This window comes from Pongo abelii, chromosome 5 (assembly GCF_028885655.2).
Source record: "Pongo abelii isolate AG06213 chromosome 5, NHGRI_mPonAbe1-v2.0_pri, whole genome shotgun sequence".
Taxonomy (NCBI): Eukaryota; Metazoa; Chordata; class Mammalia; order Primates; family Hominidae; genus Pongo; species Pongo abelii.
In genome coordinates this window covers 30,609,070-30,745,717 of record NC_071990.2, presented here as the reverse complement: position 1 = coordinate 30,745,717, position 136,648 = coordinate 30,609,070, and the positions used below count along the sequence as shown (strand labels likewise).

The 136,648-nt window shown below is 49.2% G+C and overlaps 10 protein-coding genes across 27 annotated transcripts in view; 5 read left to right on the top strand and 5 right to left on the bottom strand.

Annotated features, from left to right (window-relative positions):
• NRM (nurim) overlaps positions 1–3,231 on the top strand; it is a 3,241-nt gene extending 10 nt beyond the window's left edge. The window contains exons 1-4 of one of the 3 annotated variants that reach the window (XM_009241618.3): positions 1–431; positions 1,028–1,224; positions 1,828–2,004; positions 2,338–3,231. The exon at positions 1–431 is cut by the window's left edge and continues 10 nt beyond it. In XM_009241618.3, the coding sequence (XP_009239893.1) occupies positions 299–431; positions 1,028–1,224; positions 1,828–2,004; positions 2,338–2,619 (789 nt within the window). In that variant the 5' untranslated portion in view covers positions 1–298 and the 3' untranslated portion in view covers positions 2,620–3,231. Of the gene's footprint in view, positions 432–1,027; positions 1,247–1,827; positions 2,005–2,337 lie in introns of those variants that run through there. The other 2 variants (XM_054558640.2, XM_054558639.2) reach the window with 2 other exon arrangements.
• Positions 2,661–14,881, top strand: PPP1R18 (protein phosphatase 1 regulatory subunit 18). 4 transcript variants are annotated; one of them, XM_054558638.2, is made up of 4 exons: positions 2,661–2,914; positions 5,238–6,879; positions 11,890–12,100; positions 13,986–14,881. In XM_054558638.2, exons 2-4 carry the CDS (start codon positions 5,266–5,268, stop codon positions 14,003–14,005), a joined length of 1,845 nt encoding a protein of 614 aa, XP_054414613.2. In that variant the 5' UTR covers positions 2,661–2,914; positions 5,238–5,265; the 3' UTR covers positions 14,006–14,881. The 4 variants fall into 4 exon arrangements, with proteins under 4 accessions (XP_054414613.2, XP_063581244.1, XP_054414612.2 ...); XM_063725174.1 differs by lacking the exon at positions 2,661–2,914 and adding an exon at positions 3,342–3,504; XM_054558637.2 differs by lacking the exon at positions 2,661–2,914 and adding an exon at positions 3,993–4,423.
• Positions 14,882–18,046: 3,165 nt separating this feature from the next.
• On the top strand, positions 18,047–38,286 carry DHX16 (DEAH-box helicase 16). 2 transcript variants are annotated; one of them, XM_002816634.5, is made up of 20 exons: positions 18,047–18,609; positions 19,913–20,160; positions 20,244–20,406; positions 20,743–20,799; positions 25,465–25,719; positions 25,926–26,129; positions 26,208–26,399; positions 28,198–28,308; positions 28,477–28,592; positions 31,109–31,319; positions 31,517–31,615; positions 31,727–31,879; positions 34,284–34,424; positions 34,618–34,780; positions 34,868–34,986; positions 35,141–35,208; positions 35,807–35,969; positions 36,068–36,229; positions 36,525–36,698; positions 38,069–38,286. In XM_002816634.5, exons 1-20 carry the CDS (start codon positions 18,403–18,405, stop codon positions 38,195–38,197), a joined length of 3,135 nt encoding a protein of 1,044 aa, XP_002816680.3. In that variant the 5' UTR covers positions 18,047–18,402; the 3' UTR covers positions 38,198–38,286. The 2 variants fall into 2 exon arrangements, with proteins under 2 accessions (XP_002816680.3, XP_054414608.2); XM_054558633.2 differs by lacking the exons at positions 18,047–18,609; positions 19,913–20,160; positions 20,244–20,406; ... (4 more) ...; positions 28,198–28,308; positions 28,477–28,592 and adding an exon at positions 28,806–29,472.
• A 43-nt stretch (positions 38,287–38,329) lies between these two features.
• On the bottom strand, positions 38,330–44,179 carry C5H6orf136 (chromosome 5 C6orf136 homolog). Its single transcript, XM_054558635.2, is given in 7 exon segments — positions 38,330–38,634; positions 38,719–38,788; positions 39,957–40,157; positions 40,343–40,431; positions 41,322–41,723; positions 43,440–43,979; positions 43,982–44,179. Coding segments are annotated over 7 exon segments (1,491 nt in total). The 5' UTR covers positions 44,057–44,179; the 3' UTR covers positions 38,330–38,520.
• Positions 44,180–44,488: 309 nt separating this feature from the next.
• Positions 44,489–65,997, bottom strand: ATAT1 (alpha tubulin acetyltransferase 1). 8 transcript variants are annotated; one of them, XM_024248010.3, is made up of 13 exons: positions 65,843–65,997; positions 65,315–65,375; positions 65,108–65,199; positions 64,924–64,984; positions 64,690–64,803; positions 64,405–64,506; positions 50,880–50,925; positions 50,697–50,765; positions 49,063–49,134; positions 48,295–48,538; positions 45,343–45,422; positions 45,208–45,250; positions 44,489–44,848 (listed from the first exon to the last, which is right to left on the bottom strand). In XM_024248010.3, the coding sequence occupies exons 1-13, from the start codon at positions 65,947–65,949 to the stop codon at positions 44,662–44,664; spliced, it is 1,278 nt and encodes a 425-aa protein (XP_024103778.1). In that variant the 5' UTR covers positions 65,950–65,997; the 3' UTR covers positions 44,489–44,661.
• A 454-nt stretch (positions 65,998–66,451) lies between these two features.
• Positions 66,452–75,186, bottom strand: MRPS18B (mitochondrial ribosomal protein S18B). 2 transcript variants are annotated; one of them, XM_054558636.2, is made up of 8 exons: positions 74,872–75,186; positions 73,210–73,318; positions 73,005–73,102; positions 72,822–72,890; positions 69,939–70,005; positions 68,946–69,048; positions 67,905–67,964; positions 66,452–67,346 (listed from the first exon to the last, which is right to left on the bottom strand). In XM_054558636.2, exons 1-8 carry the CDS (start codon positions 75,184–75,186, stop codon positions 67,316–67,318), a joined length of 852 nt encoding a protein of 283 aa, XP_054414611.1. In that variant the 3' UTR covers positions 66,452–67,315. The 2 variants fall into 2 exon arrangements, with proteins under 2 accessions (XP_054414611.1, XP_024103907.2); XM_024248139.3 differs by lacking the exon at positions 68,946–69,048.
• On the top strand, positions 75,137–92,339 carry PPP1R10 (protein phosphatase 1 regulatory subunit 10). Of its 2 annotated transcripts, none has more exons than XM_054558634.2 (20): positions 75,137–75,256; positions 75,820–76,342; positions 82,848–82,965; positions 83,640–83,726; positions 83,889–84,024; positions 84,906–84,957; positions 85,936–86,013; positions 86,151–86,324; positions 86,550–86,655; positions 86,758–86,870; positions 87,703–87,803; positions 88,062–88,209; positions 88,286–88,444; positions 88,543–88,789; positions 88,955–89,018; positions 89,128–89,322; positions 89,507–89,582; positions 89,833–89,946; positions 90,101–90,808; positions 91,085–92,339. In XM_054558634.2, exons 3-20 carry the CDS (start codon positions 82,859–82,861, stop codon positions 91,192–91,194), a joined length of 2,775 nt encoding a protein of 924 aa, XP_054414609.1. In that variant the 5' UTR covers positions 75,137–75,256; positions 75,820–76,342; positions 82,848–82,858; the 3' UTR covers positions 91,195–92,339. The 2 variants fall into 2 exon arrangements, with proteins under 2 accessions (XP_054414609.1, XP_002816698.1); XM_002816652.6 differs by having other exon boundaries at positions 75,231–75,592.
• Positions 92,340–100,415: 8,076 nt separating this feature from the next.
• Positions 100,416–120,110, bottom strand: ABCF1 (ATP binding cassette subfamily F member 1). 2 transcript variants are annotated; one of them, XM_024248136.3, is made up of 25 exons: positions 119,930–120,110; positions 114,023–114,069; positions 113,563–113,658; positions 113,274–113,403; positions 113,091–113,128; positions 112,899–113,006; positions 111,462–111,536; positions 111,269–111,382; positions 109,267–109,380; positions 108,586–108,708; positions 108,065–108,165; positions 107,882–107,967; positions 107,445–107,584; positions 107,210–107,358; positions 106,399–106,482; positions 106,062–106,186; positions 105,753–105,865; positions 105,439–105,610; positions 105,196–105,270; positions 105,033–105,103; positions 102,013–102,045; positions 101,759–101,927; positions 101,517–101,581; positions 101,352–101,424; positions 100,416–101,196 (listed from the first exon to the last, which is right to left on the bottom strand). In XM_024248136.3, the coding sequence occupies exons 1-25, from the start codon at positions 120,000–120,002 to the stop codon at positions 101,030–101,032; spliced, it is 2,541 nt and encodes an 846-aa protein (XP_024103904.3). In that variant the 5' UTR covers positions 120,003–120,110; the 3' UTR covers positions 100,416–101,029. The 2 variants fall into 2 exon arrangements, with proteins under 2 accessions (XP_024103904.3, XP_024103905.3); XM_024248137.3 differs by having other exon boundaries at positions 113,274–113,400.
• Positions 120,111–127,832: 7,722 nt separating this feature from the next.
• PRR3 (proline rich 3) lies at positions 127,833–134,305 on the bottom strand. 2 transcript variants are annotated; one of them, XM_054558632.2, is made up of 4 exons: positions 134,119–134,305; positions 133,353–133,415; positions 129,428–129,718; positions 127,833–129,163 (listed from the first exon to the last, which is right to left on the bottom strand). In XM_054558632.2, the coding sequence occupies exons 1-4, from the start codon at positions 134,222–134,224 to the stop codon at positions 129,057–129,059; spliced, it is 567 nt and encodes a 188-aa protein (XP_054414607.1). In that variant the 5' UTR covers positions 134,225–134,305; the 3' UTR covers positions 127,833–129,056. The 2 variants fall into 2 exon arrangements, with proteins under 2 accessions (XP_054414607.1, XP_002816679.1); XM_002816633.5 differs by lacking the exon at positions 133,353–133,415.
• Positions 134,306–135,356: 1,051 nt separating this feature from the next.
• The window catches only part of GNL1 (G protein nucleolar 1 (putative)), a 10,975-nt gene continuing 9,683 nt past the window's right edge, over positions 135,357–136,648 (top strand). Inside the window, 3 exon segments of the mRNA NM_001132355.1 lie at positions 135,357–135,453; positions 135,869–136,034; positions 136,403–136,539. Coding sequence (NP_001125827.1) covers positions 135,381–135,453; positions 135,869–136,034; positions 136,403–136,539 — 376 coding nt within the window. The 5' untranslated portion in view covers positions 135,357–135,380.

The window sequence follows — 136,648 nt, the reverse complement described above, 5'->3', positions numbered from 1 at the left end:
CTAGACGAGCTGAGATTCAACCCTCGTGAGCGGCTGCAGAGCCGCTACCCTTAACAGCTCTCTCTCGGGATTCTAACATTCCCTTCTGTGACGGAGAGACCACAGGCCGGGACACGCATCCCGGGACGGATCCACAGCTGGATGGGGAAGGCTGAGCCCGGCGGGCCGGAAGCCCGGCGGTGGCGTGCAGGAGCCCCGCCCTCCTAGGCTGGATTCGGCCGGGGGCGGGGCCGCGGGCGGGGCCTGTGGCAGCGGGAACCCCGACCCCGCCCCTTTCCCCACCCCTCCATTTCTCGCCATGGCCCCTGCACTGCTCCTGGTCCCTGCTGCCCTCGCCTCTTTCATCCTGGCCTTTGGCACCGGAGTGGAGTTCGTGCGCTTTACCTCCCTTCGGCCACTTCTTGGAGGGATCCCGGAGTCTGGTGGTCCGGGTGAGCGGGAGGGATCGAGGATGAATTGGGAGTAGGAAGGTGGAGCCGTAGGAGAGGGATCGAGGGCGGGGCTTGGAAACAAATGACAGGGGAAGTCCAAGAGAGGGAACTCGAACCTTGAAAGCGACCGAGAAGCTACAGGGGAGGGAGACCTGAGTTCTAAATTAGGAACTCAAGGATTAGAGTTTTGGAGAGGCGGGAGAGTGAGGACTGAGGGAGCCGAAAAGGGCGGTAACTGGAGTATTCTAAGTAAAGTGTTTTGTAGAGAGGAGTGTTGAAAGGAGAGTGTTAAAAAGGAGCATTTGGAGAACCGAAGTAAGAGGGGCAATCCAGCGGTGGCCTCTCCAGCCATGCTTTTTGCAACTGCCTAACATGCGTTGTTCTATAAATCCTCTTCCCCAGGTTTGCAGGAGGCCTAGGGAAGAGGGCAGAAACTAGGGATGGAAAAGTGTGATGGGCACAGCCTAGAGAGGAAGCATTAAGGCTCTTGAAAGCAGTAAGGGACATGGCCTGGGGCTCCAAGAGGAGATGAGGGTGGGGGAAACATTCTGCCACTGTTTTGATCTTTTGTCTCTTTTTCTCTCAACTTCCTGTAGATGCCCGCCAGGGATGGCTGGCTGCCCTGCAGGACCGCAGCATCCTTGCCCCCCTGGCATGGGATCTGGGGCTCCTGCTTCTATTTGTTGGGCAGCACAGCCTCATGGCAGCTGAAAGAGTGAAGGCATGGACATCCCGGTACTTTGGGGTCCTTCAGAGGTCACTGTATGTGGCCTGCACTGCCCTGGCCTTGCAGGTATGAGGCCCTGGCCTTGCAGGTACGAAATCCTGGCAGTTGAGTCCCCAAGGGAGACCAAGTGTGGGAGTGGTGCCCTGGATTGGAGGGGCAAAATATGGGTTCAGGAGGAGAACTGAGGAACTAATCTCAGCTTCCATTCCTCCACAGCACATATCCTACTTTTTATCAAGAAGGGTGTACTTGTCCTTCCCCAAGCACAAGATGTGCATTCTCACCTCTGCAACTTTGTTTATGTCCTGCTTGAGATTCCCTTCCTTCCCTTCAGTCCTACCCTTTCTTCAAAACCACTTCCCTAGGTCTGAAGAGAAGGCCTTGTCTGTCTTTTCATTGGGTGGTTGGCACAGGCTACTACTTTGTGTAGCTATCAGGTCACCCCATCTGTTCCATAAGTTCTCAGGGTAGAGACAGGCCATCCTTACATCTTTGGGACCTCACCCAGCACGCACCCTCCACATGGTGAATATTTGGTGGTGGTGATGCTTAGGAGAGAGGTTGGGGAGAGTTGCAGGCTAGCCTGTGGTGGGGGCAGATCTGGGTCTGGGTCTCCCAAGGTCGGGCAGAGTAAGCCACTGGGATACCCAGCCCCTTATCCTTCCACAGCTGGTGATGCGGTACTGGGAGCCCGTACCCAGAGGCCCTGTGTTGTGGGAGGCTCGGGCTGAGCCATGGGCCACCTGGGTGCCCCTCCTCTGCTTTGTGCTCCATGTCATCTCCTGGCTCCTCATCTTTAGCATCCTTCTCGTCTTTGACTATGCTGAGCTCATGGGCCTCAAACAGGTGAGGCTCCGAGATCCCTACCTATGACCTCTGACCCGTTTTAGCACTCCTCATTCCCTTTCAAGGGTTTTCCTCCTCCCATGCTCTTCTACTGTCTCCTTGCTTCTCCCTCGTGGCCCTTCCCTTTGACTTTCCCTCATAAGGGCAGCAAGCATGGGCCTCCTGGGCCTGGGGAAGGTACATGGATCAGAAGTCAGGATCAGGGGTCCAAGGCTCAGAAGGGGGGTTCCTGGGCCTTAGTTCTAGAAGGGTGGTGCCTGGAAGAGGAGAAAAGAAGTGCCCAAGCTGAGAAAAGGGCTTGACTCCATTTCTAAGCTCTTCTCCCTCTCTTAGGTATACTACCATGTGCTGGGGCTGGGCGAGCCTCTGGCCCTGAAGTCTCCCCGGGCTCTCAGACTCTTCTCCCACCTGCGCCACCCAGTGTGTGTGGAGCTGCTGACAGTGCTGTGGGTGGTGCCTACCCTGGGCACGGACCGTCTCCTCCTTGCTTTCCTCCTTACCCTCTACCTGGGCCTGGCTCATGGGCTTGATCAGCAAGACCTCCGCTACCTCCGGGCCCAGCTACAAAGAAAACTCCACCTGCTCTCTCGGCCCCAGGATGGGGAGGCAGAGTGAGGAGCTCACTCTGGTTACAAGCCCTATTCTTCCTCTCCCCCTGAATTCTAAATCCTTAACATCCAGGCCCTGGCTGCTTCATGCCAGAGGCCCAAATCCATGGACTGAAGGAGCTGCCCCTTCTACTACTTGAGACTTTATTCTCTGGGTCCAGCTCCATACCCTAAATTCTGAGTTTCAGCCACTGAACTCCAAGGTCCACTTCTCACCAGCAAGAAAGAGCGGGGTATGGAAGTCATCTGTCCCCTCACTGTTTAGGGCATGACACTCTCCCCCTCAACAGCCTCCTGAGAAGGTAAGGATCTGCCCTGACCACTCCCCTGGCACTGTTACTTGCCTCTGCACCTCAGGGGTCCCCTTCTCCACCGCTGGCTTCCACTCCAAGAAGCTGGACCAGGGTCTGCAAGTTCAACGGTCACAACTGTCCCTCTAGGCCCCAACCTTGCCTCACCACTCCCAGCCGTAGTCTCTGCACCTCATTAGGCCCTGCCTCTGGGCTCAGACCCCAACCTAGTCAAGGGGATTCTCCTACTCTTAACTCGATGACTTGGGGCTCCCTGCTCTCCCGAGGAAGATGCTCTGCAGGAAAATAAAAGTCAGCCTTTTTCTACATATGGCATGCAGTCTGTCAGTGTCTCCCAAGCTGCAGTGCTGAGTTTGGGAAAGAAAGCCAGAGGGAGCCTGGGAGCACCAAACTGGAGTCTGGGCAGCCACCACGCCCTCTGGCAACCTCTGGGGTTCGGCCACCCCCGCAGACCCGCCTCCACTTTGCCAGAGCGGCCGGGTCCCCATTCCCATTCCTTGAAATCCCCTTTTTCCCGGCAGCCGACCTGGAGACCCAAGGGAGACAGGTTGAAGCTAGAAAGAGTCGGGGCAGCAGCTCTGGTAGGGGAGGGAGCTTCCAAAACCTCTGGCTTCTGAGCGCCTCTCCTGCCTGCCGCCCATCCACAAGGCCCCCCACAGCCTGGCGGCTGCCCTCGACCCTGCAAAACAAAGGACTTCAGAGGCTGGACCTACAGACCCAGATGAGAAGGCAGAAGCGTAGGGAGGAGCGGCAGGAGATGGGAAGGGCGGGCCCGGCTCCGAGCAGCTGCCGCTTCCTCCCAAAGTCCCACGAGGGGCCTGAGTCACGGGCCACCGCCCTGGGTCGGCGAGCTGGGGGAAGGGATCTGGACACCTGGGGTGTCCGGGCGGGAAGCTGGCGAGGGTCTCTGGGGACAGAGCGGAGGACCAGTGGTTGGGGCGAGAAGAGGGCAGTCCCAGAGCGAGTCCCACGCGGGGTGGGAGGGAGCTAGGCCCCGCCCTCTCCTCGGCTCCGCCCTGCGCCCCCTTCCCTCTCCTCATTGTCCTTAGACAAAGCGGTCGCCGCCCCCGCCCGGCCCCCTGGTCTCTGTCTCCGTCCCTCCTCCTTTGCTGCCTCTTTCCCTCCTCCTCTCCCTCCCTCCTCCCCTCCCTCCAGTCTCCGGATCTCCCTCGGTCCCTCTCTCCTCCTCTTCCTCTCTCTGGACGCCCGGCTCCTCTGCACCCCCTCCCCCTGGGGTCCCGCGGCGTGTGAGTTGACTGAGGGGCTCAGACTTGGGGAGTGGGTGTCTCCTCGCCCCTGTCCTTGCTGCCGTCCCTGGCCCGGACCTTGGCTGTCTCCTCTTTGTGCTGAGATTGTCAGTCTGTGCGGCCAGAGCGGGGTGGAGACGGCCAGCTCTGTCACGGCTTCATGAGAGCGGGGACGGGGCGTAGGACTTGCAGGCGCCGGGGAGAAGAGACATGGAGCCGGCCCTTGGCACTCTGGGGTCGCGTGGCGCAGTCGGTGGGGGAGGCAGGCGGTGGTGACAGGACAGGGTGGGGGTGGACGCCAGGGTTCTGGGAACGCGCTGGCAGCCCTGACGCCCGGGTTCCGAAAGTCCCGGGGGTGGGTATTTCCCCCGACCCGCCTCGGGGGCGGAGTGCGGGGCAGAGGGGTGGGGGCTGGGGAGAGGCGTGGCCCGAGCGGTGCTGGAAGCGGAGCCGGGACCTTTGGGGCCCGCGCTGAGACGCGCCGGGCTGCTGCCGCCGCGCTCCTTTCCCCTCTTCCCTGGTTTCCCTTCTCCTCTAGACCTGTTCGCTCTCCGCCCCTCCTTGCCTCCCCAACACCCCCTCAGGTCCCGTTGCCTCCTGGTCCTTTCAGGGATTCCTGGTCCTTCCTTCCCACACTAGCCTCCCTGGGGTATCGCTGAGGCAGCCTGGCCTGCACCCAGGTTCCCCTCACCCCAGCCACATTTCTCTCTTCTCCCTCACGCCAACTTTCCTTTTCGCCCTTCTCTCTCTTTCTCACATCCTAGAGACTGTCTTTAATACGCATTAACCCTGTACTGCCACATCTGGCTCCTGCCCTCATTGCCTCCAATCGGGACTCTTCCTCTCACATCACCCCCACCACCCCCAACTTGGGCTCACAACTTCTCTTCACTTTTTCCATTTCCCCGTTCTCTGCCTTCCGTCTTTCCCTCTGTCCTCATCCTTAGCCCCTCTGCCCTGCTTTGTGTCCCACCTCTCCCCCTCCACTTCCTCTCCTCCCACCCTCAGTCTCACCCCCTGGGCTGTCTCACTCTCTGGAGCCTCTCCTTCCTGTTCTCTGTCCCCAGTGCTCCCTACCCTCACCTCAAGGCGACCATGGCCACCATCCCAGACTGGAAGCTACAGCTGCTAGCCCGGCGCCGGCAGGAGGAGGCGTCGGTTCGAGGCCGGGAGAAAGCAGAACGGGAGCGCCTGTCCCAGATGCCAGCCTGGAAGCGAGGGCTCCTGGAGCGCCGTCGGGCCAAGCTTGGGCTGTCCCCTGGGGAGCCTAGCCCTGTGCCAGGGACTGCAGAGTCTGGACCTCCAGACCCAGATGAGTCTGCAGTCCTTCTGGAGGCCATCGGGCCAGTGCACCAGAACCGATTCATCCGGCAGGAGCGGCAGCAGCAGCAGCAGCAACAACAACGGAGTGAAGAGCTGCTAGCAGAGAGAAAGCCTGGGCCTCTGGAGGCCCGGGAGCGGAGACCCAGCCCTGGGGAGATGCGGGATCAGAGCCCCAAGGGAAGAGAGTCAAGAGAAGAGAGACTAAGCCCGAGGGAGACCAGAGAGAGGAGGCTGGGGATAGGGGGAGCCCAAGAGTCGAGCCTGAGGCCTCTGGAGGCTCGGGACTGGAGACAAAGCCCAGGAGAGGTGGGAGACAGGAGCTCCAGACTGTCAGAGGCATGGAAATGGAGGCTGAGTCCTGGAGAAACTCCAGAGCGGAGTCTGAGACTAGCAGAGTCTCGAGAGCAAAGCCCCAGGAGAAAAGAGGTGGAAAGTAGACTGAGCCCAGGGGAATCTGCCTACCAGAAGTTGGGCCTGACAGAGGCCCATAAATGGAGACCTGACTCCAGAGAGTCTCAGGAACAGAGTTTGGTACAACTGGAGGCAACAGAGTGGAGGCTGAGGTCAGGAGAAGAAAGACAAGGCTACTCGGAAGAATGTGGGAGAAAAGAAGAGTGGCCAGTTCCAGGGGTGGCTCCAAAAGAGACTGCAGAGCTGTCCGAGACCCTGACAAGGGAGGCCCAAGGCAACAGTTCCGCAGGAGTGGAGGCAGCAGAGCGGAGGCCTGTGGAAGATGGCGAGAGGGGCATGAAGCCAACAGAAGGGTGGAAATGGACCCTGAACTCCGGGAAGGCTCGAGAATGGACACCCAGGGACATAGAGGCTCAAACTCAGAAACCAGAACCTCCAGAGTCAGCAGAGAAGCGTCTGGAATCTCCCAGTGTGGAGGCTGGAGAAGGGGAGGCTGAGAAGGAGGAGGCGGGGGCTCAGGGCAGGCCTCTGAGAGCCCTGCAGAACTGCTGCTCTGTGCCCTCCCCCCTCCCACCAGAGGACGCTGGGACTGGAGGCCTGAGACAGCAGGAAGAGGAAGCAGTGGAACTCCAGCCCCCAGGGCCACCAGCCCCTCTGTCTCCCCCACCCCCAGCCCCAACTGCCCCCCAACCTCCTGGGGATCCCCTCATGAGCCGCCTGTTCTATGGGGTGAAGGCAGGGCCAGGAATGGGGGCCCCCCGCCGCAGTGGACACACCTTCACCGTCAACCCCCGGCGGTCTGTGCCCCCTGCGACCCCAGCCACCCCAACCTCTCCAGCCACAGCTGATGCTGCAGTCCCGGGGGCTGGGAAGAAGCGGTACCCAACTGCCGAGGAGATCTTGGTTCTGGGGGGCTACCTCCGTCTCAGCCGCAGCTGCCTTGCCAAGGGGTCCCCCGAAAGACACCACAAACAGGTAGGGAAGCAGCCAAGCCAGACTTCTTAGAAGTCCACTTGTCAATTTTCTCTGGACTCTGATCTTTCTTTCTTTTTTATACCCGTTTTCTTGTCTTCCTCTATTCTTTCTTGTTAATTCCTGCCACCACCCTTCCTCACTCTGCACATACACCCTTCCTTCTCAGAGCCCTTCTTTTCCATTTTGAACCCAAAAGATCCTGCCCCAGCAAAGGCCGTCTCTGGGTGTGTCTCTTTCAGGGTGTGCCGGGCTGCTCATTCTCCCTTCCCTTGGGCTCTGAGTTTCCAACCCCCTTTTCTTTCCTTCCTTTCCTGAGTGTGACCCGCCCCAGCCCATCCTGTGGGAGAGCCCAAAGTGACGAGTTTGAATCAATGAGGGCAGGGTCACCAGGGTGAAAGCACTTGCAGTTTTTCTGGGGAGAAGGGATAGGGAGCCTGGGGTGGTGGAGGGGGTGAGGTGGGTTTGTGTTCTAGGGAGAAACTGCAGGGAGAAATGAATGGAGAAAGGTCCAGCTGCCCCGTGGGAAGGAGGGCAGAGCTGAATAGGGACACCCTAGGATGGAGGGGAGAGGGGAGATGGAACCGGGCCGGCCAAAGAGCAGAGAGAAGGCTTTTGAACCCCGATCTGCCCCATGGGAGACACACAGAGAGGCCATTTGAAGTGGGTGACCTCGGGGTTGCACACCCCCAGCTGGGCCACTGCTTCAGACAGTGCTCCCTTCTCTCTTGGGACAAGAAAAGCCTTCTCCTCTTCCAAAATACCCCCACCCCTCACTCCCCCATCCTTCCTCCCTGGGTTTCCCCTCCCTCCCAAGAACTGGCTCAGGGATCGCTTTTCCCTTCTCTTCCTGCCATCCTGGACTTTCCCTCCCCTTAGGGTAGCAAAAGAGAGAAGTGAATTTGGAGACAGCTTTGAGAACAGGCACTGGCCAGGGAGCACAGTGGGAGTTCTGGACAGGGGTCGGGGCTGAGGCCAGCAGAGGGTCAGAGGTTAGACTTGCAACAAAGACCTGCAGGAAAGTGGGGGCAGCCAGGATGACTCCCCCTGGCCCTGGCCTCACTTCTTCCCTGTGCACACCCATCTGTTTCCAGCTTGAAAATCTCTAGGGAGAGAGAGGTCCCACACTCAGACATCTCAGACTTAGGAAGTCCCTCCAGTCACACACATCTCCCCAGAGCCTGGGAAGCCCAGTCTCATTCTCATCCCATGTGTTAACATCCTCAGATTTGAATTTTTTGTGTCCTCAGTGTCAGTGGGGAACCACAGGGACTAAAGATACGGGTTAAGCCTGGAGTGGAGGGGGGTTCATTTGATCCCCCAATTCATCTTCACATGAGGCGTAAGCTCCCACCCCTAAGCCATGGTGCTTGGGAACCTACCCTCAGCCCTCTGACTGCTACCAGCCTGTTCCCCTCAGGGCTGGGCAGATGAAAAAAACAGAAGTCCGGAAATGCTACCCGGGTGAGGTGTTCAGAAAAGTCACTTCCTACTGAGAGAGGCTTGTGCCTCTGGGGAAGAATGAGCAGAGGGAAGCATGAAGCTTTGGGGCCCAAAGCCCAGGGAGCATCCCAGGGGAGCCAGGAAGCAAGTGCAGGGCAGGACCTGTGCTGGTGACCATACCTAGGCCAGAGAGCAGGGGAGCCGGAAGCAGATCGCCCAAACAGGAAGCCTGGGGTGGGGGCCGGAAGGCTGGTGGAGCTGAGTGGGGAACCCTGGGCCCTGGGCCTGCCAGATCTGTGCTCAGGATGTGGTGAGAGAATAAGGAAGCAGCCGCTGCTTGGGTGGGGGTGGGGAAGAGGCAGCACAGAGTTCCTCTGACCCAGACGCCTCACCCTCCACCCTCTACCCCCTCTCAGCACCCTGTTCTTCAGGGACTGGGTGCCTTGTCCCAGCTCTGCTGCAACACACTGGCTCAGGAATAGGAGATAGGAGGACCCTGCCACCAACCCCCGCTTCACCTTCCCTAAATAACTCGTTTGCAGGCTAATTCCATCAAACTTATCCCTGCCATCAGGAGAGAAATCCCAGCCCTGCCACTGGAGCCCAGGAGATGGCTGTGGCTGGTGCCCTACCCCAGAGGCCTCTTGGTTGGGCTGAGAGACCGGCCCCATTGTGACCTTATATAGCTGATGGGAGAGGAGTGAGTGAGTCACCTCCTCTCTACCCCCCCACTCCCATGCAGGCTGTGCATTCCTGAGAAGCCCAGTCAGAAGTTGGTGGGGGGTGAGAAGAGAGGCAGGGTGGGGGGGAGATATAAACATAAACCGAGAGCAAATAAAATAAGTCATTTTCAGAGTAGAAAATAAAGTACAGAGGTTATTATTCCAAAAGAGGATATGAGAAGAAAACAAAAATGGGTTCCCAGAAATGAGGGTAAATCTGTCAGTTACAGAAACCTAAGTGGTCCCTTCTGAGAACTTGGGATATAAGCAGTCTGGCTGCTGTCACTAGATTCTACCAGCAGTTCCACAGACATGAATTGGGGGTCAAATGTGTACAGGCTGGACCACCCGCAGATTGTTTCCCCAGCGTTCGTCCTCTGATGGCACCTCATGTGAGGTCTGAACAAACCCTAACCTCTTGCACTGTACCAACTTCTAAGCTCCTTTTTTTTTTCTTTTCTTTTCTTTTTTTTTTTTTTTTTTCTGAGACAGTCTCGCTGTCTCCCAGCCTGGAGTTCAATGGTGAGATTTCGGCTCACTGCAACCTCCACCTCCCAGGTTCAAGTGATTCTCCAGCCTCAGCCTCCTGAGTAGCTGGAATTACAGGCGCATGCCACCATACCCGGCTAATTTTAGTATTTTTAGTAGAGACGGGGTTTCACCACGTTGGCCAGGCTTATCTCGAACTCCTGACCTCAAGTGATCCACCTGTCTTGGCCTCCCAAAGTGCTGGGATTACAGGGGTGAGCCACCTTACCCGGCCCCAAGCTCCTTTCAACAGCAGACGTGAGTATAATATATTAGTAAATTATCTAGTAAGTTAGAAGGTGGTAAGTGATTATGGAAAAAAAAAATAGAACAGTGGAACTTAGAGGGTCAGGAGGTAGGGGGAGTGAATATGGAGACTTCAAAATAGGGTGATCAGGAGGGTCAGAGCCATGGGGATATTTCGGGGGTGTGTTCCAGGCAGAAGGAATAGCTAGTACTGTTCTGGTCCTGAGGTGGGAGTGCGTGGAGGGAACCAAGGCCAGTGTGGCTGGAGTGGAGGAAGAGGCCAGAGAGACAAGGGGAGGGTGGCATACTGGGAGCACCCTGTAGGCTTTGGTCAGGCTCTGGGCACCTTGGGGGCAATCAAGTAGACTTTTTTTTTTTTTGAGACGGAGTCTCGCTCTCTTGCCCAAGCTGTAGAGCAGTGGCGTGACCTCGGCTCACTGCAACCTCTGCCTCCCAGGTTCAAGCGATTCTCCTGCCTCGTCCTCTCGAGTAGCTGGGACTACAGGCGCATGCCACCATGCCCAGCTAATTTTTTTGTATTTTTAGTAGAGACGGGTTTCACCATGTTGGCCAGGATGGTCTCAATCTCTTGACCTTGTGATCCGCCCACCTCAGCCTCCCAAAGTGCTGGGATTATAGGCATGAACCACCGTGCCCAGCCTGGAGTAGACTTTTTGCTCCAGGTGAGATGGTGAGACACTGCAGGATTTGGAGCGAACAAGGAGTAACATATACAGTTCCTGAGTTCCACCTTCCCATGGGGACCCAGGTGTCATATCTGATTTTTTTTTTCTTTTTTAGAGACAGTGTTACTCTATTGCCCAGGCTGGTCTCGAACTCCTGGGCTCAAGAAATCCTCCCGCCTCAACCTCCCAAAGTGCTGGGATTACAGGTGTGAGCCACCATGCCTGACTGGTGTCATATTGATGGAGCTCTTAACAACCACCTGCCCAGCCACCCTTCTGGCTTCTCTCTTTTCATACCTCAGTCCATTAGGTGACTCAGGGATGTACGGCTGACCCCAAGTCTTCCCAAACAGATGCCAGGGAAGGCCTGAGTAGATCATTTGGACCTTTCCAAGTAGTTCACATGGAATCCTCCTGCTGTCTCCCTAATCCCTTTGGCTCCTAGACTTAATCTCACCCTGCCCCTTCCCCCTGAGCTTCTTAATAGGGCAAAGGGGAAGGGTAGAAAGGCAGTGAGAACAGCTGGGACTCGCCTGCTCTTGGGACAGTGTGATTACCAAGGGTTTTCTGTGCCCTGTCTGGTATTTTGTCTCTGTGCCTGTCCCTTTGGGCACACTGTGGACCCCCACCCCAGGTTTGTGTGGACTTTTCTTTCTGCCCTTGTCATCTCCCCCAGCCTTTCAGGGTGTCAGCGGCTCATCTTTCCCCTGTGCGTTGCTGGAGTCTCTTGGTTCCTCTCGGCCTTTCTGTTCATCTCCCATCTCTTCCCAGGCCCTAGACTCCCTTTGCTATGGATAGGAGAAGAATGAGGAGAGTAGGAGGGAACAGGTGCCCAGGGTCCTGGGTTTCGCATAGGACAGCAAGGGGCCATGGGTATGAAAACCTTGCTTTTGTCTGAGACTCGCTCCCCAGCCAGTTCTTTCCCCACTGGCCGGCCAGTCTGCTGGGCTCCTCTGGGAAGTTTACTCGATTGCCCCCAAGGTGCCCAAAGACTCGGTTCTGATCACAAGACTTATCGCCATGTATTTTAATTTCTTTTTACCCCTCTGCCTCCCACACTCGAAAGAGCAGAGACCTTGGTCTTATATTATTCACTTTTGCCTCCCAAGCCCCTGCCAACGTACAGGGCAAAGTCTGATGTTTTGAAATATGATGGAAGAGGGAAACTCTAGGATTGGAGAGCCAGTATGGAAAGGAAAACTGGATCCTAGAGTGCATGGGGAGAGTGAGTGGGGCACCTAAGTCCAGCCCCCACCCCCACGTTCCGCCAGTCCCACCTGCTCCCTTGCAGACTCCGCCCCCCCCGCCCCCGCTTTCTCCCCCTCAACCCCCCGCGGGCTTCTCCCCTGCTGACCTTGCCTCCTGCCCCCTTTTTCTCCCTCCTTCAGCTTAAGATCTCCTTCAGCGAGACAGCCCTGGAGACCACGTACCAATACCCCTCCGAGAGTTCGGTACTGGAGGAGCTGGGCCCGGAGCCTGAGGTCCCCAGTGCCCCCAACCCCCAAGCAGCCCAACCCGACGACGAAGAGGATGAGGAAGAGCTGCTGCTGCTGCAGCCAGAGCTCCAGGGCGGGCTGCGCACCAAGGCCCTGATCGTGGGTAAGCGGAGGCTCCGCCGGCCCGAGGGCGCCCCCTGCTGTCAGAGCGGGCGCTGAGGTCCAGGAGAGAAGAGGAGGGAGGATTGCATGTAGGCGCTTGCAAGGGGCTTGGCGGGTCCTCTGGTCCAACCTGCTCCTTTAACAGATGGGCAAACTGAGGTCCTGGGCAGTGAAGTACACCTTGAGTCTTCAGGTTTCAAAACGAGAACTCTTCCTGAGTGCTGTAATCTGGTCAAAACCACAGGGTGGGTCGACAGGCCTGAGTTGGAATTCCAGCTTGTCTCTTAATTGTGTGATCTCAGGGAAACCATCTGATCTCTGGCTTTAGTTTATTATTTATGAAATGAAGTTAATAATAACTACCTCCTGTGGCTCATGCCTGTAATCCCAGCACTTCGGGAAGCCAAGACGGGTGGATCGCTTGAGCCCAGGAGTTCAAGACCACCCTGGGCAACATGGCAAAATCCTGTCTCTATAAAAAAATACAAAAATTATCCAGGTGTGGGCCGGGCATGGTGGCTCACGCCTGTAATCCCAGCACTTTGGGAGGCCGAGGCGGGCGGATCACAAAGTCAGGAGATCGAGACCATCCTGGCTGACACGGTGAAACCCCATCTTTACTAAAAATACAAAAAAAATTAGCCGGGCGTGGTGGCAGGCGCCTGTAGTCCCAGCTCCTTGGGAGGCTGATGCAGGAGAATGGCGTGAACCTGGAAGGCGGAGCTTGCAGTGAGCCGAGATAGCGCTGCTGCACTCCAGCCTGGACGACAGAGCGAGACTCCGTCTCAAAAAAAAAAAAAAAAAAAATTAGCCAGGTGTGGCAGTGCGCAGCTGTGGTTCCAGGTACTTGGCAGGCGGAGGTGGGAGGATCGTTTGACCTCAGGAATTAGAGGCTGTAGTGAGCCGATATTGCACCACCCACTGCACTCCAGCCTGGGCAACAGAGGAAGACCCTGTCTCAAAAGAAACAAACAGGCCAGGCACGGTGGCTCACGCCTGTAATCCCAGCACTTTGGGAGGCCCAGGCAGTGGATCACTCAAGGTCAGAAGTTCAAGACTAGCCTAGCCAACATAGTGAAAACTCATCTCTACTAAAAATATAAAAATTAGTTAGGCACGGAGGCGGACACCTGTAATCCCTGCTACTCGGGAGTCTGAGGCAGGAGTATCACTTGAACCCGGGAAGCAGAGGTTGCAGTGAGCCGAGATGACGCCGCCGCACTCCAGCCTGGGCGACAGAATGAAATTCTGTCTCAAAAAAACAGAAACCAAAAACTGCCTCCTAAAGTTGTAGAAAAGATTAATTTATTTTATTTATTTATTTATTTTGAGACAGTGTCTCCCTCTGTCTCCCAGACTAGAGTGCAGTGGCACAACCTTGGCTCACTGCAACCTCTGCCTCCCAAGTTCAAGCGATTCTTGTGCCTCAGCCTCTTGAGTGGCTGGGACTACAGATGTGTACCATCACACCTGGCGAGTTTTTATATTTTTAGTAGAGACAGGGTTTCCCCATGTTGGCCAGGCTGGTCTTGAACTCCGGACCTCAAGTGATCCTCCCGCCTCAGCCTCCCAAATTGCTCGGATTACAGGCGCTCCAGGCCAAGATTAAGTAATTTTTGTGAAGTACCAAGAGCCACAGCTGGATATCAAATTACTTAATCTCTCCTGGAGTTACGGTGAGATTAAACAGTTATAAGGATGCCTGGCACAGAGTCCGAGCTAAATGAGTGATGGATGTGGTTACTGGTGGTAACGTGCTTTAGATATGGAAGATATTATAGGACTTCCTGCATGCCAACTGCCCTTCAATTTGTGTATGTGGGAAGGGTTGGCCAAAAGCAGAGGCTCTCACTCATTCTCTATCATTATTGCCCCCTCTCCCACAGATGAGTCCTGCCGGCGGTGACCATCTTCCAACATAGGGATATACTTCCCTCCTTCTTATAACTGAAGATCCTGGAGCCCGGAAGATTCAGGGCAGACAGACCCTGATAATGAGCCTGGCAGGGAAGGGCAACCAACATCTTGTAACTTGCTTTCCCCACCCTGTTTCTGGGGGCAGAGCCAATTGCCCAATTTCTACCCTAATCCAAAGTCTCTGGTGTGGATGGGATTAAACGTGCTGGTGCATCCTAGGTGATCCAAGAGTGAGCACCAAGTCCTAAGAAGGGGCACAGAACTCCCTGGAGGGTGGAGATGGAGCACCTGCCTCCTGTGGCAGGGTACACTATCCCCACAGCCTTCCTCCCCACCATCCTGTGGGGACTCTCGGGATTTAAGCACTTGTTTCTCTGGGAGGCCCAGACCCCACTCCATTTATAGGCACATCTCCTTCATTTCCTAGGTCACTGCCCCTTTGTTTACAGCTCCTGCCTCCTCCCTTGACCACAGCCTGGTTTACAAATTCCACCAGCTCCCAGCCCCACCTGCCAAAGTCCCAGGTTTACAAGCCACGCTTACTTGCTGTGTCTGCGTGGAATTCTCTCCTCTGTCCCCTCCAGTCTCCTCATTGGAGTGACCTGAAGGTGTGGCTTCCTCCACTTTTTCTCAGTATTACTTTGCCTTAGTTTTCCCCAAGAGGGAAGGCTGGAAATCTTAACTCTGTACCCCTTGATAGTTATTTAATTCTGTTTCTCCTAGTGGTTCACAATTGAACTGAATTGAGATGGTGTCGGGTGGCTAAGGAGACACCTCACCTCTCCTCCCCCATTGTGCCACCTTTATCAATTGCCTGTTTTGTTTTGTTTTTTAACTTTCCATAATAAAATGGAGTTCTCTTCAACTCGTCTGCTTCTCCTTCTTTAGAAAAAAAAAGGGTATGTGAGGGGAGGCTCTGGTGGCTGGGGGAGAGGAAAATGATGGGGGATGAACCAGGAACTTGGCACTGACACGTCAAAAGGGGTCTGGGAAGCTGCGCATGGGTTTCATGCAGGACAAGCAGGTGACATGAGAAAGGGCAGTTGAAGTTGTCCACTAGACTGGAAGTGCCATGAGGGCTGACTACATCAGCTGGATTCACTGCAATATCCCGTACCTGTCAACTAGTAGACACGGAATTATTTCTAGAATGAATGACAACGAATGAATAGAAGAAAAGGGTTAAAATATTGCAGAGGACACTGAGTTGAAGGGTTCTAGTATTCAGAAGCCTGCTGCCATGAAGGCAGCTAGGTAGTGTATGACACAACCCACGTGGCTAAGCCAGGGATATTTACTTGAAGAGCTGGGGCTATGAATAGTAAATCTGAAATTGCTGCAAAATGAAGTAAGTATGTACAAGAGTCAGTTTCCTGGAAAAGTTCTCCTGTGATAGACAATGGATTTTATATCGTTAAAGGCCTAAAGACCGGGCACGGTGGCTCACGCCTGTGATCCCAGCACTTTGAGAGGCTGAGGTGGGCGGATCATAAGGTCAGGAGATCTAGACCATCCTGGCTAACACGGTGAAACCCCGTCTCTATTAAAAATACAAAAAATTAGCCGGGCGTGGTGGGGGGCGCCTGTAGTCCCAGCTACTCAGGAGGCTGAGGCAGGAGAATGGCATGAACCCAGGAGGTGGAGCTTGCAGTGAGCCAGATCGCGCCATTGCACTCCAGCCTGGGCTGCAGAGCGAGCCTCCATCTCAAAAAAAAAAAAAAACAAAAAAACGTTTAAAAACCATCTTGATAATGCATGGCTTTGGTGCCCATATAGTTGATATTCGGGATTTTCCCATTTCAAAGAATATCTTATACAAATGTGGAACATCAATATTTTACTCATCAGGTATTTTTGTTTGTTTGTTGTTAGCTCTCCAGGCTAACAAAGATATGGTTGAATAGTTATTGTCCTTCTACCACTACAAGTTGCTCCTCTCAGACTGGTCAGAGGAGGCCCCACGCCTTTACCATAAAACAAAATATATCAGACAAATTGAACTTAAGCATACGCCAAAGGTTTTCAATTTACTAGCAAGAGAACAAGCCAGGTGTCAAAAGACTCAGCCAGTTCCGAGAAGGTCTGGGTAGGGAAGGAAACAGAATGATTATATTAGTAGCCTGTTAGGTAAAGCTCTTAAAAAGTTTCCAGTTGTGACCCAGGAAAACAGAGTTAGGAAGCTCTGAGATGCCAGGGGTGCTCACAGTCCATCTCAGAAACAGAAAACAATGCATTCAAGAGGTCAGGCCAGGTGTGGTGGCTCACGCCTGTAATCCTAACACTTTGGGAGGCCAAGGCGGGTGGATTGCCTCAGCTGAGGAGTTTGAGACCAGCCTGGGCAACACGATGAAACCCCGTCTCTACTAAAGTACAAAAAATTAGCTGGACGTGGTGGCACGCACCTGTAGTCCTGGCTACTTGGGAGGCTGAGGCAGGAGAATTGCTTGAACCCCCGAGGTGGAGGTTGCAGTGAGCCAAGATCACGCCACTGCACTCCAGCCTGGGCGACAGAGCGAGACTCCGAGACTCTGTCTCCAAAAAAAAAAAAAAAAAAGGCAGTGATGTAGATCCACTTGTGGCTATTAATAAGAATAACGTTTCATTTCCTAACCATAGTGCCTGGTAACTGCAATTAATCATAAAAGTATGATGCAGGGTCAAACAAATCAGACAGCAGAGCATCAAGTGACAAATTCAGCTTTTTTTTTTTTTTTTTGAGGCATAGTCTTGGTCTGTCGCCTAGGTTGGAGTGCCTGATCTCAGCTCACTGCAACCTCTGGCTCCCGGGCTCAAGAGATTCTCCTGTCTCAGGCCCAGTGCGGTGGCTCACGCCTGTAATCCCAGCACTTTGGGAGGCCAAGACAGACAGATCATGAGGTCAGGAGTTTGAGACCAGCCTGACCAACATGGTAAAACCCCGTCTCTATTAAAAATACAAAAATTAGCTGGGCATGATGGCACATGCCTGTCACACCTGTAATTCCAGCTACTCAGGAGGCTGAGGCAGGAGAATCACTTGAACCTGGGGGGCGGAAGTTGCAGTGAGCCGAGATCGTGCCATTGCACTCCAGTCTGGGCAACAGAGCGAGACTCTGTCTCCAAAAAAAAAAAAAAATTCTCCTGTCTCAGTCTCCAGAGTAGCTGGGACCACAGGTGCACACCTCCACACCTGGCTAATTTTTTGTAGAGATGGCAGGGTCTCACCATGTTGCCCAGGCTGGTCTCAAACCCCTGGTCTCAAGTTATCCTCCTGCCTCAGCCTCCCAAAGTGCTGGGATTACAGCAAGAACCACTGCACCTGGACTTGCTTACTTTTAAATAAGCAGCCACCAGTGATTTTCTCAAGCTGTTAGCAAAAATGCAGAACACAGTTTGCCTATTCCTTAGTTTGGAGATTTTGTCTTTAACAACTTTCCCCAGTTCCCCAGTTTCTTCCTGCCTAGAGGTCTTCCCTTATACCTGACCTGTCTTCACTCCTGCTGCAGGCAAACCAGTCCTAGCAAAGGTCACTTTTTTGTTTGTTTGAGACAGAGTCTTCCTCTGTCGCTCAGGCTGGAGTGCAGTGGTGGGATCTCGGCTCACTGCAAACTCCGCTTCCCACGTTCAAACGATTCTCCTGCCTCAGCTTCCCGAGTAGCTGGGACTACAGGCACACACCACCACGCCCGGCTAATTTTTATATTTTTAGTAGAGACAGGGTTTCGCCATCTTGGCCAGGCTGGTCTCGAACTCCTGACCTCAGGTAATCCGCCCGCCTTGGCCTCCCAAAGTGCTGGGATTACAGGCATGAGCCACCGCGCCCGGCCAACAATGCTAAAATGTTTTATGAGCATGGACCCGATCTTCCAATCTGAAATAGAATTTAAGTCCTCCCTTACTTCGTATAGTTTTTGGCTCTATAAAATTTCCATACTTTATTTATTATGTATCCTGTCCCTCCCCCACCGCAAAATGTAAATTTGGTAAGGAACTTTTGATTTGTCCTCTGCTATATCCCAGGGACGGAAAGCAATGAGCACACATTAGGCGTCCATTAAATTAATTTCACTTGTTGAATGAATGCGTGAGCGAAGCACTCACAGACTGACCATCAGGGGGCGTCAGAGAAACTGGATAGAGGCGAAATAAAGAAAAAAGAATTACCGCGAGCTTTCAGGTACGGTTCCGCGAGGTTTGAACTCGCTCGGCCACCGTAGTGCTTAGAGGCCGAAAAAGTGCCGCCCCTTCCGGGAAGACGGCTTTGGGATGTCGGAAGATCCTAGAGGTCCCAGGGTAGCTGACTTGCGAAGCTGAGGCTCCAGCCGAGGGCTCCAGGCCTTCGACCGGACCAGCAGTGAGCGCGGCTGCCCGACGCTTCAGGGCCGGGAGCAGGGAGCGTGGGTCGCCATGGCGACGCCGGCGGGGCTGGAGCGCTGGGTTCAGGACGAGCTGCACTCGGTGTTGGGGCTGAGCGAGCGGCACGTCGCCCAGTTCCTGATCGGTACCGCACAGCGCTGCACCTCGGCCGAGGAGTTCGTGCAGCGCCTACGAGACACTGATACCTTGGATCTCAGTGGGCCGGCCCGGGAGTTCGCCTTGAGACTCTGGAACAAGGTGTCGGCAGGGGTGGGGAGGGGCCCTGTGATTTGTCCCGGTGAGGCTGGCCTAACGGTCCATCGAAGAGTTAAGAAAGCTCAGTTCACAAGCACTTATTCTTTGTCCGTTGTCGCGTAGGTACTGTGCTAGCTCCTGGACGCCCAGCTCAGTGGAGAAGATTGAGGAGGGCTTAGATGTGTCGGGTTAAGCGCAATAGAACGGTGTTTCTCGAACTCTTAACATGCATCCAGGGCCCTTGTTAAAATGCTCGCCCCGTCGCCCAGGCTGGAGTGCGGTCGTAAGATCACGGCTCACTACAACGTCGACCTCCCTGGCTGAAGCGACCCTCCCACCTCAGCTTCCCCGGTAGCTGGGACTACGGGCGCGCGCCACCACCCCCGGCTAATATCTTTTATTTTTATTTTTATTTTTAGAGACGAGGTCTTGGTGTGTTGCGCAGGCTGGTCTCTGACTCCTCAGCTCAAGCAGTTCTCTCTCAGCCCCCGCAGAGTGCTGAGATTACAGGCGTGAGCCACCATGCCCGGCCCCCCTCAGCTTCTGAACTTCCTTTCAGTCGTTTAATTAACAGAGGGGGCCGGGTGCAGTGGCTCACACCTGTAATCCCAGCACCCCGGGAGGCTGAGGCAGGAGGATTACTTGAGCCCAGGAGTTCGAGACCAGCCTGGGCAACATGGCGAAACCTCCCTACAAAAAATTTAAAAATTAGTTGGGCGTGGTAGTGTGCACCTGTGTTTCTAGCTACTTAGGAGCCTGAGGTGGGAGGATCACTTGAGCCCAAGAGGGACAGAGTGAAACCCTGTCTGTAAAAAAAATAAATAAATAAAATAAAAACAAAATAAAAGCTGTGGGCCCCATTCAGGATGATGACAATGGGGTGAAGCCATGAGGAAGAAAGAGAATGAAGGCTGGTTAGCTGGTTTAAAATTAAGTAATTGTGCCCGGGTGCGGTGGCTCATGCCTGTAATCCCAGCACTTTGGGAGGCTGAGGCGAGTGGATCATGAGGTCAGGAGTTCGAGACCAGCCTGGCCAACATGGTGACACCTCATCTCTACTAAAAATACATAAATTAGTCGGGCGTGGTGGCATGTGCCTGTAATCTCAGCTACTTGGGAGGTTGAGGCAGGAGAATTGCTTGAACCTGGGAGGCAGAGGTTGAAGTGAGCCGAGATCACGCCATTGCCTGGTGGTGGGGCGGGGGGCAGGAAAGACTAAGTAATTGCTTAAATTAGGAACAGAGCTAAGTGGGAGGGCAGAGATCAGGAGTTGCTCAGACCTCCTTATCTTCCCCTCTACTGACAGGTACCACGAAAGGCAGTGGTAGAAAAGCCAGCTCGGGCAGCAGAGCGAGAGGCCCGAGCCCTGCTGGAGAAGAACCGATCTTATAGGTTACTGGAAGACAGTGAAGAGAGCAGTGAGGAGACTGTGAGTAGGGCTGAAAGCAGCCTCCGGAAGAAACGTAAAAAGCGGAAACACCTCAGGAAGAAGCGTGAGGAAGAAGAGGAAGAAGAGGAGGAAGAGGCTTCTGAGAAAGGGAAGAAGAAAACAGGGTAAGTCAGAAGCATGGCGAGAGAGGATGCGGCAGGCTGGAGTGTTCTCGATGCCCTTATTTAATCCCCTGGATGGGCTGCAGGTGGAGTAAACAGCAGACAGAGAAGCCAGAGTCAGAAGATGAGTGGGAACGGACAGAGCGTGAGCGCCTTCAGGACCTGGAGGAACGTGATGCCTTTGCTGAGCGAGTTCGACAGCGGGACAAGGATCGGACTCGAAATGTCCTGGAACGGTCAGACAAGAAGGTGAATAGGAGCAGCGTGTTCTGTATATCCCCAAGATCCCAGGGTGAAATCTGAGGTTGGCTGTGATTGCAGAGATAGTGATCTCTGGAAAGACAAGGGGCTGTCTCTAGTGAGATGCTTACCTCTGTGGTGAGAGATGTGGTGAGAGAAGCCCTGTGCATCCTGTGGCTAAGGCAACTCTCTGCTGTACCTGTAATCAGAGAGATTCCTCACTGAGAGGGGACGTTTTTTGTGTTAGGGTGCATCTGAATGATCCTTGTGATTCTAGAGGGGAGCAGCTGTCGGTGTGGGGGGTCTTTGGCCTCACACCTCTCCATTCTTGTTTTTTTCTTCTAGGCTTATGAAGAGGCTCAGAAGCGCCTCAAGATGGCCGAGGAAGACCGGAAGGCCATGGTGAGTCCCAGGGCCTAGGGAGCCAAGATCAGAAAACAAAAGGAAAGACTTTCTGATAGAGTGCATAGGGAGAGAGGATACAGAGGAAGCACAGTGTGGATGCTGATGGGGTGGTCAGGTTTCTAGAACAGGGGCTTGGTTGTTAGGAGCCAGCTGAGGATAGACTTATGTTGTTGAGGGAAGGAACCTTCTTAAGTTGTAGGGGGAAGGAGGCTACCTGTAAGTCCTCCTTGACTCTTAACTTTAGGATCAAATATACTCTATTAGTGAATGAAATTGTGAGCTTTCCTTATTCCTGAGTCCTAATGAGATATGAGGCAGCTGGAATGTTGTCAAGAAGATTGCTGGAGGGCAAGGGCAGGGCAGCAGTCCCACTGTACAGGGATGTGCTGACCATTCAGCTTAGGCACACCATCTCCAAATACCTTCCCACACCTAATTCCTGCACCCCTTATATGGTTTTGTGATCTCCCTGTGTCTTCTCACTGGACAGGGACAGAGCCTTTGTAATTCATAAACTGGACTTTTTATGGTGTGAAACTAGGTAGGGTAAGCTGTTTTCCAGAGGCCTGGTCTTGTCAAGTAAAGTCACACTTAGATTCCCCAATAGAATTTTGAGACTCTTGGAGTTCCTTTTTTTTTTTTTTTTTTTTTTACCTTTTTTCTTTTTTTTGAAGTGGAGTCTTGCCCTGTCACCCAGGCTGGAGTGCAATGATGCGATCTCGGCTCACTGCAACCTCCGCCTCCTGAATAGCTGGGATTACAGGCGCACCCCACCACGCCTGGCTAATTTTTTGTACCTTTAGTAGAGACGGGGTTTCACCATGTTGTCCAGGGTGGTCTCGAACCCCTGACCTTGTGATCCACCTGCGTTGGCCTCCCAAAGAGCTGGAATTACAGGCGTGAGCCACCGCGCCCAGCCTTCTTTTTATTTATTTGTTTTGTTTTATTTTTTATTTTTATTTGTTTATTTTTGAGATGGAGTCTTACTCTGTTGCCAGGCTGGAGTGTGGTGGTACGATCTCAGCTCACTACAACCTGTGCCTCCCTGGTGGAGGAATCAAGTGATTCTCCTGCCTCAGCCTCCTGAGTAGCTGGGACTACAGGCCTGCACTACCACACTCGGCTAATTTTTTGTATTATTTAGTAGAGGAGGTTTCATCATGTTGGCCAGGATGGTCTTGATCTCTTGACCTTGTGATCTGCCTGCCTTGGCCTCCCAAAGTGTTGGGATTACAGGCATGAGCCACCACGCCTGGCCCTTTTTACTTTTTAAAATTTATTTGTTTATTTTTTTGAAACAGAGTTTTGCACTTGTTGCCCAGGCTGGAGTGCAGTGGCGTGATCTTGGCTCACTGCAACCTCTACCTCCCGGATTCAAGCGATTCTCCTGCCTCAGCCTCCAGAGTAGCTGGGATTACAGGCATGAGCCACCTCACCTGGCTAATTTTGTATTTTTAGTAGAGATGGGGTTTCTCCATGTTGGTCAGGCTGGTCTTGAACTCCTGACCTCAGGTGATCCACCTGCATCGGCCTCCCAAAGTGCTGGGATTATAGGCGTGAGTCACCGCGTGCCCGGCCAACTTTTGGAGTTCTAAGAATGGCCTGCTGGTTCCCAGGTCTCTCCTGACCAATTTATCTTATATCTCTTCCTGAAATTGACTGTGGTTAGGCTTCTGGGACATCTCAATGCAGTTGTAGTGGTGGTGGTATTACTGTTTTGGCCTAAATTTAATTTTTCTTTCTTTTTTTTTTTTTTTTGAGACAGAATCTCGTTCTGTCACCCAGGCTGGAGTGCAGTGGCATGATCTCGGCTCACTGCAACTTCCACCTCCCGGGTTCAAGTGATTCTCCTGCCTCAACCTCCCGAGTAGCTGGGACAACAGACATGCACTAGCATGCCTGGCTGATTTTTGTATGTTTAGTAGAGATGAGGTTTCGCCATGTTGGCCAGTCTGATCTCAAACTCCAGACCTTAGGTGATCCACCCGCCTCGGCCTCCCAAAATGTTAGGATTACAGGCGTGAGCCACTGCGCCCGGCTGTAATTTTTCTTTTTCAGTTACAAAAATATTTAAGCACGCAGGGAAGTTGAAAGAATAGAACAAAGAACACTCACAGACAATATTCAGATTGAAAAATGGTTAATACTATGGGTAGTATTTGCATTGTAATTGTAAATGTGGTATGTTTTTTCTTTTCAGACCATTTAAAAGAGTCTTAGACATCATGGCATTTTATCTCTAAGTACATCAGTGCATACCCGCTAAGGGTAAAGACATTGTGCTCTAAAATCAGAATGCTCTTGTCACAGTGAGGAAGTTGAACAGTAATTCTTATGTATCGACTAAGATCTCTCTACAGTAAAAGATTCCCTCATTACCCCCAAAATAACTTTAATGACTGCTTTTTCCTAACAAGAATGCAGTCAAGGTTCATGCGTTGCATTTGGTTATTAGATTTTAAGTTTGTTTCTCTCTCTGTCTGTCTCACCTTGCAGTGTCCTACATTCTGGATTTGTCTGATCCTTATCTTGTGGTGTTAAGTACTTCTCTGCCCTGTGCTTTCTTTAAAGCGGGAATTGGGTCTAAAGCTTGTCGACACTCTATTAAACAGTTGTGGCAGGAACACTTCTTGGGTGGTGATGTGCACTTCATATTATGTCGTATCACGGGGACATGCTATCCAGTTGTGTATCTATTAGTATTAATATCCTTTCTACCAACAGCCTTTCATCGAATGCTTTTAGAAGCCACTGGTAATCCTTTCCTGAACATGTTATTTTTATTGGGGATTGCAAAATGGTGATTTTTTTTTTTTTGAGACAGAGTCTCGCTCTGTCGCCCAGGCTGGAGTGCAGGGGTGCGACCTTGGCTCATTGCAAGCTCCGCTTCCCGGGTTCATGCCATTCTCCTGCCTCAGCCTCCGAGCAGCTAGGACTACAGGCGCCCGCCGTCACGACCGGCTAATTTTTTGTATTTTTAGTAGAGACCAGGTCTCACCATGTTAGCCAGGATGGTCTCGATCTCCTGACTTCGTGATCCGCCCGCCTCAGCCTCCCAAAGTGCTGGGATTACAGGCGTGAGCCACTGCGTCCGGCCGAAATGGTGATTTTTTTATTGTCATTCCTGTTACATGTATTGGCTAGAATTTGTCTACAAAGAAGAGCTTTTCCTCAACAACTAGGAACAAGCTACAGTTTCTTCTTAAAAAGGGTAAATGTTTGTTTCCTTTTAAATACCAATTTTTAGAGTAAGGAGTTTGGTGTAACAGTCATTTCACTGGTGACAGATTTTTTTCCCTTGTTTTTTGTTTGTGTGTGTCACATTGGACTCATGAATTTTTATTTTTCATTATTTTATAATCTCACATCATTATTCGTTTTAATGCTCCAAATTGCTCTGATTTTTTGCCCATATTAAAAAAAAATCTATCTGCCTCTTCCATGGAAGGAATATTTGACTGTGGTACTCAGATTAGGTCACGATCATAAACTGCATTTTAAGTCTTTACAGAACAAACAAGAAAAGCCAAGCAACTAAATAGAACCAGGCCACTTAAGGGTAGAGCAGCAGAGGGGCTTTTTTTTTAAGATGCAGTTTTGTTCTTGTTGCTCAGGCTGGAGTGCAATGGTGTTATCTAAGCTCACTGCAACCTCCGTCTCCTGGGTTCAAACGATTCTCCTGCCTCAGCCTCCCGAGTAGCTGGGATTACAGGTGCCTACCACCATGCCTGGCTAATTTTTGTATTTTTAGTAGAGACGGGATTTCACCATGTTGGACAGGCTAGTCTCGAACTCCTGACCTCAGGTGATCCACCCGCCTCAGCCTTTCAAAGTGCTGGGATTACAGGTGTGAGTCACGGCGCCCACCCGACCACCAGAGGAGCTTTGACCTTGCAGTAGAGGAAGTTGTGATCACAGAGAGGATGATGTCATAGTGAGAGGACTCCTGGCAGGAAAGGGCCTTATAGATATTGCCAGTTTTCTGCTGTCATCCATAATGTGTCCTGAAAAGTTTGTATCAAAGGTAAATGTGTAGAAACTTAAGTGACACATAGCATGGTGAGGAGAGGTTAGTACCAGAGAGCCAAACATCCCTGATTACATTTGCCTTACAGAAACACTCTGATGCTGTAGTCCTAACTTTTTATAATCAGTTTTTTTCCCTTCCTCAAACTACAGTCATTCAGTTTAAGACCAAGGAACATCTAAGTGGGGCTGAAGATTGCCTCCTGTTGGCCCCCCAACTGGTTTCTATCTTTGTCTGAATTATTTTCGGTTTGAGTCCTGTGCTTCTAAATACTGGATTAGCCTTTTATTTTCCCCCTTTCCACTAATTTGAATAAAATGGCAAGAGTAAAATATAAGCTATGCAGACATCTCCCTAATGTATCTATATTAACAAAGATGATAATGCTGCCTAAGAGGACTTTCCAACTGGATTCTGCTGCAGGAAGATAGGGTGTGGGGTCAGCATGTAGCATCCAAAGAGGCCCAGATTTGAGTATGTTATTGTTTTGGTTGTGCATTGCAGAGGGAAGGTGGAGGGTGCATCCTTAGGTTCTCATGCCTGCCTGTCAGGGAATTTTTCCCTTGTAGGGATTGGTAGAGAAAGGGGTTGCTGCTCCAGCAAGATGAGGATTCGACTGTCCTTTCCCAACTCAGGTCCCTGAGCTGCGGAAGAAATCTCGCCGAGAGTACCTGGCTAAGCGGGAGCGAGAGAAGCTTGAGGACCTGGAGGCGGAGCTGGCTGATGAGGAGTTCCTTTTTGGGGACGTGGAGCTGAGCCGGCACGAGCGGCAGGAGCTCAGATATAAGCGGCGAGTTCGGGATCTTGCCCGGGAGTACCGGGCAGCTGGGGAGCAGGAGAAGCTGGAGGCCACCAATCGCTACCACATGCCCAAGGAAACCCGAGGACAGGTGAGGCAAAGCGGCGTCTGCTTCAGCTTTGGTCCCCAAGACAAATTGTGGTGAAGGCTTCAGGGGATTGGGCAACACCAGGGTCAGCCCCTTTCTTGCCTTGCCTTTCCCAGTGGGAAGTGGGCGGGGGTAGTAATGGGAAGAGGGGAGTGGGCAGAGAGGACATCCTCTGTTTTCGAGTCTTCACATATCCCCTCTTTCTGTAGCCAGCCCGAGCTGTGGATCTAGTGGAGGAGGAATCAGGAGCCCCTGGGGAGGAGCAGCGGCGCTGGGAGGAGGCGCGGCTTGGGGCAGCGTCCCTGAAGTTTGGGGCCCGAGATGCTGCCTCTCAGGAGCCCAAGTATCAGCTGGTGCTGGAGGAGGAGGAGACCATTGAGTTTGTCCGGGCCACTCAGTTGCAGGGTGATGAGGTAAGAGCGGAGCTGGGAGACATTCTAAGGAGGACCCGAAGCAAGCTCTTTAGCTCACACCTCCTTCTCTTTCCTTAGGAGCCGTCAGCTCCACCCACTTCAACTCAGGCCCAGCAGAAAGAGTCCATCCAGGCCGTCCGCCGCAGCCTCCCGGTGTTCCCATTTCGAGAGGAGCTCCTGGCTGCTATTGCAAATCACCAAGTCCTCATCATTGAAGGCGAGACAGGCTCAGGGAAGACCACCCAGATCCCGCAGTATCTCTTTGAGGAGGTACAGTCATCTCACCCTTCAGCTTGCCAGGGTACCTGGCATCAATGTCCTCATTCCTGTCAGAGCTCCTTTTACATTATATTTTTAGTAGTCACTTACCCATCTTTTCCACTAAATTGTGAAATTCTTGAGAGTAAAGACCATACCCTTTTCACGTTTCTGTTCTCACTTCTTGCATTCATTTTATTCAGGTTGGAAGGACGGGTAGATGGATAGGTGGAGTGAGACATATGTGTAAATGTGGACCTCCCTATACTCCAGTGTGGCCAAAACAAGGAGTTAAAGGACTATTTTCCTGCCTTTTTATTAGTTAGTTTTTTTTTTTTTTTTCGGAGACGGAGTCTCACTCTGTCACCCAGGCTAGAGTGTGCAGTGGCGCGATCTCGGCTCACTGCAACCTCTGACTCCTGGGTTCAAGCAATTATCCTGCCTCAGCCTTCAGAGTAGCTGGAATTACAGGCATGTGCCACCACACCTGGCTAATTTTTTAGTAGATATGGGGTTTCACCATTTTGACCAGGCTGGTCTTGAACTCCTGACCTCAAGTGATCCAGCTGCCTCAGCCTCCCAAAGTGCTGGGATTACAGGCGTGAGCCACTGTGCCCGGCCCCTGCCTTATTTTGGAGATAGGTTCTTGCTCTGATGCCCAAGCTGGAGTGATGTGGCACCATCATGACTCACTGCAACCTGGAGCTCCTGGGCTCAAGAGATCCTCCCACCTCAGCCTTCTGAGTGTCTGGGAGGTGCACACCACCATGCCCGCACTAAAAATTTTTTGTTTTTTTGAGGTGGAGTCTCGGTCTGTCACCAGGCTGGAGTGCAGTGGCGCGATCTTGACTCACTGCAACCTCTGCCTCCTGGGTTCAAGTGATTCTTTTGCCTCAGCCTCCTGAGTAGCTGCGACTGTAGGTGCATACCACCACATCCAGCTAATTTTTGTATTTTTAGTAGAGATGGAGTTTCACCATGTTAGCCAGGATGATCTCAATCTCCTGACCTCGTGATCTACCCACCTTGGCCTCTCAAAGTGTTGGAATTACAGGTGTTAGCCACTGCGCCTGGCCTGAAATTTTTTTTTTTTTGAGACAAAGTCTTGCTCTGTTGCCCAGGCTGGAGTGTGGTGGCATGATCTTGGCTTACCGCAACCTCTGCCTCCCAGGTTCAAGCGACTCTCCTGCCTCAGCTTCCCAAGTAGCTGGAATTACAGGCATGCACCACCACACCTGGCTAATTTTTTTGTATTTTTAGTACAGACGGGGTTTCACCATTTTGGCCAGGCTGGTCTTGAACTCCCAACCTCAGGAGATCCATCTGCCTCGGCCTCCCAAAGTGCTGGGATTGCAGGTGTGAGCCACTGCGCCTGGCCAAAATTATTAATTTTTAATTTTTTTGTCACACTGTGTTGCCCAGGCTGGTCTTGAACTCCTGAGCTCAAGCGATCCTCCCACCTCAGCCTCCCAAAGTACTAGGATTATAGGCGTGAGCCACTGTGCCCAGCTTTCCTGCTTTTTTTTTTTTTTTTTTTAACCTTAGTTGGCTCTGCCTCAGCTAATCTGTTCTTTTACAGCTCAAGTCTAGCACAGTCATGAACTTAATTACCCAGAGCTGGGTGAGGACCCCGTTTGAGGGCCCTAGGTCTGTCATCCTATCTATTTGCCCTTCTTTTCTGGTTTTCAGCATCTGTCTTTTCCTCTTTTTCTCCTGCCTGGCTTTTACAGCTTCTTTCTCTGAATTGTACCTTGTCCCAGGGGGCATATTTAGCAAAGGGCAAACCTCTTCTTTCTTCCTTGTCATTCAGGGTTATACAAAGAAGGGAATGAAGATTGCCTGCACCCAACCCCGGAGAGTGGCTGCCATGAGTGTGGCCGCCCGAGTGGCCCGGGAGATGGGTGTGAAGCTTGGGAATGAGGTGAGATTTCTAGGGAACTGGGGGATAGAGACTGGGGTCTGTGACTCAGTCTACACTGCCCTCAGGTCCCTACAGCAGAAGTCTTGGTGCTTCCCCAGTTCACCTTTCCCCAAGTTCCTTTCAGGGCACACCAGCCCGCACTTGGTTGCTAATGGTTCCCTTGACCAGGTTGGCTACAGCATCCGCTTTGAGGACTGCACATCAGAGCGAACTGTCCTCCGCTACATGACAGATGGGATGCTTCTCCGGGAGTTCCTCTCTGAGCCTGACCTCGCGAGTTACAGGTATCTCTAATCTCTCGCCTTTCTCTCCTTTCTTCCCACCCAGCCAATTCAGCCATTGTCTTCTGATTAATCCACCGGTTCTTGAATCTTTATGGTTCAAATGCTCCTTGAACTGACCTCCAGGTACCACGGAGATGGGGCTGGAGGACAGAAGAGATTGTAGAGAAAGCCTCTTCTTCTTTCCCCATTCATCTCCAGGGTTTAGGAAACAACCAGGATAGCAGAGCATTGCTGCGGAGACTTGAAATGCTGTGTGAAGACCATTTGAAAATACTTGGAATGCTCAGCTCAGAGGGAGAAACAGGGGAAGCATCCTGGTTCCCTCTAAATATGTGAAGGCTGTTACATGGAAAGAAGGATCAGATTTGTTTTATGTGACACTACAGGACATAGCTAGGAGCCGTGGGGAGGTTACAGGGAGACAGATTCCAACTCATTACCGATGGCTGAGTAACACTCAGAGTGGTGTGGAGATTGCAGGGCCTGTCAGAGTGGTTGGACCCTGGGTCTTGACCCTCCACAAGAGGTCTTGGGTAGCTTGGTCTGTGAATAATGAGCTCTTAGTGCTGGAAATGGCCAGGCAGGGGTTGGTTGAACATGTGTTGAGGGGGAAAAGGGATTCATGAATGTAATGGGGGTGGAGTCAGGCCAGCTGAACAGTATGTGCCTTTTTGACTCTTCAGAGGCTGTGAATTTCTGGTCCTGGAAGATCACAGTGGAGCAGTTGGACAGATAGGATTTTATCCTTCATATCCCTTGCAAAAAATCTCTGAGAACCCATGGAGAGCCAGCCAGTGCAAGAGTGTCTGATGCAGATGTTTTTGCCCATCGATCCAGCCTGCTTTGTGGAATGGCTGGGGACTTCACCATCACAGTTAGGGTTAGGCACAGAGTTGAGGTCAGGGAGGTGGGTAGGGGAAGATGGGGATGAGTTCCTGGGACTTGGCTGCCACCCAGAAAAGCCAAAGATTAAAGCAAAGAGAAAGAAGGTGTCATGCACGTAACTGAGGAGGAAACCAAGGAGCATGCAGAGTCCTGTGAGAGTTGGGGTAGAAAGGCTTAACTTGCTCCTGTCTCCAAAAGAAGAAACAGCCAAGAAGGATGCCAGCAGCAGTGTCCCACAGGACACCAGGAGCTTCTAGGCTATCTGAATCACAGCAGCTCAGGTCTATTACCCCCAGCCAGCCTTGGTGGCCCACCCTTATTGAAAGGGACCCTGCCTTCCACTTTTTTTTTTCCCTTTAAAACGTATTGGCCAGGTGCGGTGGCTTACGCCTGTAATCCCAGCACTTTAGGAGGCCAAGGCGGGTGGATCACGAGGTAAGGAGATCAAGACCATCCTGGCTAACACGGTGAAACCCCATCTCTACTAAAAAATATAAAAAATTAGGCGGGCGTGGTGGCGGGCACATGTAGTCCCAGCTACTCAGGAGGCTGAGGCAGGAGAATGGCGTGAATCCAGGAGGCGGAGCTTGCGGTGAACCGAGATCGTGCCACTGCACTCCAGTCTAGGCGACAGAGCGAGACTCCGTCTCAAAAAAAAAAAAAAAAAAAAAAACCATATCGTGGCCGGGCATGGTGGCTCATGCCTGTAATCCCAGCACTTTGGGAGGCCGAGGCGGGTGGATCATGAGGTCAGGAGATCGAGACCATCCTGACTAACATGGTGAAACCCCATCTCTACTAAAAATACAAAAAATTAGCCGAGCATGGTGGCAGGCGCCTGTAGTCCCAGCTACTTGGGAGGCTGAGGCAGGAGAATGGCGTGAACCCAGGAGGCAGAGCTTGCAGTGAGCTGAGATCATGCTGCTGCACTCCAGCCTGGGTGACAGAGCAAGACTCGGTCTCAAAAAAATAAATCCTTCCACTTTTTCTTTCTTTTTTTTTTTTAGATGGAGCCTCGCTCTGTCACCCAGGCTGGAGTGCAGTGGCGTGATCTTGGCTCACTGCAACCTCTGCCTCCCAGGTTCAAGCAATTCTGCCTCCCAAGTAACTGGGACTACAGGCGCCTACCACCACATCTGGCTAATTTTTTTGGTATTTTTAGAAGAGACAGGGTTTCACCATACTGGCCAGACTGGTCTCGAACTCCTGACCTTGTGATCGCCTGCCTCGGCCTCCCAAGGTGCTGGGATTATAGGTGTGAGCTATCGTGCCCAGCCTAAAACATATCCTTCAACTTTTTCTAGTAAGAGCAGCTGCTGAGTCTAAGCAGACTCTTGACTGAACTAGAGGGTATGGCTGACTTGTCCTGGCCTCAGTGTGCAGCCTCTACATCTTGGCTCCTGTTGTCTGCTGAGGCTGGGATAGGTTGCAGATCATGGGGCCCTGGCCTTCTCTGACTTTCTCTTGGTCTTACATAACTGGGATGGCTGAATTCTCCTTAGAGCCCCCTCCGTCAACAGTCATTCTTCAGCTCTTTGTGTCCATTACTCCCCTCTCATCCAGGGAACCCTGGTGTCTGATACTGCATTGCCCAGTGCTCCTCCCTCATTGCTCTTCTATTCCCTCCTCAGCGTGGTGATGGTGGATGAGGCACACGAAAGGACCCTACACACAGACATTCTCTTTGGATTGATCAAGGATGTTGCTCGCTTCCGACCTGAGCTCAAAGTCCTGGTGGCTTCAGCCACAATGGACACTGCCCGTTTCTCCACCTTCTTTGATGACGCCCCTGTGTTTCGAATCCCTGGACGCAGGTTTTCTGTGGACATCTTCTACACCAAGGTGCCCCCTCAGGGAGAATGGGCTTAAGTCTGTGGCAGAAAAGCTGAGGCCTTTGGAGAAGGTTATCCCATGGAGGGAAAGATGGAATGGAAGGGTCAAAGGGGAACTAGGATAAAGTGTATGTTGAACTGGGAGGAGAGGAAAGGTTTGCCTAAGCAGGTGGCCCTCCTGTGACCCCATCTCTTTCTGCTCTCCAGGCTCCAGAGGCTGACTACTTGGAAGCTTGTGTAGTATCTGTGTTGCAGATCCATGTGACCCAGCCCCCTGGGGATATCCTGGTGTTCCTGACAGGACAGGTGCCTGACATGGCAGGGAGAGGGGATGATGTATCCCAGGGGAAGACAGGGCTGGCATGTTGGCCTTCTGTGACTCTGGGACCCCTGCTGCTCTCCCCACCCCCTATTCAGGAGGAGATTGAGGCTGCCTGTGAGATGCTCCAGGATCGCTGTCGCCGCCTGGGCTCCAAAATCCGGGAGCTCCTGGTGCTGCCCATTTATGCCAACCTGCCCTCTGACATGCAGGCCCGTATCTTCCAGCCCACACCACCTGGGGCACGAAAGGTCAGTTGGAGAAACCCACACTCTTCACCCCTGTGCTTCCCGCAGCTAGTAGTGAAAAAGCTGTGTGCCTGCCCCATGCAAGGTGAGTCCTGGGCACTGCTGCACACAGCTGAGGAGCAGCCTGGCCCTTATTCCTGGGACTGAATAGAGGATAAATATGGTGTGAACCAAGAGAGCGCCAAATATGTGATCTGGAAAGTAAGCACAGTAGATTCAGTGGAGAAGGGAAGTCCTTGATGTGCCAAGAGGTGGGATTTGATATGGACCTTTAAGAGAAATGGCTGAGGTCAGGTGAGGTGGCTCACGCCTGTAATCCCGGGACTTTCGGAGGCCGAGGTGGGCGGATCACTTGAGGTCAGTAGTTTGAAACCAGGCTGGCTAACGTGGTGAAACCCTGCCTCCACTGAAAATACAAAAATCAGCCGGGCATGGTGGCGTGTGCCTATAATCCCACATGTTCAGGAGGCTGAGTCATGAGAATTGCTTGAACCTGGGAGGAGGAGGCTGCAGTGAGCTGAGATTGCGCCACTGCACTCCAGCCTGGGTGACAGTGCGAGACTCTGTCTCAAAAAAGAAAAATGGCTGAGAAGTTATCAGAGGAAGGCCCAAGGTGTGTTTGAGGTCAGAGTGTGAGCTAGTAGGCTTAGTGGGAGGTTCATGTGGTGAAGGAGTAGGAGACAAGGCTAAAAACAATTTGTGGCTAAGATTTAGGGAGGGCCTTTGATAACAGGAGAGTTTGGACTTTATTTATTTATTTTTCTTTTTTGAGACAGAGTCTCGCTCTGTCGCCCAGGCTGGAGTGCAGTGGCAAGATTTCGGCTCACTGCAGCCTCCGCCTCCGCCTCCCAGGCTCAAGTGATTCTTGTGCCTCAGCTTCCCAAGTAGCTGGGATTATAGGTGTGTACCACCACCCAAGCTAATTTTTTTTTTTTTTTTTTTTTTTTTTTTTTTTGGAGATGGAGTCTCACTCTGTTGCCCAGGCTGGAGTGCAGTGGCACCAACTCTGCTCACTGCAACCTCTGCCTCCAAGGTTCAAGCGATTATCCTGTCTCAGCCCCCCTAGTAGCTGGGATTGTAGGCGCCCTCTACCACTCCCGGCTAATTTTTTGTGTTTTTAGTAGAGATGAGGTTTCCCTATTTTGGCCAGGTTGGTCTCAAACTCCTGACCTCAGGTGATATGCCCACCTTGGCCTCCCAAAGTGCTGGGATTATAGGCGTGAGCCACCATGCCCTGCCAACACCCAGCTAATTTTTAGTAGAGATGGGGTTTCGCCATGTTGGCCAGGCTGGTCTTGAACTCCTGGACTCAAGTGGTCCGCCTGCCTTGGCCTCCCAAAGTGCTGGGTTACAGGCATAAGCCACTGTGCCTGGTGAAGTTTGGACTTTAGACAGCTGAGTAGCAGTCAAAGGATTTTGAGCAGAGATACAACTTTCATTCAACAAATATTTAATGAGTTCCTTCTGTTGTCAGGTACGCAGGGGTTGATGATACAGTGATGAACAAAACAAAGTCCCTAGCCTAACAAACATGCACTTGTGGTCTATTGGGGAAACAGTGGATGCGTAAATACATATTGTCAATTTGTGGCCAGTGCTGTGAAGAGATACAAGGCAGCATAGTAGGATGGAATTTGACTCTGAGGGGTGGGAGTGAGGACTGGCATGAAGGTATTTTCCTTGGGGTGTAGGGAGGGCCTCTTCAGTAAGGGGAAAGTGGAATAGAGACCCAAACCGGGTGAGGGAGGGAGCCAGGCTGATATCTGGGAGAAGAGTATGCCAGACAGAGGGGATAGCTGATGCAAATGATCCAGTGAGGAGTGCACTTACCTGGGCAGAGCAAAGCGGTGTGCGGGAGGAGTGAGGGAGGTGGTGGAGTGCTAGCAGATGAGGTCAGAAAGGCAGCCGGGGTAGGGGATCCAGGCTTTTAAGGGGCTTGGATTGAATTCTGGAGTAGGATAGGAAGCCACTGAAGGATGAGGAGTGATGTGACAGGTTTGTATTTTAAAAGGACCATCCTGGATGCCATGTGACAGAGGCTAGGAGCAGAAGCAGGGATACGTGTTAGGAGGCTCTTACAGGAAGTGTTGTGTGAAGATGAAAGCGGTGGTGGGGAAGATGGGGCAGGAACTTGAACACCCCCATTTCCCATCTCTGGAAAAAAAAAAAAAAAAACCCTAAATCCTCTTCTCCATTTCCCTTCCTCCTATGGCCCTGCTGACTCCCAGCCCCCTCTTCCCTCTCCCCTGTCTTCTGGCCTTGTCCCCTGCTCCTGACCTTGGATACTGATTCCCTCAGCTCCTGCCCCTTACTGCAACTGCTTCACTACTCCTAACTTTCCAAGATTACTTTTTCTGGGTAACTAGGTAGGTGGGGTCACTCGGTGACCCCATGTCCTCTCACTCAGGTGGTTGTGGCAACGAACATTGCTGAGACATCACTCACCATTGAGGGCATCATTTATGTGCTGGATCCAGGGTTCTGTAAGCAGAAGAGCTACAACCCCCGCACAGGCATGGAATCGCTCACTGTCACACCCTGCAGCAAGGTTAGCCTGGGGACGCATGGGAGTGGGGGAGGTGGAGTTGGCCCACAGAGAAGGTCCAACTCAGAAGCAGGGTGGGGGCTTCCTAGGGAACCGGGATGAGCAGTTTGCATCCTTCCAGATTTCTTGCATAAATACTGCCTTTTCTCTTTTCCCTGACCAAATTATCAGCCAGCCTGCTCTCCTTTCTTTCCAGGCCTCAGCCAATCAGCGAGCTGGCAGGGCAGGTCGGGTGGCTGCAGGGAAGTGCTTCCGCCTGTATACCGCCTGGGCCTATCAGCATGAGCTTGAGGAAACCACAGTGCCTGAGATCCAGAGGACCAGCTTGGGCAATGTCGTGTTGCTGCTCAAGAGCTTAGGTGATTGGGCTACCTGAGAGAGGAGGGAGGGGCTGGAGTCACTGTCCTTTGAAGGGACTCTGTTCCATCCGTCACACCTCTCTCTAGGGATCCATGACCTAATGCACTTTGATTTCCTGGACCCTCCACCATATGAGACACTGCTGCTGGCTTTGGAGCAGCTGTATGCTCTGGGAGCCCTCAACCACCTTGGGGAGCTCACCACAGTGAGTTGGGGGGCAGCATGGGTGGGGGCAGGATGATAGGGGGCAGCATGGGTGGGGGCAGGATGATAGGGGGCAGAATGGCTCCAGGGACCCCTATACTAGTATGGGAAACCCGAGGGAGGACTGGGCTCAACTCTCTCTCTCCTCTCCTTAGTCTGGTCGAAAGATGGCAGAGCTGCCAGTGGACCCCATGCTGTCCAAAATGATCTTAGCCTCTGAGAAGTAAGCCCTCCCCTCCACCTGGGCCCCCAGCACACAAACTGGCCAGGCCTCCTCTGTCTCCAGGGTCCCCTTTATCTGTTTTTTTCTGTTCCTCATACTATCCCTTAACACATAATAAAGTATTAGATAACTCTGATTGCCCCCTTTTGAGGCCCACAAGGGTAAGACACTTGATCCTATCCTTGATTCCACTGCGCCTGGCCCCTTGAGGAACTTACTTGTTCCTAAGGTTTCAAACTAGAACATTTAGATGGAGCTGTGGAGGGATGACCTTTAAATGCCATTCCTCTGCTGTCAGAGATCTTTTCCAAATGCACATAGTGAATGCACACTTTCTGCAGAAGCCTCAGAAGTCCCCAGTGTTTCCTGCTCCTGCCTCCATGGATGTCCCTCCTTTGTGACTGTTTCATCTATGGCCCCTACCTCCTTGACCCCCAAGCTGCTGCCAGAATCCGTCTGCTGGCTGCTTTGTAGCCATTATGCCAACCAGCCTTCCCCACATGAGGAAACATCCATCACACAGTGATCACTCCCCACTCCACCATATCTGTTCCTATGTGTCTTGCTTTGAACTCATGCTTTCCCCTTCCTGTCCCAGGTACAGCTGTTCAGAGGAGATCCTGACAGTGGCTGCCATGCTCTCTGTCAACAACTCCATCTTCTACCGACCAAAGGACAAGGTCGTCCATGCTGACAATGCCCGTGTCAACTTCTTTCTCCCTGGTGGTGACCACCTGGTTCTGCTAAACGTTTACACACAGGTCACTGGGCTTGGGTGAGTGGGAATGAGAGACACTGGGGTACTTTAGTCCCACTGTATACTTAACTATCTCTCCTTTCTTTTTAACCATCTTCCCAGTGGGCTGAGAGTGGTTACTCTTCCCAGTGGTGCTATGAGAACTTTGTACAGTTCAGATCGATGCGCCGAGCCCGGGATGTGCGGGAACAGCTGGAAGGGCTCTTGGAACGTGTGGAAGTTGGTCTCAGTTCCTGCCAGGGGGACTATATCCGTGTACGCAAGGTCAGCATTTCTTCAGCCTCCTGCTTTCCACCCCCAGTACCTTCCCAGGAGCAAGCTTCTCTGGGGGCACGCAGCATTTCCTCCAGCGTGAGAGCATGCCCTCTTTCCCTTGTATATGATGTGTCCTCCCAGGGCCCTTTCTTCCCCAGACCACTGAAGGTTCATTCCTGGGAAGTTCTTCATGCATTCCTTACCTCTCTAGTTTTCCTGAAGCCTGAACTAAAAAGGTAGTGAGTTCTTAGGGTCCCCAGATGTCTGCCTTTTCCATTGATTTTCTTTCCTGCCCACTCCTTAGGCCATCACTGCTGGTTACTTTTACCACACGGCACGGTTGACTCGGAGTGGCTACCGCACAGTGAAACAGCAGCAGACAGTCTTCATTCATCCCAACTCCTCCCTCTTTGAGCAACAGCCACGCTGGCTGCTCTACCACGAACTTGTCTTGACCACCAAAGAGTTCATGAGACAGGTGAGGAGAACATCCTGTGCTCACGCAGGTGGAGACTATGTAGAGAGATGGTGTCCTGGCAAGCTAAGAACCCAGGTTCAAGTTGCTGGAACTGGTACAGAAAGAGGAAGGTAGGGTAAAATAGAAAGACATCCTTTGTTTTTTTTTTTTGTTTTTTTGAGACGGAGTCTCACCCTGTTGTCCAGGCTGGAGTGCAGTGGTGCAATCTAGCCTCACTGCAACCTCTGCCTCCGGGGTTCAAGAGATTCTCATGCCTCAGCCTCCCAAGTAGCTGAGATTACAGGCGCAAGCCTCCACGCCTGGCTAATTTTTGTTATTTTTAGTAGAGATGAGGTTTCACCATGTTGGCCAGGCTGGTCTCAAATGCCTGCCTCGGCCTCCCAAAGTGCAGGGATTACAGGTGTGAGCCACCATGCCCAGCCCAAAGACATCGTTTCTAACAGGTGTGTCAGCATCTTCCAAGATCTGAGAACTAGACATTTATTTAATAAATATTTGAATGGCTATTGTATAGGTGCTGGGGCTATAATGAACAAAGCAGAGTCTCTGGTCTCACAGAGTGTACTTAGTCTTTATGTTCTAGGCTTTTCTTTTCTTTGAGAGAGTTCCGTGCTCTTGTAGCCCAGGCTGGAGTGCAGTGGCACGATCTCAGCTCATGCAACCTCCGCCTTCCGGTTTCAAGTGATTCCCCTGCCTCAGCCTCCAGTGTAGCTGGGATTACAGGTGCCCACCACCACACCCAGCTAATCTTTGTATTTTTAGTAGAGACGGGGTTTCACCGTGTTGGCCAGGCTGATCTCGAACTCCTGACGTCATGATCTGGCCTGCCTCGGCCTCCCAAAGTGTTGGGATTACAGACGTGAGCCACCGTGCCTGGCATGTTGTTCTAGACTTTTCTTAGGAATAGCTTATTTGGTATCTTGAATAACATATAGAGGTTTATCTGCCCTTTGGGTATATAACAATAGAGCCAGGCACCTTTACCCCTAGCCCTAAAGTCAAAGAGGAAAGATAACTTTTGACCAGACACATAAGGATCTAGGTTGGGGCTGGGCATAGTGGCTCATTTTTGTAAACCATCCCAGCACTTTGGGAGGCCAAGGCAGGATCCTAGTACTTTGGGAGGCCAAGATCAGCCCAGGCAACATAGTGAGACCCCATCTATACAAAAAATTAATGGTGCACCGTGATGTGTGCCCGTAGTCTCAGCTACTTGGGAGGCTGAGGCAGTAGGACTGCTCTGAGCCATGATATGCCACTGCAGTCCAGCCTGGGCAAGAGAACAAGACTGTTTTAAGAAAAAAAAATAACAACAACAAAAGATCTATGTTGGAAAGAAGGGAACTCCATTGATCTTTTCTGTCTCCTAGGTACTGGAGATTGAGAGCAGTTGGCTTCTGGAGGTGGCTCCCCATTATTATAAGGCCAAGGAGCTAGAAGATCCCCATGCTAAGAAAATGCCCAAAAAAATAGGCAAAACACGAGAAGAGCTAGGGTAAGAGAAGGACGTAAACAGAACCTGACACCAGCTCCTTTTCCTTCTATACATTATTTAATACCTATTAAATAAAATTATTTTTGGAATAAAGCTTGTGGGAACATTTGGGATCCAGAGAAAGTGATATATGAAATTCTATCTCATATAGTCAGTTAAACTTTATTATTTACAAGTTAAATTACACAGCAGCTTTACACAGCATGAGATGGAAAGGAAGGAAGGAGAGAAACGAGAGGAAGTTGGCTCCTGAGATTCTTGGCTGCCTCCACCTCCTTCTTTTGGGCGTAGCAGTCTTCAGTGCTGCCCCCACTCCAAGGTCAAGGATCAGGGCTTGGAACACAGGTTTAAGTCAGGTTCTGGCTCTGACAGCCCCAGGGCCACCAGGGCTCCCACTAGCAGCTTTTTCACAGGCGTTGGAGGTGAGTGTGAAGGCATCAGCTGCAGGGAGAAAGGTTAATGCCAGTTGGGGGAGGCACACACATGTTCTACCCTTTACCCCACCCAGCCCTACCTAGGACTCACTTTATCTAGACGATGGCGACAAATGAGGCCACTGGAATTCAGGTAGAAAGTGGAGTAGGCATCATAGGTCCTGGGGAATAGAGGGAGGCTTACTGAGGGAGAAGCTGACTGGTCCCAAAGCTGAATTCAAGTATTTGTTTAAACGAGTAGTCCCTAAATCCTGCTACATATTAGATCACCTGGGCAACTTACAAACATCTCAGTGCTTAGGTTGTGCCCTGTCTCAATTAAATCAGAGTGTTTGGCGTCAATATTTTTTAACGATCCTTGGGTATTTCTACTGTGCAGCAGTTTGGGAACTGCTGGTTTAAAAACTTATATCCAGTGTTTGTGGCTGGGCCTAACAATTTATTGGGATTCTACTCCCAGGCAGAAATTTACCAGGTTGTAAGGCTCAACATATGAGACAGGACTTTTCATTTGTTCGGTACTTTTTTTTGTATGTGTGTGTGTGAGACAGGGTTTCACTCTGACACCCAGGCTGGAGTGCAGTAATGTGATCACGGTTCACTGCAACCTCTGCCTCCCAGGTTCAAGTGATTCTCCCATCTCAGCCTCCCAAGTAGCTGGAACTACAGGTGCGTACCACCACACCTGGCTAATTTTTGTATTTTTTTGGGTTTTACCATGTTGGCCAGGCAGGTCTCCAACTCCTTACCTCAAGGGATCCGCCTGCCTCGGCCTCCCAAAGTGCTGGCATTACAGGCATGAGCCACCACACCCAGCCTGTTCAGTTAAGTATTTGAGTACCTACCATGTGCAAGGCACTGTATAGGAAGAAACTGAAGCTCAGAGGTTTTTCTAATATACTCAGTCTCTCTTTTTTTTTTTTTTTTTTTTTTTTTTTAAAACGTAAACTAAACAGGATCCCTGTCCTTAAACCGTCAAGTCAGGATAGGTCAAGGGTTGTCTGGGAGACTAGATCATCTGTAATCTCAGCATTTTGGGAGGCTGAGGCAGGTGGATCACCTAAGGTGAAGAGTTCGAGACCACCCTGGCCAACATGGTGAAACCCTGTCTCTACTAAAAATACAAAAATTAGCCGGGTGTGGTGGTGCGCCTGTAATTCCAGCTACCCAGGAGGCTGAGGCCAGATAATCGCTGGAACCCGGGAGGCAGAGGCTGCAGTGAGCTGAGATCATGCCACTGCACTCCATTCTGGGTGACAGAGTGAGACTCTGTCTCAGAAAAAAAAAGGAACTGATTATAGTTTGGGTCCTTTCTCATTTCTCTCTTACCGGTAATGCTCGTCTTTGTCACGCTTGTAGAACCGCAAAAAGAGCAAGTGGACGGGCAGCCCTACGAGCCGCCACCGGGCTTGCAGGGTCCAGTTCTCAGGGTGGCGGGTCAGCTGTAGAACCTCCAAACGAAGGTGTGCAAAATAATTCCAGGCCAGGAAACGGCAGAGGGTCAGTGAAAGAATGTACCATGTCCGGCCCCTGTGAAGAAGGGATGGGAAAGAAATCATGATGGCAGAATTAGAAAACCAAACTGGCTTCTGTCTAAGGAATGGGGAACAGCTGTGAGAAGCAGTGTAGGAACTTCTCTGGGAAGTGAAAAGGGTCATGTATATAGCTTTGGGTGCTTTTCTTCCCCAATGCCCTACCTGTGCCCCAATTCTCACTTGGTACGTATGTTGAGGATCTCATTGATGAATTCCACATCCAAGGAATACAGACTGTAGTCGTGGGACTGAAGGAAGAGCTTGGGAAGCTAGGTGGAAGAAGATGGCATCAACCCAGTGGGAAAGAAAAGATAATCCTATTTTTCAGTTTTCTAATTTTTTTTTTTTGAGACGGAGTCTAGCTCTGTCGCCCAGGCTGGAGTGCAGAGGTGCAATCTCTGCTCACTGCAAACTCCGCCTCCCAGGTTCAAGCGATTCTCCAGCCTCAGCCTCCTGAGTAGCTGGGATTACAGGCACCCACCACCATGCCCAGCTAATTTTTGTATTTTTAGTAGAGACGAGGTTTCACTGTGTTGGCCAGGCTGGTCTTGAACTCCTGACCTTGTGATCTGCCTGCCTCGGCCTCCCAAAGTGCTAGGATTATAAGCGTGAGCCACGTGCCAGGCCCAGTTTTCTATTTTTAAGGCCTCCTTACTCCCATCTTGGAGTGAAAGATCTCATCCCATGATTAACCTCCCTTAACCCAAAATGAGGAACATCATTTTCTTTCTCTTTGAGATGGAGTCTCGCTCTATTGCCCAGGCTGGAATGCAATGGAGCTATCTCCGTTCACTGCGCCTCCTGGGTTCAAGCGATTCTCCTGCCTCAGCCTCCTGAGTAGCTGGGATTATAGGCGTCTGCCACCAAGCCTGGCTGATTTTTGTATGTTTAGTAGAGATGGGGTTTCACCATGTTGGCCAGGCTGGTCTTGAACTCCTGACCTCAGGTGATCCACCTGCCTCAGCCTCCCAAAGTGCTGGGATTACAGCACTTTGAGCCACTGTGCCTGGCCGGAACATCATTTTCTCAGGAAAATGTTTATAATTTCTATGCCTGCCTCATGGTTCCAAAAAAGAATCCAGTTGACTAACGCCCTACGTCCAAGGATTACCCACATCCCTTCCCACTGTAGATGAAGGCCACTTTTGCACTGACTTACCTCTTGTCTCAGTCTCTCATACATGACAGACAGATGTTCCTCCATACTAGGATCTCCTGACGGGGTGGCAGGGGAAGGGTGGGCTGTTCCAGGGACTTGGAAAGGTATCCAAGCCCCAGGATAGGGGCAGGGAGGTCCCTCAAAAAGGCTTCTAAGCCCATCCAGGCAGCCGCTATGCAACTCAGGTCCTGGCCCCTCCTCCCCCTTTCCTGGAGGGAGAACCACCCATGCTGAGCTAAGGGCCTGGATCTGAGGGAGAGGTAGTGGGGGAACCTGGGGAAGACGCTGGGTGGGAAGGCGCAGGGGCAGGGGAGACCAGAGTAGAGGAGAAGATGGGGAAGTGGTTGTCGTGGAGTGGGGCCAAAGGGGTGGGAATGGTAGAGTCCCTGGATAAAGCTGGTCCTAAGGAGACAGAACAAAAGGGAAAAAGATAAGAATCCACTTGCCTAACACCCCTTCATCCCCTGGATGCTCAACAGGCTTCCAATACCTATTCCTCCTGACAAAATGGATGGAATTACTATAGGAAAAAAGGGATGGATTCATCTCCATCTCTACTGAAAACAAGAGGAAACCATTTTATTTTATTATTTATTTTGAGATGGAGTCTCGCTCTGTTGCCAGGCTGGAGTGCAGTAGTGCGATCTCAGCTCACTGCAACCTCCGCCTCCCAGGTTCAAGTGATTCTCCTGCCTCAGCCTCCCGAGTAGCTGGGACTACAGGTGCGAGCCACCACGCCCAGCTAGTTTTTGTATTTTTAGTAGAGACGGGGTTTCACCATGTTACCCAGGATGGTTTTCATCTCTTGACCTCGTGATCCACCCGCCTTGGTCTCCTAAAGTGCTGGGATTACAGGCGTGGGCCACCGCGCCCAGCCGAGGAAACTGTTTTATGTGACACAAATACCAGCACCTCCCAAATATGAGCAGACATCTTTACTTTTTTTTCTTTTTTTGAGACTAAGTCTCACTGTCGCCCAGGCTGGAGTGCATTGGCGGGAACTCGGGTCACTGCAACCGCCGCCTCCTGAGTTCAAGCCATTCTCCTGCCTCAGCTTCCCGAGTAGCTGGGATTGCAGGCACCCTTCACCACGCCCGGCTAATTTTTGTATTTTTAGTTAGAGATGGGGTTTCACCATGTTGGCCAGGCTGTTCTCGAACTCTTGACCTCAGGTAATCCGCCCACCTCGGCCTCCCAAAGTGCTGGGATTACAGGCGTGAGCCACCGCGCCCGGCCACATTTCTTTAAGATTCCAACACTGGGCCAGGGGCGGTGGCTCATGCCTGTAATCCCAGCACTTTGGGAGGCCGAGGCGGGCGGATCACGAGGTCTAGGAGTTCGAGACCAGCCTGGCCAATATGGTGACACCCAGTCTCTACTAAAAATACAAAAAAATTAGCCGGGCGTGGTGGCGGGAGCCTGTAGTCCCAGCTACTCGGGAGGCTGAGGCAGGAGAATTGCTTGAACCCAGGAGACGGAGGTTGCAGTGAGCCGAGATGGTGCCAATGCGCTTCAGCCTGGGTGACGGAGCAAGACTCCATTTCAAAAAAAAAAAAAAAAAAAAAGATTCCAACACTGGGGGCAGTTTCACCTCTCTTATCGCAAGAATCATGTAATACATACTTGATGAGTGAATGAATAACAAGCTTTATTGTACTGTGGATTAAATGCTGTGGCCTGTACATCTCCATGATTAAGTGTGCGAGGCAAATGTACAGAGAAAAAAGAATATCCAGCTGAAGCTAGGAATCTGAATTCTATCATGTAACTTTAGGCATTCTCATTCCCTATGCCTCCGCTTCCTACAAATGTCCTATAAATGAGAACAATAACGCCTCACTGGGTTATGAGGCCTATATGAAATAATGAATGTAAACAAAACGTAGCGACTTAGAAAGCAGTACATAAATGGAAGCTATTATCATTTCGGGCCCCTGTAATGACAGACACAACCTCAGGAGACAGTTAAAGGCTGGCCTTCATTCTCCTGGGTTTACCGACGTTGAAACTGCAAGGGGAGGTCACCCAAAGTCAGGCCTCACCCGAGTCCCTCCGCTCCCAAGGAACCCCCCCGGGGATCGTCTCACTGTAGGGAAGGCGGGCGGACCGCTAGGGTACCTCGGTCCCCGATGGTGTCCTAGAGGCGCCGTCTCTGCTGGGGGCGTGGCCATCTTGCCAGCCCCGGCGCAGGGGCCCGAACCGGGTGCACACTGGCCGGCCTTCCTGCCAGGACCGCTCTCCGAGTGCAAGACGCGCGGGCTGCTGAGGGCGCCCCGCGGGTCTGGTCTGGGCCGGGGAACTCCGGGACGGCGCCGCGGCAGGGCTGCGAATCTCTCCGCCCCTGCCCTTCAAATCACCTCTAGGCACAGGTAACCGCGGAGAGTCGGGCGCAACGCAGACGCGCCCCGCTGCCTGGCCTTGACCCCGCCTGACCGCCCTCAAACCTGGGAGGACCGACGTCCTTGCGCCACAGGCCCGGCAGCGCCTCCCTCCCGCTCCCTCGACCCCTAGCCTGTCCACACGCTGCAGGGCACAGGTGGGAAGGGGCGGCGGGTGCCTCTGCGCCTGCGCGGAACCCGGCGCGCGCTCCGCCCCACGCACCGGCTTTGAGGAGGGTCTCTCCCCGCCCCCTCTCCTCCCTCCCGCTTCTCCACCGCTCTCACCTGGGGTCGAGCTTGGTAGGCGCGCAGGCAAGGGCCGAGACGCCGGGCCGCACCCCGGCTGGGCTGGTACATGATCTTCCGGGAGTGGAGAAGGAGCCTCCTGAGTCCGACCTCCGGCCTCCTCACAGGGTTGAGCGCGCCCCGGAGCCGGCTTCGTGAAGGGGAAAGGAGGCCGGGGCGGGGGGGTAGGGGGGGAAGGGGCTGAGGGAGGGAACGGAGATGTCCCGCGCTTGCGCACTGCAGGCTCGAGGGGAGCGGCTGAAGCGCTCTGTCGGCTGTAAGCGCGCCTGCGCCCGCGGGCTCGGAGACTGCCCTGAGTGCGCTTGCGCAAGTTAGCAGCACCACCCCCCCCAACACACACACCCCCCCGCCCCCCAAGCGCGTATTCACAGCTGAGGCCCTTGAGCAAAAAGCTGAGCAAAAACAGGGCTGAAGCCTGAACCGGGTGCAACGACAGTGAGGGGTGAGGCGGCTGAAATAATGAGTCAAATTTTTCAACAGCTCTTGTGATAAAAATAAATACTTTTATTGGTCTGGTTAAAAGATACAAATGACTTGAATCTGATAAGCCTGCTGAACGAATGAATGAATGAATGAATGAATGTATCCATCTATTATGAGGGTTGAGCTTTGGCTCTTTCCTGTAGTGAGGGAGAAATAATACTTTGAAGATGCGGTCACCAAGGCCTGGTGCTGCGACGTTCCTGCAGGTTTCGAATGAACCTGGCGTTGAGTATGTCCCCACCCACTGTCCAGGACTGGGCTGGTGGGGCCGGGGCCGGGGTCGGGGACTGTGGAGGAGCTGTGTGCATGGGCTTCTCCCCAGACCCATCCTGTGACAAGGCCTGCTCCTCACTGGCAGACCTGGTAGGTGGGGAGATGGAGAGTGGGTTATAGGAATACTAAAGAGGAAATTAAGATTACAGACTCTTCAAGATCTCAGGCCAGGTTTTAATGTAGGACACATGATGGGTATGAGGCTGGAACCATTAGTGCTATGTCCAAATTTAAAACCTCTCAGAGAACCCGTATTCCAAAGGGAAGTACCAGAGTTGAACCTGTGGGGGAAAGGGGCTTGCAGGATGTAAGGTAGAAGGAATTGTGGGAGGAGCTGGTGTCCAGTTTATACAATAAGATTTAAGAGTAGGAAGTGGCTGAGAATGATGTTAGGAAGGGAGTCAGATGGTGGTGGGAGGCTGTTAGGGGAGGGGTTTAGACCTCACCTATTCTTTGTTTCCTGTTCTCCCTGCTTGGAGTCTTGGTTGCCTGTGGAAATATCAGGCATGTGAATGGGGAGGCAGGAGTAGATAGTGAATGTGGCCTACTTGATTTGAGGGTAGGGAGGAGTGAATACTTACCTATATTGGGGGATGAGGAATTCACCCCCCCATGGCGGCTGTAGCAGCAGCTTTGGGCTACCAGACCTGGGGGAGTCCCCCTGTAGAAGAAATGGGAGATGATGGGGAGGAGGCTACTGGATGAAAGATGGGTGGGTATGGAGGAATCAGAGGAGAGGAGTAAAAGGAATAGCACAGGAACAAAGAGAAGGGGGTAATTATCATTCCTAATGGGTTTTAATCAAAGCTGTGCCCCAGAAAAGGGTGGGGGAAGTTCATTTTATACCCAAGATTTTCTGGAGTGCTTCTGATTTATTGCTCTATTCTTTCTAGTTAAATCTATGGCTAGGTGTGATCCAAATCATGTCATAAGAACAGACTCACATGTGGTCAAAAATGTGTTGGATCAGGTACTCTGGTGTTTGGTTTGGAAAACAGGGTTACCTTAAGTATAAGATTCCTTAGACCAGGCTGGGTGCGGTGGCTCATGCTTGTAATTCCAGCACTTTGGGAGGCCAAGGCGGGTGGATCACGCGATAGGAGATCGAGACCATCCTGGCCAACATGGTGAAACCCCATCTCTACTAAAAATACAAAAACTAGCTGGGCGCGGGGGTGCACTTCTGTAATCCCAGCTACTTGGGAGGCTAAGGCAGGAGAATTGCTTGAACCCAGGAGGCGGAGGTTGCAGTGAGCCGAGATTGTGCCACTGCACTCCAGCCTGGCGACAGAGCAGGACTCCATCTCAAAAAAAAAAAAAGATTCCTTAGACCAGAGGGAAATAGGAAGTGACAAGGCTGAATTTTGAATTTAGGAGGAAAAGGAAGGGGGCCTCTGTAAATAGGGTGACAGACTGTGTTGCACTCTCAATGGAGGTAAGGGTTTGTCTTGAGAGAGATCCAGCGGTTTAGTGGAGCAGACGTCAGGTAATCAGAGTGGGAAGAGGAATACAGGAGGCAGGAGGTAATTAGTGGATCCAGAGATGTTGGTAAGCTTTGATATCTTGGCAAAGGCAGGCCCAGAGTAAAGGGTAGAAATCACTGGGGAGAGCTGGAGGTTCCTGGAGGGAATGAGGGAGTAGATACAGAAGCCCACACACAGGGATCCAGCACCTACATGAAAGGAGACACAGAATCTGCAGGAGGACTAACAGTGAAGATGGGCATAGGCAGACACCAGACCCGCGAGCTCTGAGGCTCCTGGGTAAAAGATGTGCAGATCTCAGAAGTGAGAAATGAGAGGGACAGAGGTCCTGAGATCCCAGGAAAATAAGGGATGACGCACAAATGAGGCTGACAACTTCTTTTTTTTTGTGATTCTTTTTTTCATTGAAAATGTCAATTTAGAAAACACAAAAGAATTCACACTTTATTCAGACAACACTGAGAGAAGAAAAGGGAAGAGTGAGTAGGGGAGAGGGGGAGATCCGGCTCCCAAGGATTTCAGGAAACACAGTGGGGCACCTGATCTAGCACACATTCAGAGGTTAGGGAGGGGAAGGGATCTAGCTATACTCTGGGCATGGAGCAGGGAAGGTTGTCCTTGCTATGGAGGAAAGGAGAGAGGAGGGAGAGAGGAAGAGTGGTCCCCCATCTCATCTCGACAATCTCACAAGACAGGAATATATCGGCATCTAGCTACCAGGGAGGGATGGATGCAAGAGGGGATTCCAGGATCTAACAGATCCTTGAGACTCTGGATCTACTCTCAAGAAACAGCCTCCCTCAGAGAATCTGGATCTGGGGGAAATGGTGGTGTCAGCCAGTCTCCTTTAGAGGCCCCAAAGCAACACCAGTTTGGGGTTCCCTGACACCTACACAAAATGTGGAAATGAAGAGTTTGGCAATGTTGAGTAGATCCCTTTGGGAAGCTGGTAAGTCCCTGTTCTACCTAACTAGACTGCTCTGAAGCAGAGCTTGCTCACTGGCGGCCATTCGCAGGCTCAAAGGGCAAGTGTGGCAGGCAGCACAAAGCAGTATTAGAGCCACCAGTAGACACTAGAGGGAATATGGGGTTTATCCCATAGATAAAATTCCTTAAAAAGTTTCCCTGGCACAGGACGCCCTTAGACCTTCCATGGTGTTCTAAAATTTGACAGCAAGCAAGAGTGTGCTTCTCTAGATAAATGTATGAGCCATCTAATCAAGAAGTCTGGCAACAGATCAGACTTCCTGTGGGGAAAGTATTCAGAGCCCAAGTTAGGAGAGAAGGGGTGCTTTTGTGGTAAGAAAAGCTACAAAGTGTTAGGCAGTTTGAGACCCTGACATCTCTGCTGTCTAAGAAAGTAGAAGAGGGAACCCTATGGGCTCTGTCAGGTTCCACTGGGTCCTACAGGATGCAATGGAAGAGTGGGTCTGAGGTTCTCAGGGAGGGGGTCTCTGCCCACCCTAGGTCTCCCAGGGAAGGGAGAGGGTAGCTGTCAGTATCGACTCTCCTCAGAGCGGGGAAGGGAGCTGTGGAAGGATGTTATGGATGGGAGGAAGGGAGAGGGGAAATGGCGGGGGGCGGGGGAGAGAAAAACAGAGAAGTCAGAGGTGAAGAGAAAGCTAGGGAGAGAAATAAAGGAAATGCCCACTCCCTGCCTGCTGCGATGGACTCTTGGCACACAAGCCAGTGGCTCCCCACTCTGTGTCAGACACTGCCCCTTCCCCAGCAAGTATTAAGCGAAGATTTCCCCAATCTTAGAAGGCTCTGTTCCCCCAACTCGATGGATCTCGGTGTTCTTCCTACCATTCCACACAACTCTCACATTAAAGCCAGGGTCCCTAGGCTCCATATAAGGTCCTATTCTGCTCTTTCACTGTATTTTTTTCCCAGATCACTTGCACAAATATTTTTTGTGAAAGGTTTCAGGACCCCCCCAATCCACCCATCTTATTGATCCATCTCTCTGATGGATTCAAATTGCCCTTTGCCATTTCTGACATCCTCTTTGATAGCTGTGAGGCTCCTTAGCCCTTCAACTCCTATTACCTGGTGCGACGACGTTGGGCTGGGCTGCCCCCAGGGTCAGCAGCCAGCAGAAGGCGGGCGGTAGGGTGTGGGGGGCAGAGGCGCAAGGAACGCAGCAGCTCCTGCTCTGGCACAAAGGGGCGGAGGGGACCTCGTTCTGGTGAGTTTCCCAGGCTGCTGGAGCGGGGGGGTGGGTGGGCTGGAGGTGTGGCGCGGCGAGGGGCCCTGTTTAGGGGCCAAGGAGGCTCCACAGCTACCTTCAGAACTGGGGACAGGGAGAATGAAGAGCAAGACAGAAAAAGAAGAAAAAAGGAAGAGAGAGAGTCATGACAGCAAAGGTTTGGGTAGAAAAAAAGAGAAATCTGAGTCTTTCTTTTTTTTTTTTTTCTTTTTTGAGACGGAGTCTCACTCTGTCACCCAAGCTGGAGTGCAGTGGCACCATCTTGGCTCACTGCAACTTCCGCCTCCTGGGTTCAAGCCATTCTCCTGCCTCAGCCTCTCAAGTAGCTGGGATTACAGGCACGTGCCACCATGCCCAGCTAATTTTTGTATTTTTAGTAGAGACGGGGTTTCACCGTGTTGGCCAGGCTGGTCTTGAACCCCTGGACTCAGGCGATCCGCCCGCCTTGGCCTCTCAAAGTGCTGGGATTACAGGCATGAGCCACCACGCCCGGCCCAAGAAATCTGAGTCTTTAGAGAGAATGAATCCTTCCCCTGGGTCCCCTGAGCATTCTCTTCCCTTGTGTTAAGGTCCCCCAGGCCCAGACACCCCATCCTTGCCCCTCTTACATTCTCGGTCACTAGAGGAGTATGGCTTGATGTCTCCCTCTGCTCTCTTGGGTGGCAGCTTCCTTGATGGAGCTGGTAGTGGAGGGGACATAGGCAGGGTAAGCATTAGGAGACATACTTTGCACCCCTCCTCCCAGCCACTATCCCCCAACCCCAAACCTCTGCTCCCTGACACCACAGTTCCTCCTGGGAACTTGCAGGAGCAGCACCGTGGCAATGCCAGCACACCAAAAGGGAATTTGAGGGGAATGTGGAACACTTTTGAGGAGAGCCAGAAGGAGTAGGCCAAACACAGAGCTAGGGAGAAAGATCGAAGGGGAGACTCTGGGGGCCTGGGAGATGCAGGAGAAGGGCAGCCAAGGGGAGGGAGCTCTTACTGTCAGTGGGTGCTGTCACGGCCCCCTGGGATTCTGGGGCAGTGGAATGGTCCCAGCCGGGCCAACGAGGACCCTGGGTTCCTCTGGATGAGATGGACAAAGCCCTTGGTTAATCAGGAATTGCTCTGGAGAGGTCAGGGGAGGTTTGGAAGGAGGGCAGAATCTCTCCTTCCTATACGAAAATGGGAAGAGACTGAAGTTTCATTGGGTTAAAAAAAAAAAGGATGAGGAGAAAATAAATATGGGCATCTGAAAGAGAGCTATCAGAGTAAGCAGGAGGCTGATGTAATGTCCAAAGTTCAGCCTCCCCCTCCTCACTTCTCTACTTGCTCCTGGCTTTCCCTCTCAAGAGATTCTCCATCATGTATGTGTGGCAAATCAAAGACTTCTCAGCAAATTCACTTAAGCTTTATCCACAGCACCCTCCCCTGCAGGCCTGAGTCCTCACCATCCTTGTTGGCCCTCAGTCCCTCTCACAGCCTGTGCTTCTGAACAAGCTAAATGGGAGAAGCCTTGGAAACCAAAGCGAGTTGAGGTGCCTCTCAGTGCCTGACACTGTGATGCTCATAGCTGGTTACAGACTGCTCTTTGGATGGTGGTTACATCCTTTCCTGGCCACAGAGTCAGCTCAGGAAGGGGGCTCTTCTGTGCAAGCAAGCACTGTACAGCTGTCAGAAGTTGGTAAGGTGGAGGTGGTGAGGGAGAGGAAGGAGTGGGGTTCAGACTGTCAGTAAGTGTGTTTGTGTGTGTGTGTATGGGATGGGGAATCTGGACAGCATTTTAGTGCCTCTGAGGTTTGGTTTCTCCATATCAATTTCATTATCTGGTTGGAAATGTTATAAATTCTGAGTGTTATCTTCTAAAACTAACATTTAAATTTTGGGCCATTTGTGTCACTATTCTGTGACTGCAAATGGAAGGGCTGTTTGCACCAGCCTGTCCCTCACTGGCTGACAGAAGCCTGGGGTTTACAAAGGAGCCTGACTCTGGCCTATGTTGACGGACCTGAACTAGCAAGAGGGTCCATTGATATCAGCTGTCAAACAGGCTCCCAATGAGCTTGCTTAGTTAAAAGTCTTGCCAAATATAAAATGCACTGAGCTCCCATGAGGGCAAAGGCAAACAGTCATGACTGCTGGAGACTTGGGTTGCTTTAGAATTTTCCAAAATTGCCCACAGATGGCACTGTACCCCGTGGCATCTAGAGTAAGTAGCCATCACTGCACTACAGTTCCACCCCTTCAATACAGGCTTTACCAGCGGGCGTGGGATCGACTGCAGCAGCACGAGAGTGTCGAGTTGCCCTCAGAGAGGGAGCAGGGGGCCCTGTGAGGAAGGAAGCGGCGGGGCCCCTCAGTGAGGGGCTGGCAGGACCAAGAGTCCAGCTCTTTCCTTTCCCTCACCCCGACTATGTGACCAACAAAAGGTGCAAAAACTTACGATGTTGATGGGCAAAGAAGCCTTCAAAGATCACAAAGTTGTTCACCTGGAAGATGAAACAAACAAAATACAATCATGCATCACTTAACGATGGGGATACATTCTGAGAAATACGTCATCGGGTGATTTCATTGTGTGAACATCACAGAGTGTGCTTACACAAACCTAGACACTATAGCCTACAACACACCCAGACTATATCATACAGCCTATTGCTCCTAGGCTACAAACCTGTACAGCATGTTACTGTACTGAATGCTGTAGGCAATTTTTTTTTTTTTTTTTTGAGAGGTAGGGTCTCGCTCTGTTGCCTAGGCTGGAGTGCAGTGGCGCCATCACAGCTCACTGCAGCACCAACCTGGGCTTAAATGATCCTCCCACCTCAGCCTCCCAAGTAGCTAGGACCACAAGTGCATGCCACCACATCTGGCTACTAATTTTTTTTTTAGCTTTTTGTAGAAATGGGGGTCTCACTATGATGCCCAGGCCAGTCTCAAACTCCTGTGCTCATGCGATCCTTCTGCCTCAGCCTCCAAAAGTCCTGGGATTATAGACGTGAGCCACCGTGCTCAGCCAGCTGTAGGCAATTCTAACATAATGGTTCAGCTGATGTATCTAAACATACCTAAACACAGAAAAGGTACAGTAAAGGTCAGGTGCAGTGGCTCACACCTGTAATCCCAGCACTTTGGGAGGCTGAGGCGGACAGATCACGAGGTCAAGAGATCGAGACCATCCTGGCCAACCAACATGGTGAAACCCCATCTCTACTAAAAATACAAAAATTAGCTGGGCATAGTGGCGCATGCCTGTAGTCCCAGCTACTCAGGAGGCTGAGGCAGGAGAATCGCTTGAACCCGGGAGGCGGAGGTTGCAGTGAGCCGAGATCGTGTCACTGCAGCCCGGGTGACAGAGCGAGACTCTGTCTCAAAAAAAAGGAAAAGGTACAGTAAAAATATGGTATTATAATCTTATAGGGCCATTGTTACATACGTGGTCTGCCACTGACTGAAATGTCACGATAAGCACATGACTGTATAGCTGTCTGCTGGCCACTCAGCACACACTTAGGTACAGAACCCTATGTTAGGAAAATCATAGAGAGAGGAACAAAAGCCAACCTTCTTGTCTTTGATAACAGACTCAATAAAAAACTCAGACCCCAAAAGGCTGATCCTAAAGTTCACAAGAAATTGCAGAGGACCTCAAATAGCCAAAAACAATCTTGAAAAAGAACAGACCAGGAATGGTGGCTAACACCTGTAATCCCAGCACTCTGGGAGGCCAAGGCAGGCAGACTGTTTGAGCTCAGGAGTTTGCGACCAGCCTGGGAAACATGGTAAAGCCCGTCTCTACCAAAAATACAAAAAATAGCCAGAAGTGGTAGCGCATGCCTGTGGTCCCAGCTGCTTGGGGGGCTGGGGTAGGAGGATTGGTGGAGGTTGCAGTGAACCGAGATTGCTCCACTGCACTGCACTCCACCCTGGGTGACAGAGTGAGATCCCATCTCAAAAAAGAAAAAGAAAAACCAAAGCTAGAGAATTTACACTTCCTGATTTCAAAACTTACTACAAAATTATGGTAATCAAAACTGTGGTAGTGGCCTAAGGATCAACATATTGATCAAAGGAATGGATTGAGAATCCAGAAATAAACCCATATGTCTCTGGTCAATTGACTTTTGACAAGGGTGCCAAGACAATTCAATGGGAAAAGAACAGCCTCTTCAACAAATGGTGCTTGGACAACTGAATATCCACATGCAAGAGTATTAATTTGGATCTCTACACCTCATACCATAGTCAAAAATTAACTCGAGATCAAAGACCTAAATGTAAAAGCTAAAACTGGCCAGGTGCGGTGGCTCATGTCTGTAATCCCAGCACTTTGGGAGGCTGAGGCGGATGGATCACGAGGTCAGAAGTCTGAGACCAGTCTGGCCAACATGGTGAAACCCCATCTCTACTAAAAATCCAAAAATTAGCTGGGCATGGTGGTGCATGCCTGTAATTCCAGCTACTTGGGAGGCTCAGGCATTAGAATCGCTTGAGCCTGGGAGGCAGAAGTTGCAGTGAGCCTGAGATCATGCCATTGCACTCCAGCCTGGGCCACAGAGCAAGACTCCATCTCAAAAATAAATAAATAAATAAATAAAATAAATAAAAGCTAAAATTATGAATTATTAGAATGAAAAGGGGAAGTCTTCTTGACCTTGGGTTAGGCAAGTTTCTTTTTCTTTTTTTGTTTTAGATGGAGTCTTGCTCTGTCGCCAGGCTGGAGTGCAGTGGCACAATCTTGGCTCACTGCAACCTCCACCTCCTGGGTTCAAGCGATTCTCCTGCCTCAGCCTCCTGAGTAGCTGGGACTACAGGCGTGTGCCACCAAGCCCAGCTATTTTTTTGTATTTTTAGTAGAGACGCAGTTTTAACATGTTGGCCAGGATGGTCTTGATCTCTTGACCTCATGATCCGCCCACCTCAGCCTCCTAAACTGCTGGGATTACAGGAATGAGCCACTGCGCCCAGTTGGCAAGTTTCTTAAATGTGACACCAATGCACAAGAAACAAAAGAAAAAGATAAACTGTACTCCATAAAAATAAAAATCTTTCAGGAGTTCTAGACCAGACTGGCCAACATGGCGAAACCCCGTCTCTACTAGAAATACAAAAATTAGCCGGGCGTGGTGGTGCACACCTGTAGTCCGAGCTACTCAGGAGGCTGAGGCAGAAGAATCACTTGGACCCAGGAGGTGGAGGTTGCAGTGAGCTGAGATCACGCCACTGTACTCCAGCCTGGGTGACAAAGTAAGACTCTGTCTCAAAAAATAATAATAAATAAATAAAATAAAAATCTTATGCTTCATTTTTCACTAAGAAAGTGAAAAGACAGGCCGGGCACGGTGGCTCACGCCTGTAATCCCAGCATTTTGGGAGGCCGAGGCAGGCAGATCATGAGGTCAGGAGATTGAGACCATCCTGGCTAACACGGTGAAACCCCATCTCTACTAAAAATACAAAAAAATTAGCCGGATGTGGTGGCGGGTGCCTGTAGTCCCAGCTACTCGGGAGGCTGAGGCAGGAGAATGGCGTGAACCCGGGAGGCGGAGCTTGCAGTGAGCTGAGATCGTGCCACTGCACTCCAGCCTGGGCGACAGAGCGAGACTCCGTCTCAAAAAAAAAAAAAAAAAAAGAAAGTGAAAAGACAATCTACAGAATGGGAGAAAATGTTTGCAATTCATACATCTGATAAGTGTCTTCTATCTAGAATATATGAAAAACTCTCAGAACAAAAAAGAACACAATTTAAGAACAGACAAAAGACTTGAATAAACTTTTCTCTAAAGAAGATACACAAATGGCCAATAAGCACATAAAAAGGTGCTAAAGGCCAGGTTCAGTGGCTCACACCTGTAATCCCAGCACTTTGGGAGGCTGAGGCAGGCATCACTTGAGGTCAGGAGTTCAAGACCAGTCTGGCTAAGATGGTGAAACCCTGTCTCTACTATAAGTACAAAAAATTAGCCAGGCGTGGCAGTGTGCGCCTGTAATCCTAGCTACTTGGGAGGCTGAGGCAGGAGAAACGCTTGAACCCAGGAGGCGGAGGTTGCAGTGAGCCGAGATTGTGCCACTGCACTCCAGCCTGGGCAAGAGAACGAGACTCCGTCTCAAAAAATAAACAAATAAATACATAAAATAAAAAATTCAGCATGGTTCCAAGGGGTGGGGAAAGTCAGCGGAAGACATGCTGGAGGCCAGGATGCTACTTTGATAACTAGTAAATATTAATTTTAGAGTTACTTCATTATATTTTCACATTTAATTTGGCCTTCACAACAATCCTGGAAGTCACTATTTGAAAGAAGTTGGGGGGAAATACAGCCTTGGAGACATGGCTTCGCTTGGCCAGTGCCAAGTAGCTACAAGTGGCAGGGCTGGGCCTCAACTTTCAGACTTCTCATTCCAGCCGCAGTGTTTCAGCCAGGAAAATAGTGTAGCCATTAAGAGTTTACTCAGGAGGAGAGCTTGCAGTGAGCTGAGATCACAACACTGCACTCTAGCCTGGGCGACACAGCGAGACTCTGTCTCAAAAAAAAAAAAAAAACTTGGGGGCCAGGCGTGGTGGATCACGCCTGTAATCCCACACTTTGGGAGGCCAAGGCGGGTGGATCACTTGAGGTCAGGAGTTCGAGACCCTGTCCCTACTAAAAATACAAAAATTAGCTGGGCGTGGTGACGTGCGCCTGTAATCCTAGCTACTCAGGAGGCTGAGGCAGGAGAATCGATTGACCTCAGGAGGGAGAGGCTGTAGTGAGCTGAGATTGCACCACTGCACTTCAGTCTGGGTGACAGAGTGAGACTCCATCTCAAAAAAAAAAATTTAATGGGGGCTGGGCATGGTGGCTCATGTGGATAGCTTGAGCCCAGGAGTTCAAGACCAGCCCAGGCAATATAGCAAGACCTCATCTCTACAAAAATATTTTTAAAAATTAGCCAGGCATGGGCCGGGCCCAGTGGCTCAAGTCTGTAATCCCAGCACTTTGGGAGGCTGAGGCGGGCGGATCACGAGGTCAGGAGATCGAGACCATCCTGGCTAACACGGTGAAACCCTGTCTCTACTAAAAATACAAAAAATTAGCAGGCCGTAGTGCTGGGCGCCTGTAGTCCCAGCTACTCAGGAGGCTGAGGCAGAATGGCGTGAACCCAGGAGGCGGAGCTTGCAGTAAGCCGAGTTCGTGCCACTGCACTCCAGCCTGGGTGACAGAGTGAGACTCCATCTCAAAAAAAAAAAAAAAAAAAAAAATTAGCCAGGCATGGTGGCTCACACCTGTAGTCCCAGCTACTTGGGAGGTTGAGGTGGGAAGATCTCTTTTTTGAGACGGAGTCTCGCTCCGTTGCCAGGCTGGACTGCAGTGGCAAGATCTCAGCTCACTGCAACCTCCACCTCCCGGGTTCTCCTGCCTCAGCCTCCCGAGTAGCTGGGACTACAGGCATGCACCACCATGCCCAGCTAATTTTTGTATTTTCAGTAGAGACAGGGTTTCACCATGTTGGCCAGGATGGTCTTGATCTCTTGACCTCGTGATCCGCCCGCCTTGGCCTTCCAAAGTGCTGGCTGGGGTTACAGGCACGAGCCAATGCATCCGGCTTTTTTTTTTTAACACGGAATCTCACTCTGTCGCCCATGCTGGAGTACAATGGTGTGATCTCTGCTCCCTGCAACCTCCACCTCCCAGGTTCAAGCTCTTCTCCTGTCTCAGCCTCCTGAGTAGCTGGGATTACAGGCACATGCCACCATGCCCGGCTTATTTCTATATTTTTAATAGAGATGGAGTTTCGCCATGTTGGCCAGGCTGGTAGGGAAGATCTCTTGAGCCTAGGAGGTAGAGACTGCAGTGAGCCGTGATGGTGCCACTGCACTCCAGCCTAGGCAACAGAGCAAGACCTTGCCTCAAAAAGAAAAAAAAAAAAAAAGTTCACAGGGTGCAAATGGCTATGGGTTCAAATGTGGACTCTACTATTTACTGGCTATGTGAATTTGGTTAAGTCACTAATTTGTATAAACCCAAAATAGGTTTAATCATAGTACCTACCTCAAAAAGATGTGCAAGAATCCACTGAGATGATGCATATAGATACCACATAGAGCCCATGAAATGTGAGTTATTATTTACACTCTATACTGCTCTGGCCTTACATGTTAACTGGGTAATGTGTTTCATATCGAATACTGTGCTCCAGGGCCGGGTATGGTGGCTCACGGCTGTAATTGTAGCACTTTGGGAGACCGAGGTGGGCGGATCACTTGAGGTCAGAAGTTCGAGACGTCTGGCCAACATGGTGAAACCTCATCAACACAAAAATTAGCCAGGTGTGGTGGTGGGCACCTCTAATTCCAGCTACTCAGGAGGCTGAGGCAAGAGAATTGCTTGAACCCAGGAGGCAGAGTTCCAGTGAGCTGAGATTGCGCCACTGCACTCCAGCCTGGGCGACAGACTGAGACTCCATCTCAAAAAAAAAAAAAAAAAAAAATACTGTGCTCCTTCCACTGCTCTCTGTTTTCTCTTAATGGAAAAATATACTGTAGGAAGACCCTGCCTATCCCTTGCCTTGACCTTGCTGTAATGTCTACCAGCCCATCCTCATCCTCCCCCAACAAGCACATGCCAGCACTCCAACCACACCACACTGCTTGTAGTGTCCTGAAAGGTGGTTTATTTTTATTTATTTATTTATTTATTTAGAGACAGTGTCTCGCTCTGTCGCCCAGGCTGGAGTGCAGTGGCATGATCTGGGCTCACTGCAAGCTCCGCCCCCTGGGTTCACGCCATTCTCCCACCTCAGCCTCCTGAGTAGCTGGGACTACAGGCGCCCGCCACCACGCCCAGCTAATTTTTTTTATATTTTTAGTAGAGACAGGGTTTCACCGTGTTAGCCAGGATGGTCTCGATCTCCTGACCTTGTGATCCGCCTACCTTGGCCTCCCAAAGTGCTGGGATTACAGGCGTGAGCCACCACGCCTGGCTTGAAAGGTGGTTTAATACCTTTCTGCCTTTGCTCATGCCAGTTCCTCTACATGAAATGCACTTTAGCCTTTTGTCCACCTGACAAACACTTGCCTTTTAAGATTAGACATGTCGTCTTTCTTTACCCAACCCCCAGCCCAAGATAGCACTCAAATCCATGTCCTTATGCCTCCTCTGTAATCACGTCTATCAAATCATGTTACAATGGATTAACTGTCCATGTTCCTATCCAAGGCTAACTTGTCAACCAAATCTCAACACCCCCGCCGCCCACTCAATGACATCACTTCAACAGTTCTCCCCACTTTCTCTGACATAATAATATTTTCTCTCTACTGAATCATTCTAATGCTATTTGTTCTCCCATCTGAAAAAGATCAACTCTTTTGATCCACATCACCCTCCAGCTCTTGCTCTATTTCTATTCCTCTTAAAGCAGGATTTAAAAGAGTAGCTTATTCTTGCTGTGTTCCTAGCTTCTCAGTCTACAAGACCCACTGCATCCAGGCTTCCACACACCGCTGCACCAAAACTGCTCATTAAGATCACCAATGGCCTAAGGCAGATAAAATCCAACGGTAACTTCTCAGACCTCTGTGCTCCTTGATCAGCAGCATTTGACCCAGTAAACCATTCCTTCCTCCTGGAAACACTTTCTTCAGTGGCCTTTCAGGTCACCTTACTTTTCAGTCTTCTTTTCTTTTTTTTTTTGAGATGGAGTTTCGCTTTGTTGCCCAGGCTGGAGTGCAATGGCATGATCTCAGCTTACTGCAACCTCCACCTCCCAGGTTCAAGTGATTCTCCTGCCTCAGCCTCCCAAGTAGCTGGGATTACAGGCATGAGCCACCTCGCCTGGCTAATTTTGTATTTTTAGTAGAGATGGGGTTTCACCATGTTGGTCTTGAACTCCTGACCTCAGGTGATCCACCCGACTCGGCCTCCCAAAGTGCTGGGATTACAGGTGTGAGCCACCACACCTGGCCTCAGTTTTCATCTACTTCACTAGTCACTCTGTGGTTGCATTTGCTGGTCTTCTCTTTCTTCACTTCTTTTTGTTGCTGTTAGAACAACTCAGCAAAATAAAATTTGGGTTTATTGTTGCACAATATTGTTTCACACATACATCAAATAGGCCTACATAAATAAATAAGCAGCCATTTCATAGATAAAAAAGGCAAATAAATGAAACATTTTATCTTTGGCCTTTTTAACCATCTCACACAAACCAACTACTTATGGTACAGCTAACTACATACACTAAAGAAGCTACTGGAATGCTCAGAACGAGACTTTTTGTTGTTGTTGTTTTTGAGATGGAGTCTCGCTCTGTCGCCCAGGCTAGAGTGCAGTGGCGCGATCTTGGCTCACTGCAAGCTCTGCCTCCGGGGTTCACGCCATTCTCCTGCCTCAGCCTCCCAAGTAGCTGGGACTACAGGCTCCCGCCACCACGCCCGGCTAATTTTTTGTATTTTCAGTAGACACGGGGTTTCACCGTGTTAGCCAGGATGGTCTCGATCTTCTGACTTCGTGATCCGCCCGCCTCGGCCTCCCAAAGTGCTGGGATTACAGGCGCGAGCCACCGCGCCTGGCCTCCTTCTCCTCTTTCTCCCCACCCTGTTCCTCTTCTTCATCTACCTCATTGTCAGCCTCCTGCTCCCCATTTTCCTCATTAGCGTTCCCGTTAGCATGGGCATCCCTTCCACTTTCTGCCTCCTCCACAACTTCTCCTTGAGGTCCTTGGTGGTGATCTCGGAGCTTGTGTCCACAATTGCCTCTGACATGGTGGGGCACAGCGGTGATCCGATGCAAGGGATTAAGAAGAAAGTGAGAGTTTGGGGACTATGTCGATTAAGCTGCCAGACTCTGGGGCAGCAGAGGAAGTGCATGGCGGAGGTGGCTGCGGTGAGCAGGACACCGAACCAGGAACAATGCAAAGATGGCTTTTCAGAGCAGCCAGTTGGGGGTCCTCACTTCTTAAAGAGGGCCCAAAGGGGCAGCTTCTCTATCTATAATCTTTCTATGGTGATCGCATCTTGTCTCTTGGCTTTAAATACCAGATGTATGCTGAAAACTCTCCTCCCCAAACCTCCTCCCTGACCTCCAGGGAAGTATCCAACTGTCTACTCAAACCTGGACATATCACAGACATCTCCAATTAACATATTACAAATGTACTCCTAGTATTTCCCCCAAAGCTGGTCTACCTACCATCTCAGTTAAAGCAACTCCATTCTTCCAGCTGCTCAGGCTTTGGGGTTGTCCTAAAGTCCTCTTTGTCCACATACAATCTGTCAGGAAATCTTACTTGCTTTACCTTCAAAATATTTAAAATGTGACCACTCTTTACCATCACTACAGCTACCACCTTGGTCTGAGCCACCACCATTTTTCGCCAGGATTGTTGCTGCCTAATTAGTCTACTTGCTTCTACTCTTGCTCCCTTATTGCCTTCTTTTTTTTTCTTGATATGGGGTCTTACTCTGTCGCCAGGCTAGAGTGCAGTGCAGTGGCACAATCTCAGCTCACTGCAACCTCCACCTCCCTGGTTCAAGCAATTCCCCTGCCTCAGTCTCCCGAGTAGCTGGGATTACAGGCGAGCACCACCACACCTGGCTAATTTTTTTTTCTATTTTTAGTAGAGATGGGGTTTCACCATGTTGGCCAGACTGGTCTTGAAGTCCTGACCTCAAGCAATCCACCTGCCTCGGCCTCCCAAAGTGCTAGGATTACAGGTATGAGCCACTGCGCCTGGCTATTGCCTGTTCTTAACAGCCAAAGTGATCTTGTTAAAAAAGAAAAAATCAAGATCACAGCCAAAGTGATTTTTCTTTTTTCTTTGATGGAGTCTAGCTCTGTTATCCAGGCTGGAGTGCAGTAGTGTGATCTCAGCTCACTGCAACCTCTGCCTCCCAGGTTCAAGCGATTCTTCTATCTCAGCCTCCCAAGTAGCTGGGGCTACAGGTGCCCGCCACCACACCCGGCTAATTTTTGTATTTTTAGTAGAGATGGGGTTTCATCATATGGCCAGGCTGGTCTCGAACTCCTGACCTTGTGATCCGCCTGCCTTGGCCTCCCAAAGTGCTGGGATTACAGGAATGAGATACCACGCCTGGCGCTTTTTTTTTTTTTTTTTTTTTTTTTTTAGAAGGAGTCTTGCTCTGTCGCCCGGGCAGGACTGCAGTGGTACAATTTCAGCGGCTCACTGCAACCTCCGCCTCCTGGTTCTAGTGATTCTCCTGCCTCAGACTCCCAAATAGCTGGGATTACAGGCACCTGCCATCACACCCAGCTAATTTTGGTATTTTCAGTAGCGATCTCAGGTGATCCACCTACCTCGGCCTCCCAAAGTGCTGGGATTACAGGTGTGAGTCACCACCCCTGGCCTGATCTTATTTTTTACTTAAAGTAAAAGCCAGTCTTTGCAGTAGCCTATAAGGCCCTTCCTTCCATATTACCTCTCTGGTCTCATCTCCTACCATACTCCTCCGCTGACTCAGGCTGCTCTGGACACAGCCAATTTGCTCCTTCAGGCACACTCCCACCTCACGGCCATATACTGGTGGTACCTTCTGTCTGGGATGCTCTCTCTCCAGATATTTCTTGGCTCTTATTCTTTTTTTTGGTTTGTTTGTTTTGAGACAGAGTCTCACTTTGTTACCCAGGCTGCAGTGCAGTGGTACCATCTCGGCTCACTGCAGCTTCAACCTCCTGGGCTTAAGCAATCCTCCTGCCTCAGATGCCCAAGTAGCTGGGACCACTGGTGCGTGCCACCACACCTGGCTAATTTTTGTGTTTTTTGTAGAGATGGGGTTTCACCATGTTGCCTAGGCTAGTCTCGAACTCCTGGGCTCAAGTGATCCACCCACCTCGGCCTCCCTAAGTACTAGGATTGTAGATGTAAGTCACCATGCCCAGCCTTGGTTTTTAGGTTTTTATTCTTTTTTTTTTTTTTTTTTTTGAGACGGAGTCTCGCTCTGTCACCCAGGCTGGAGTGCATTGGCGCGATCTCGGCTCACTGCAAGCTCTGCCTCCCAGGTTCACGCCATTCTCCTGCCTCAGCCTCCTGAGTAGCTGGGACTACAGGCACCCAGCTAATTTTTTTGTATTTTTTTTAGTGGAGACGAGGTTTCACTGTGTTGATGGTCTAGATCTCCTGACCTCATGATCTGCCCACCTTGGCCTCCCAAAGTGCTAGGATTACAGGCATGAGCCACCGCGCCCGGCCGGTTTTTACTCTTACTTCCTTTCAGTTATTGCTCAAATGACACTTTCTCAGTGATGATCTCCTTTCAACCTGCAATCCCACATACTCCCATCCCCACCTTACTTGAGTACTCCCAAACCCTTACTTGCTCTCATTTTTCCAGAGCACTTATTAACCATATTGTTTATTACGTTTGTTTGTCTCTCTAGCTAGAATATAAGCTCCACCACTAAGACAGGGACTTTTGTCTGTTTCCTTCTTTTTCTGTTTTTTTTTTTTGTTCCGAGACAAGAGTCTCGCTTTGTCCCCCAGGCTGGAGTGCTGCAGCAGGATTTCGGCTCAGTGTAACCTCTGCCTCTGGGGTTCAAGCAATTCTCCTGCCTCAGCCTCCCGAGTAGCTGGGATTACAGGTGCACGCCATCATGCCCAGTTAATTTTTATATTTTTAGTAGAGACAGGGTTTCACTATGTTCCACAGGCTGATCTCGAACTCCTGATATCAGGTGATCCACCTGCCTTGGCCTCCCAAAGTGTGGGGATTACAGGCATGAGCCACCATGCCTGGCCCTTTTTCTTTTTCTTTTTTGAGATGGAGTCCTCACTCTGTCACTCAGGCTGGAGTGCAGTGGTGCAATCTTGGTTCACTGCAACCTCTGCCTCCCAGGTTCAAGTGATTCTCCTGCCTCAGCCTCCTGGGTAGCTGGGATTACAGGTACCCGCCACCATGCCCTGCTAATTTTTGTATTTTTAATAGAGACGGGGTTTTACCATGTTGACCAGGCTGGTCTCTAACTCCTGACCTCAAGTGATTCGCCCACGTCAGCCTCCCAAAGTGCTGGGATTATGGGCGTGGGCCACCGCAGTGCACCTGGCCTTTTTTCGTGTTTTTGTTTTCATTTTTGGAGACAGGGTCTCTCTCTGTTGCCCAGGCTATAGTGCAGTGGCGCGATCTTGGCTCACTGCAACCTCTGCCTCCCAGGCTCAAGTGATTCTCCCATTTCAGCCTCCCAAGTAGCTGGGACTACAGGCTCGTGCCAGCACGCCTGGCTAATTTTTTTTGTATTTTTTGTAGAGACAGAGTTTTGCTATGTTGCCCAGGCTGTTGTTTGTTTCATTAAGTAAACCATTCCTAGTGCCCAGAACACTGCCAGGCACTCAATGTTTATTGGATGAATGGGTAGCATTAGTAACATTTTGCTGCACTTAGTTATAAACAAGACCTCCTTCCCTCTATTAGGCCAAAGCTCCATGAGGACAGGGTATGCATATTATTCTGGACCCTGAATAAATACTGACTGACCAGATGAGTAATGAACTACGTGAAAACAAGGAGGTGAAAATGAGTTGGCTATGTTTGGGTTGAAAATTAGGCATAAGGGGTCAGGCACGGTGGCTCACGCCTGTAATCCCAGCACTTTGGGAGGCCGAGGTGGGCAGATCACAAGGTCAGGAGATCTAGACCATCCTGGCTAACATGGTGAAACCCCATCTCTACTAAAAATACAAAAAATTAGCTGGGTGTGGTGGTGGGCGCCTGTAGTCCCAGCTACTCGGGAAGGCTGAGGCAGGAGAATGGCGTGAACCTGGGAGGCGGAGCTTGTGGTGAGCTGAGATTGTGCCACTGCACTCCAGCCTGGGCGACAGAGCGACTCTGTCTCAAAAAAAAAAATTTAGGCGTAAGGGTCGGGTGCGGTGGCTCACGCCTGTAATCCCAGCACTTTTGGGAGGCCGAGGTGGGCACATCACTTGAGGCCATGAGTTCAAGACCAGTCTGTCCAACATGGTGAAACCCCATCTCTACTAAAAATACAAAAATTAGCCGGGCATGGTGGCACTTGCCTGTAATCCCTACTACTCGGGAGGCTGAGGCACAAGAATCACTTGAACCCTGGAGGCGGAGGTTGCAGTGAGCTGTGATCACGCCACTGCAATCCAGCCTGGATGATGGAGCAAGGCTACATCTCACCAAAAAAAAAAGGAAAAAGAAAAAAAAGAAAAATTAGGTGTAGGAAACAACTTGTGGTAAAGAATCAAAATAAGTCTGGGTACAGTGGCTCATGCCTATAATCCTAGCACTTTGGGAGGCTGAGGCAGGTGGATCTCCTGAGCCAGAAGTTCAAGACCACCCAGTGCAACATAGCAAGACCTCATCTCTACAAAAAATAAAAAATTAGCCAGGCATGGTGGTGCATGCCTGTAGTCTCAGCTACTCAGGAGGCTGAGGGAGGAGTATCGCTTGAGCCCAGAAGGTTGGGCTGCAGTGAGCCAAGATCCTGCCATAGCACTCCAGCTTGGGCAACAGCAGGAGACTCTGCTTTAAAAAAAAAAAAAAAAGTCAGATGCGGTGGCTCACACCTGTAATCCCAGCATTTTGGGAGGCCAAGGCGGGCAGATTACAAGGTCAGGAGTTTGAGACCAGCCTGGCCAATATGGTGAAACTCCATTTCTACTAAAAATATAGCTGGGTGTGGTGGTGGGTGCCTGTAGTCCCAGCTACTCGGGAGGCTGAGGCAGGAGAATCGCTTGAAACCAGGAAGCGGAGGTTGCAGTGAGCCGAGATTGCGCCACTGTACTCCAGCCTGGGCGACACAGCGAGACTCCGTCTCAAAAAAAAAAATCAAAATAGATGAGAAGGAAGTCACTACAGGATGAGAGATGGTACCACAAGACAAAGAAAGAGCCCGGTTGTAGAAAATGAAACCTATATGATAGGAAATAAGTCACTACTTCTTTGCCATAAATAACAAATAAATTCAATGGGAATGCTCAGTGGGGATCTATTCTCTGAAACCTCTAACCTGTGGGACTGTGGTCTCCAGATTGTAGTGCTTATTCAGGAATTTCAGCAGCTTCTGTGAGGGTCGGTCAATCGCCAGTTGGTGCGGTTCCACTCGCTCCTTCTGCAGGGAACAGGAGACTCAGGGTAGGAGGAAGTATGGGGAAAGCATGCCAACAGGAAGCCAGAAGCCTGGGAAGGGAATAGGATGACATGGGAACATGGGGGGTGGGAGGCAGGGCTTCTAGAAGGGCTCAGGGCAAAGCAGCCCCTAGTTTGGATGAACCAGTGAAGAGGTAAGTGATACCTGCAACATATACTGGAAGAGTTCTCGCCCATGGCCATGGCGTTGCACAGACTCATGGATGTAAAAGTCCAGGATGCAAAGTGGTTCTACCTCATTATGAGCCTCACGATCATCCTAAGAGAGAAACAATAAAAATGTTTTAGGACCCCCAGCATCTCTGCTGCCCCCTAACCTCCAGCACTTTTGTTCTCAGAAACGAAGGTATACGGACTCCTAGCTTCCAATAACACTCACCAGTACAAAGAGCTTCTTGTATCCAACTTTGATGAAACCAATAATGGCTCCTTTTCCAGCCCTGTAGGATGGGGAAAATAATGAACAGGCTAGTGGTATCTATCTGCAAAAGATAGTCAAAGATGGGGGAAGGGCTGAGGGAGGAAGGAATTAAGTATGGGATGGAAGAGCATGTGGCACTCACGGTCGGGCTGAACTGTCTTTGAGAATATAAACAACATGGCGGTTACTCTGCATCCTTGATGCACTAGTGATGGGAGCGGAAAGATTCTGGGCCTGCAGGGAAGATTAAGTCAGACTTTCTGCAAGTCTCTCCAAAGGATCCAGGCCTCCCTTATATACCATCCCCACAGAGGTCCTCCCTTTGCTACATTGAAAAACTCTCCAGTACCTTGGCAGAAGCCTTGCCCAGTTCATCTATAATGGTCATAATTTGCTGCTGTAGATCAACACTAGAGAAAGAGAAGAAATAAAGAGTCAGATACTCACTGAATCAGCGGGTCCTAGGCAGTCAGTCCTGGGAACCCGGGCCACAACTCCAACCCAGGTTTAACACTGAAGGCTCCCTGCCTTTGCCTGGGAGTCTTCCAATCTGATTTCCCACCCCATCCTTCTGAAACCCAAACTTCCGTCACACCTTTCAAGGTGGTACCCTCCCTCCTCCCTTAAGGTTATTGTGAGGAAGCAGAAAGGCCGGGTCAACCACATCCTTTGATTGGGACATTTTGGGACCGGGGTGAAAGGTCACAGATCCAAGTGCTGATCAATCCCACTAGGCCCAGGGTCAGAGGTCACCAAAAAGGCAGGCCAGGACATCAAAAGGGGAGATCACTAGTCAGTGAGAAGGGGGCGTGGTGCCTGGACCAGGTTTGGAGAAGAACCGGGAGAAAAGGGCCAGGGGGTGGGTTTGAGCTGTCACCGGGCTGGCGTTGTGGTTCCGGGTCGGCGGGCTGGTGGCCTCAGGTGCTGGTCCAGCACCGTGATCCGCTCCGGGAACAGCGCGTCCACATCGAACGGGAACTCCATGGCCCATTGTGCGCGGTCGGACCCGCCCCACACGACGTCACTTCCGCCCCTCCCCTCGCCGCACCGCCTCTCGGAGTCTTTATTTCCAGGAGCCCCGCCTGTAGACCTTGCCCCTAGCGTCCTGGCAGCTGACAGGGCCGTTTTTCTTGCCAAACCAGCTGTGCCCCTAGCAGTGCCACTCCTTTCCATCCCTGCATCCCACGGCAGTGAGTGCCATGGCAACGTAGTCTTCCTTGGCCCAATGTCTCACTATCCAACCTTTTAACCCCTCAGTGAACAGTGGGCCATGCTGTGAATGTAGAATGGGGGCCCACAAAGGCATCTTGACAGAGTGGCAAAGCTGCCCATCCCCGGCTTCTAGTCCCAGGCGTCACTGGCAAGGCTGGCTTAAGCCTGACCACTTATCTCCCCACAGCATCACCCAATTGCCTATATGAAAAGAACATCACTCAGCCCACCCCCACTAATGGCATTCATCGGAAACAGCCCAAAGCAAACCAGAGGCAGGAGAGTAGAGCTTTATTGTGTAAAAGCTGAGTTGGTAGAAGTATGAAACAGCAACAATGTTTAGCCCAGCCCATCTATTTACAATATATATAGGGGTTGGGGTTTCCCATACACATCTGTACTGCCCGCCCTCAGTCTCAAGATTTATCCCTATCAGCAACATTCATTTCCTGGATTTGTCATTGGCCACAGAAAACACAACTCTTCAGGGTGATATCCCATCACATAAACCTACATAGACGTTATCTCCTAGTCCCTCTGGCTCTCTTCCCAGTCTTTTTTTTTTTTTTTTGAGACAGGGTCTAGCTGTCACCCAGGCTGGAGTGCAGGGGTGTGACTGCAACTCACTGCAACCTCCGCCTCCTGGGATCAAGTGATCCTCCCACCTTAGCCTCCCCAATAGTTGAGACTACAGGTGTGCACCACCACCACCAGCTAATTTTTGTATTTTCTGGTAAAGACGAGGTTTCACCATGGTGCCCAGGCTGGTCTCGAACTCCTGGGATCAAGTGATCTGCCCACCTTGGCTTCCCAAAGTGCTGGGATTACAGGAGTGAGCCACCACGCCTGGCCTCTCTTCCCAGTCTACAGCCCCTACAGAGCACTCTGGGGGCCTGTCTGCCCAGTGGAGGAGGCTTCCGCTGGTGTTGTAGGGGGCATCTTGGGCATTGACTCAGGTGGGGGGCCACTCTCTTCTCGGAGATGACCCTGGTAAAGCCGGCGAAGGCGAGACAGTTCTCTCTCCGGTGGCTGTTTCCAGTTGTACCATGGGTACCAAGGGTCACCTGAGATCAGGGTGGGGGCTGGCGGAGTAGCACTCACAGCCCCATGAGAGGTACTGAAGTCAAGGTCCCGTGGTTCAACCTGGGGGATGTGGTAAATGAGGAGACCTAAGGGATTAAAAAAGAAGAAAAATTTAAGAGGCAATGAGGAGGGTGGTTTAGATGAAGTAAGAAAACGGATTATAAAGGGAGGGAGCAGTCAGAGCCACTAGGTACATTTATACATGTTGTATACTGCAAACAGGTGACCGGCCCAGAGGCAAGTGTGCGCTGACATGCTGCTGGGGCTCTTGCTTACAAAGCTGTGCAGCGCTGAACAAGGACTATGAAGCTGCATCTGCCCTAGCAGAGGGGTATACCTTTTACTAACTTATGCAGCAGTGCCATGTAGTCCAGGGCTAGACATTTATATAAAGATCTTCCTATGGCATTGAGACCAGCAGTTGTAAAATACGAGGGAAAAGGATGGAAAGACAAAGAACAAGGAGACAGGATAATGATAAAGTAAGACACTCAGGAGAAAGGACAGGGGACAATGGAATGTCAGGAAGAACATGCTGGTTGCTACCATCTTGAACAGGTGTGAGCATTTATTTCCATTTTCTAGCCCTAAGTCAACTTCCTTATACCTAAACAAAACTGCTGTGTGCCCTGTCTCATGCTCACCATGATCCCTGGCTTTCTGGATGGCCTCGGTCAACCTCTTGTGCTGCTTCACACAGACTCCTGTGGAGAGAAAAATATCTTGTTTTTTAAGGCACAGTAAATAACAGAACACAACTGCTTCCATATGGTGACAGAGGGGTAGATTGGGAAGGATTGGCTTTACCTAATGACCCCTTTCCCCTGACCCCTCCATGGACCTCAGTTTCCCCATCTGCCCAATGGAAAGAATCTCCCCCATCTCTTGGAGAGCTGGGATAAAGATTTAGGAGGGTCTAGCCACTACAGAGAAGCCATTTAATAGTAAAGCCTCCAAGACAGGGAGAACACAATTTAATGGGCAAGTGTGGTTAGAGGGTTGAGCTGAACAATCCACAGAAAAAGATTCAATAAACGGAGAAGAGATTTCAGAGTTGGGGAAGGCAATCTGACAGAGTAACAATAATAGTCCCTTCAGCCTTTACAGCTTGACTACAAGAAACTCTTGACAAACTGAACACTGATTGTACTGCCACCCCCAATAATGGTGAATTCAGATCATTCTCTGCAAGGCCGGGCACAGTGGCTCATGCCTATAATCCCAGCATTTTCGGAGGCTTAGGTGGGAGGATCACTTGAGGTCAGGAGTTCAAGACCAGACTGGCCAAAATGGTGAAACCCTGTCTCTACTAAAGATACAAAAAAAATTAGCCAGGCATAGTGGCACGTGCCTGTAATCCCAGCTACTTGGGAGGCTGAGGCAGGAGAACTGCTTGAACCCAGGAGGTGGAGACTGCAGTGAGCCAAGATCATGTCACTGCACTCCAGACTTGGGTGACAGAGTAAATGAGACTTCATGCCCCCTCCCAAAAAAAAATAAAAATAAAAACAAAGATTAGTCTCTGCCAGGCACAGTGGCTCATGTCTGTAATCCCAGCACTTTGGGAGGCCAAGGCGGCTGGATCACCTGAGATCGGGAGTTTGAGACCAGCCTAACCAACATCGAGAAACCCCATCTCTATTTGCCGGGCATGGTGGCATGTGCCTGTAATCCCAGCTACTCACGGGGCTGAGGCAGGAGAATCACTTGAACTTGGGAGGCAGAGGTTGTGGTGAGGCAAGATCGCGTCATTGCACTCCAGCCTGGGCACCAAGAGTGAAACTTCATCTCAAAAAAAAAAAAAAACCAAAAAATTATTCTCTGCAAATTTGTCTTGCTTCAGAGCAGGGGTTAGCAAAATTTTTCTGTCTAGAGTCATACAGTAAATATTTTAAACTCTGCAGGTCCTGTGGTCTCTGTCTCAGCTACTCAACTCTGCCATTGTAGCATGGAAGCCAATTGCAGAAAATATGAAAACAAATGGACATGGCAGTGGGCCAGATTTGCCCTATGACTGTAGTTAGGGAATAGATATAATTCTGAATTGTTAAATTTACAATTCCAAGTTTGGAAAATCTAATTCAATTGACAATGATATAAAATAACTTATGTGACAATTTGTGAGAAGTCTTTTGTAAAAGTGAAAAGACCCCATAGAAAGGAATTAATCACTGTTTATCAATTACTACATTTAGATAGTTTGCTTATAGAAGTACTTGTTTTTTTCTTTTTCCTTTTTTTTTTTGAGATGGAGTTTCACTCGATGCCCAGGCTGGAGTGCAATGGCGGATCTCGGCTCACCGCAACCTCTGCCTCCTGGGCTCAAGCGACTCTCCTGCCTCAGCCTCCCGAGTAGCTGGGATTACAGGCATGCACCACAGGGTTTCTCCATGTTGGTCAGGCTGGTCTCGAACTCCCAACCTCAGGTAATCCAGCTGCCTCGGCCTCCCAAAGTGCTGGGATTACAGGCATGAGCCACCATGCCTGGCTGTACTTGTCTTTTTCTTTTGTCCACATTTAATTGATTTAGCCTCCAGCAAGCCAAGATTTCCAAAAGGTTCAGCCAGACCTTTTAGGCTATAAGTAGGAGCCACTGAACAAATACCTATTGGCCAACTACATAAACAAGGCATGCCACAAGGAAAAGCTCTCTGGTGATGCAGGGATGATGGGCTAACCTGTGTATGGAGCATGGAAGATGATACCCGTGTGGGCGCAGACAAATTGTTCCAAGAGCTTCACGTTCTGTGGGGGAGAGTGGTAGAGAAACGTGAGGAAAGAGGCAGGGAGAGCAGCAAGATCTTTGAACACTGAAAGTACACAATCCCTACACACCCACATGGACCACCTTCACCCCTCTACAGCTCTCCAGATGCTATCCTCCTTCATGTCCCAGTTTGGCTTCATCAATTCACTGAATCCATCCTTGCACATCCCATATTCTGTCACTGTGCTCCCATAGAAATCTCTTATGCAGAGGTTAAGTTCTTTTTTTTTTTTTGAGACAGAGTCTCCCTGTGTTGCCCAGGCTGGAGTGCAGCGGTGCGATCTCAGCTCACTACAACCTCCGCCTCCCAGGTTCAAGCAATTCTCTGCCTTAGCCTCCCGAGTAGCTGGGGTTATAGGCGCCTGCCACCACACCTGGCTAATTATTTTGTATCTTTAGTAGAGACGGGGTTTCACCATCTTGGCCAAGCTGGCCTTGAACTCCTGACCTGGTGATCCACCCACCTTGGCCTCAGAAAGTGCTGGGTGGCGTGAGCCACCGCGCCCGGCCTGCAGAGGTTAAGTTCTAACGTCAGCCTTCAGGTGAAAAACTGGGGCTGGTCATTGGAAATCCCAGAAATCACCCAAAAAATGATATTGTAATGTGTATGTATAAACAACTAATGTATTCAATAGCATGCTGAATATAATTTATATACTAAGAATAATTTTACAGTTTGCGTAGAACAACTCTCACTCAGCAAATTAACTGTAGAAAATGAGACTCTTGAGGAAAAAGCAGGTACACTGTAGAGTAGAATGCAAGCAGAATCACCCATGCTACTAAATTTGTAAATTTCTCTCTCTTGGTTATGTAATTAATTATAATCTCTGTTTTGTTTTGTTTTTGAGATGGAGTCTCGCTCTGCTGCTCAGGCTGGCGTGCAGTGGCGCAATCTTGGTTCACTGTAACCTCCATCTCCCAGGTTCCAGTGGTTCTCCTGCCTCAGCCTCCCGAGAAGCTGGGACTACAGGTGCCCGCCATCATGCCCGGCTAATTTTTTTTGTATTTTTAGTAGAGACGGGGTTTCACCATGTTGGCCAGGCTGGTCTTGAACTCCTGACCTCAAGTCATCCACCCACCTTGGCCTCCCAAAGTGCTGGAATTACAAGCATGAGCCACCGCACCTGGCCATAATCTCTTTTTATAACCAATCATATGCAGTTGAAACTGGGAAATTATCTATGGGACTCCTAAATAACCTGTGTCAGAAGGGTTCTTACTGCAGTCAAATACCCCCATTTTCTGACTGTTATCCAAATGCTCTACTACTTCCCTGATCAGCCATACAGCTTCTACTCTAATACTTTTGCTGCAAGCTCAGAAGAACACTCTCCTATTATCTATTTTATGAATATAATGTTTTCAAATTCTTTGTTTTGTTTTGTTTTGTTTTTTGAGGAGTTTCGCTCTTTTGCCCAGGCTGGAGTGCAGTGGTGCAATCTCAGCTCACTGCAACCTCCGCCTCCCGGGTTCAAGCAATTCTCCTGCCTCAGCCTCCCAAGTAGCTGGGATTATAGGCACCTGCCACCATGCCTGGCTAATTTTTGTATTCTTAGCAGAGACAGGGTTTCACCACATTGGCCAGGCTGGTCTCAAACTCCTGACCTCAGGTGAAGCACCCGCTTGGGCCTCCCAAAGTGCTAGGATTACAGGCATGGGCCGCCGCGCCCAGCCAATATGTTTGCAAATTCTTTAAGGAACAAAGCCTGTCCTTCTCACATATTGAAGGCTTTTTGAAAAATACTGGACTCTATCTTGCTTCATACACCTGCCCTCTGGCCCCAGGTCCCAGCATGGCACTGAACATTGACAAGGAAATAAAAAAAACCTCAGGAAGAAAGTGGGCCAATATATTTGGTAATAACTGTAATGAATACAAACGAATCTTTGGATATTGGCTCTGCCACTAGAAATAGCCATTTTGCTGGCTGGGCATGGTGGTTCACACCTGTAATCCCAGCATTTTGGGAGGCCGAGGCGGGCGGGTCACGAGGTCAGAAGTTTGAGACCAGCTTGGCCAATATGGTGAAACCCTGTCTCTACTAAAAATACAAAAAGTAGCTAGGCTTGGTGGCACAAGCCTGTAGTTACAGCTACTTGGGAGGCTGAGGCGGCAGAATCGCTTGAACCCAGAAGGCGGAGCTTGCAGTGAGCTGAGATCACGCCACTGCACTCCAGCCTTGGCAACAGAATAAGACTCTGTCTCAAAAAAAAGAAATAACCATTTCTCTTACCAGCCAATTTAGACTGTAAACTTCATAGGCATAGGATAAAACTTTCAGTACAATCCATAGTAGAAGGTAAAAGGCTGGAGGAATGTTTTTATGATGCCAGAAACAGTTACTATAAAACAGACTGTAGGGCCTCCAGGATATACGAAGGGCACCCACAGTAATCTCTTTGGCACTGCAAAGGGGCTCCTAATCTTTATTTTTCTTTTTAATTTTTTTTTTTTTTTTTTTTTGAGATGGAGTCTCACTCTGTCGCCCAGGCTAGAGTGCAGTGGTGCGATCTCAGCTCACCTCAAGCTCCGCCTCTCAGGTTCACACCGTTCTCCTGCCTCAGCCTCCTGAGTAGCTGGGACTACAGGCACCCGCCACCACACCTGGCTAATTTTTTGTATTTTTAGTAGAGACGAGGTTTCACCATGTTAGCCAGGATGGTCTTGATCTCCTGACCTTGTGATCCACCTGCCTCGGCCTCCCAAAGTGCTGGGATTACAGGCGTGAGCCACTGCGCCCAGCCCCTAATCTTTATTTTTCTTACCATAAAAAGAAAAGACTCTCCTTACCCTAAAGTCAACATGCAACTTGTGATCTCGGCAGATGGGGCAGGGATTCCCAACAACTTTATTCCCACGCTGTAGAGAGAAAAAAAACAGCAGTTAAGGATGTTCAAACACGTCAGAAAAAGTGCTGCTGCTACTGTTACTTGTGGCCTCCCTGCACTCCACATCCCACTCTCAGAAACTCACAATACATGTCTTCCGAGTCCGCTGTGGGGGTACACCACCCTTGTGGTTGCGGCGGTAGTCAGCCCAGACGGGGCGAGAACCATATCGCTCCTGGTATTCTGAAATGAAAGATCATACAAGTTATTCCTGGGTGGGAGTGTAGTGGGTGGCTCTGCCCACTTATCTCAAATCCTATCTGACCCTCCCTTTCCCCCTTTAGAGGTACCTTCTGATTCCAGATATTTCCAGGGCTCATCCTTATAAGGAGAAATGGGAACTGGGGACAAAGAATCTTCCTCAGAGAGAGCTTTGGTGCAAAGAGTCTGCAGGGGAACCTATAAAGGAGAAGAAAAAAATAAAAGAATGAGTTTAAGGAAAGGACTCAATTGTTTTGCTTATCACACTTTGGAAAGAGGGGGAATGCATACATACTGCATTAATGGAATATAACAGGAATACATATGTAAGTTAAGTATTTTTGTTGGGTTTAAATTGACATAAATCAACAACCACTCTCCTTTTCTACAACTGGATCCTGAAAGAAAAGCTAAGTTAGGGGATATATGCCTGAAAAACAATCTTATTTCAGAAAACAAGTAAAAAGTCTAGTACAAGGCTGGGCGCAGTGGCTCACGTCTGTAATCCCAGCATTTTGGGAGGCTGAGGCAGGCAGATCATGAGGTCAAGAGCTCGAGACCATCCTGGCCAACATGGTGAAAACTTCTCTCTACTAAAAATACAAAAATTAGTTAGGCGTGGTGGCATGCACCTGTAGTCCCAGCTACTCGGGAGGCTGAGGCAGGAGAATCGCTTGAACCCGGGAGGCGGAGGTTGCAGTGAGCCAAGATTGTGCCACTACACTCCAGCCTGGCAACAGAGTGAGACTCCGTGTAAAGAAAAAAGAAAAAAAAATCTAGTACATAAAAGGTATTCTTGCTTTTTGGAAATAAATTGACTCTGGTGGAAGAATAAAGTAACAGGAAGGATATCTAGGTTCTTGGAACTAAGATGTGTGGTGGGGAGGGGATGCAGAAGACAGGTGAGTCTCCAAATCAATCCAATGAAGTCACTGAGTTGCCCATTTTCATAAAAGCTGAAGGTCAACATTCTACAGGGCAGAACAAACTTGAGTCCTAACGCTAGTTTTAAAGCTACCAAGGCTGTTATTAACTCTGTGTTGACCTCTGTCACCACTCTTCAGTCCCACTTTAGGAAGTGGCAGCTGGGCAAGCCTTCCTATCTCACCGTGCCCCACCAAGAACCTCCAGAGAGGTGAGTACACAAGACTGGAGGGAAACCTCAATTCAAAGGACGGAGTTAAGCTCTCATAACTCTGGTAAGAAACTGATTTAATAAAGAGAGCTGAGAAACTGTCCTCAGGTCGTAAGAATATATCCTGACCTTACTGGGAAATAGCAAGGTTGGTAGAAATTGGGATCCCTAATTTCCCCAAGGACATTCCAGAGCAACACAGATGTAGACACCACTTGCATAGTTAAGAGCTGGTTGTGGCGCTCGCTTGGGGAGCACATATGTTATGCTAAAATTGCAACGATACAGAGATTAGCACGGCCCCTTAATTATTTAAATAACTTTTAAAAAGCTGGTTATGCATGACTGAGGGTGGACGGGGGTCAATTCCATCACTTAGTTATTTTACTGAGATGGCATTTTGGAAAAAGGATGACACCTAATCCTGGCGCTTAGTCCTCGGCTCGGGATTAGAACATGCGCGGGGTGTGGGAGGGGGTTGCAGGAAGTACTGCCTAGACAGCTAAGACACAAACACGTGGGAAGGTCTCCACTCGTGGATTCCTGACAGTGGAGCGACAACCTAGAGAAGGTATAACCAACTTGAGGTTGTGCAAAATTAACTTCGAAGAGTTACCTGAACTCTGTGAGAACCTCGGAGGAGAGAAAGCATAGGAAGCCGCCTCAGCAGGATGTTTAATACAGACGCCGCCATCTTGACGTACGCCCAGCACAGGAATTGACGGAAAGGCAACTGCGCATGCTTCAGGAAACTGACTAGGGCAGGGCCAAGGACAAGTCCGCAGGGCGGAAGGCGGCCGTACGTTTGCGTCAGGACGGAAGCGTGAAAGGGGAGGCATGGGGGAGAAGCTAATTTCAACTGCGTCACAATCGAATTAGACGTCAAAATTGGGTTTTTTCTTGGCCAGTCACTACGACTCTTAGATCGCATTGTTAGAGTTTGCCTTTTAAGCAATTTTGAAGGCGATTTTTATCGGGATCCTGTCAGTGCGCATGCGCCGGTACGTTTCTACCAACCCTGGGTGAGAAATGTTCTCCAGGGCGGAAGTGGCGGAAGCAGAGGAAAGGGAGGTGCTAGGCTCTCTGGTCACGCGCACGCGACAGGGAGGCAGGAAGGAGGCGGAAGAGAGTGCCAGGGGAAGGGGCGGAGCAAAGATGAAGCGAGAGTAGCCAATCAGTTGGCGAATTGTCATTTGGGTTGACCAATGAGTTCACGCCTCGCGTATAATGTCTCGCGACAAGGGCGTTTCACTAGCACGTTTGGGCGCGTTGGGCGGCGTCCGGGTATAAAAGACTCCACCCGAGCGGGCGGCCGCCATTCTGGGGTTCGTTTAGAGGTAAGTTTGCGTACTTTGTTGTTTAGTGGGTAAAATTTTGCGGAGAGCGTTGGATCTGGGAAGCGAGGTAGGGGTGGATGGGTTCATTTGAGAGCCACGGCTTAAAGAGGTTGTGATCAGGATGGGACACAGAGGTTTGTTTGGGGACAACAAAGATGGCATTTCTGGGTGTTTTGAAGCAACCCGTACTGATTACATCTTTCTCCCTTGTGTTCCTTTTATCCCAGGTTTGAATTTTCTCGGAGAAGGACAGGCCGGCCACGAGGAAAACAGAAACAAGCCGCAGCAACATCTAAGCCCTTGAAAGGATCCTGAGAGAGGGGGGAAAGGGAAAACAGCAGCCACCAGCCCAACCACTTGTGTCTTCTGCCCCTTCCCACCTATCTTGCCCACCCCACCAGCCCACGCTGCTTGGGACTTGAAATCTGTGGCCGAAGGACCGTCACTACATAACTTCAAAAATAATCAACCACCCTCCCTTCCCAAACCACCCAAATTCACTCATCCAGCGTTTACTTTTTTGAATCCACTCAGAACTTTTTTCTGCGACCCCCCTCCCTAAATGGAGTTGGGTGGGGGGGGAAATGAATACTGAGTTGGCCTTTTTTTTTTTTAAAGACTTTTTGATCCAATGAGGCCCCCTAAATAATTGAGTTTTGGGTCCTGGTTGGTTGTTTTATTTTTTTTCCTCCAAAATTTTACCCCCTCCCCCCTGAGCCCGAGGTGCTGACGTCGCAAAAAAATTGGATAGTAAGTGTCGAATTTTCAAAAACCAGCCTTGCAACAAGAAATCAACGTTTCCCGTTGTGAAACCAAAAATAATGAGAGGAAGAAATGAGACCATAGAACAAATAGAGAACTGGAGAAGGACCAATCTGGTCACTTAATCTCCATTAAAAAGGGCCTGTGGGTCTAAACAGTCTTGTTCTCTCTCCCTTACCACCTATCTCTTCCCTGCCCTGCTGCAGGCAAAGAGAGGGTGGAGGGAGGGCCAGCAAGTGAGGATTTTGATGGTTAACCCTTGGTAATCCAGCCAATTTCCAGACTGCCAAAGCCATACGTGTTTATATAAGGAGGAATGGTTACCTTCCTCTGGTTAGCAGCAGTCTTCAAAAGGGTTAATGAGCTCACATACAAGAGATGGTGGATCTTGTGGCCCAGAAGTACCACTTCTTTGTGTGTGAGACAAGCAGGGTGCCTTTCAATTTGCCAGATTAATAAGCAATCTGTACATAAAGATTGCAGGGTAAGGAGATGGGCAGAGAAATAATAGCTCGCTATAACTTTTTAAATGACTGTTAAATCCTCTCAATTTTAATGTAATTTGCTTGGGGTATATTTGTGTGGTTAAAATAGGTGGCAATCTAGGAATAAAGATTGCAAGACACTTAGGACAAAATATAATCTTAGTGCCAGTACATACAAGATAATAGTTGGGGAGGTAAAGAATGTCTTATAATTGTTGCAGATTGCATAGGTATTTAAAAGCAAAAGAGTGATTAACATTTTAACTTGATATTTTTTGGTGGGGGAGGTACAGTTAAATAGAGGGTGGAAAGGTTGGGAAATGTGGAATTTAGGAGTATAATTTTAAAAGCCATTTAGTGCAATTGAATGCTAGCTTTCTAAAAGATTTGTGTCGTTAAAAGGAATTTTTTTCTTCCCTGCTTCAATATGGCGACTTTCCTTGTCCTTTTGTCTTCCAAGCGGCGTTGCAGGTTGTGTCTTGACCCATTTTTTTTCCTGTCCTCCCACCTCAACCCTATTTGTTGAGAGGGGTCCAAGTCCTTCCTCCCCCTTTCCCTCTATAGGGAGGATGGGGGTGGTCGATGGTAGTCGGTTGAACCTCCGTTGCAAATTCAGTTCTTCACTGCAGAAAATTGTTCTTTTTAATATTTTAATTGCTTTAATTTTCACTACGCTCTTACTGATCAAAATAGGTCAAAGATTATTCACGATGGGGAACTGGCTTTTGATTTTTTTACTAAAAAGGTGTTTTATAATGTAACTGAAGCTACCGGCAGAGCCGGGTGGCTTTTTAAAGTTTAAGTCCTTTTTCTCCATTACAAAATGGCGTCCCTCCGTCTTTGTTGTTTTTTTCCCCCTTTTGCCATCCTGAGCTTAGGGCCGCCCTAGAAACTTGGTCAAGTGGGAGGAGCAGCCTTGAAAGGTGATGTAATCAGCTTTCTTCCTCCTTCCACCCTCTTGAAGCTCCACCCCTGAGCAGATGCTTTTGCACTGCCTGTGCTCGTTGCTGCTAGGGAGAAGACATTTTCCTTATTTTCATTATATAAAATATCTTAAAAGGATAGGAGCTTATAGGAATTAAGTATCAAGGCTGTCCATCTCCTTGGGTAGTTGTAGTTTTTATAGAACCAGTTTTTATTTTCACTTCCCTTCACTCATCACAACTGCTTGTAATTTTTCCCCACTTCAGCTGCCAGGGGTGAAAAAACAGGCAAACCTAAGACTGGGAAGCTTTGAGGATGTGTGTGAGCGAGCGTGTGTGTATGTATATATGTGTGTAAAGGGAGATGGGAAAGACACAAGGACTTGCGAGAGTAACTTGGAGATAAACGGGCCTAATGACACTGAAGTGTGCCATTTCTGCTCAGGAACCAGTGGGCCTCCTGCATTTGGTCGCTTTGTGTAATGAGAATCGGGGGAAGGTGGGTACTTTTAGGATTTTCTTCTAAATCGCCCTCATTCCCACCTCTCAGTTTGGGGATAAACTCTGTATTCAGTGCTGTAACACGTTCTGCACTTGATTAGTTCCTGTACATTGGTACTAGGATAAGAAGTGAATCTTTAGGAAAGGAGGCGGCAGTTGTAAACTCAAGGCAGGGGGAATCAAGCTACGGTTTCTGGTAAGCAAAACCTTTCTGGTATTACATTTCACAACTTTCATTTTTTTTTTCCCCAAAGAGCCACCTTTTTTGAATTTCTTTTTCCTTCCCTTCTAAAAGAAATTCCTTAAAAGCATTAATGAAAAAATGATGTCCTCTTCATTTTTCAACTCGTGCAGTACTGTGGCAGTTGGTGCATGTTCAGAAGCCATGCCCTATCTGAGGGTGGTATTGGGTGTCTTGTTCCTTCCCCCAAATTTTTCAAAGTCAAATCTTTATCAGACTCTCCATATAATTTTAATTTTTAAAAGTCCTGCACTGAAGCGTGGAGGTTCTAGGCAGAATTGGAAAGTATAACTGCCCTGTGGTGACTTGGGTGAGACTTAGGGCTAATTTCCTACTGGTACAGATTCTCAAATTATTACTTAAGCTTCTGGATTGGATGGGAGGGACTCTTACACATGTCTATTGACTACAAGTTTTTTTTGTTTTGTTTTGTTTTTTTTCTTTTAAGCAGTTTGCCATGTGCCTCTGCAGCATATCTTCCTTGGGAGCTGAACATTCTACCCACTGGGGTTCCTGATCTCTAGTGAGCCAGGGGATTAATAAAGAAGGTCTTCCTTAACATGGGAGATGGGAAGCCAGGTCTACTAGGGGAACCACATCCATTCAGAGAATCTTGGAAAACCTGATCCTTGTAGTTTGTGGCCAGAGTTCTAGTCTGGGGTCTTTTTCTATGAGTCGGGGTGGTGTATCATTTTGCATCTTTATTGCAAGGCAGATAAGCTTTTGAGGAGTTCATGTATCAGGTTTGCAAAATGACTGAGGGGTAGGGGCTTACTACTTGGAAGAAAGCTATGACCTTGTGATGAATCACCTGAGAGACATAATTCAGTCCACTGTTGAGTCAAACTAGGAAATGCCGAAAACACTGAAGAAAGGAAGGGGAACATAAGGAGTTAGGTACAAATCATTTTCATTTCCAGAAGTGCCTCTAAATTAAGGTAAATTTGGGACTTTTTTCTCCTTTTGTTAGAAGACAGTTATTTTTTAAAGCGCTCTGACTTGCACAGAATTTTTATCCTGAACCAATTCAGTCCTGTTTCATTGGTGATGGGTGTGGAATAACTTTAGCTATGCTGGATATTTTTTCACCCTATTTAATTGAATAACCCTCAGGTAAATTCATTTTGAAGGCAGGAGTTGGTGTCACAGACGTTTATCTCTGGTAAAAATGGTAGAAAATTCCCCAGTGCTTTGTGCCAGTAGAGTATGGCTCTGCCTGAAACATTCTCCATAAGGAACGCATAGCTTAGGATGAGGTGGAGGTAGGCCAGGGGGTTGCTACCTCACTCCCCACCTTCTGTATGTTCTGCAGTCAAGGAAATAGCAGCTCATTAAAAGAAGACATAATCATGCCGTGGATTATCTGTGGTTCCAGAAAGGTTTCTTAAGCTTTCATTCTAGACTCCAGATCTTCAGTAGGTAATGTTACAACACTTAGTCACAGCCCCTGCCTTCCTTCATCAACTCAGTTTGCCTTCTCTGCTGTAGCCCTGTGCCCGAAATGTTGGACTTTACATTCCTTTCCACTTGAGTGCCTTGGAACTTGTTTGGTTTTTTCCCAAAATATACTGACTTCAAAGTAAGGAAACTAGGTTATAAGACACTTGGGGTCCTTAATTTTAAATAAGAACTAATCTTCCTGAAGGAAGGCCATCATGAGAAAACCCACTTACATTTTATCAAGATTGGTGCTCATGAGACAAAATTTCACTTATATTTCCAAAATATAGGTAGCGGAAAATGAATAACACTAATTTTGCTTTGTCTCTTAGCTTCCCTTTGACTATTAATGTCTTTTATTCTTGTTTATACATATGGGAATAAAAAAGTCCCTGGATTCCATTCCCAGCAGAGGGCACTGGACAGAATTTAGCTTTGTACTCATTGGTCCATTTTTCTAAGACTGGCTCTTCTCTCGTCTCCCATCCTCTTAAGGAACACTTGAGCTCAGATGACAGTTTATTTAGTGTCTGAAGGAAATAGGGGTAGTAGGTCTATTTATTGGCTTAGCTTGTAGTTGGATATGCAAAAGGGAATTCTCCAGGGTTATATATATTCAATTCTGGGTTTGACTCAGTCAAGGGGAACTGATTTGAAATGATGTTTAATTCAAGGCCTTTTGTCAAATTGCATATATTTTGCTTTGGGAATCTAATGGTAGGTATGTGTGTGTATATATATATAGAGAGAGAGTTTTAAAAATTTCTTAGTCTCTTGATTGCTTATGATATGTTGTTATTGGAACCCATACATTGCTTTTCCAGTCTCCAACAGATGTGATGTCTGTTTTATGTGTCCCTTTATCGTATCTCTGTATGGTTTCTATAGATCACTTTATAGTATCTCACTACATGGGAAGAATACCTTTATTTCTGTGTCTGTCTCTGTGTGTGTAGGAATCACCACACTTGAGTGGATTTGGCCCACGGACATCTAATCTTTTCCAGTATTCTCCTTGAATGTTTTTTCTCTGACCTCAGGTTCCACTTGTACTTGTGGAGGTTCCAGGGCAGCAGCGACTTCTCAACATTTCTTGCCTCATCTCTCCCTCTGTTCAGCCCACAGGTTATGATCTCCAGAGCCAAGATTATACTCCTACCCTTCCTGGCTGCCTCCTCCCTGCTTCTGCTGCTGCTCGCCTAGGTTGTTAGGACCTACACATTTGGAAATTTATTGACGTTTTTCTTGGGAGGACTAAAAGGCTGAGATTGTTATGCTTATGTTTTTTCTTCTGTTTGAGAACAAATAGAACTAATTTGCATTATCTTACAAGAAACCTGTGTTTTTTCCGGCACAAAACTACTCATCTTTGTAAAATACTGATTTTTCTACCCTTTTGTTGGGATTGTGTCTGTTACCTCAGTGCTAGATGTAGGATGAGGAAGGTTTTGTTCTTGCCTCTTCTTGCTACTCAGTTTTGGCCTTATTGCCCAAAGGCAGATATTGCTGAAGTGGCTTTCTTTTTTGGTGGTTTTTTGTTTGTTTGTTTTTGAGGCAGGGTCTTACTGTGTCTCTCAGGCTGGAGTGCAGTGGCACAATCACAGTTCATTGTAGCCTCAGTATCCCTGGGCTCAAGCAGTCCTCCCATTTTCCCACTTCAGCCTCCCGGGTAGCTGGGACTACAGGTGCACACCATCACACTCGACTTATGTTTTGTAGCGATGAGATTTCGCCATGTTGCCGAGGCTGGTTTCAAACTCCTGCGCTCAAGGAATCTGCCCACCTTGTCCTCCCAAAGTGCTGGGATTACAGGCATGAGCCACTGCACCCGGCCACTTTTTTGGATCTTAGAAGCAAGTATTTAGAGGCAGTGTAGATAAAAATCCCAATCAGAACCATATTGATCCTAAATTACCTTTCTGGAACTTCAGTTCTGGCCTGTCCCTTCCATAAAAGGAGCTTAGCTTTTAACTAATTCCTTTCCCAACCTGGTCTAAAACAGCTGCTTAAAAGGGAATTTTTCTAGCATTTGGCTTTATCTGTTCCATTCTTAGGTTCCATGGTTTTCAGTTTTAGGCTTTCCTAGGGGATCTTGTACAGCGTGATTTTTGAGGAGAGGACCAGATTCACATCTTTGCTTTTGAAAGCACAAACCACTAGCTTCCTTTTAACTTGGAGACAGTGAAAACTTGTGTAGTGTTTGGTTAATGAGTGACAGTCTATTCAAGATCTAGGAGGACCTGCTTGATTTCCATGCATCCATTTGTCTCAATCTCTGGCACCTACCCCCAGATCTCCTTAGGGAGGGATTCTGTTTTCAAGTTTTGTTTTGTTCTCCATCATCTACCACTTCAGCTGATACATATCTTGCCATGTGTAGTGATTATGACTCTTAATGGGCTAAGATAAAAAGGAATCAACTCTTATAAGACATTTAGCTCAAACACCCAAGATTGGCCCAATTTCTTTCAAGCTATAGGCTGTTTTTCAAGCCAAATTTATCAGCAACTAGGGAAGACAGGACTTAACAATAGATATAAATGCCCTGGAGAGTTGAACATCTTGTTATGGGAACTGATTTTAGCTCTAGTACGATCTAGTGAAGTTCAGCCATCCTAGGAAGGATGCTGCTGGGAGGGAGGGACAGGTGTGCTGCCCTACTCCTCCAATCGAATTGCTTTCCTGTTCAGTCACATATGCTCCCCATGCTTAACTTGCCAGGGCTATTTTCTCAGTAGTGGCAAGTAGTCTGTTGATTTTTCATATCTAAAAAATAGCGTAGTTGAATATTTAGTCATTATACTTTGTCAAATATAGAGATGTGGTTTATTAGAAGGCCTACTTGGATAGTCCTTGCCACCCATTTATTCTGTGGGTTTGTTTGTTTTGTCCTCTTACCGTAGAAACCACCGTCATGGGTTCGGGTCCCATAGACCCCAAAGAACTTCTCAAGGGCCTGGACAGCTTCCTTAACCGAGATGGGGAAGTCAAAAGTGTGGATGGGATTTCCAAGATCTTCAGGTGAGTCTTTACCCTTTTTTGGATTCACTGTGAGTAGAGAATATGGTATGTTAAAACATGGCTGCAGTTGAGGCAGACTGGAATGATCCTGGAAAGGAAAGGGAAAGACAGTCAGTGCGATAGGATTAAAATCTAACAATTTTAGTATAAGGGATAGGAAAAGATGATCACTTGTTTCTGATCATAATGGAAGCTGGAGATTTGGGCGTCCACAGTCCCAAGGGAGTCATGCGTTGGAATGAGAGCAGGGTAGCCTGGTAACAGAATTCTAGACTGTTTTGGTTCATGTTCCACCTACCCATAATGTTATTTTCCTTCAGGGATTCTCAGGTTTTTCAGGGGAGAGTAAATAACTAAGCCAGTCTTGAACAGACTATTAGGGACAGTTGTTGAGGGATAGCCTTATCACCTGGAGGCAGAATGGAATTCATCCTATGTGTTAGGGAGGCAGCGATGCTCTCCTCCCCAGGTCAGAGACTTCAGTGTCTCTGGTCTCCCATAAGCTTCCATGTCGCACTGGATCCATCCCATCTTCCTAGAGGTGTATGTGACTCCCCTTCTCTGGAGCAAAGTTCCAAGTCATCAGGAATCTCTAGGCAGTTCACAGAGAGGCGCTTTTGCTAAGAGAAGAGATACTGGCTGCTTCATTTCTAACGCTAACTCATTTCCTGCAGTTTGATGAAGGAAGCACGAAAGATGGTGAGTCGATGCACTTACTTGAACATTCTCCTGCAGACCCGTTCACCAGAAATATTGGTCAAGTAAGTGGGGATCTGGATGGTTGGAATGGGAAGGTGTAGCTAAAAGATGGGGCGGTGAGGCATGGGGTTCCTGGGTCATTGTTGGGAGACTGGGATTGTAGGATGTGGTACTTTCAAAACCTAGAAAGGGCATTACTGATAGACTCTCATGCCTGTCTGCAGATTTATTGACGTTGGCGGCTACAAACTTCTTAACAATTGGCTGACGTATTCAAAGACAACTAACAACATTCCCCTCCTCCAGCAAATTCTACTGACCCTGCAGCACCTACCGCTCACTGTAGACCATCTCAAGCAGGTACCTTTAGTCTTTAAACACTGATTCTTCCTTTTTTGGTTTAGTCTAATGGATGAAAAACTCACACTGACTGATGTGGCTATAATCTTGGGCCTGTGAGGTAGAATGGCAGGAAAAAAAATAGGAATTTAGAATAAGAAGACTTGGCTTGAATTTATCTCCTTTAATAGGTGTGTGGCGGCTGGGCACGGTGGCTCACGCCTGTGATCCCAGCACTTTGGGAGGCTGAGGCGGGCGGGTCATGAGGTCAGGAGACAGACCATCCTGGCTAACATGGTGAAACCCCGTCTCCACTAAAAATACAAAAAATTAGCCAGGCATGGTGGCATGCGCCTGTAGTCCCAGCTAATCAGGAGGCTGAGGCTGGAGAATTGCTTGAACCCAGGAGGTGGAGGTTGCAGTGAGCCGAGATCTCACCACTGCACTCCAGCTTGGGCGACAGAGTGAGACTTCGTCTCAAAAAAAAAAAAAAAAAAAAGAATGTGTCAACCTGGTATGGTGGCTCACACCTGTAATCCCAACACTTTGGGATGCTGAGGTGGGTGGATTGCTTGAGCCCAGTAGTTCAAGACCAGCCTGGGCAAAAATGATAAAACTCTGTCTCTACAAAAAAAAAAAAAACAAAAAATTTACCCAGATGTGGTGGTGCATGACTGTAGTCTCAGTTATTTAGGAAGCTCAGGTGGGAGAATCATTTGAGCCTGGGAGGTTGAGGCTGCAGTGAGCCAAGACTGCGCCACTGCACTCTAGCCTGGGCAACAGAGTGAGACTCCGTCTCAAAAAAAAAAGGCAGGGGGGATTGTAACTTTTGTCGTTTTTAGCTCTAAGTGGAATTGTTTGCCTCCTGGCATTTACCTTTCTGCTGCTCCCATCTCTCATAGAACAACACAGCTAAACTGGTGAAGCAGCTGAGCAAGTCAAGTGAGGATGAAGGTAGGGTGCCACTCCTGCTCTCTCATGGGCTTTTCTCTATTACTTCCACTTAATTACCTTAATATCTTTTCCCATCCTTGGATTGTCCCTTCACTTTTCTCCTTCTACCTCACCTTGCTTTTTTTCTTCTTTTAAAGAGAAGGTTCCTCTAACCTGTACCCTCTTTCCTGTTCTCAATTACAAAGTTGTTCATTTCTCTGTTGCTGAATATAAGGCGCCATACTTTAACTGGAAGCTGATTCCTAAAATTGCCTGTTATAAAGCACATACACTTAAAAATTCGCTGTGGGAAATAGTATCATCCTAGCGTGTCTCATCTATGAAAATCTTATTACTAAATGATAAATTATGAAATGAGTTTATAAGTGGCCAGAAGAGAGGTGCCATAGATCAGAGATGTTATTTGCCAAGTACAAAAGGAAAGAGTTACAAAGTATTTTTTCATATATTTAGAAACAAATTTTATTCTTGTTTTTACATCTATAAAGGAAAATAAAAAGTCTTCAGATTGTTGTAACAATTAGGTGTGTTATACATAAAGCAACTAATGTAGCTTCTTAAAAAAATGTCAGTTTTTGAGGAACTGGTGGATTTTGGTTACATGTATAAGTTCTTTAATGGTGATTTCTGAGATTTTGGTACACTCATCACCCAAGCAGTGTACACTGCACCCAATATGTAGTCTTTTACTAATGTAGATTTTAACCACATATTCTGAAATAAATATTAGGTCTTTTAACTCCAGAGTGGTGTGATGACATCAGAGTTGAAAGTTATCTAAGTAGAACACAACTCAAATTCATTGTTCCATTTTTTAAGAGTTTGGTTTTTAAGCATATCTCATGTTCTTCTTAAAACTTTGGGTTACTTTCTCCATTACATAGATTTTCACAGTATTTTCTCAAACCTTCCATTTTCTGTTCCTGGAAGAACGTTATTTTACATTATTTAGGCATTTCCCCTTTCTGTCACCTGCAGAGCTCCGGAAATTGGCCTCAGTCCTTGTCAGCGACTGGATGGCTGTCATCCGCTCTCAGAGCAGTACCCAGCCCGCTGGTAAGCTCCTTAGTCCTTTATCCTTTGTATTTATTTCTTTCCTACTGGGATGTGGCCTTTAGGTGTTCCCAGTCTGCTTCACCTCTGACAGTGTTTATCTAAATAAAATCCTTTTCTGCTTTGTTTTTTCACAACAGAGAAAGATAAGAAGAAACGTAAAGATGAAGGAAAAAGTCGAACTACCCTTCCTGAGCGACCTTTGACAGAGGTGAAGGCTGAGACCCGGGCTGAGGAGGCCCCAGAGAAGAAGAGGGAGAAGCCCAAGTCTCTTCGCACCACAGCACCCAGTCATGCCAAGTTCCGTTCCACTGGTAAGACTGGCGGCTGGCCTCTGGAGGGTTTGTGGGCATGTGCACACCCAGAGCCTTATGGGGGGAATAATTTGATGTGTGGTATGTTAATCGTATGGAAGAGGGAAGACTAGCAGAGGAAGCTTTGGTTACAAGGCTAGAAGAACATTTGCGGGTGAGAACGGGAGGAAATTCGGGGGTCTGGGGGTTTGAGTTTAGCTGCCCACACCATGCTTCTTTCCCCAGGACTAGAGCTGGAGACACCATCCTTGGTGCCTGTGAAGAAGAACGCCAGCACAGTGGTGGTTTCTGACAAGTACAACCTTAAACCCATCCCCCTCAAACGTCAGAGGTATGGACCGTATTCTCAGGTTCTGAATGGGGTGGATCTGTGGACACAAGGGAGCAAGAGGGGGTGAGTCAGAGATGTTGATGACAGTTCCTCTTCTGACAGCAACGTAGCTGCTCCAGGAGATGCTACTCCCCCTGCAGAGAAGAAATACAAGCCACTCAACACAACACCTAATGCCACCAAAGAGATCAAAGTGAAGATCATCCCGCCACAGCGTGAGTCTAAAGTGGGGAGATGTACTTTGAATTAGGAGCAAACTCTTTTTTTTTTTTTTTTTTTTTTTTTTTTTGGAGACAGAGTCTCACTCTGTCACCCAGACTGGAGTGCAGTGGCACGACCTTGGCTCACTGCAAGCTCCGCGCCTCCCGGGTTCATGCCTCAGCCTCCCGAGTAGCTGGGACTACAGGCGCCCACCACCACACTTGGCTAATTTTTTGTATTTTTAGTAGAGACGGGGTTTCACTGTGTTAGCCAGGATGGTCTTGATCTCCTGACGTTGTGATCCACCCACCTCGGCTTCCCAAAGTGCTGGGATTACAGGCGTGAGCCACTGCACCCGGCCAGGAGCAAACTCTTATGGGAATGAATGTCCCTGGGAACGAGAAGTTTTTTTCCCTTCTCTTTTATTATTTCCCTCCATTTTCCTTTGATTTCTTGGTCCCCCTTACTTTTTGTATCTCTGGAACTCCCGTTTCAGGGGTCACTTAGGAGTAATTTTAGAGATAAGATAGGGAGGTGTGCCATTCTGTGACTGGTCACGAGCACCTGGTAAGGTGATCTGTCGTGTTCCCAGGGGCTCACTTCGTCAGTTACCTGAGCTATAATTCACATCCAAAGCTATGGCTTGCCTGCCACGAGAAACCTAGAATAACAAGAAGAATATCCTGTGTGAATCCTCCTGCATGTGCTACCTGGTCCTCTTGAGCTTATCGTGTCCTAAGTTGAGGCAGGGTCTTCACTGGCTCATTTTATGCCTGGACTGTGTTTGCAGGTGTAGGATTATGAAGGAGGTCTGATGATGTCATTTGATGCTCTTTCTTTTTGTAGCTATGGAGGGCCTGGGCTTTCTGGATGCTCTCAATTCAGCCCCTGTTCCAGGCATCAAAATTAAGAAGAAGAAAAAAGTGCTGTCACCTACGGCTGCCAAGGTATGGGCTCCCAGAAGTAGGTTTCAGTGACAGAGTATAAAAGGTAAAGTAGAAGAAAGGGCACAGCAGCTAGGAGTTGTCGGGGAGGACAACAAGAGGCGTTTTGCCTTGGATATAGACTGGTGCAGGTGAGACCATTGTGGAGACAGAGTCTTCCTTTATATAGGAACTGTTGGGGGACTGTGCCTGGGACCCTGGACTAATTGCCTTGCCCTTGGCTTTCTAGTCAGTTCATTAACTTCCTTTTTTTTCACATAGCCAAGCCCCTTTGAAGGGAAAACGAGCACAGAACCAAGCACAGCCAAACCTTCTTCCCCAGAACCAGCACCACCTTCTGAGGCAATGGACACAGACCGTCCAGGCACCCCGGTTCCCCCTGTTGAAGTCCCAGAGCTCATGGATACAGGTAATCTAGAAACTGGTTCAGTTTGGGGGGTTTTCTGAAAGGAGGGATCTGGGTCTGAAACCTCTTCTGCTTCCAGCCTCTTTGGAGCCAGGAGCTCTGGATGCCAAGCCAGTGGAGAGTCCTGGAGATCCTAACCAACTGACCCGGAAAGGCAGGAAGAGGAAAAGTGTGACATGGCCTGAGGAAGGCAAACTGAGAGAATATTTCTATTTTGAATTGGATGAAACTGAACGAGGTAAGAGGTCATTTCCTTTGTAATAGGTGTGTTTAAGGGATTTTGAAAGGACTTCGTTGTGCTTACTTTCCCTCTTGCTTTTCTTCCCCTGCCGATAGTAAATGTGAATAAGATCAAGGACTTTGGCGAGGCAGCTAAGCGAGAGATACTGTCAGACCGACATGCATTTGAGACAGCGCGGCGTCTGAGCCATGACAACATGGAGGAGAAGGTGCCCTGGGTGTGCCCCCGGCCCCTGGTTCTGCCCTCACCTCTTGTCACCCCTGGAAGCAACAGTCAGGAGCGATATATCCAGGCTGAGCGGGAGAAGGGAATCCTTCAGGAGCTCTTCCTGAACAAGGAGAGGTGAGCAGAGTGGGGTTCATGCCCTGGGATGTTGAGTGCTTGGGCACTCCTGAGGGGAACATGAGCTGGGGTAATTAAGGGGTGGAGGTTAGAAATTACTTTCAGGGCCTGAATTAATAACTTGACTATCATTCTTTTTTCTCTCACCTGTGCTGTTCCTGATAGTCCTCATGAGCCTGATCCTGAGCCCTACGAGCCCATACCCCCTAAACTCATCCCCCTAGATGAGGTAAGTCAATGTTCTGTGATGGAAATTGTGATGGTCATTGAATTCAGTGCATCTTTCATGTGAGAATGTCTCTGTTCTGTCAGTCCTGATTTTTTTGTTCTCCTTTCAGGAGTGTTCCATGGATGAGACTCCGTATGTTGAGACCCTGGAACCTGGGGGGTCAGGTGGCTCACCTGACGGGGCAGGAGGCTCCAAGTTGCCTCCAGTTCTGGCCAATCTTATGGGAAGCATGGGTGCTGGAAAGGGCCCCCAAGGCCCTGGAGGAGGAGGCATTAATGTCCAGGAGATCCTCACCTCCATCATGGTATGCACCCTCCTCCCCCTTTTCCACCTTCTGTGGAGCCTCCTTAAGCTCTCTCTCCTCACTGTCTCCCATTTGCCTTACCCCAGTTCTCCACATCTACCCACTTACCCCTAATCTTTGGCGCTCTTTCGCCATGGTTGTTACCCTTTCTGTCTGTTGACTTTGCCTTCTTACATCCTCACAGGGTAGCCCAAACAGTCATCCTTCAGAGGAACTACTGAAACAACCAGACTATTCGGACAAGATCAAGCAGATGCTAGGTAATCTTCAGGGCCAGCCCCAGGGGACTGGGGGAGGAAGCCTGCAGTGGAGTTGGGGGAAGCAGGGTTTCACAGATGCAGAAGAGTACAGGGCTGTGGCCACTAGGCAAGAAATGGGAGGGGAAGACTGGACAGAGAGAGCATTGCTCTGCCAGGTTGGTTTGAGAGGGTCAGTTGGTTGCACCTAAATGGGAGATCATGCTAGTCTTCTAGAGTGCTCATGCTGTGTTACTCTTGTTTTCATTAACAGTGCCACATGGACTCCTAGGCCCTGGCCCAATAGCCAATGGTTTCCCACCAGGGGGTCCTGGGGGCCCCAAGGGCATGCAGCACTTTCCCCCTGGACCTGGGGGACCTATGCCAGGTAGGTGGTGAGTAAAAGGTTGGAATGGGCTTATCTGCTTAATTTCAGTCTGATAATAGTATAGGATTGACTGGAAGGTGGGAGGTGGTGGTTTAGGTTGGGAGATGGCAGTTCCTGGTAGCTGATACTGTCTCTCTTTTTTCTCCCCTTACAGGTCCCCATGGAGGCCCTGGTGGGCCAGTGGGTCCACGTCTTCTAGGTCCTCCACCCCCTCCCCGGGGGGGTGATCCCTTCTGGGATGGCCCGGGCGACCCTATGCGGGGTGGCCCAATGCGGGGGGGTCCAGGACCAGGTCCTGGACCATACCATAGAGGCCGAGGTGGCCGAGGAGGAAACGAACCTCCTCCTCCTCCTCCTCCTCCATTCCGAGGTGCCAGAGGAGGTCGCTCTGGAGGAGGACCCCCAAATGGACGAGGGGGCCCTGGTGGGGGCATGGTTGGAGGTGGTGGGCATCGTCCCCACGAAGGCCCTGGTGGGGGCATGGGCAACAGCAGTGGACATCGTCCCCACGAAGGCCCTGGCGGTGGCATGGGCAGTGGGCATCGTCCCCACGAAGGCCCTGGTGGTAGCATGGGTGGGGGTGGAGGACATCGTCCCCACGAAGGCCCTGGCGGTGGCATCAGTGGTGGCAGTGGCCATCGCCCCCACGAAGGCCCTGGCGGAAGCATGGGTGGAAGTGGTGGACATCGTCCCCATGAAGGCCCTGGACACGGGCCCCATGGCCACCGGCCTCATGATGTCCCTGGTCACCGAGGCCATGACCATCGAGGGCCACCTCCTCATGAGCACCGTGGCCATGATGGTCCTGGTCACGGGGGAGGGGGCCACCGAGGGCACGATGGAGGCCACAGCCATGGAGGAGGTGAGGATGCTCCCTGTTCCCCATATGCCTTTTGGTGTCCCATACAAGCTTTTGGGGAGTGGGTGAGAGTCACTACTGTTGGTAGCTAGGCAGAACATGAGGTGCCCGTCTCTTTGATGTCCTAGTATGCATAGCAGTTCCTACTCTATGCTCTTCCCCCAAATCCCCAAGACTGTCTCTGAAAGACAATTCTCAGGATGCCATGGACAAGGGGTGGTGAGGGTGGCATTGCCCTCAGCTATTTCCTGTCTAACTGTTTTGCCATCGTTCCCACAGACATGTCAAACCGCCCTGTCTGCCGACATTTCATGATGAAGGGGAACTGCCGCTATGAGAACAACTGTGCCTTCTACCACCCGGGTGTCAATGGGCCCCCCCTGCCCTAGGGACCATTTGCCTGCCCCGTTCACACAACCCCTGTGGACTGCAGCCTCGCTCCCTCCACCCTGTTATGGCTTCTGTGAGGCCCATTTTCCCTTTTCCCCAGCTGATGAGGAGCCGGCCCCCTCAGTTCCCACTTGCTTGGGTTCCTGGGGGTTTTCTGATCACTGGTGCGCATTGATGTACATATTTTCCTCCAGTCTGGGGAGGAGAGAGACTGGAAACGTTCCTGGACTGCTGAAGAGGAGACCCAGTTGGCTTCACTTTTTGAGAAGATTTGCCCTGTACCCCAAACCCCTTTCCAGTATTACCCTTAATGCTTGAGAACCTAAAGCTGGTTATCCTGGAGAACACCCCTACCCTTCTATTGTGGGTCCCCACATGCACACAGAACTCTGACACAGGATCAGCTGCACTTAAATCATCCCAGCTAAGTTCATTATTCCTCATGGGGTGGGGAGATGGTGAAGGGGTATTGTATATCCCACTGCACTGAGAGGGCTCAATCAGCTGGATTTGAGTTCTGGAACACACATCATCCCCACTCCTCCCCCAGCGTGGGCTCTCCATTCTTAGTCCTTTCTCAAGTGGGACCTTGAACTTTCTGTGAACACCCAGTCTGCATCCTGGGTCTGCTAGGTTCGATGATGGCGAACTCATATCTGCATCCGGTGCAAGTTTTAGCTGGCAGAGGTGAGACCGGTGGTGCGGGTCTGCCTTTGCCAACTACAGCCAGTCTGGAGACTTGATAAAATACTTCAGTGAGACCAGCTTCTCATCAACTTGGGCCCGGCATGCTGGGCCTGCAAGTCACACTACATGCACTGCCTTTGGGAGTCAGCTCACTCCCTGCTCCCACCTGGAACCTTGCCAGTGTGAAGGAGGCTTCCAGCTACTTCACCCTGTCAACCACCTCTGAATCCTCACCAGGTGCCTTCCTGGTGGGATTCAACAAGATGATTTTGCCCTTTCCCAGTTCTCTCCTTCACCTTGGCATCAGTTGTTTTCTATGAAAACAGTGGATTGGTTGGGTTTTGTGCAGGGTCTTGGGTTAGAGCCAAAATGGATTTGAGGATGAGTATTTTTTTTTTTGGTTTTGTATATTTTGTACATTAATAATAAACAGTGGAAAGAGAAGCAGCTTATTTAACCCCTGGTGTGTTTGGACTTTTTTGAGACAGAGTCTCGCTCCGTTGCCTGGGCTGGAGTGCAGTGGTGCGGTCTCGGCTCACTGCAATCTCTGCCTCCTGGGTTCAAGGGATTCTCCTGCCTCAGTCTTCTGAGTAGCTGGGATTACAGGCACCTGCCACCATGCCTGGCTAATTTTTTTGTATTTTTAGTAGAGACTTGGTTTCACCATGTTGGCCAGGCTGGTCTTGAACTCCTGACCTCGTGATCCGCCCTCCACGGCCTCCCAAAGCACTGGGATTACAGGCGTGAGCCACTGCGCCCGGCCTGGACTGCTTTTTTTAAAAAAGCCGTTACCACCTGTGTTAGATACATTAGTACAAATCTGTGGAATCTGATTTTTACTCCTCTGGAGCTCATGCTTGATCTAACAGTTGCTATTAAGTACTGGTGGAAAAATGCTTCAAAAAGTACATAAAACACTCTAGGATACAGAGTAGATCTCGGCCACAGGGCTCTTTCCTGGTTTTCATCTTTCTGAGTCTTAACACGCCTCGTGTGTGTTCCTAGAACAGTCCTATCCTCGCTATCATGCCCTCTAGGATGTGTTCTTGGTCATCTTATCCACGTTCTACAGATAAGGGAGGAAATCCTGAGGATGCTGGAGTCAGATAAAGGCCATTGTCCCAGCTCTACCTCTCTGCAGCCTGGGTGACCTTAGCTAGGTTAGTGTTGGGTATCAGTGGCTCATGTCTGTAATCCCAGCACTTTTGGGAGGCCGAGGTGGGAAGACTACTTGACCCCAGGAGTTTGAGACCAGCCTGAGCAACATAGGGAGACCAGGTCTGTACAAAAAATACAAAAAATTAGGCATGGTGGCACATACCTTTAGTTCCAGCTACCTGGGAGGCTGAGGCGAGAGGATCACTTGAGCCTGGGAGTTCAAACTCACAGTTATGATTGTACCACTGCAATCCAGGCTGAGCAACAGAGCAAGACCCTGTCTCAAAAAAAAAAAAAAGGGCTGGGCATAGTGGCTCATGCCTGTAATCCCATCACTTTGGGAAGGCGAGGCGGGTGGATCACCTGAGGTCAGGAGTTTGAGAACAGCCTGGCCAACGTGATAAAACCCCGTCTCTACTAAAAATACAAACATTAGCTGGGTGCCTGTAACCCAGCTACTCAGGAGGCTGAGGCAGGAGAATCTCTTGAACCCAGGAGGTGCAGGTTGCAGTGAGCCGAGATCATGCCACTGCACTCCAGCCTGAGTGACAGAGCAAAACTCCATCACAAAAAAACAAAAGGGTAAGTATAGACTGCTCTTCCCAAAGTGGCTCTGGCCAGGCATGGTGGCTCATGCCAGTAATCCCAGCACTTTGGGAGGCCAACATGGGAGGATCACTGGAACCCAGGAGTTCAAAACTACCCTAAACAACATAGGGAAACTCCATTTCCCCATTTCCGTGCCTGGCCTCCACTCTTCTTAAACCAGAAATTACAGCTGGGCGCGGTGGCTCACGCCTGTAATCCCAGCACCTTGGGAGGCCGAGGCGGTTGGATCACCTGAGGTCAGAAGTTCGAGACCAGCCCGGCCAACATGAAGAAACCCCATCTCTACTAAAAATACAAAAATTAGCTGGGTGTGGTGACTAGCACCTGTTATCCCAGCTACTCGGAAGGCAGGAGAATCACTTGAACCCAGGAGGCAGAGGTTGCAGACTGTGCCGCTGCACTCCAACCTGGGCAACAAGAGTGAAACTCCATCTTAAAAATAAAAGGATATATCACTCTGGGGGGAGTGTGTGTGGAAGATATGGGGCAGTTGAAGATATTAACATGTTTAACATGTGGGTTGAGAATGGCGGTTTTCAAGTCTGTTAGCATTCATCAGGATCATCTGAAGAGGTTATTAGACAACAAATTTGGGGCCGGGTGAAGTGGCTCACACCTGTAATCCCAGCACTTTGGGAGGCCGAGGCGGGTGGATCAGGTCAGGAGTTCAAGACCAGCCTGACCAACATGGAGAACCCCCGTCTCTACTAAAAATACAAAAATTAGCCGGGCGTGGTGGCGCGTGCCTGTAATCCCAGCTACTCAGGAGGCCGAGGCAGGAGAATTGCTTGAACCCGGGAGGGGGAGGTCGTGGTGAGCCGAGATCGCACCATTGCACGCCAGTCTGGGTAACAAGAGCGAAACTTGGTCTCAAAAAAAAAAAAAAAAAAAAAAAAAATTTGGGTTGGAAGCAGTGGCTTATGCCTGTAATCCCAGCACTTTGAGAGGCCAAGGCGGGTGGATCACCTGAGGTGAGGAGTTTGTGACCAGCCTGGCCAACATGGTGAAATCCCATCTCTACTAAAAATACAAAAATTAGGCATGGTGGCTCGCGCCTGTAATCCCAGCTACTTGGGAGACTGAAGCAGGAAAATCACTTGAACCCGGGAAGTGGAGGTTGCAGTGAGCCGAGATCACACCACTGCATTTCAGCTTGGGTGACAGAGCGAGACTCCATCTCCATCTCAAAAAAAAAAAAAAAAAAAAAAACAGACAGATTGGGGGTAGGGTCCAGCAAAATTCTGATTTAGTAGGTCAGGATGGATCCCGAGATACGCATTTCTAACAAATTCCCAGGTGCTGACGCTGCTACACTGCCCTGGAACACTTGTCTCAGCTGTATTTCCAGCATTGGCCACATGAGGGGGCAACAATGTTTTATTAGTATCTCAAAGGCCTCACTGCATTTAGGCCCAAAGTGGGTAGTTTTACCTTCTCCTTGCCCAGGCTTGGTGTGTGTGTGGGCAGGGATGTTCAGGTCAGTCTGTTGTTGCTGTGTGCACTGGGAGAAGACCTGAGAAGACATAATCTAAGGACCAGGCTAGGGTGTGAAATACCAAAGAAGTATACAGCTCAAGTGAAAAAACCCAAACATGTCACAACCTAGTGGTCACAACTTTGTGTCTCATTCTTTCTGGTTCCATTTACTGCCTGCTTCTCACCTTTCTTCTATCTCCTGCAACAAGCCACAAGAACCTTTAAAGAGAGCTTAAAGTTTTTACTGTATTTTAAGAATGAGCTCGGCTGAGCGTGGTGGCTCACACCTGTAATCCCAGCACTTTGAGAGGCTGACGCGGGCAGATCACGAGGTCAGGAGATGGAGACCATCCTGGCTAACAAGGTGAAACCCCTTCTCTACTAAAAATACAAAAACTTAGCCAGGTGTGGTGGCGGGTGCCTGTAATCCCAGCTACTCAGGAGACTCAGGCAGGAGAATGGCATGAACCCGGGAGGTGGAGCTTGCAGTGAGCAGAGATCGCGCCATTGCACTCCAGCCTGGGTGACAGAGCGAGACTCCGTCTCAAAAAAAAAAAACCAAAAATTAGCCAGGCGTGGTGGCACGCACCTGTAGTCCCAGCTACTCGGGAGGCTGAGGCAGGGGAATCGCTTGAATCCAGGAGGCAGAGGTTGCAGTGAGCCGAGATAACGCTACTGCATTCCAGGATGGTGACAGAGCAAGACTCCGTCTCAAAAAAAAAAAAAAAAAAAAAAAAAAGAATGAGCTCATTTTCTTTCAAATCATTTATGAAAATTCGGCTGGGCGTGGTGGCTCACACCTGTAATCCCAGCACTTTGGGAGGCCGAGGCGGGTGGATAACCTGAGGTCAGGAGTTCGAGACCAACCTGACCAACGTGGTAAAACCCTGTCTCTACTAAAAGTACAAAAAATTAGCCGGGCGTGGTGACTGGTGTCTGTAATCCCAGCTACTCTGGAGGCTGAGGCAGAAGAATCGCTTGAACCCAGGAGGCGGAGGTTGCAGTGAGCTGAGATCGTGCCATTGCACTCCAGCCTGGGTGACAGCAAAACTTCATCTCAAAACAAAAAAAAAAAAAAAAAAATCAAAGGAATCTGTTCCTTTTTGTTTTTTAGACAACAGTTTCACTCTTTTGCCCAGGCTGGAGTGAAATGGCACGATCTTGGCTCACTGCCCCCTGGGTTCAAGGATTCTCCTGCCTCAGCCTCCTGAGTAGCTGGGATTGTAGGCACCTGCCACCACGCCTGGCTAATTTTTGTATTTTTAGTAGAGACAGGGTTTCACCATGTTGTCCAGGCTGGTCTCGAACTCCTGACCTCAGGTGATCCGCCTGCCTCGGCCTCCCAAAGTGCTGGGATTACAGGCATGAGGCACCATGCCTGGCCTACTCTTCTTGATTCTCTGGCACCAAAGCTTGGGAAAAAGTGAGTCCCATCCACTGTGAATAACATTTTCCCTTCTCTTCACATGGAAATATGAGTCTACATCATCTCCCTTCCATTCTTAGATGAAGAGAATCTTCTTTCCAAAGTAATATTGAGCTGTTCTCCTGGCATCTCTTTTCCCTGTCTCCCCACCCCACTATTTGCCACCTAGCAGCCAGGAGCAATTTTGTAAAAATGAAAACTGGATCAGTTTGCACTCCTGGCTAAACAGAACCAATGGCTTCCCATTGCTCAGCCTCTCCTGATCACATCCCAACCTGCTGTCAAGGCATATAAGGCCCCATGTGTATTGGCGCGTGCTCAAGTTCTCAGCTCCAGCTATTCCTTGACCATTTCCAGCTCTTTTCAGCCTCAGGGTCTTTGCACATTTTGGTCCCTTCCCTGAAGGCTGTCCTTTCCTACCTACAGGCTTTGGCTTTAATGAGGCTGAGGTGGGAGGATAACTTGAACCCAGGAGTCTGAGACCAGCCTGGGCAACAAAGCAAGAGCTCTTTGCTACAAAAAAATTAAAGAATTGGCTGGGCATGTTGGTGAACACTTGTAGTCCCAGCTACTTGAGAAGCTGAGGTAGGAGGATCACTTGAGCCCAGAGGGTTGAGGCTGCAGTGAGCCATGATTGTGCCACTGCACTCCAGCCTGGGAAACAGAGGGAGACCACATCTCAGAACAACTAAAGCACATTTCCACGATGTTTACTATGTGTACCACATATGTGCATCACTTGTAGGTAATAAGTTGTTTATAAATAAAACAATTTAATTTGGCTAATGAAATTTCCATGCGCTACCATGGAAATGTTTCCCTTTCGTGTTCCATTTCTATGATGCTTTTTGTAGGGCATACTTTTGCCCACATTTAGGTGAATTATTAATTCCATTAACAGCATGTATGACTGGCTACAGGGATCACAGAAGTTAAAACATATACACTGGAGGAGATAAAATTGGTGGCCAGGTGCTGTGGCTCATTCCTGTAATCCCAGCACTTCGGGGAGCCTCAGAGAGAGGACTGCTTGAGGCCAGGAGTTTGGGACTAGCCTGGGCAATATAGCAAGGCCTCATCTTTACAAAAAAAAAAAAAAAGAAAGAAAAGAAGAGAGAGAGATGAAATTTATGCCTGTGGGGGAGTTATTCTGGAGTACTTAAAGTACTTTTCTCACTTATGTTTGAAGTACTGAAATTAGTGACCAAATACTTGAAATGCAAGCTGGTATTCACTTTATAAATAACATTCCTATATATTTTATGTATCATCTCAACTAGACTAGTGAACTAAAAACTTAAAAATGCAAAAGTATAGGCCAGGTGCGGTGGCTCATGCCTGTAATCCCAGCACTTTGGGAGGCCGAAGTGGACAGATCACCTGAGGTGAGGAGTTTGAGACCAGACTGGCCAACATGGCAAAACCCGATCTCTACTAAAAGTACAAAACTTAGCCGGGTGTGGTGGCACGTGCCTGTAATCTCAGCTACTTGGGAGGGTGAGACAAGAGAATCACTTGAACCCAGGAGGCAGAGATTGCAGTGAGCCAAGATCGCACCACTGCACTCCAGCCTGGCAACAGAGTAAGACTCCATCTCAAAAAAAAAAAAAAAAAAAAAAAATTATAATATGAAATACATATAACAAAAGCAATAGAATTGAAGGCACTTTACGTATTATTACGCACTGAATCCCCTCATAACCCTGTGAAGTAGGTGCTACCACCTTCATTTTACAGATGACAAAAGAGGTATCAAGAGGCTAATGGCTTGTCCAAGGTCACTGCCAAGACCCTGACTTTTCCCCCTCAAATTTCATAAGAGGCATGTTTCCTGATGTCTTTTGTTTTTTGTTTGAGACAGAGTCTCGCTCTGTTGCCCAGGCTGGAGTGCAGTGGCGCAACCTCGGCTCACTGCAACCACTGCCTCCCGGGTTCAAGCGATTCTCCCGCCTCAGACTCCTGAGTAGCTGGGACTACAGGCGTGCACCACCACGCTCGGCTAATTTTTTTGTACTTTTAGTGGAGATGGGGTTTCAATATGTTGGTCAGGGTGTTCTCAAACTCCTGACCTCATGATCTGCCCGCCTCCCAAAGTGCTGGGATTACAGGCATGAGCCACCATGCCCGGCCTCCTTATTTCTAATTTAGAGTGTTCCCTGACTATGCAGCTATCTCCACACCAAAACTTCACTTCCTGTATGAAGCTTGTACTTGAGGTCCAGTATTATTTATTCACTTGGCTGGAAAACAATTTCCCCAAATTAAATGTCCAAACAGTTAAATCTTAGCCACACAGCTCTCCATATTCCCTCTGGAACTGGATACATCTCCTATCACTCCCTTCTCCCCAACCTCCACATTTGCTCTTTCCATCTGCCCTTTTCTTTCCATCCCTATCTCCCCTAGCTAGTTTAGGATTCAGTTACCCCATTCCCGTAACAAAAGTTATGGGCTTCACCCTGCAGCTTTCTACCGCACACCTTGCACATCACCACCTAAAACCACTACCCACCATTTGCATTTTACTTTCCAAACCCATCTCCCCAGTCTAACTCTTAAGAAAAATGGCCACAGCAGCTATCATCCATTAACTCCCAGGTAGCTTGTTCTTCCCGCCAAGCCTTAGATCTGCTCTTTTCCTACTTCTGAAAAATGGCTCCCTGGTCCCTCATTATTCAAATCATGATTTTTCAAGATCTACCCTCAAGTGACCCTGTCAAATAATCAAGCCCTGGATAATCTTTCCCTTTTTTGAGTATGTGGCAACGTAGAATCGAGAGTACTACGTATTAGACAATTGATCAAATTAATTATCTATTCATGCTTACTTTTAAGTCTTTGCTAACCAGACTATTAATGAAGGCAGATCTTGTCTCTTCCCTTCTTATATACGCCACAGTACTGTACATTTTGGCTAGATGATTTAATAATTTTTGAGAGGATCAATACCCTGGTCCCTGGCCACAGGGCAGAGCACCTCCTTATTCATAAGATTAACTTGGACGATGAGACCCAAATTCTGGCTAGGCGTCGTGGCTCACGTCTATAATCCCAGCACTTTGGGAGGTCGAGGTAGGAAGACTGCCTGAGGTCAGGAGTTCAGGACCAGCCTTAAGCAACATAGCAAGACACTGTCTCTACTAAAGATTAAAAAAAAAAAAAAAAAAAAATTAGTTGAGTGTAGTGGCACATGCCTGTAGTCCCAGCTACTCAGGCGGCTGAGGTGGAAGGACTGCTTGAGCCCAGGAGGTTGAGGGTACAGTGCACTCTAGCCTGGGCAACACAGCAAGACCCTGTCTCAGAAAAAAGAAAAAAAAAAAAAGAAGTTGGGCACAGTGGCTCACCTCTATAATCCCAGCACTTTGGGAGGCCAAGGTAGGTGAATTACTTGAGGTCAAGAGTTCGAGACCAGCCTGACCAACATGGTAAAACCCTGTCTCTACTAAAAACACAAAAATTAGCTGGGCTTGGTGGTGTGTGCCTGTAATCCCAGCTACTCGGGAGGCTGAGGCAGGAAAATTGCTTGAACCCCGGAGGTGGAGGCTGCAGTGAGCCAAGATCATGCCACTGCACTCCAGCCTGGGTGAAAGGGCAAGATTCTGTCACAAAAAAAAAAAAAAAAAAAAAAAGGAAAGAGACCCATGTTCCAAGACGGAAGGTATGAATCACTTTGCTTTTTCCTTGCGTGAAGGGTTGGGGGAAAGGAATCCTATGATCGTTAAACAGCAAACAGTGTCAGCAAGACTGCAAACAAGATCCATTTTGTGGGGAAGAGGGGACTATTAAAAGCTATTAGAAAACTGAATAAAGCAAATCAAGACTGAGAACAGTTCCAACTCCCATCAATCTCTAAACAGTGACAGGTCGGCAGCAACTCCTTTCCTTTATTTCTTCCCCTTGTAAAGGGAAATTCAAGTTCAGCAGCATTCCTTTCCTGCCCCAAGTCCTCAAACAGACAAGAGGCTGCAGGCACCAAATCTTGGGCTGGATAATGGCAAAGGCCTCAGAAGCTCACTTCCAGCTCTGAGCTTCAACAGCTGTTTGTACCACTGAGTCAGCATTAAATCCACCAGAAAAGAACAGCACCACCCAAAGACCAGGGGGCAGCTGGGCCTGAAGCTGTAGGGTAAACCAGAGGCAGGCTTCTGAGTGACGAGAGTCTTGAGACAATAGGCCACATAAACTTGGCTGGATGGAACCTCACAATAAGGTGGTCACCTCTTGTTTGTTTAGGGGGATGCCAAGGATAAGGCCAGCTCAGTTATATGAAGAAAAGCAGAACAAACCAGTCTTTCCGAGAAATGGATGCAATCAGAGTGGGATCCTGGTCACATCAAGGTCACACTCCACCTTCATGTGCCTGAGTGGTTGCCAGGTCAGCTGCAGGCCAGAGGCAGTCTTCAGAGGAGAAGGGGAGACCACAGGGGACTTCTAGGCCACACAAGTATGTCTCTCGGGAGACTTCTGGGAAGGAAAGCTCACTCTCGGGGCCGGCTGACCATGACTTCACCCAGGGCCTCCAACACCTCCCGCTTGTAGTCTTCGAAGTCACCATCGATTTGGCTAACACTCTGCTCCTCCACCACCCACAGCTGGCAATTGGTTTCTGTGATGAGTCGGGCATCATGGCTGACAACGATCACAGCTTTGAAGAAAGACAGCAAGAACAGAGGCAGGAAGAAAGGAGGAAGAGGGGAATGAGAACATGGAATAAAGGAGTCCTAGGCCCTTCTGTAGTGAAGGACACTACAGCTTGGTCCCCACGGAGCAGGGAGGAGGGCACACTCTCAGCTGACTTACCACCCTTGTATTCATTGATGGCCTCCCCCAGAGCATCAATAGATTCTATGTCCAGGTTATTGGTTGGCTCGTCCTACAGAGGAGGAATTCCATGACTGAGCACTGCAACTCCAATCTTCCATTACTGTTACCCTTACCCCTCTTCCCACAGCCCAGCTCACTCACCAAGATGAGGACATCGGGTTCCCGACAGGCCAGCTCAGCAAACACAACTCGCGCCTTCTGACCACCTGTAGCAAAGGAAGGGGAGGGCTGTCACACCTTCTAGCACCTCACATTCTGAAGGCAAACCCTCAAGATGTGCCAGTTTGTGAGCTGAGGCTCCCTCATTCTCAGTTCCTCTAGGTACAGTTTGTAGACATGAATGATAAGGTGAAGGGCACCCTCGCTGGCCCCTGCAGTGGTACCAGAGAGTTTGCAGATCTGGATGGTGTGGGCGTGACTCTCCAGGCCGAAGCGGCCCAGGCACTTGCGGGCATCCTGGTAGGGCAGGTTGAAGCCCCGCTGCAGGTACTCAGTGGGCGTCTCCTCCATGCGCAGCTGCTCTGCATACTGCTGGTTGAAGAAGCCAATTTTCTGCCCGAGAAGAGAGGGAGGTGGTTGGTTAAAGTCACACTTCCTCCATCAGATTATCATTCCATAAATCCCAATGCCAACTTACCAGCCGGTGGTTCTTTCTCGTTTCCCCATGGGTCTGCAAGGGAAGAGAAAGTAGTTATGAGGAGGGCAAGGGAAAAAGGCGCTGCAGCTCCATACATCAACTTTTTTTTTTTGAGACGGAGTCTCGCTCTGTCCCCCAGGCTGGAGTGCAGTGGCGCGATCTCAGCTCACTGCAAGCTCTGCCTCCTGGGTTCACACCATTCTCCTGCCTCTGCCTCCCTAGTAGCTGGGACTACAGGCGCCTGCCACCACACCTGGCTAATTTTTTGTATTTTTAGTAGAGACGGGGTTTCACCATGTTAGCCAGGATGGTCTCGATCTCCTGACCTCGTCCATACACCAACTTCTCTGAAGGAAAGACAAACACCAGAAATGGACCAGGGACAAGTATGCATAAGAAAAGGAGTAGGGGCTGGGCACGGTGGCTCACGCCTGTAATCCCAGCACTTTGGGAGGCCAAGGAGGGCAGGTCAGGAGGCACTTGAGGTCAGGAGTTTGAGACCAGGCTGGCCAACATTGTGAAACCCTGCCTCCACTAAAAATACAATAATTAGCTGGGCATAGTGGGACATGCCTGTAATCCCAGCTACTCAGGAGGCTGAGGCACAAGAATGGTTTTAACCCAGGAGGTGGAAGTTGCTGAGACTGCACCACTGCACTCCACCCTCAGGGACAGGGCAAGACTTTGTCTCAAAAAAGAAAAGGAACAGGGATGTTCCCCTAATATGACAAAGGCATGGTGAGCAAAGTAAAAGAGTTAAGGGGCAAAAGGGGAGTTAAGCAAAATAGAGGGAGGACAACAGGGACAAGCAGGAGGGACTAACCAAAGAACACCTGCTCTCCATACAGCAAGACTCACGAATGGTACATCATAAGGGCCTCGTGGCAAGTTCAGTGTTTTGGGGAGGATCTAATAATACCTTTCTAAAGATCTAATCTCTGGATATGAGAAAATGGCCTCTCAACACTGCTGGAGGGAGCAGAAATGGCTACAAACTTTCTAACACACTAGATGGCAATATATTACAAAAGTTCAAATAAAATGGTAGATTTGGCTGGGCGCGGTGGCTCACGCCTGTAATCCTAGCACTTTGGGAGGCCGAGGCAGGCAGATCATGAGGTCAGGAGATCGAGACCATCCTGGCTAACATGGTGAAACCCTGTCTCTACTAAAAATACAAAAAATTAGCTGGGCGTGGTAGCACGCGCCTGTTGTCCCAGCTACTCGGGAGGCTGTGGCAGGAGAATCGCGTGAACCCGGGAGACGGAGGTTGCAGTGAGCCGAGACTGTGCCACTGCACTCCAGCCTGGGTGACAGAGTGAGACTCTGTCTCAAAAAAAAAAAAAAAAAAAAAGGTAGACTCATACGAAATAAGTAATTGCATGGAAAAATGCTTGATATATTTGGAAAAATCTAGCTACAAAACAACTCATATGACAGCCCATTTTTGTTAAAAATTATATGCACATTTGCAAAGAAAAAAGGAGAAAGATATCCACTAAAACATTAATACTGGTTATGTCAGCTGGGTGCGGTGGCTCATGCCTATGATCCCAGCACTTTGGGAGGCTGAGGCGGGCGGATCACAAGGTCAGGAGTTCGAGACCAGCCTGACCAACATAGTGAAACCCTGTCTCTACTGAAAATACAAAAATTAGCTGGGCATGGTGGCGCGTACCTATAATCCCAGCTATTCAGGAGGCTGAGGCAGGAGAATATTTTGAACCTGGGAGGTGGAGGTTGCAGTGGGCCAAGATCACACCGCTGCACTCCAGCCTGGGCGACAGTGAGACTCCGTCTCAAAACAAAACAATAACAAAAAAAACTGGTTATCTCCAGATTTTTCTCTCGACTTACGCATTTTTTTTTTTTTTTTGAGACAGAGTCTCACTCTGTCAATTAGGCTGGAGTGCAGTGGCGCGACCTCGGCTAACTGGAACCTCTGCTCCCTGGACTCAAGCAATTCTCCTACCTCAGCCTCCTGAGTAGCTGGGACTACAGTCGTGCACCAACATACCCAGCTAATTTTTGTATTTTTAGTAGAAATGGAATTTCACCATGTTGCTCAGGCTGGTCTTTTTTTTTTTTTTTTTAGATGGAGTTTTGCTCTTGTTGCCCAGGCTGGAGTGCAATAGCGCAATCTCGGCTCACTGCAACCTCTGCCTCCTGGGTTCAAGTGATTCTCCTGCCTCAGCCTCCCAAATAGCTGGGATTACAGGCATGCCCAACCACGCCCGGCTAATTTTGTATTTTTAGTAGAGATGGGGTTTCTCCATGTTGGTCTCGAACTCCCGACCTCAGGTGATCTGCCCGCCTCGGCTTCCCAAAGTGTTGGGATTACAGGTGTGAACCGCCACACCAGGCTCAGGCTGGTTTTTAACTCCTAAGCTCAAGTGATCTGCCCGCCTCAGCCTCCCCCAAAGAGTTGGGATTATAGGCGTGAGCCACCACGCCAGGCCATTTTTTTTTTTTTTTTTTGAGATGGCGTCTCGCTCTGTTGCCCAGGTTAGAATGCAATGGTGCAATCTCAGCTCACTGCAACCCCCGCCTCCCAGGTTCTAGCAATTCTGCCTCAGCCTCCTGAGTAGCTGGGATGTAGGTGAGTGCCACCGCACATGGCTAATTTTTGTATTTTTAGTAGAGGCGGGGTTCATTCACTATGTTGGCTAGGCTGGTCTGGAACTCTTGACCTCAGGTGATCCCTGCTGGGATTACAGGAGTGAGCCACTGTGCCCGGCCCGTTTATGCAATTTTTAATCGTTCTATAAAAGACATATATTTCTTGTATAACCAAAACACGTGGGTGTGCCCCCTAGTTCTATCTTAATTCTCTTAGCTCTCCTCCCTGAACTGATCTAAGCTCTTTCCTCCTCTACTGCCCCTCTTAGGGAAATGAATCATCTGTGATGAGTTCTGTATTTAACTCTACATTCTTGAGAGGCTCCCTGATTCCAGCTTCTGGCAAAAGCAGCTGTGTCTTCACATTTCTCATGCTCTCCCTTCTTGGCTCCAGGACTCACCGGTGTCAGCTTGCCAGTCAGCAGCAGGAGTAGCGTACTCTTCCCCACACCATTAGGGCCCACAATGCAAACTGCAAGATGGAAGACAGGTGGTCAAAGAGGTCCCCAGAGACTCTCCTTGTGGCTCCTGCTACACATCCCTGAGCCAACCCCGCCAACTCACTCCTTGAATCCATGTCGATGCCAAAATCCAAGTTCTTAAAGAGTGGTTTCTGTCCCTCGTAGCCGAATGTCACACCTGAAAGCCAGGAAAAGAAGCAATTTATATTCTTTTCAGTCCCTGCAAAGTCCCTTTCATGTGCTGGCCTTGGAGAACAGGAGCAATCTCAGCCTTGGTGGAGAATTTGGGATGCACATACATGCTTCTGGTGCTTCCTGTGGAGCAGCAGAGGCCCGCAGCACTCACCATGCAGACCCAGCACGGGAGGGCTGAGTGGTGGGGGGTCTGGAAAAGTGAAGCGCACAGTGTACTCCTTAGGGCGCTTCAGGAGCTCAGGGGCCTCCTGGGATTCCTCATCTTGGTTTTTCCGTCGGCATTTCTGCTGCTTCCGAGTCAAGGCTTCCTTCGTTTGTTTTTCCTGGAGAGGAAGAGGAAAAAAGAGAAATCTGAGCCCTGCATAGCAGTCCTTGAAATGTAGGCCAGCGTTCCGGAGTCTCCTTCTTCCTCCACTGCCAGGAGAGAAGAGTGGCCCCCAGCCCAGAAGTCCCTCAGGTGCTCACCGCCTGCTTGGTGGACTTCCCGCCTGCCTTCAGCTCCTTCAGCTTTTTCTCTTGCTTCTCATACTGTTTCAGCAGTTCTTTCTGCTTCTGCTGGTACATCTTTTTGAAGGTCACTGGGGCAGAAGAGGGGACTGGGCATCAGTGGTTGCTCCTCTCCCCAGCAAAGGGACAACCAGGGACTGGTGGTGACGGGGTAGGCATCACTGTCTGGAATTCTGACAGGATTCAGTTTATCTAACTAGGCCCTCCCGCTCAGGCCTCTTTTCGAGGTTCTATCTCTTCCCTGCATCCACACACAATCCTACTTACTGTAATTGCCCCTATAGTAGTGGAGCCGCTGGGCATCGAGGTGGATGATATCAGTGCAGACATCATCCAAGAAGCCCTGGTCATGGGAGACGATCAGCAAGGTCTTCCGCCAGCCCTGGAGGTAGCTGGGTTTCAGAGAACAGGGTGTAAGTGTCACAGTGGTCAAGTGAGAGAGAAGTCAGGGGAAGCAGGCAGACAACGGGGGCTGGGAGGGAAAGGGGGGTTCTGAATAGAGCTGTCACAGGCACAGTGGAGAAGGGCTAAAGGAAAACAGGGCAGGGAGGGAAGGGGAAGAAAGTGCAGAATGGGAACCAATGATGCAAAGGCCATAACGCACTTATTGAGCCAGATGACAGCGTTGAGGTCCAGGTGGTTGGTGGGCTCATCCAGCATCAGCAGTGTGGGCTCCATGAACAGTGCCCTAGAGGGTGGGTAGCAGAGGGTAGGGTCAGGGAGAGAAAGATCCTTGCTCAGACAACCCCAGAGAAAACTCAGGGAGATAGAGCCTGAGACCATGAACACTCCTTCCCAAGCTCTCCTCAGAGAAGTTCTTGGGCAGGATACGGTTTAATTTTTTTTGAGACAGGGTCTCGCCCTGTTGCCCAGGCTGTCATGCAGTGGCACAATCAGGGCTCACTGTAGCCTAAATCTCCCAGGTCACTTCAGGAGGCTAAATCACTTCAGGAGGCTGAAGTGATACTTCTACTTCAGCCTCCAGAGTAGCTGTGACCACAGCGTGTGCCACCATATCCAGCTAATCTTTAAATTTTTTGTAGAGACAGGGTCTCCCTATGTTGCCCAGGTTAGGATATGTTTTTTTCCCCCTTTTGTGAAGATAGAGTCTCGCTATATTGCCCAGGCTGGTCTCAAACTCCTGGGTTCAAGATAATCCTCCTGCCTCTGCCTTCCAAAGTGCTGGGATTACAGGCGTGACCCATTGCGCCCAGCTGCAGGGTATGTTGATGAGAACTCACCACCAAGTAGGGAGAGAAATAGAGAAAGACCCTAAGTTCTCACAACACAGATAGTAAGGAGAGAGAGGTAAGCCTTGAGCCTCCCTATTGGCCTTGGAAGAATGAGAAGGGAAAGAGGGAAAGGGCCCTGGTGGTCTGAGGCTGGAAGGGAGGGCAGTGAGGTGAATGGCCCACCTGGCCAGGGAGACACGCATGCGCCAGCCCCCTGAGAACTTCTGTGTGGGTCGATTCTGCATTTCAGGGTCAAAGCCCAGGCCAGCCAGGATCCGCCGTGCTTTGGCCTCTGCAGCTGCCGCCCCAGTGGCCCGCAATTCCTCATACACCTGGGAGGAGGGAGAAGAGGACACATGTCTGAGGGTCCCAGGAACCCCCGAGTCTTTGCCCGTGTCCCCTGCGCCATCTCCTCTACCTTCTCTAGCCTCTCAGCAGCTGTGTCATCCCCTTGTTCCAGCTGTCCCTGAAGCCGCCGCTCCTCTTCCAGCAGCTTCAATCGCTTGGTGTCAGCTCGAAGAACAGCCTGGACTGCTGGTGTCTCATCTGCTACCACCTCTGGGAGGCAGAGGGAGAACAGTCAGGCAGCCGCAAGAGCCAAGAGTCTCATCCTTCTTTCCCTTCAATTACATTTCTGTTTTGCCTAACCCTGCCCAGCTCTTTGTACTTGTTCCAAATAAAACACTCTCAAGTTCCTCATTGACCCTCCCCTCCTTTCCTTAGCATCCCTTTCCCGGTCTCCAGTCTCCCTCCACATCCCTTCCGACTCCACAGCCACAATTTCTTCTATTCTTGGCTGGCTTTTCTACCCAACTGCCCACCCCACCAAGCCCCTTTTCTCCCCACTGGCCTCACCCTGCTCACACAGCAACACATCAATGTTGGGAGGGATGCTCAGGGCTCTGTTGGCAATGTGCTTGAGGAGCGTGGTCTTGCCCTTGCTGGGGAATAAAAGCTATTACGACCTGGCCACCACTGAGAAATCTCTTCTTTTCCCTCCAGGCCCTTTTTTTGCCTCCAGCTCCCTCCTCTTCTCACCCATTGGGCCCCACCAGCCCGTAGCGGCGGCCGGCTACAATGTACAGGTCTGCATTGACGAACAGCTCCTTGCCATGAGCGGAGATGCTGAACTTCTCCAGCTGCAGCCATCGGGAAAGAGGTGGCAGAGGGAAGGGATGATCACATGAAAATTCTCCCTTTGGGACAGGAGCGGCCACTTTCTCCCTGCAGGGAAGCCTCTGACAAACCGCTACCTCCAGCATAATCCCCTTCCTCTCCCCACAGCCGGTCCCCGCCCTGTTCACTGCCTGTAATGGGAGCCCCATGCATCCTCAGCTGGTCTAGTCTGTCCCACACTATTTTCTGCCAAGGGTGGACCCCACTTCTACTGGTTTTTCTATCTTCTTGCTCAGGTTGGCAGAACCTAAGGTGTGGAAAATGCCTCCAATCTTTCTTCCCACTGAACTAACCCATTCACACACCACAGCCACTCAGGGAAGATGAGAGAACTGGCTCTTCCCTAGGTAGGTGGACCTGGAAGGGGCCCCTTGAGACCTTACTTTGATGTCAGATGCATTTTCTAACATGGCTTGGCGGGAGGACATCTCCGCCTGGGACACGGAGAAGTCATTTTCAGCTGCATTGGCTGCTTTTAATGAAGCCACTTGGCGCTCATACTCCATCTGAGAAGGTAGGAAAAACTACATTTGAAGGCACAGTCTACCAGTTTCCCATCACCATGAAACAGCCCATGCTGGCTGGGCATGCTGGCTCATGCCTGTAATCCCAGCACTCTGGGAGGCTGAGGCAGGTGGATCTCTTGAGCTCAGGAGTTTGAGACCAGCCTGGCCAACATGCTAAAATACTGTCTCTACAAAAAATACAAAAATTAGCCAGGCATGGTGGTGCCACCCATAGTCTCAGCTATTCGGGAGGCTGAGGTGGGAGGATCACTTGAGCCTGGTAGGTTGAGGCTGCAGTGAACAGAGATCACGTCATTGCACTCCAGCCTGAGCAACAGTGTGAGACCCTGTCTCAAAAAACAAACAAAAAACCCCAAAGTGAAACAGTCCATGTCATCAGACATTGAGATAAGGCTCACAGAACATAATTATTTTCTTACTCCTGTTGTTTTACTTGGAGTAGCCCCCAAAGCTTTCCTTCGTGTCCCCAATTGCATGTCCCCTAGTTGAAGTATTTAAAAATCCCCTACTTTTGACCACTAAGAACCAAGGTCTTACCTGTTTTTTCAGCTTTTTCTTCTCCTTTTTGCTAAGGTGAGCATAGGGATCATCTGCCTTAGACTCTCCTCCTTCCTCCTCCTCTTCTTCCCCTTCTCCTTCTTCCTCTGAACCCTGTGAGAACCCGGGGATGGTCAAAACTAGGGACTCCTGGCTGGGCGCGGTGGCTCACGCCTGTAATCTCAGCACTTTGGGAAGCCAAGGCAGGCAGATCCCGAGGTCAGGAGATCGAGACCATCCTGGCTAACATGGTGAAACCCCATCTCTACTAAAAATACAAAAAATTAGCCGGACGTGGTGGCAGACACCCGTAGTCCCAGCTACTCAGGAGGCTGAGGCAGGAGAATGGTGTGAACCTGGGAGGAGGCACTTGCAGTGAGCTGAGATCGTGCCACTGCACTCCAGCCTGGGTGACAAAGCAAGACTCCGTCTCAAAAAAAAAAAAAAAAAAAAAAAAAAAACAACAACAAACTAGGGACTCCCTCTAGAACTCAGATTTCATATCATCTGCCCCCTGTCCCTGCCCCAGTTCCACAGCCAGCTCTTTCCTTCACTACTCAGAGTCCTAAAATATCTTAGGAACCTCTCTCATTCTCATACCCAGCCCCTGGTCTCCCTGAAGTCCTTTATCAATTTCTGCTACCAGGAATGGTACAAGACAAATGGTATGAATGTGTATTTATGAAATGTGACAATGCGTATGTCCCTATAAATGTAACTCCCTATACAATGTAACTGAAGGTGGAGTAAATGGATTTCAAGAGTTTCATTTGCATAAAATGAGTTTCTGTGGTTTCCTTGTTAACATGCAAAGAAAAGATCAGGTAGCCATCCAGGCACGGTGGCCCATGTCTGTAATCTCAGCAATTTGGGAGGCCAAGATGGACAGATCACAAGGTCAGGAGATCAAGACCATCCTCGCTAACATGGCGAAATCCTGTCTCTACTAAAAACACAAAAAATCAGCCCGTCATGGTGGCACGTGGCTGTAGTCCCAGCTACTCGGGAGGCTGAGGGAGAAGAATTGCTTGAACCCAGGAGGCAGAGGTTGCAGTGAGCTGAGATTGCGCCACTGCACTCCAGCCTGGGCAACAGAGTGAGACTCCATCTCAAAAAAAAAAGATCAGGAAGCTCTAGTGCAGTCAGAGGAATCAAGCAGAATCACAGAATTAGGAAGTGCCAGACGCATAGGGACCCTAGAGATCTGCGGACTCCTCCTTCTATCACACAAAGGAGACAAGTGAGACCCAAGGGGATGGGAAGATGTATTCAAGGTCACACAGCCAATGAAGGCAGAGCCAGGACCCAGATCATTTGAGATAAATTCCAGGCCCTTTTCTCACTGGATTAGGTGTTGCAAACTACAGCCCATGGGCCAAGGCTGACCTGACACTTGTTTTTATATAGCTCCTGAACTTTATAAAAATAATTTTTGTATTTTCAAAGAGTTGTTAAAAAAAAAAAAGAATATGTGATAGAGATTGTATGTGGCCTGCAAAGCCAAAAACATTTACTATATGGCCCTTTATAGAAAAAGTTTGCTGGCTGGGCACACTGGCTCACACCTATAATCCCAGCATTTTGGGAGGCTGAGGCAGGAGGACTGCTTGAGCCCAGAAGTTCAAGACCAGCCTGAGCAACATAGTGAGACCTCGTCTCTATACTAAAAATAAAAAAATTAGCCAGGGGTAGTGGTGCACACTTGTAGTCCCAGCTACTCAGGAGGCTGAGGCAGGAGAATCTGTTGAGCCCAGGAGGTTGAGGCTTCAGTGAGCCGTGTTCACACCACTGCACTCCAGCCTGAGTGACAGAGTAAGATCCTGTGTAAACAAAAACAAAAACAAACAAAAAAACCAACCCCCACCCCCACCACTCCCCCAAAAAAAAGAAAAGAAAAAAGGTTTGCTGGGATAATAACTATATCCCCAGATTCTGACTCTCCCATAAGGACCCTGGAAGCCCTAGTCCTTCATTCCACCTTCTGCCAACACCAAATACACACCTGCTCTGCCTTCTTGGCCTTCTCCTTCCCTTGTTTGGGAGGCTCCTTTTCCTTTATCATTTCTTCTTCTTTATCCTCCTCTTCATCGTCCAGAGCAGCGAATTTATTTTGAAGCTAATAGGGAAAAGACAGGTCTGATGAAATGCTTTAATTCCTGGGCCCCAATACCTCCTCCTGCTAGTTACTCTCTCACCTTAGCCTTCCCTTTTGACTTCTCTTCCTTTCCCTTTTTGCCCTTGAGTGCAGGCTGCTGTTCCTCAGATACGGCCTGGAGGAGACACACATACACATTACACACATACATACAAATTATTGTGCTACTTTGCTGTGTAATAAGCATTTCTGGAGAGTCTACTGTGTTAACCATACACATGCCTCTCCATTTACAATCAGGTTGCATCCCAATAAACCCACTGGAAACTTAAATAAAAAATGATAGTTCTTGGCCAGGTGTGGTGGCTCACACCTGTAATCCCAGCACTTTGGGAGGCCAAGGCAGGTGAATCACAAGGTCAAGATATCGAGACCATCCTGGTCAACATGGTGAAACCCTGTCTCTACTAAAAATACAAAAATTAGCCGGGCGTGGTGGCGCGTGCCTGTAATCTCAGCTACTCAGGAAGCTGAGGCAGGAGAATCACTTGAACCTGGGAGGCGGAGGTTGCAGTGAGCCGGGATTATGCCACTGCACTCCAGCCTGGCAACAGAGTGAGACTCCGTCTCAACAAAAAAAAAAAAAAAAAAAAAAGTTCTAACTTATGATGGGTTTATCTGGACATAACCCCATCATGAGTTGAGGAGTACCCTAAATGAGTATGACCATCATACTCATCATACACCATCATAAAGTAGAAATATCGTACGCCGAAGCAGAAGTTGGAGACCATCTGTATTGAGTGCTGCTGACAAAAAATGAGACCCAGAAAAACCCTACCCTCCAGCTTCAGACTAGATAGCGAAGAGATAACTAGGGAACATCAGCAAGGCTAAGGATTATAAGTCAGGCAAGTGCGCCACCAGAGTGGGTGGCACTAGCACTGGAGGCTTTCTCCAGAGCTCAAATGGACATGGACTAAGATGCACACGCAGAAGAGTCACAAGTAGAAGAGCAAGGACCTGGGGCTTTGTTTCAGGTTCTGTGCTTAAAGCAACAGAATCACTGTAGATTTCTGAGTGATAAAAAGGCAATTTTTTTTTTTTTTTTTTTTGAGACTGAGTCTTGCTCTGTTGCCCAGGCTGGAGTGCAGTGCCTCAATCTCAGCTCACTGCAAATTCCACCTCCCAAGTTCAAGTGATTCTCCTGCCTCAGCCTTCCAAGTAGCTGGGATTACAGGTGCACGCCATCACACCTGGCTAATTTTTGTATTTTTAGTAGAGATGAGGTTTCGCCATGTTGGTCAGGCTGGTCTCGATCTCTTGACCTCGTGATTCGCCCACCTCGGCCTCCCAAAGTACGGGGATTACAGGCATGACCCACTGTGCCCGGCCTAGGCGTGTATTCTAAAAAGAGGATTTTAACAGTATAAGTAAGACAGACCGAGAAGAGCTAGTTTAAAAGCAGGAAATTACTCCACCATGGCCAGAAGGTGCTAAAAGGAGTGAGAGTGACTGATCGAGCCACCACTGCCACCTTATTGATCCGGTTCTTCTCTGGCTTGGCAGGCTTAGGAGGATGTTTTTCTTCCTCCTCCTCTTCCTCACTCTGATCCTGAATCAGGGCTGCAAAAACATTACCACCCTAGAGAATGAAAGGGCCACAGAAGTCAGTAGGATGGTCAAGCTTGCATCCTTGGAGTCTCTGTTTACCACACAGATGGCTTACCTTGGTTTTCTTCCCTCCGCGGGGTTTTGGGGCGGGTACTGAAATGACAGGGGAAGAACATGAGATAGGAAAGAATTATGATGTCTGGCCCCCCAGTTGAATCCAACTTGAAGATCAAGGTATGAGGTATCACTCTCCATGATTCATGGATTCCAGGTACCCATTCCCCCTCAGGTCACTTACCTTCATCCTCCTCATCACTGGCTGGCACTGAAAGCTTCTTAAGACGCTCCATGAGCTCTTTCTCTTCTCCATCATCATCCACATCCTTCTTCCGCCTGCCTTTTCGGGTATCTCGCTTCTTTTTTTGCTGCTGAGAGCAAAAGTACAGTGAGAAAATGAAGCCCAGGCCCCTGCTGTATTTCTGCCTCACAGAGGGTTCCCCATCAGCTGAATGGAGCAACATGGGTTGGAAAGGGGTTGGTGGAGCCCAGATGCCTCCCAGGATCGGTGGGCCCCGTGGCACTTGTACCTGCTGTTGCTGTTGCTGCTGCTGCTGCTCCTTCTCCTTGAGCACTTTCTCTTCTTCCCCAGCCTGTTTATCTTCTACTGCCAGCTCTTCAAAGAACTATAAAGGGAGTTAAGATACAGGTAAACATGTTTCCAAGAGCAATCCAATCAAGCTGTGCTCTGCCACACATGGGCCCACTGGCCCTCCACTCCACCCTCACCTTACCTCCTGTCTCTCTCTCTTTTTTTTCTTTTTGTGGAGAATGGAGTGTGCAGTTCTCAAACTCCTGGGCTTAAGCTATCCTCCCACCTCTGCCTCCCTAAGTGCTGGGATTACAGGCATAAGCCACCGTGCCCAGCCTATCTCCTCTCTTGACAAGATCTTTTCTCCTCCCTTGGACCTCCCACCTCCTTCACATGGCTATTTATTTAGCTTGGAAACATCCATAGTCATTTCTTATCCTCAACCCTCGTTTTCTCACCGTTTTTTTGATCTTCTTGTCCTTCTTCCCTTTCTTCACCACTTTGTCTAGAAAGTTAAGCGGACATTGTGAATGCTTATCTGCAAATTCCAAAGCAGTCTGATCTCCCCTGCAAAGATCTCCGTAGCCTCTATCCTATTTTATTATTTTTCTAACTTAACTATCACTCCCTAAATATTTGTGCTGTCTCACAACTCCTGCAGAAATAATCATTCCCATCTCTATTCATTCATCCACTAAGTATTTATCTACTAAACAGCTACCATGTGTCAGATGTTGTGCTAGCGTAGGGGATTATAGCAATGAACAAGACAACTGTGGTCTCCTCTGGAGCTTGCAGGCTATAGGAAGAGAGATTTTTAAATAGGTAATTCCAAGTGTACTGAAGGTTCCAAAAGAAAAGGTAAAGCCTACTTGGTGGTGGGGGAGAGGCTGGCTTCATCTCTGGTGGCGGCCTCTCTAAAAAGATGGCATTTAAGCTAATAACTGAAGTAATGAGGAGTATGAGAAGTTAGTCAGACACATGGTGTAATTCCAGTGCTGTGCACAGGCCCAGCTGTGAGAAAGCAACACACACTGAGAGACAGGGAAAGGTTTGGTATGGCTAAGCTTACAGACTGAGGGGAGAATGGTGCAAGGTAAGGCTGGAGTGAGGGCCTTGTAGTAAGGTTAAGGAATGGGGACTTTATTGGTATGATCACTTTCACACTTTAAAGTTTCACTCTGGCTTCAGAGTACAGCAAGAATGGGAGGGAATAAGCATAGTGGGAAATCTGTTGGGGAGGCTGTCAGAGTAGTCTGGGTGGTGGTGACAAGGGGACAGAAAGAAGAATTCATAGCATGGGGCTAGAGGTGGGGAATAAAGAGCACCCAGCTGGGCGCGGTGGTTCACGCCTGTAATCCCAGCACTTTGTGAGGCCGAGGCAGGCGGATCACTTGAGGTCAGGAGTTCAAGACTAGTCTGGTGAACATGGTGAAACCCAGTCTCTACTAAAAATACAAAAAATTAGCCGGGCATAGTGGCGGGCGCCTGTAATCCCAGCTACTCAGGAGGCTAAGACAGGAGAATTGCTTGAACCCAGGAGGCGGAGGCTGCAGTGAGCTGAGATCACGCTATTGTACTGCAGCCTGGGTGACAGGGCAAGACTCTGTCTCAAAAAAAAAAAAAAAAAAAAAAAAAAGAGCACTCAGAGACGACTCGTATGTTTTTAGCTGGCAAAATTAGCTGGGCTAAGTGGTACCATTTATTAATTAAGGAGGCAGTGGAAGAGAAGGTCTTATAGGAAGGAAGAAGATATTATAAATTCAATTTGGGAGATATGTGTATATACACGCACATGTATACAACATACACACAACCTCCTTTTTTTTTTTTTTAAGAGACAGGGTCTTGCTCTGTCACCCAGGCTGGAATGCAGTGGCATGATCCTAACTCACTGTGACCTTAAATTCCTAGGCTCAGGTGATCCTCCCACTTTAGCCTCCTGAGTAGCTAGGACTACAGGCAAGCGCCACCATGCCTGGCTAATTAAAAAAATAATAATAATTTTTAGAGAGGAGGTCTCACTATGTTGCTCAGGCTAATCCTGAACCTCTGGCCTCAAGCAATCCTCCTGCCTCAGCCTCCCAAACTGTTGAAATTATAGGCCTGAGCCACTGTGCCTGGCCAGGGGGACACGTTGTTTGTAAAACCTATAGGCCATGTAAATAGAGTTATCTGGTAAGCAAATGAACACCTCGGCCTATGCCTTACTTGTTCTGCTTGAATATTATAGCACAAATCACATTGTGTCATATTTACCTGTCTGTGTGCTTTCATTCTAGAGAGTAACCTGAGAGACTGTTTAGCCTGTGTTCCCAGTAAAGCCAAAACAGATTCAACAGATTCTAGCTCTCCCCCCCGTCCATCCTTGTTTCCCTGAAGGTAGAGGACCATGTCCAACTGCCTCCCTTACTGGAGGCAGCCAGCAGCCTCATGGTTTCCCTTCAGGCTTAGGCCTATTTATTATCTTCTCTTCCAAAACATCCCTTCCATCCACTGCTATCTAATTCTACCCTTAAGCATTTCAGTATTTAATATTAAAAAAAAAAAAAAATCGGCCGGGTGTGGTGGCTCACGCCTGTAATCTCAGCACATTGGGAGGCCAAGGTGGGTGGATCATGAGGTCAGGAGATTGAGACCAGCTTGGCCAACATGGTGAAACCCCATCTCTACTAAAAATACAAAAATTAGCTGGGCATGGTAGAGCACGCATGTAGTCCCAGCTACTTGGGACGCTGAGGCAGGAGAATCGCTTGAACCTGGGAGGTGGAGGTTGCAGTGAGCCAAGATCGTGCCACTGCACTCCAGCCTGGGTGACAGAGTGAGACTTTGTCTCCAAAAAAAAAAAAATAAATAAATAAGTAAATGGTATCCACCATCTACTACATTAAAATATTCTCAGACTACAATTCCATGTATTCCAAAGTAATCATTTATTCAAGAAAGTTTTATGGTGCATCTACTTTTCCAAAAAACTAGAGGTAACGAGACACAATCCCAATAATTAAAGGCTTCACAGACTAAAATGGCCCTACCCTATCTTTTCTGTTTCCCTACCCACACCTATGGTCTCGATACTGGCTTCTTTCTGATCCTTTACGAAGTCCCAGGCATGCTTATGTCTGTCTTTGCTTAACCTGCATCCTCCATCCAGAACACATTTTAAAATTTGGGGCCCTCCTCCTCCCCAAAAAACAAACCACAAAAAACAAACAAAAAAAGTAAAGAAAAAAAATCTGAGCCCACTATTGGGTGACTAGTGTGAGAGTTGAAAAATTGTGCAGGATTAATAATAAAAGGCTTTATATGCTATTCCAAGGAGTTTAATCCTAAAGGCATTAGGAGGAAGGATCTACTGAAGTACCTAAGAAGGAAAAACATGATCAGCTCACCTTATCAACACAGATGACTGACTCATCCCAGACACTAATTTCTCCCCAAGGACTAACACAGCCATACCATCTCTCCTTCCTTTAAATCTCTTTTGTGACCAGGCACACTGGCTCACGCCTGTAATCCCAACATTTTGGGGACCAAGGTGGGAGGACTGGTTGAGGCCAGAGGTTCAAGATTAGCCTGGGCAACACAGCAAGACCTCATCTCTACAGAAAACAAAAAACAAAAACAAACAAAAAATAAGCCAGGCATGGTGGTGTGTGCCTGTAGTCCCAGCTACATGGGAGGACGGCTTGAGCCTGCGATTGAGGCTGCAGTGAGCTGAGATCGCGCCACTGCACTCCAGCCTGGATGAGGCTCCGTCAAAAAAAAAAAAAAAAAAAAAAAAACCCACCAAAACCAAAAAAATCTTTTGTACTTTAATCACTCTTATCCACCTCATCATAGGGATAGGAAAAGCCTCTGAACAGGTTCATTGTGAGAAAGTATAATCCCCAAGGAACTGAAAAAGATTAAGTGTGGCTAGAGATAAACTGTGTCTTCTCTCCTTTCGTATATCGCTTAAGCCACTCCTTCAAAGCAAGAAAGCAAGCCTTCTTTACCCTTATACCCCTCTCCCCCATTACTGTTTTGTATTCTTGTCCTCATTGGGTCTCAAAATCGTAATTCACACAAGCTTCACTTTCTCTTCTCCCATACCTTTGAAACATACTGCAATCTGGTATCATCTCCGAATGAACACTACTTCTGCCAAAGTTGCCACTGATCCTTAGCTCCTCAAACCACAAAGTATTTTTTGGTCCTTATTTTGCCTGACTTCTCTGCAGCATTCCATGCTGCCTACCTCCACACCTTTTTTATTCTCTTCTATCATTATTTAACTTCTGGGATCTTGCTCACTCCTGGTTTGCCTCCAGTTTCTCTGGCTGTTTGCCTTTCTCAGTCTCATCTCTTCAGCCTCCTTCCCTACCTGCTTCCTGCAATTGCTGAAGTTCTTTAGGGTTTCCACCTTTCACCTTCTTTTTGGTTCAATCTGCAAACACTCTCTAGGGGACTCTTCCATATCCAGCACTTCAACTATACTTGCCTGTGTCTTTACTCCTAGTCTAGTTGTCTCTCCACAGTGACTAAACAAACTCTCTTCTTGCCATTTCCTTTTAGAAATCCTCAGAAACGCCTAACTCAGCATTCAAAAGTTGACCTTATCTCTTTCCACTTCTTACTCTCCTGCCCATTACTGCTTTCAGTTAATAGTCTACTAGTCACTGGGTTACTTAAGTGTCAACCTTACTTCTCCCTTCATTTCATCAGTTCTCAGTTCCAATCAATGCCACCTCCTTAGTAACTCTTTATTCTTTAGGCCTTGGCTTATCCCCTTACCACTTCTCACCTAGATCATGGCCAGAGCCCTCTAAATGGTCTCCCTGCCTCCATCTTGACCAATTCAAGGCTATTCTCCATTGCTCAGTGCTACAGGTGAACTGTTCATAATCATTCCTCATGCACTTCAATGGCCCTTCCTTCTTAATGTCTTTAGGATTAAACTCCTCGGAATGGCATCTAAAGCCTTTCATTGTCTGTCTCCTGAGCATCTTTCTGACTTCATCACACTAGTCACCAGGCTCTAGTGGGACCAGTCAGGCTTGCCTACACCTCAACCTTTCACAAACTTCCTTGGCTTGGAATGCGCTTCCCCTTGCTAATTCACGACGATCTTTCAAGAATAAACTCTGGGGAGCAGGTGTAGTGGCTCACGCCTGTAATCCCAGCACTTTTGGAGGCTGAGGCAGGATAATCACTTGAGCCCAGGAGTTTGAGACCAGCCTGGGCAACATAGCCAGATCTTGTGTCTACAAAAAGATTTAAAAATAAGGTGGGGTGGTGCATGCCAGTAGTCTCAACTACTTGGGAGACTGAGGTGGGAAGCTCCTTTAAGCCCAGGAGGTGGAGGCTGCAGTGAGCCATGTTCATGCCAGCCTGGGTGATGGAGCTACACTGTGCCTCAAAAAAAAAAGTACTCAGCTATTACATATTCTTGGGAGGCTTTGCTGACACTCCCTTACCTGTCTGAGTAGATGCTCCTCCTCTCTTCTACAGTCCCATAGCATTCTTAAGCACCTTCATCATACTCTGACAACCACTGTCTGTCTGGTTAATGCTCTGACCCTTCACTATACTGGGTTGTCCCTTGAGGGAAAGTCTTATCTTTTATCTCTACATTCCCACTTCCTCCACACAGTACCTGGTATACAGTAGACATCCAATAAGTGCTTTTAAAATTAGTTACTGTGTACCTACTGTAGTTAGTTGTGTCCATTTATCTCCCCCTTAAAACTGACTTCAACCCTGGGAGGATATCTTCATGTTTTTTTCCTTCCCCTCTCAAAGCACAGTATATAGAGTGCTTAATTAAAAACAGGCGCTTAACAAACTTTCGCTGCTTTTTAAGTAAACCTTAACCCTCATTCCAATATCAAAAATCTACACTCTTGCTCCAGTTGAGTGAGAGGGGTGTCTTAAGAAAGAAACCATGAAGGAGTCACCCTCTCTTGAGAAACAAGTGGGATCACAGGCTCCCAAGGTGTGTGTATGCGCGCGCAGAGGGAAGGGGAGGTCGAGGCAGGGCTCATATATTCCTGGTGGAATACAGTGTGTGGTGGGGCGGATGTCCAAATTTTTTAAGCAAGGTTTTCCCATTTCTCCCCATCTCTCCCTCGGTGCCATATGCTCTTTCTTTTATTTCGCCCAGTCTCACTTAGGTCACGTGCGACATCTGGATCTCTTTCCTTTAACCCCGATTCCAAACCCACTCCTCCCCGGCAAACTCCTGCCGGGCCCACGGCACGCATGCGCAGTAACCCCCGCACGGGCCCGGTCAGTCTCGTGCCCCATGACCCTCTCCTAAAACACGCGCAGTCTCCTCTCTCTTCCCCCTCTGCTCTTGTTTCTTCCTTGCCTACCAGCCTCACCTGATGGGCTCGTGCTCTCTCCGTCCCCGATCCACTCGGGCTCCGGCGGCTGCTGCTTGGGCGCCTTCGGCATCGCGGTGGCAGTTACAGCTACTGTGGCGGCGCCCGGTGCTATTTCCGCTTCCGGCGGCGGGGAACCCCCGATGGGGCTGGCTCTCCAAGCCGGCGCGGCCAACCCTGCCCCCGGGCTGCGCACGTGCGAGCTTCGCCGTCATCTCGGGGGCGTGGCCCTGGTTCAGTGGAGGCGTGGCCTGCAATGACGGGGCGGGGCCGGCGTCCGCTTGCTCCAGTCGCGTCCACATGGCGTTTACGACGGTCTGGGAAGCCTGACGCCGTGACCTCCCGACGCCGCGAGACTCAAGGAATGAATATAATAATTTCCTACTAGTATGAAGGAGTTGAGGCATACTGTTTCTGTTTTTGTTTGTTTTGTTTTTTGTTTTTTAAAGAAACATATTCTAGTTTCTATCTGTAACTCTCCTTTCTAGTTCTGCCACCGCGATGCCGAAGGCGCCCAAGCAGCAGCTGCCGGAGCCCGAGTGGATCGGGGACGGAGAGAACACGAGCCCATCAGGTGAGGCTGGTAGGCAAGGAAGAGACAAGAGAGGAAGGGGAAGAGAGAGGAGACTGCGCGTGTTTTAGGAGAGGGTCATGGGGCGCGAGACTGACTGGGTCATGGGCGGAAAAGACAGTGCAGACCAATGACTAAGGGAGAAGTCTGATCGGTCCAATGTTGAAATGTGTCACAAAATCCGGAAGTGTACAATTGTAAACAGGGAACTGGAGCCCAACATGCAGAAGTCATGGTGCAGTGGAGCTTCGGTTCATTAATTTTTTTTGGTAACAGCTTTACTGAGATATAATTGACATACAATAAACTGTACACAAAATAAAATGGCACCCAAAATAAACTGTAAAGTATCACTTAAATAAGTTTTGACATGCATAAACCCAGTAAACCATCACCACAATCAAAACTTTGGTTCACTTCTAACTCTACCACTTAATATGGGAGCTTGAGCAAGGTGCTCCTGTAGTTCTGTCAGCTCTCAAACCACTACAATCATGCTTTTGTTGCCACCATTGTCTGAATTCACACTTGCCAAAGTCAACAGATCTGGGGCCATCCTACTCACTCTCCCATCAATGTTTGATAGACTTTGTCACTCCCTCCCTCCTTTGTTTTCTTCAGGGACACTACTCTCTATAGGTTTCCTTTGCATCTAATGGGCTTCTCCTGAAGTCTAAATGTTGAAGTGCCTCAGGGCTAAATCTTTGACACTCTTCTTAATCTAGACTTATCACCTATCACCTCCTGACTTTAAATACCATCTATAACCAATGAAGATTCCCAAACTTCTCTTGCTGGCCCCCAACTTCTGCCCCAAGCTCCAGGCTCATGAATTCAACTGCTTATGGGACATCTTCTCTGAGATCTTTAATAAATCTCTCTCATACGTACAAAATGGAGCTCTTGTTCTTACTCCTAAAGCCTGTCTCTTCCAGGCTTCCCCATCAAGAAATTGCACCACAGGTCATTCAGTTATTTGGGCCAAAACTGAAAGGTCATCCTCTTTCTCCGTTCCTCCTCCCCTAATCAATCCATCTGCCAGCTAAGTCTGCCTCATTTTTTCATTCATCTGTTCAACAAATATATTTATTGAGTGTATAGTATGTGCCAGGCACTCTTCTACGCTCTTGGGATACTACTGAATAAAATAAAGATCTCTGATTACATTTCTAGCAGGGGAGATGATCCTATAGATAAAAGAAAATATAGATCAAGTTTAAAAGTATCAAGAGGACAGATTTTAGTCTTAAATGAGGCCTCATTTACTCATTTAAAATGAGTAAAGTGAAATTCAAGCAAATCATTGAAGAAGATTAGTTTTGGTCCCATGGATTTCCAGGAGAAGGTCCTTTCTAGCATAAGAAACAGCTGGAGTAAAGCCCTATGACAGGCGTGTTTGGACATACATGGGGAACAAACAGGAAGGAGGCAAGAGGGGCTAGAGTGGCATGAGTGAGCCAGAGTTGTGGGAAAGGTGAAAAGAGAAGTAAAGCAGGGTCTGGATTGGGAAAGGTCTTTTAGATTGTCTTAAGGATTTTGGCTTCTTCTGTTGATTTAAATGGAAGTCACTGCAGAGTTCTGAGCAGAGTGATATGATCCAACCTACATTTTAAAAGGATGACCTGGGCCGGGCGCGGTGGCTCACGCCTGTAATCCCAGCACTTTGGGAGTCCTAGGTGGGTGGATCACGAGGTCAGGAGATTGAGACCATCCTGGCTAACATGGTGAAACCCTGTCTCTACTAAAAATACAAAAAAGTTAGCTGGGCGTGGTGGCGGGCGCCTGTAGTCCCAGCTACTGGGGAGGCTGAGGTAGGAGAATGGCGTGAACCCTGGAGGCAGAGCTTGCAGTGAGCCGAGATCCTGCCACCCCACTCCAGGTTGGGCAACAGAGCGAGACTCCGTCTCAGAAAAAAAATAAATAAAATAAAAATAAAAAATAAATAAAAATAAAATAAATAAAAGGATGACCTGGCCAGGTGCAGTGGCTCACACCTGTAATGCCAGTACTTTGGGAGGCTGAGGCAGGAGAATTGCCTGAGCCCCAGGGGTTTGTGACTAACCTAGGCAACATAGCGAGACCCCTTGTCTCCGTATATAATACAATTTTTTTATTTTTATTTTATTTTTTTTTTGAGACAGAGTCTTGCTCTGTTGCCCAGGCTGGAGTGCAGTAGCGCGATCTCGGCTCCCTGCAACCTCTGCCTCCTGGGTTCAAGCAGTTCTCCTGCCTCAGTCTCCTGGGTAGCTGGGATTACAAGCGTGTGCCACCACGCCTGGCTCATTTTTGTATTTTTAGTAGAGACGGGGTTTCACCATGTTGGTCAGGCTGGTCTCGGACTCCTGACCTCGTGATCCGCCTGCCTCGGCCTCCCAAAGTGCTGGGATTAGAGGCATGAGCCACCGCGCCTGGCCTATAACATTTTTTAAATTGTTAAATAAAAAGGATGACTCTGGAGGCTGTGCTGAGAACAACCTGGGCGGGAGGTGGGAGGGGGCGGGCAGCAGAGAATGGGCAGAAATGACAAAAGCAGGGAGATCTATTAGGAGATGATGGTGACTCAGACTAGGGTGACAGCAGTGGAGGTGTGAAAAGGGCTGGTTTCTGAATGTATTTTGGAAAAGAGCCAACAAGTTTTGTTAATGGATTGGAGGTCATGTTTGACAAATAGAATTAAGGATGACTCCAATATTTCTGGCCTGAGTTAACTAGAAAGATGTAATTGCCATCAACTGAGACTAAAACATAACCCAAATTTGACCACTTCTCTCCACCTCTACCCTGACCAAGCCATCATCTCTTCTCCCTGGACCACTGCACTGCGCTGGCCTCCTAACTGGTCTGCCTGCTGTCATTCTCATTCTCTAGTCTATCCTTCACACCTACAGTCAGAGGTAGTTTTAAAATGTAAATCCATGAGCCAATCGTGGTGGCTCATGCCTGTAATCCCAGCACTTTGGGAGGCTGAGGCAGGCGGATCAAAAGGTCAGGAGTTCAAGACCAGGCTGGCCAACATGGCGAAACCCTGTGTCTACTAAAAATACAAAAATTAGCTGGGCGTGGTGGTGGGCGCCTGTAGTCCTAGCTACTTGGGAGGCTGAGAGGCAGGAGAATCACTTGAACCCGGGAGGTGGAGGTTGCAGTGAGCTGAGATCATGCCAGTGCACTCCAGCCTGGGTGATGGAGCAAGACTCCGTCTCAAAAAGAAAAAAAAGAAAGGAAATCCATTTGTTCAAAGTATAAAAGTATTTTAAAAAGTATAAAATCCAGAATAAAATCCAAACGCTTTACCATAGTTTACAGGGCTCTGTACAATATGCCCTCTGTTAAACATCTTGATCCCATCTCCCAGTCTAGCCACACTGGGCTTTTTTTTTTTTTTTTGAACCAGTATCTTGGTCTGTCATTAAAGCTGGAGTGTAGTGGTATAATCATAGCTCACTGCAACCTCAAAGGGTCCTCCCACCTCAGCCTCCAACTAGCTAGGACTACAGGCACACGCCACCAGGCCTGGGTACTTTTTAAACATTTTTGCAGAGACAGGGTCTCACCGTGTTGCCCAGGCTGGTCTCAAACTTCTGAGCTCAAGCAGTGCTCCTGCCTCAGCCTCCGAAAGCGCTGGGACTGCAGGCATAAGCCACCACGCCTGGCCTGGCCTTCTATTTTTACTTCAAACACCCCAGAGTCATTCCTGCATCAAGGCCTTTGCCTTTGCTGTTCCGTGTGCCTGGAATGCACTTTCTCCGTGTGTTCATATGGTTTGTTCCCTTGTTTAATTTTCTCTCTATGTGTTACCTCCTCAAAGCAGCTCTCTCTTTGTATCAACCTATTCTCTTCCACCTGTCACTCTCTAACCTCTTTTTTCACTTTATTTTCATTTGGAGCATTTACTGTTACTTAAAATTATATTAACTATGTATATTGTCTATCATCCTCAAAGCAATGTAAGCTCCATATGGGCAGGGATTTTGTCCTTTTTATTGATGTAGCTCCAGCTCCTAAAACAGTGCTTGCCCTACAGTAGGCACTAAAGTGTTCACTGAAAGTATGCAAAGCTTGGCCAGGTGCGGTGGCTCATGCCTATAATCCCAGCACTTTGGGAGGCTGAGGCAGGTAGATCACCTGAGGTCAGGAGTTCGAGACCGGCCTGGCCAACATGGTGAAACCCCGTCTCTACTAAAATACAAAAAATTAGCCGGGTGTGGTGGTGGGCACCTGTAATTCCAGCTACTCGGGAGCCTGAGGCAGGAGAATCACTTGAACCACCCCCTCTCCCCCCCCAAAAAAAGAAAGTATGTGAAGCTTAAATAAGACAAAGACAATGTCTATAAAGAGCTTAGCAGGGTACCTGGCACTGAGCAAGCAGCCAGGTGACGCCATACTCTGAGATCTCTCCCTGCCTCTCTGTCATCCCTCCTTAGTCTCCTTGTCTGGCTTATCCTTGTCCTTCTTCACTTAGCCATTCAATGTCAGAGTTCCTCAAGGCTAAGTTCTGGGCCCTTCATCTGCAGATTCCTCAGAGAGGTCTATCCTAGCCACCATGTCTTTTTTTTTTTTTTTTGGATATGGAGTCTCGCTCTGTTGCCCAGGGTGGAGTACAACAGCGCGATCTCAGCTAACTGCAACCTCTGCTTCCTGGGTTCAAGCCATTCTCCTGCCTCAGCCTCCCAAGTAGCTGGGATTTTTTATAGGTGCCCACCACCACACCTCGCTAGTTGTTGTTATTTTAGTAGAGACAGGGTTTCACCATGTTGGCCGGGCTGGTCTCGAACTCCTGACCTCAGGCGATCCACCCGCCTCAGCCTCCCAGATTACAGGCATGACCCACCGCGCCCGGCCACCATGTCTTGAGTAGCTCCCCAACTACTGTTTCTATTCAGTACCCCATTTATTTCCTTCATATGATTCATCTCAACCTGTAATTACATGTTTGTATACTTTTAAGAAAAACAGTCCCTGAGAATTGGGAACTGGCCTGACAATAACTGGCAGGCTTTGGTGTTGCTGGGAGCTGGCCTGTTGCCCATAGTTAGGCCATGGTACTCTTGTTGAACATAAACTATCTCACAGAAAATCAGTGTCAAACAAGGTCATTCTGTGTTTGTGATGAAATTAGACAAACTTCAAAATCTTGTCTAAGCACAAAAACACCAAACAGTTCCCTGTCAGCTAAAATGTGTTGGCTTTTTTACCTTACAGCTTTAGCCATATTTCATTTCTCCCTCCTTCTAGGTAAGATTAAGAAGTAGTCATAGAATTGCCCCTGCTTTCTGACAGCCTCTAAGCCAGAACAATTTCCTGCTTCTTTTGAAATCACCAAACACAAACCCTAATCCTGTCATTCCTAGCCCTCTTTTAGGGAGATAACCTCTGTAGAATTAATAAACTCAACTTAAATGCTTGCCCATAAGTTGAGGAGCTATAAGTTAACTTTTAAGAAGTTTCTTCCGGCTGGGCGCAGTGGCTCACGCCTGTAATCCCAGCACTTTGGGAGGCCGAGGCAGGCAGATCACGAGGTCAGGAGATCGAGACCATCCTGGCTAACACGGTGAAACCCCATCTCTACTAAAAACAAAAAATTAGCTGGGCATGGTGGTGGGCGCCTGTAGTCCCAGCTACTCGGGAGGCTGAGGCAGGAGAATGGCGGGAACCTGGGAGGCGGAGCTTGCAGTGAGCCGAGATCGTGCCACTGCACTCCAGCCTGGGCGACAGAGCTGAGACTCTGTCTCAAAAAAAAAAAAAAAAAAAGAAGTTTCTTCCCAGACAACTGGTGTTCTCAGCCCTTCCTCCATCCTGAGGCTTTGAACATGGACGAGGAAGCCAGAGCTTCACTTTGGACAGTGAATAGAAGTTTGTGGTTGTGAATCTGAAAGTTGGGGGTTGAGGTTCTGAATACTCAGGGACCTTGTAGTGGTGGCATTGTCACACATCTTGGATTGTTGATTGTCCACCTCTTGACCTGTGAGAGAAATAAACTTCTATCTTTTTTTAAATTATTTATTTATTTTTATTTTTATTTTTTATTTATTTATTTTTGAGATGGAGTCTTGCGCTGTCGCCCATGCTGGAGTGCAGTGGTGCGATCTCGGCTCACTGCAAGCTCCACCTCCCGGGTTCACGCCATTCTCCTGCCTCAGCCTCCTGAGTAGCTGGGACTACAGACACTGGCCACCACGCCTGGCTAATTTTTTTTGTATTTTTAGTAGAGATGGGGTTTCACCATGTTAGCCATGTTAGCCAGGATGGTCTTGATCTCCTGACCTCGTGATCCACCCACCTTGGCCTCCCAAAGTGCTGGGATTACAGGCATGAGCCACCGCGCCCAGCCATAAACTTCTATCTTAAGATTTCTTTTTAAATGGCAGTTACATAAGCCAGAACTACCTGGAGAAATCTGATACTTTTATTTTGACCTGTAATTTTCAAATGTCTACTTTTCTCCAACTCTACTACCCAAGTCTATGTCACCATCGTGGCTCACTTGTACTACTGAAGTAGCCAGTAGCCTTCTAACTAACTTCCAGGTCCAAGGTGGGCCCTCTCCATACAAGCTGATTTTTTTTTTGAAAAGCCAGCCTAAGCCATGATACTCCCCTGTCTAAAATTCTTCAAAGGCTTCTGTTCTAAGAAAAGAGCCAAATCTTCATGTTTTCCAAGGCCCTGAGTGGTCTAACTCCTCTTTCTTCTGCATCATCTCCCACTGTCCCTAGGTTTCTTAGCTCCTCTTCCCCTAGGTCTTTTAGCGAAGACCTTTGCCTTGACTTCCCTCTCCCACCCCACCTCCTGTTTATCCTTTGGAGCTTGTCTCAGTTGCATCTCCTACCCCGACTCCCTTTATTACACAACTCCCTTTCACCCACTTTTCTTCCCTGTCTTCTTCCCAGCACTTTTGACAGGTTTAACTTTACATGCTATTTGTGATTATGAGAGACCTGTCTTCCCTGTACATTTTAAATCCATTGGCTTTGGCTGTCAGTTATCTGTAGTGCTTGGTATATTGCCTGGCCCACAGGCATTCGCAAATTGCTGCTGAAAGACTCCTTCATCATTACCACTCCATAAACACAAACTCTGCAAAGTAAAATATTTAGAAATAACTCCACGGACACCTGGCCTTTCCTTTTTCTTACAAAACTTTGCCCTTGAACATAAGGCAGCTTGGTCTGGTTGATGCCTACAGGCTAATGGAACCTCCATTGTTTTTCTTCAGGCTGGAAGAACCTTAAGCTTTGTCATTCCCCATCACTAGTGTGTATGAACTAAAGAATGAGCTGACTCCACCAGGTGAGAACAGCTTTATCTGCACCTCCAGAGATGACTAGAACACAGGGATTAAATAAAATGCTGGTTTCCACTGCATTTATTACTAATATAAAAAAAGTTAAAAAGAAAAAAACAAAACAAAGCGTCATTCTCAGTTCTCCAAAAGCTCTCATCCCTCCCTCTTGCCAATACAACTCCTGACCCATTTCCTCAGGGCCAGTTCAAAACTGAACCTGTTCACTGCTGTTTTCACAGAAAACAACCAGTGCCAGGGATGTAGGGGAAGAGGGTTGGAAGAGGGCGACAGTACTGTCCAGGTTCCACCCAAAGATAGGCAAGGTGGAGATTCACAGAATTCAAATGAATGGACTGGTGGCCTCACGATGACACAGTCTAATTAAAATGGGCTGGAAGGGATCTAGGTAGGATAAAGCCATTGGAGGCTTTGTAAGACATGTCATGGGCCTGTGTCAGACCCAGAATAACCAACAGGAGAAGAATGGGGAGGGCCAGGGAGGCAGTCTGATGGAAAGTTCACAATTCTCCCATGTTGGGAAGTGGGAAAGTCCAGAGGGCACCAAGCGCCTCACTCATTTTGGCAGGAAAACTTATTCTAGTGCTGGAAAGTCACAAAAATGCCACGGACACTGAGAAAGGCTACAAGGGGATGCACAGTTTCACAAAGCACGGTGATCATAGACCATAGTGGTGGGGATCATGCTACTGACAGAGAAACTATGAAATCCAAAGGCAGGGAGAGTGGCCTTTTAGGAAGTAACTCTGCACCAGTCACCCAAACTTGACCCCAGGTTAGACAACCTGGCTGAGTTTCACAAGCAGCTGACAACATTGGGGGTAGGGAATGTCACATAAAAAGGACTTAAAACAGCAGCTAAAAGAAGGGAATGGTAGGAAACCACTCCAGGGCTCTCAGGAATTGAGGGCAATACTGGGGAACAGGTGGACAGATGCACAAGAAACAGCACCAAAGAGGTTTCCTGTTCAGCAGTCATTTGATGATGGGAAAGAAGATCCAGGAGGCAACTGAAAGGAAGCAAAGATGGGTCCCGAAGGCGAGTCTCTACAGGCTGGATCAGAAGAAAGCGCGTATACCGCGCACCAGTGATGCAACACAACTCTGGACCCCACACAGGGGAGGTGGTGGATGGGGTGGGTGTGTCACTGACTGAGGGTGTTAGAAGAGCCTCACAGTAGCCATCATAGGGCTACAGAGAAATAAATGGCCGCTAGGTCACAGACAACTCCTTCCAGCCTGGATGGGAAGGCACAGTCTCACAGAGGAGGTCCATTGACGCCTGGGTGGTAGAAGGCACAGAGGTCCTCATATCGACAGTGGCCCTTTTTGGCAAAATGTCGGCAGACAGGGCGGTCGGATTTGTCTGTGAACAAGTGAAAATGGAACAGTTAAAAATTTGAGCAACAAAGAAAACAAATACAATGAAACGCAGAGACAGAAGGAGAACTGATTTTCTACCCCCTACCATTTCCAGGTATTTTGGAATGGTAGTCTTTCTCCTGGGAGAAATAACATTCAGGTCTACTTCTGCTTCAAAAGCAAAAAGGAAAGCCCAGAGAAGATCGTGAATGATCTTCTGAAAATTAGGTCACTCTGGGAGTAATGGGCATAACAAAATGGACCTCACCTTCCATAACCTGGGGGTCATCCTTGGGCGGGCAGGTATTCTTGATAAGAGACCAGCTTTTGAGCCTTCGAGGGTTTCTCTGTTCTTTGTGAAAGCTTCCCCTGGTGGGACCCCCATGGCCTGGCCCCGGAAAAGGAGGTTCTGCATTGACTCCCCACCAACCACGACCATATGGGCTAGACCTGGGGCCAAGGCCTCTCCAAATTGGGCCTCTACCCCAAGGAGGAGGTGGGAGACTCAGCAGTGGTGGAATCAGTGGTCCCCTTGATCCTGGAGGACCTCTGTGAAGAGCTGGAGAGAGAGAGAGAGAAAGACACAGAAAGGTGTCTAATGGGCAGCTGAATCCTGATAAGCCGTGATTAAAAAAATTTTTTTTATTGAAGAACAGCATACATACACACCAGTTTTAAGTGCACAACCCAATTCTCACAAAGTAGACACACGAGTTTCCACCACCAGGTGAAGAGATAAAGCCTTATTAGCACCTCAAAAGATCCTCCCCTTGTGCCCCTTTTCCCATTACCCACCCTCCTCCCCAAAGGTAACCACTATCCTGACACCATAGGTTAGTTTTTGCCTGTGTTTGAACTTCACAAAAATGGAATCATACAGTCTGCATTCTTTTATGTCTGGCTCCTTTCGCTCAACATCATGTTTGTGAGATTCATCCAGGTTGCCTGTAGCAGTAGTTCATTCATTTTCGTTGCAGTGTAGTCCCATTGCATGCATACACAACAATTTATTTATCCATTCTACTGATGATGGGCATGTGGGTGGTATCCAGTTTGGGGCTATAACGAGAAATGCCACTATAAACATTTTTATACATGTTGTTACACATATGTATGCATTTCTGTTGAGTATATACATAGTAGAGGTATTACTGGGTTATAAAGTATATGTTATGCTCAAGTTTCATACATAATGCCAAACTTTTTTTTCAAAGTGGTTATACCAATTTGCACTCTCACCAGCAGTTGTCCTATAGCCTTGACAACACTTGGAATTGTTAGGTTTTTAAATTTTGCCATGGTGAGTGTGAAAAGTGGTGGTTATTTTTTTGTTTGGTTATTATTTGGTTACTATTATTTATTTAATGAGAGATTGGGTCTTGCCACACTGCCCAGGCTGGTCTTGAACTCTTGGGCTCAAGTGATCCTCCCACCTTGGTCTCCTAAAGTGCTGGAATTACAGGCATGAATCATCATGCCTTGTTTTGTTTTGTTTTTATTGTGGTAAAAAACACATAAAATTTACCATCTTAACTATTTTTAAGCATACAGTTCAGTAGTGTTACATATATTCATATTGTTGTGAAACAGATCTCCAAGTTTTTGTTTGTTTTTTGAGATGGAGTCTCGCTCTGTCGCCCAGGCTGGAGTGCAGTGGCACAATCTTGGCTCACTGCAACCTCTGCCTCCTGGGTTCAAGTGATTCTCCTGCCTCAGCCTCCCAAGTAGCTGGGATTACAGGCACCCACCACCACGCCTGGCTAATTTTTGTATTTTTAGTAGAGACGGAGTTTCACCATATTGGCCAGGCTGGTTTTGAATTCCTGATCTCATGATCCGCCATCCTTGGCCTCCCAAAGTGCTGGGATTACAGGCACGAGCTACCATGCCCGACCTCCAAAAGTTTTTTATTTTGCAAAACTGAAACTCTGTACCCATTAAACAAAACTCCCCTTCCTCCAGCTTCCTTCCCCCAGCCTCTGGTAACCATCATTCTACTGTTTCTTTGAATTTGACTTTATTTTTATTTTTTGTTTTGACAATCTTGCTGTCATCCAGGCTGGAGTGCAGTGGCGTGATCTCGACTCACTGCAACCTCTGCCTCCCAGGTTCAAGCAATTCTCATGCCTCAGCTACCTGAGTAGCTGGGATTACAGGTGTGCACCACCATGCCCAGCTAATTTTTCTATTTTTAGTAGAGACAGAGTTTTGCCATGTTGGCCAGGCTGTTCTCGCACTCCTGACCTCAAGTGATCCGCCTGCCTCGGCCTCCCAAAGTGCTGGGATTACAGGCGTGAAGCACCACGCCCGGCCCCTGAATTTGACTTTAGACACCTCAGATAAGTGGAATGATACACTATGTCTTTACTTAACATAAAGTCCTCAAAGTTCATCCATGTTGTAGTATGTGACAGCATTTTCTTCCTTCATAAGGCTGAATAATATTTCATTGTATGTACATGCCACATTTTGTTTATCCTTCCATCAGTGGACACATGGGTTGCTTCCACCTCTTTGTTATTGTGAATACTGCTGCTATGAACATGAGTCTGCAAATATCTCAAGACCCTGCTTTCCATTTTTTTTTATATATACCTGGAAGCAGGAGTTCTGGGGTAATTCTATTTTTAATTTTTTTGTCATCTGGTAGTTCTATTTTTAATTAAGAGGAACCTCTTCATATTGTTTTCTATAGTAGTTTCACCATTTTATAATCCCAGCAGCAGTACACAAGAGTTCTAATTTCAAAGTGGTATATTTTTATCTTGCATTTACTTGACGATTAACGATATTGAGTACTTGTTCATTTAGACCTTTAGTTCATTTAGATCTCCATTTTAATAAGGTGTCCTGTGTTTTTGTCAATTTTTCAAATGGCTTGTCTGGAAGAGTTCTTTATATATTATAGATACAGGATCTTTATTGGTTATATTTATTGCAAATATCTTCTATTGTATGGCTTCCTGTTAATTTCTTAATGGTATTATTTGGCAAGTTTGTATTTTGTTTTTTCTTTTTTTTGAGACAGAGTCTCACTCTGTCGCCCAGGCTGGAGTGCAGTGGTGCAATCTCAGCTCACTGCAACATCCGCCTTCCAGGTTCAAGCGATTCTCCTGTCTCAGCCTCCTGAGTAGCTGGGATTACAGGCACACACCACCATGCCCGGCTAATTTTTGTATTTTTAGTAGAGACAGGGGTTTCACCATGTTGGTCAGGCTGGTCTTGAACTGCTGACCTCGTGATTCGCCCGCCTTGGCCTCCCAAAGTGCTGGGATTACAGGCGTGAGCCACCGTACCTAGCCGCAAATTTATATTTTCTAACGGATTTCAATTTATCAATCTTTCCTTTATGGTTAGTGTCTATACGTGCATTTCTTGTCGGTTTAAGAACTCTTAGCTACTCTTAGAAAATACATTTACTTTCTAGAATAATTATTCTCTTACCTTTTATACTTAGATCTACAGTCCATTTGAAATAGATCTTTGTATATGATTATGAGTGCAAGGTGAAATTCCATTTTTTTCACATGAATATCCAATTGATCCAATATCATTTATTGAAAAGACCAACTTTTCAATTCCATCTTCATCATAAATGAAGTGTCCACACATGTATGGGCCTGTTATTGGACTCTTCGGGACATAAGTCCTGTTGACTTATGTCTATCATTGTGTCCAAACTGCATCGTTGTAACTATTGTAGCTTTATAGTAAGTCTTTTTTTCTTCTTCTTGTATTTAGAGACGGGATCTCACTATGTTGCCCAGGGTGGCCTCAAAAACTCCTGGGCTCAAAGGATCCTCGCACCTCAGCCTCCTGAGTAACTGGGACTACAGGCGTGTGCCACCATGCCCAGCTTACAAATCTCGATATTCATAGTAAGCCCTCTCACTGCAAGATTGTCTTGACAGTCTCTCACCTTGATATTTTGCATTTCCCTATAATAATGTTTATTTCCACAAAAACATTATGGGTGTTCTGACTTGGAATGCATGAAATCTATTTATCAATTTGGGAAGAAGTGACATTTTTACAACATTGAGTTTTTAAATCAGCAAATATACAACTTCTCTCCATTCATTTAGGGATGGAATCCCTGATCTTTTGATTTTTAAGTCCTTCCTGGGTTTTATCCCCTCCCTTGCTGTCTTCTCTACGACCTAATACAAGGATCAGGGCCCCTTCCTCCTCACCTGACTTAGGGTCGCCAGGTTTTCCATTGGCCATGGGGGGAGGGCCCAGAAGGCTGGGTGGTCCTAAGAGCAGACATGAAAATATGGTCATCAGAATGGATTAAAGGACTGATGATTCTGTTCTTAGGTGTTTTTCTTGTATTACTTATTTCTTAATTCAACCAGTAAAGTCAGGTATATTTTCAGCAGTCTTAGGAGTTCTCACCCCATCTATCTGCCCTTTTTTTCTGCAAAGCTGTTTCAGGGTTTGCAAAAAGTAGATATTCAATCAAAGGGGATAATGCAGGAAAAAATACTGACAACTTTTTCTTTTCTTCACCGTACCGTCGCTATCCAAAACAACCTAAGTGTCTCCAGACATAAACCAATCCCTCACCTTAACTGCTGGCCAGAGGACTAGTTTAGAGAAAGCTGCACCTGTAGCTTTTCAGTCAAAGTCTGGATACAAACTGTCATCCCAGTCATCGCAATCTGCAACATCTCTACTGCCCCTTTCCCCTACTGTTCTGCGGCTGCGCAAAAGAGCTCTTTATTCTCTCCACCCCCGTCTTCTCCAGAAAGGTTTGGGGCCGTATTGAGGTTGATGATTCCAGCAAAAGAACTCCTGGTTCAAGGCTCCATTTGGGACAGCCCCGCTTCCATCCCTCCCCAGCGCGTGCGCCCTTCCTCCTTCCGTTACAGCCCCCTCCTTCGCACCTTATTAGCCCCTAGCCCCTCGCCCGGACGGGCTTGACAGGCATGTGCACATCCCTCCCAGACCCCTCACCGATGGGACTCCCATCCTCCTCATCTCCAGTCTCTTCCCGCTCGGGCAGTGGGGGCTGCTGCTGTGTCGGTGGCTGGTGCTGATTCTGCTTCTTTCGTTTCGGCATCGTGTCTGCGGCAATGGCTGCAGCAGGATTTGGAGGGTAGTGAGGAAGGGGCACGCGGGGATCCTGTTTCCGCTTCCGGGGGGTCGGTGGGCAGCAATGCTGAGGCTCCCGCCATTCCACTTCCGGAAGGTTGCGGAGAACATCTGCGGCGGCCGCATTCCGGAGTAAACTGCCTCCCTCCGTCTCTGCCAGGCATGGCGGCAATCTCACACCTTCCCTTTGCTGCGTTTCTATAAATGCTTTGAAAAAATTACTCTCTTCTTCCCTCGCTGGAAAACACCACAACCAGCTCCTCAGCGTGTGTCACAGAGTCAACAGGCTCTCGGGCCAGAGGGCCTGAGAAGAGGACTGTCGCACCGTTAGATCGCCACATCCGGTCCTCGGTTACTATGGTAACAGCTGCAGGCACAACTTCGTGCCCTTTGACCTCCCCCCAAAAGTCCTAGTCCCGCCTGGGTTTCCCTTCTCGCCCGCTTTTGCACTTATGATCTGTAAACCTGCTCCTTATCATCGTTCCCACAAGGAATTTGGGTCCCAACAGGTCGGCACCCAGGACTCTCAGACCGCCGCCCTCCCCTAAAGACCTCTGACCGTGCCCCCGGTGTAGTCCAGCAACGGGGCTTCATTCCCGGGACGCATAGTCTCGGCTTTCCACTAAGGTCAAGCCCGGGGCTTGGTAGTATAGCCTCAGCGTGTCCACGCCCCCTCTCCCCTAGGTAGTAGGCCTCGCCCTCCGCTCCGCCGCCCCCTCCAGGTGAGTGGTAGCTTCTCCCGGGAGCGCAAGGTAGTGATGACACGCGCCCCCCCTCCTCCGAACGCGAGTTGGTAGCGTCCGTGACGGAGTTAGCCTGGTCCTCCCACGCGCGCCTCCTTCCTCGCCGCCGGGGCGCCCTCTCGGTGCCACTGGCTCTCACGTGCCAGTAGCCCACCCCGCATCATCCTCCCGCCTCGCTCCTGGAGGGAAGTGACTATATCTCCCCCGTCCGCCTTCCATCGCCGCCGCGGCGGCAATTCTGTCGGGCCCGCCCGCTGACGTCACTTGCTAGCCCCGCCTCCTCTAGGGTCCCGGGCCCCTGCGGCGGGGGCTGCCCCGGGGGGCAGTCAGTTGAGGCGGCTGGAGCTCGGCGGAGGGCGGGCCAGGTGACTGGTCCGGGCCATGCCGAGGAAGAAGCCCTTCAGCGTGAAGCAGAAGAAGAAGCAGTTGCAGGACAAACGGGAGCGGAAGAGAGGTCAGTGCGGGAGCGGGAGGAGGGGGCGGGGCTCGGGCTTCCGCACATCTGGAAGGAGGGGTGTGCCCGCTGCACCTCTGGGGATCGTGGGAGGGGGTCGTGGGACCGCGTCAACCCTCGCGGCCTATCGCGGAGGGGATCCCCCACCCCACCCCCCCTACATCTGGAAGGGGTGGGGAAGGATGGAGAGTTGGGGGAGGGGAATCCCTCCAGCTAGCACGGGGCGCCGTCCCCACTGCTCCCTGGAGGAGTGACTCCCCCCACGCACATCCGGGAGGGTCCCGAATAGGGTGTCTGGGAGGACTGAGCGTCGGAAGAAGTTGAGTGGGATGAAAGGGAGTCAGGCCGATGAGGGAGAGGGTCTTATGGCCCCTGAGAGCTGGCCAGCACTGGCGTCACCGGCCCCTCCCCGCAGGGCTTCAAGATGGGCTGCGCTCCAGTTCCAACAGCCGCAGCGGGAGCCGGGAGCGGCGAGAGGAACAGACCGACACCTCGGACGGGGAGTCTGTGACCCATCATATCCGCAGGCTTAACCAGCAGCCTTCTCAGGGGCTGGGTCCACGAGGCTACGACCCAAATCGGTGAGGGTGGGAGGGGGCGCTGGTCCCGGCTTTCCCGCCTACCCGGAAGTCAGAGCTGTGGGGGAAAGCGGGCTGCTACTGGTGAAGACGGTAGGCCTGGGATGCCACAGTTCTCCGCTTGCCACTCGGCTCCCCACAGCGGGCCACAATCTTCCTTTCCAGAGGGGCTGGAGAGAGTTGGGCTTTTAGAAGGAGAAGGCTGAATATTGCCTGAAAGAAGGACTTGGGGGAATGGAAGTCTGACTTGAGAGAGGAGACTTGAACGACTCTGGAGAGAATGCTTTGCGAAGTTGATTGTACAAGAGGGGAGAAAATAGGAGTTTGTGGCCACAGGATTGCGCTGGATGTCTCGGTCCCTGTTCCCTTAGATACCGACTGCATTTTGAGAGAGACAGCAGGGAGGAGGTAGAGAGGAGAAAGAGAGCAGCCCGGGAGCAAGTTCTACAGCCGGTCAGTGCTGAGGTGTTGGAGCTGGACATCCGGGAGGTCTATCAGCCTGGCTCAGGTGAGTGAGAGCAAAGACAGGCATTGGGCTGGGGAAGGAGTTTGGAAAGGTAAGAGCCGACTGTGAGGAAGGAGGGGTGGGTCTGGGATGTACTCTTGAATCCTGAAGA

Excerpts from the sequence above, each read along its gene's own strand:
- PPP1R18 (XM_054558638.2), top strand. The coding sequence starts at position 5,266 with ATGGCCACCATCCCAGACTGGAAGCTACAGCTGCTAGCCCGGCGCCGG. Across the intron at positions 6,880-11,889 it reads CCGAAAGACACCACAAACAG|CTTAAGATCTCCTTCAGCGA; the intron begins GTAGGGAAGCAG and ends TCCCTCCTTCAG. Across the intron at positions 12,101-13,985 it reads CACCAAGGCCCTGATCGTGG|ATGAGTCCTGCCGGCGGTGA; the intron begins GTAAGCGGAGGC and ends CCTCTCCCACAG.
- DHX16 (XM_002816634.5), top strand. The coding sequence starts at position 18,403 with ATGGCGACGCCGGCGGGGCTGGAGCGCTGGGTTCAGGACGAGCTGCAC. Across the intron at positions 25,720-25,925 it reads CCAAGGAAACCCGAGGACAG|CCAGCCCGAGCTGTGGATCT; the intron begins GTGAGGCAAAGC and ends CTCTTTCTGTAG. Across the intron at positions 26,130-26,207 it reads CTCAGTTGCAGGGTGATGAG|GAGCCGTCAGCTCCACCCAC; the intron begins GTAAGAGCGGAG and ends CTCTTTCCTTAG.
- ATAT1 (XM_024248010.3), bottom strand. The coding sequence starts at position 65,949 with ATGGAGTTCCCGTTCGATGTGGACGCGCTGTTCCCGGAGCGGATCACG. Across the intron at positions 65,376-65,842 it reads GGAACCACAACGCCAGCCCG|TGTTGATCTACAGCAGCAAA; the intron begins GTGACAGCTCAA and ends CTCTTTCTCTAG. Across the intron at positions 64,507-64,689 it reads TCTTCCAGTATATGTTGCAG|AAGGAGCGAGTGGAACCGCA; the intron begins GTATCACTTACC and ends TGTTCCCTGCAG.
- MRPS18B (XM_024248139.3), bottom strand. The coding sequence starts at position 75,186 with ATGCGATCTAAGAGTCGTAGTGACTGGCCAAGAAAAAACCCAATTTTG. Across the intron at positions 72,891-73,004 it reads GGACTCGGAAGACATGTATT|CGTGGGAATAAAGTTGTTGG; the intron begins GTGAGTTTCTGA and ends TTCTCTCTACAG. Across the intron at positions 67,347-67,904 it reads CCAGAAAGCCAGGGATCATG|GTCTCCTCATTTACCACATC; the intron begins GTGAGCATGAGA and ends TTAATCCCTTAG.
- PPP1R10 (XM_054558634.2), top strand. The coding sequence starts at position 82,859 with ATGGGTTCGGGTCCCATAGACCCCAAAGAACTTCTCAAGGGCCTGGAC. Across the intron at positions 86,656-86,757 it reads ATCCCCCTCAAACGTCAGAG|CAACGTAGCTGCTCCAGGAG; the intron begins GTATGGACCGTA and ends CTCTTCTGACAG. Across the intron at positions 90,809-91,084 it reads AGGCCACAGCCATGGAGGAG|ACATGTCAAACCGCCCTGTC; the intron begins GTGAGGATGCTC and ends TCGTTCCCACAG.
- ABCF1 (XM_024248136.3), bottom strand. The coding sequence starts at position 120,002 with ATGCCGAAGGCGCCCAAGCAGCAGCCGCCGGAGCCCGAGTGGATCGGG. Across the intron at positions 113,007-113,090 it reads GCGGAGGGAAGAAAACCAAG|GGTGGTAATGTTTTTGCAGC; the intron begins GTAAGCCATCTG and ends TTCATTCTCTAG. Across the intron at positions 101,582-101,758 it reads CCAGATCTGCAAACTCTCTG|GTGGTCAGAAGGCGCGAGTT; the intron begins GTACCACTGCAG and ends CCTTTGCTACAG.
- PRR3 (XM_054558632.2), bottom strand. The coding sequence starts at position 134,224 with ATGCCGAAACGAAAGAAGCAGAATCAGCACCAGCCACCGACACAGCAG. Across the intron at positions 133,416-134,118 it reads GGAGGATGGGAGTCCCATCG|GACCACCCAGCCTTCTGGGC; the intron begins GTGAGGGGTCTG and ends GTCTGCTCTTAG. Across the intron at positions 129,164-129,427 it reads TGACCCCCAGGTTATGGAAG|ACAAATCCGACCGCCCTGTC; the intron begins GTGAGGTCCATT and ends ACTTGTTCACAG.